General features: G+C 51.8%; 1 protein-coding gene across 1 annotated transcript; it reads left to right on the top strand.

The window, feature by feature from the left end:
- Positions 1–5730: 5730 nt before the first annotated feature.
- SEMA5B (semaphorin 5B) lies at positions 5731–121672 on the top strand. The gene is made up of 22 exons (XM_059687648.1): positions 5731–6000; positions 83253–83461; positions 88913–89012; positions 94181–94226; positions 104640–104702; positions 105058–105156; positions 105875–106088; positions 106785–107070; positions 108870–109005; positions 110414–110621; positions 110731–110938; positions 115720–115837; positions 115988–116169; positions 117306–117449; positions 117648–117795; positions 117912–118137; positions 118306–118524; positions 118984–119154; positions 119257–119406; positions 119626–119670; positions 120116–120321; positions 120546–121672. Exons 2-22 carry the CDS (start codon positions 83308–83310, stop codon positions 120702–120704), a joined length of 3282 nt encoding a protein of 1093 aa, XP_059543631.1. The 5' UTR covers positions 5731–6000; positions 83253–83307; the 3' UTR covers positions 120705–121672.
- The last annotated feature ends 224 nt before the right edge of the window (positions 121673–121896 follow it).

A 121896-nucleotide genomic window follows, 5' to 3' on the forward strand; every position in this document is an offset into this window, starting at 1 on the left:
CTGAGAGTGACCCCTCTCTCCTGGCCTAGAATGGAGCACTTGACTTGGCCTTTATCTAACTCATCTACCAGGAAGCCTGGTGTCATCTGCTGGACCAGCTGTGCTTCCTTCTGATCTTCATACCCCTCCCATACCTCACTTCCTCCTGACTCATCCTCACCCCTCGTCTCACTGTGTTTGCCAGAACAACAGGAAAGAGGGAGGTGGAGAGGCACTGAATGAATGAGGAAAGATGTGTGATTACTCCTTGGTGTCAGCCCAAGGGCAGGCTGCAAATCCAACCTTCCTTCTCTCTCATCACACCCCTGGTTTCGGAGATGTGAAAGTGGTGTGTGTGTGTGTGTGTGTGTGTGTGTACACTTATTTACACATATTGCCAGAGATAACATGTGAGGATAAATATGTGAAGGCCTGAAAGGGACTTTTTTTTTTAGGAATCAAGAAAAAACAACACTAGAACTGTAACAAGAAACAAAGATGCCGCCAGGATGAATGTGCACTGTGGTGACCACTTTAAACATTTGGGTTTTCAGAGCTAACTCTTCACTCTGTTGTGATTTGCTGTGTGGGTCAGGGACCCATGTGTTTAATTGAGTGGGAAAGATTTAGTATGTGTTTTATGCTAATATGCATTTTCTATTAAAACGTTTTTAAATGCAAGTATAGAGGTTGATGAATAACCACTTGGAGAAAATAGTTTGATATGGAAAACTCTAAGTTTAAACCTCAGCTCTAAAAATGACCAATTGTGTCAGTGTGCTTCAGTTTCCCTATCTGTAAAATGGGAATGATAATAATAATTTGCTCATTAAATCATTATTGTGCACTTCCTTTTACCAAGCACTATTCTGTGGGCTGGGATTATAGCAAAGAACAATATAGGCAGTCTCCACTTCCATGGAGAGTGACAGGGGTTTGTAATTTTTAAAGGATCATAATGCCTCTCTAATGAACTGATATTTGAGCAGAGACTGAAGGAACGACCTGTGTGGACATCTGAACAAAGAGCTTTCCCGGCAGAGAAAAACATCAAGTACAGAGGCCCTGAAGTGGCCTCAGGTGTTTGGGAAACTAGAAAATCTGATGAGGCTAAAGAGAGGTGAAGGAAGGTAGATGATCCAGGTGATATAAGAAACGTCCTGATAGACTTGGTGAGGATGTAGCTTTTCCTCTATTGGGCTGGGGAGCCATAGAAGGCTTTTGAGCAGAGGAGTGACATGCTCTGACTTAGGACGGCTTCTGTGTGGAGAACAGACTGTATGTATAAAGGTAGAAGCAGGCAAAGCAGACATCCAGGTGAGAGAAGAGAGTGGTTTGAATTGGGGTGCTGGTGGAGGAGCTGGTGAGAAGATTCTGAAAATATTTCACAGATAGAGACCATGGGATTTATTGATGGTTTACACGTGGAGGGTGGGATGGCTTCAAGATTTTGACCTTGAGAAATTTGAAGAATGGGGTTTTTGTTTGCTAGGATGGAGGAGTCAGAAGGAAAAGCTAGTTTGGGGAAAGAATCAAAAGTGAAGTGTTGGACATACTAAGTTTGAGTTGCCTATTGGATGTGCATGTGGAGAGCAGCAGGCAGTTGGTTCTCTGCATCTGGTTTCAAGAAAGAGGTCAGAGCTGAAGATACAACCTTGGATGTCATCAGCATAGAGATGGTGCTTATAGCCACGGGCCGCACAAGGTCATCTAGGACAGCAGTGTAGCGATCTTCACAGGGGTGTAAAGGTCAAAAGATATTGTATGGAAAAGACTTTTGTAAACTGCAAAATGTTATACACATGGAAAGGACTACGTGCACAAATATGGTAAAGAACATGACGTAAAGAAGTATCCGTGGGAAGAGTTAGGGCGATAGAACGTGCGTGCAGGAGGACCTCAGACACCAGTTGATCAAGCCCTCTCATCCATGAGGAACTGAGGTCAGAGAGGGTAAGTGCTCATTCAAGGACACCCAGCTGGCCAGTGGCCAAGCTGGTCCCAGAACTGAGAAGCCCCAACTGCTGGTGCGGTGCTCTTTCCACCACACGATGCACCTGCTCACACTTACCGCTTCGGCTCTCCAAATCGGTTAACCAGGGCCAAGCAATTATTCCAAAACAGAAATCTAATTATATCACTTGGTGCTTTCATACATGCTATTTCCTCTGCCTCCTCCCACTTCCCTGTCTGGCAAATGCCTGCCCTTGTCTCCATTCCCAGCTAGAAGGCCCTTTGCTATGAAGACTTCCTTGCCCTGTTGGATAGAGCAAGTCATCGCCCCTCCATTTTGCCGGGTTTTATGTCTGCCTCTCCTGTCTGCCTCAGAGGCTCTGGCTTTCTCTTCCTATGACCTCTCCACCTGGTAGAGTGAGTGGCACTTAAATGTTTGGGGAGGAAGGAAGGAAGGAAGGTCTCTTCTCTCACATTAGCTCAGGACAATGGCAGAGCTGCCATTTAGTGACACTTCTGTTCCTCTGACCTAAGTGTGCTTTTGGTTCACAGGTTGACAATGACTCCTGGAGTGGGAATTTTCTTTTTCTTTCCCATCCCCAGGCACAATGAGCAGATAGTTCAAAAATTATAAATGATTGCTGCCTTCTTTTCAGTTCTCTCTATCCTATTCTATACAAGTGGATGGTGTTTGTGTGCCTTTTGCTGCCTGGCCAGACTTGTGTTTGTGCTTGGGCTCTGCACAGGCATGCATGCGCGCAGACACACACACACACACACACACACACACACACACACACTCCTGGGAGAGGCTGCACTCTTGTTTTTCAGAGGCAGCCAGATCTCCTAGAAAATGCCCTCTGGTGGAGGCAGGAGAGGTCAGGTTTGTCACCCTGAAGCATAAGAGTTTGGGCTTACTTCTTAACCCCTTACCACCTTAGTTCAAGATAAGTTTGGAATTTCTAGGTCAAGAGTGAATTCTAAGAACTCTTTCCCACCCCCGTTTTTGCTGTTCTTTAGCGTGTTTGTTTTGGATAATTCTGTATTAATTATGGTATGTACATTCTGCTTAATTAACACTATTCCAGTAGGTGGAGAACTGCTCCTAATAGAAGTAATCATTGCACAGGTTATTGCAAAGGTTTAAAGAAGGTGACAGAAAGTGGTGGTGACACTGTCCTGATGGGGTCAGCACTCCAGGTTTTCTCCAGATGATTCAGAGATTCTCATGAGGCCGGGCTTGCCAAATTCTAGGGGTGCCTGAAGTGGTGGCGAGCCAGGCTAGTAAAGCAACGGTCCCTTCCTGAGGGCTGGACTTCAGAAGCTGTCTTGCACTGAGAGCTCTTGAGTAATCACTGTTAATCAATACAATACTGTGGGATGCAATTAGGATTAATTAGCCCAGCATCCCAGGCAGCTCTGCTCCTCTGTCTGTGTCTCCTTGGGTGTCTCCCCTTCTTGGCTCCTGCTTCCCCTGAAAAGGGAGGATTCCTTGCCTGTGTCCCAAGACTGGGGTCTGCTGTCTTCTCTTCCTGAACCAAGACCCTCCCACAGCCATTGATAATGGGGAGGAGAGCCAGGACAGGGCAGGAAATGACGGTGGGAAGAGAAGAAAGAGAAAACCATCAAGGCATGATGGAAAAGAGAAGGAGGCTGAGAGAATAGGATGAAAAATGGAGAGGATTTTTATTGTCTTCCAAGAGAGAGCTGCTGCTAACAGAACAACTCAGAAGGCATTTTATCTATGCTGCCAACTAGACAAATGGGAAACTCTCATGTCTTCGTATTAATTAAGAGGTGTCTATATATCTCACGCACTTATATTGTTGCAATGGCAAAAGCAGTCCCCACGGTTCTGTAGGGAATGGGGATGAGGAAGGGAGACAGCACTCATAGCCCTGCTCCCACCCCAGCCTGGGACTCTGGGAGAATTGCTTCCCCTCTTTAGGTCTCATTGCCCTTGTCTGTAAAATGATATGTTTGGACTGGATGCCCTGGATTTACCTCTTCCAACTTGATTTCTACCCTTAATTAAATGTTTGGGCTGCCAGAGTGGTATGCCCCCACACACCCATTTCCTTCTTTTTATCCTCTTCTCTACATCTCTCTCCTCTGGGCCAGAGTGTGTCTTATCTTTGCAAGTTTCTTTCCATTCTGCACATTATGAGTTTCAGCATTTCTGTTGCCCTAGAAAGTCTTTATTTCTGAGATTGTGCACTGTTTCCCTTTTTAGAACATCTCATAAACTCCCTTCTTGCTTTTCCATCATCCTGGCCAAACTGCTCTCACCTTGGTTCAGAGGGGAGTGTGAGTGTGTGTGTGTGTGAGTGTGTGTGTGTGTGTGTGTGAGTGTGTGTGTGTGTGTGTGTGAGTGAGAAAGAGTGTGAGTGTGTGTGTGTGTGTGTGTGTGAGTGTGTGTGTGTGTGTGTGTGAGTGTGTGTGTGTGTAGGGGAAGTTGCTTCTCTGGGATTCGTGCTGTCTCCATTCCTCAGCTTTATCTGGAAATTTCTTTACCTAGAATTTTGTTATGTAAAATGCTTTACTCTACTTCTTCAATTTCTGGCATACACTAGAAAGTCTTTTTAATGCCTTCCTTCTTCCAACGTATCTATTTTTATTTCATAATTCTCTTTGTTTATCTCTTAAAATCATACTTCTGGAGGCTTAATTTTTTTTCAGGTCCTTGGTCTTTCTCCTTCATTCTTTGTTTTGTTTTCCCCCAACCTCCCCCCCCCCCCACACACACACTTAGGTCACCTTTTTTATTTTAAATACCTTTTTTTCTTCACCAGAGGGCTCCCTTCCCCTCCCACTCGCAGCTCGGGCACAGGATCTGAAGCTTGCCCCTCTCCTTCCCTCCGCTTTCTCGCCACCAGAAACACTAGACATTAAACTTGTCAACAATGCAGCCTTCCTCAGCTTGATCGCTAAGCCTCCTCCTCAGCTCCGAGCGCTCGCCGACTGCCTCCCAGAATCGCTAATCTCTTGGATGCCCTCCCAGCGTTCCTGGTGTTATTTTACTCACTGTAGCCCCCTACTTGGTCTTCAAATTGTTCTGTATGGTAGGTATTACCCACCCTGATTTATAGAGGAGGAAACTGAGGCTTGGAGAGGTTCACTTAAGGTCGTCCAGCTTGTCAGCCCTAATGCGGCCAGCTCTGGCTTTCCAGCCCAGCCCAGCAGCCTCGCCGCCCTCTCTTCTACTGCAGTTCACACCAGATTTCCTCTGTGCTGCACGCGGTTCTTTCCGCCTTCAAATCCACAGGCAGGAAGATCGTCCCTAGCAAACTGGGCTGGGGAATTTGGGAACGGGGGAGAAGGGAGACGTTCCTCAGGCCCCAAGGTTTGGGTGGGCAGGGTGAGGGTGGGAGGAGGCCCCGGGAGGAAGTCAGGTTCCAGATGGGGATTCATGAAAACGGGTGGGCAGGACGTAGCAAAAGGCGGCAAGTGCTCGGGGACTTGGGTCTCACCGCTCCAAAGCCGACTGCTGAACGGGACTTCAACCCTTCACCCCTACGCCCGGGTGACGCACCCTTGCTTGGCAGGCCAGGGGCGAGGGTCGGGCCGGGTCGGGGACGGGGAGGTGCAGGGCGCCCCCTCGCGCTCTGGCGCACGCCTCGGGACTGGCGACAGACGCGCGCGCCGCGTCTGGTCCTCTCCACCCCCTCCCCCGTTTCGCTCCAGCTCCCCTCCTCTTCTCCCCTCGCTCTCAACTCCTCCCCCACTGCCGATCCCTCCGTCCCTCCCCCTCCAGCTCCCTCCGTCCCCTCCTCCCCGTTCTCACCCGCGCGCCGGGTCGGGAGCTAGTTGGAGCGCGAGGACTGCCGCCAGCGCCCAGCGCCGCGGAGCCGGGCGGGTCGGCCGCGCGTCCAGCGGCGGCTAGAGGAGCCCGAGCCTAGCGGGCGCGGGCCCGGGTCGGGACAGCATCGGAGCGCCGAGCCCAGAGTCAGAGGCCGTTCCGCGCGGCTGCCCAATCCCCAGACCGGCCGCCAGCCCTCCGGGTTCGCCTCCGCCTCTCCCGGAGCCGGGAGCCACCGGGGACCAGGCACCTGCGCCCGCAACCCGGAGGTGAGTCCCGGGGACCGCGGGCGCTGCCCGTGCGCTGGCTGGGGCTGCAAGTTTCAAACTTCAGCAACTCGGCGGGGAGAGGGGTAGGGGCCAGGGACGCGGGCAAGTTGGAACCAGGCGGCAGAGGCGTCGGGCCGGCGAAGGGGGGTCCTCAGGCTTCCGCGCCGCCCGCAGACACCTCGGCTTGGGTGCCCTCCGCGCTGCCTTTTCCCCCGCCGCCCGCTCGCTCCGGACCTGGCTGTACGGGGTCCTCGCCCGGCCGGGGTCGGCGCGTCTGGGCTGCCTGAGGGGGACCCGGGGGCCGGCCTGTAGGAAGGGGACGGTGGAATGAATGGCGGGGAGAGAGCGGGGCGGAGGCTCTGAGACCCGCGGAGATGGAGGTTCAGAGAGGGCGGGCGAGTAATCCCGGCGCAGGGAGCGAGCGGGCGGGCGAGGTGCGTGGGAACCCGTGGCCCACGCGGAGTGTAAAATCTGTTGCTCGGGGACGTTCCCGCTCCATTGCCACCTTCGGGGCCCCCGCCCTGGTTGTTCCAGGACCTTTGCCCGGGCCCGGCCCTGCGGAGCCCAAACTCTGCCCTGCCAGGCCCCGGACGCAGCGGCCGGGGAGCCCCGCGTTCCCGCCTCGGCCAGCGGAGAGGGGTGCGGCGGCGGGAACCGGGGCGCGAACGGCGATTTCTCGATGTATTGGTCTCATGGTAATTTGTCTTTGTGGTCGGGCTGCCCATTCACTTTCCGCTCACGTCTTGTTGGAGATCCAGCGCGGAGGGAGGGAGAGGGGGGCGCGGGCACTGGGGAGGGATGGAGACCGGAGAGGGGATCCGGGACCCGAGCGGGGCGGGGGACCCGAGGGGAGTGGCCGCCGGACGCGCCGAGGGTGAGGGGAGGCTGAGTTGATCCGGCCGAGCCGCGGGCGCCGGCTGCAGAGGGTGGACGGAGTCGGTTCCTTCGCCTGCTGCAAACTTTAAACTACGAGGAGGAGCCACCTGAAGCGCCGATCTCGCCTTCTTCCCATACCCGGTGGCCCAGTCCTCCGGTCGTACCGCCCGCCCCCCGCGCCCGGCCGCAGCGGGCCCGAGTTTGGACGGGGAGCGGTGACCGCCGGACTCTGCCCCACCCTGCGATCCTCCCCAGGCGTCCGCGATGGGAACCCGAGCGGCGGGAGCCGGAGCGGAGCCGGCCCTCGGGATGCGCTCCTCCCTCGCCCTGTGCTGGAGCCTACGCAACTGCGATGGGGGCCTGGAAGCCGGCCTGCGTCTGGACCCCAGCAAGATCCCACCTTCCCCGGCCCCACCCGCCATAGTTCCCCCTCAGCCCTAGAAAATCCAGTCTCCTCCCACATTTCTCAGCCCCCCACCCCTCGGCTTCCCACTTCGGCCTCATTCTGCTCCCTAGGGCTAGGCAGAGACTCCCGTCTCCAGCGCCCCCCGCCCTACCCTGCCAAGCCCGCCTCCCAGTCCTCCCACCCCTATTTCCCCTCATCTTTTAGGCTATTCTCTTCCCTTCCTTCTCCTCACTTACCCCGACCCCCTCCCCATTTCTTCTTGACATTAAAAAGTGGCCTCGCCTTTTCTGATCCGGGATAGATGACCTTGAGGAAGGGGCAGAGGGGAACTTGAGTTTGAGAACTGGACCTCACTAGAAAAAGGGAGCCAGATGAAGCAGCAGCTTGGGAAAAGCTGCAGTACCCTGCCCCAATCTAGATTCCCAACCAAGAAGGAAGGGAGAAGGCAGGCGGATAAAATATCAAAGAGAGAGAGGGCAGAACCAGTAGGAAGAACCCTTTTGGGAGATCACTCAGGAAGAAGGGCTGCCCCTGGTTGTGCCATGTGGGGGAAGGTGTGTGTGTGTGTGGCGGGGGGGGGCAATTTCTTTCTTCTGGGCCCATCTCTGTTCTCTTTCCAGGGAGTCAGGCCCTTTCCAGGGAGTTAGTTCCTCCTCCAGAGCTGCAAACAGCCATCATTACCATCACTATGGACATGGTTAAGCACCTGGTGTGTGCAATGTACCATCCAGGTTCTGGTAGATACCAGGCTGAGCCTGTGCTAAATTCACCAGCTTTTTTTGGGGGGGGGGGGGCGGGCAGGGGGAAGAGTGAGGAGAACATGAACAGAAAAATGCAAAGGCTGTACAAGGCAGCAAGGGCTCCGTGCCAGATGGTGACCCAGGGCTTAGGGGAGGACTGGCTGAGGAACGCCTGATGACTCAGGTGCGACTGAGAGCTGGGCTTGTAGACTGACCCCTTCCCCACAGCTGTGCTGATAGGGAGGGTGGGACAGGAGAAGGGATGGACAGGGAGGGGCTCCCTTCCCACTCCCGGAGTGGGACTGGAAAGGCAGAGAAGCCAGCTGAGAGGTCCATGCTGGCTCTGTGGCTTGCCCCTCCCAGCTGGGACTGGAGGAATCACAGAAGCCTTTTTGTCCTAGGGTATCCTTCCTGGCCTGGTTGAAAGTCCCTCTATCAGTTACTTCTTACTGAGGTTCAAAGCTGGAGGAGACTGTCATGTCAGGGGAGTCACCAACTCAAATGCCCACAGAGGGCAGGCAGGTAACAAGGTGCTGATCAAGCAGTTTAAAGTGGCTGGGCCTGGGGACAACTGGTTATTCAAAGTCAAACTGGCCAAATAACAATGGTCCAAACAAAACCAATGTGCAGCCCTGGAGTGGTCTGACCCCTATATCTGCAGATTAAGAAATTATGATTCTGCCCTAGCTGGTTTGGCTCAGTGGATAGAGCTGTAGGATAGAGCTGCGGACTGTAGGGTCCGGGGTTCGATTCCAGTCAAGGGCACATGCTCTGGTTGTGGGCTCGATCCCCAGTAGGGGGTGTGCAGGAGGCATCCAATCAATGATTCTCATCATTGATGTTTCTATCTCTATCTCCCTCTCCCTTCCTCTCTGAAATCAATAAAAATATACTTAAAAAAAGAAATTATGATTCTAAGACGTGATCTCGTCTCGTTGTGTGCACATGGTATCATGTTTCCCTGTACTTTGGGGATTGATTGGAACGCCCCACCAGCCCAGTCCTCCCTCTGACCTGGTGGACCTCCAGCTCACCCTCACTCTCAGGGCCACCAGGACTCTTCTATAGATGATGAGTTCCTTGAGGTTGGGGAGCTGTCCTGTCTTATACAGATCTAGCACTTCGTATCCATTGATACAAGATTTTAGACACAGAGTCAAGACTGGAACTCGGGTCTCATGTCCCTCCCCTCCCTCCTCCACCTGTGGAGCCCAGTGAGTGTAAACCAATTTTTTCCTTTAGGAGAAAGAAAAAAAAATCCAAACCTAACTTTTTGCTTCTAATATAGTAATGCTTTATGCAGGGGTTGAAAGAGAAGAGGCCAGAAGCTCACATTAGGTTGTTGGGGGATCCCAAGGAATATTCAGAAAGCCCTGGGCCTCAAATTTGGGTCTAAAAAGGGAAAGAGGAGCTCTATCATGGGGGCAGAGGGATGGCAGACGTTTATGGAGGAGCAGCCTGGTGAGGCTGAAGATTGGTGGATGGAGTGTGCACTTGGGAAGAAGATGCTGTCGGGTTGAATTATTTTGAACATCGATCATGACACTCCTGTTCTTAATCTTGGTCACCCTCCTGTATCCCACAGGGAAAGTCAACAAGATAGCAACTCAGATCACGGCTATACAATCAACCAATTCACCACTTTTATTGAGGACTGAGGTGGTAGAATGGACACAGAAGGCAAAGGACAAGATCCCTGATTAGAAGTGCTTGTTACCTTGTCATCTTGCCTTAAAGGACCCAGAGCTGAGCTCTGCTGCCCCCCAGTCAGGTGTTCCCCATGGTTCTCAAGCATTGACTTTTTATTGCCTGTAAACCAGGTAGATGAGATAAACCAGTGGCAGTACTCTAAGGTGTTTGTCAGTTACTGAGCACCTGCTGTGTGCCAGGCACTGTGCTAGAAGCTATGGATACAACAGTAGACAAGTTTTGTCTCTGAAATCCCTGGATGGAGGTGAATCAGTGTGTTAGGGGAGCACAATTACTAGCATTGCCTCAACTTCTAAGATGAAATTTACTGTGGGTTGTGTTTTACCTGTGGGTTTGTCTGGATGACCTGACTGCTAATGTGGAGTTGTCCAAAGGATTTGGGGGGAAGGCTGAGAGAGCTAGTTGTTTCCTTATTTCCAAGTCCCCTCTTCATGCCTCAGGTTCCTCACTCATTAAGTGGGGTTGAACACCTGCCTTGTGCCTGGTGATCTGGGGATGAGAACTATTGGGAGGGAGTATTGGTTATTTATACTTCAGGGTCTGAACCCCAGTGTGTCCTGGGACCATCCTTTGCCTCATTCAGTCATCTTGATGACTAGCTTGTCTTCACCAACCGATGACTTTGTGTGAATGTGTGTGTGTGTGTATTGGAAATAACAACCTTTAATGAATGAGTTTGCTTCACATTCATACCTTTGCATTTGAGTTTAGCCATCGCTAAGTTGGTCTTAAATTTATGACAAAGCCTAACTAATTTGGTCTTAAATGTATAACAAGAGGCCAAAGCAAGTGTCTTGACGAATGGTTTCATTGAGTTGACTGAATTAAGCCTTTCTCTTACAGCGTGTGTGGGCAACCCCTGGATTTGACTGGTATAGTGCATGCATTTGGAAACTCTTGCTCTTTGAATTTTGGTTTGGTGACATCTGCCTCAGCTGAGGAGATGGCTCCTTGATGGGTAAGCTGGAAGGGGATCTCTGTGTATGCCATTCTCTGTCTCCAATGGAAGAATCTCCTTTAAGACTTTCTTTCTGAAGAAATCCCCCTTACAACAGGCTGGAAAGCTAGAGAGTGGCAGGGGTGGGTCCCAGCTGGGAGCAGAGTTCAGAAAGGGAAAGGGGTGCTGACTGCTCTGTGGCCTTGCATGTCACCGTCCTGCCCTTCTGCTTTCGTGCTGTGCTTTAGTGAGCCTGAGAGATGAAAACCAAACCTTGCAGAATGCACTCTTTAATTCGGTCATTACTTGGGGGCTCACCAGTGAGAAACTGCTGTACATGGTAGCTTCAAAGTAGAAAAAAACGAGATGGCACAGTGGGGAAAGCCAGAGAAGGGACCCTGGGCTGGAGACTGGGCTTGGGAGAGTTTGACCTTGAGCACATTTCGCCACAGTTGGGCTGCTCATCCTCCTCCACTCTGACTTGAAATAAGAGGCCAAGGATTTCATTGGGCTTTTCCCTGAGCAAATGAAAGCTTGGAAGGCAAGGCTGTGTGCCGAGTCCTGCCAGGACGGTGTCATGGTGGGACTCAGCCCACAGCATTGCCTTTCTGCGTTTGTTAAGGATGACTTAATCAGCCTTGCACCTGGAACTCATCTGAATTTGAAGCCTTGTCAGTATTATCGGAATATCTTTGCATTTGAAACAACAATATCTCTGTGGCCTCTCCTATGACAGGAAGGGTTGGTTCTGGAGGATGGTTGGTGACCGTCTGTTCCGCCAGTCCCCCGAGGATCAAATTAGAGGAGGTAGGTTTACTTTCCCGAAGGAGGAGGCTGGGTTGGAAACGAAGGTGGCTTCTCCACGGGCGCGTTTCTGCTTAATCCAGACTCCCCATCTGTAAAAATGAGGTGTCAGATGAACCAACCCACAGGCTCTTTCTGACCATCAAGGCCAGTGGTTTTGGTTGGAGTTTATAGTCAATTCTTGATTTTCTAGGAGTGGTTCATTCCCCTCTTTGTGGATTATTTATTATGGATGTTTAGTCTCAAGCCAGTTTCTAGTTACTGTCCAGCCCCACTGTTGATAACCCCCTGAGTGCCAGTCCCGGCATCTTCAGAGAGTGCATTTTCCGCTATCCTCCGCCTGTGCCAAACATCATTTGGAAGGTAGATCTGCCATATATGTGTGTGTGTAAATATACTCACATACATGCAGGTATAAACTTTGTGTATGGTTTGATCACCCAGCATCTTGGGTTATCTGCAGCTCTGTTCTTTTGCAAGAGTGATGTGAGGCAGGCAACTTCAGGGAAATGGCTGGTAGGGCAGCAATTTAGATCCATCCCTACTTGCCAACCCCACTAGTTCACCTGAGCCAAAACTCCCTCCATACTGCCCTGGGCATTGTCCTGAAGGCTCCCCCCAGAAGCCCCACTTTAAGGAGTACAAAAGAGCTGCAGTTCGCTCTTAATTATTCAGGGATGTATGGCTCCAGTGTGTACACCACCCGACCCAGGCCTCTTCTTTCCCTTCTTTTGGTGCCTTGAGTAACTCTATGCCTGTAATGAGAGCTGGGAGATCTTATCATTTAATACAGACTTTTGTTTCCAGCAACCTGTTCCCTCTGCTCCTCTTCCCTCAAGGCGCCTGGGAGAAACTAGGAGGCCCTGGGAGGCCTCATCCACTCAAAGCAGATTACGTTTAAGGTTTGCACATGGCTCCGTTGGCCCAAGTGTGTTTCTGCTCAAAAGCAAAACAGAGAGGAAAATACCACTAGTTCCAGCTTCTGCAGAGTCAGGTCCCTGTAGATTTCCCAGGATCCCGGTTGCCTTCCCTTCTCCCTTTTGTAGACTCACCTGTACTTGCAGTCTGTGGAGTCAGCTGATAACAGGGTCCCATCAGGACTCTCAAGTGGAGAGCAGTGTCCTTGTGGCAAAAGCTCCCAAATAGGCCAGCTCTTAAGGAGCACTTCTGTGAATTGTCCCCCAAAGCTAAGAGTCATTTCCCTGCGTAGACCAAGTGTCTTGGGGCCACCTGCTTCCTTTTAGCTTCTTTCGAGCTTCCAGGATGAGTCTCTGTTCACATGCTGGGCTCAGTCTAAATGGGTTCACATGGACCATTTAGGGAGCAAGGCTCCAGTGTCCTCTGTATACAGGTAACAGTAGCCTGGTCCAGCGCAACACGAATTCACTGGTCCCTGTTAGAATCACCTGAAGAGCTTTGAAAACCGTAGAGATGGCCAGCCTTATCCTAGACCTCAATGAAGTCAGAATTCCTGAGGATGGACCTGGGCATTGGTATTTTTTCACCTTCTAATATGCAGCCATGGTTGAGAGCCACCGACCTAAGTCTTCTTTCCTAGGCTCCACCTGGCCTCACGCCATGGGCATGCCAATTCTCTTCGCCCTCAGCCCTTCCAAACAGCCAGGGCCTCCCTAGTAGGTTCTAACAAAGCTCCTGTCATGCAGATCACGCTACTGTGTGTGTTCCCGTGTTCTGAATTTAACCACTTTCTATTATAAGCTGATTGTGGGAGCCCCTTTCTCGAGTAACTTCTTTTTGGTCATTTTGTCTTAAAACATTTATGAAAGTAATATGCAGTCATTCGATATTTTAAAATTGTGATTGTACTGTCTGTGCTCTTTTGTAACCAGCCTTTTTTATTTTGTAACATATTGTGATAATTTCCCCAAGTCTTAAGTATTCTTCTAAAATGGGCTTTTTAATGGCTGCCTGCTATTCCATCATATGGATGTGCCATAATTTATTTAACGAATCCCCTGTGGCTCAGACATCTAGCTTGTAAATCATTCTTTACTATTATAAATGATGCTGCAGCGAGCATCCTTGTATATAAATCTCTGTGCCTATTGAGGATTATGTCTTCAGAACAGGTTTCTAGAGGTGGAATATTTGTACTTCTTAACATGGACCATTTAGACAATTTTTGACTGACTTCCTATAGCAATTAAAAATTGTTGTATTAGAGCTGAAGCAAACAAACTTTTCACAGAACTCCTCTGAGGCTTCAAACTGGCTGCTCTGTCCGACCTGACCTGAAGGTCCCATCCTTATCTAGCCTCATGCCTAGGCTCCACCTTCAAGTCAGTTTCACAAATTGCTGCCTCACCCCTCAGGTGAGCTCCACTCTGCTCCCCCTAACCCCAGACTTAAGTTTCTTCTTTTACCTTCTTAGCACTTTTCTCTTCACACCTCCAGCCCCAGAACTAGCAACACTCAGTGCCCTCGAGCTGTTGTTCCATATACAGCTGTTATTTATTGAGCTGTTACTATGTACCAGACGCTCTTCGTACATGCATTATCTCTTTTAATCCCCATGTGCCTTGTGTGCAGGTACTATTTTTGTCTCCACTTTCCACATGAGGAAACTGAAACCTTGAGAGAGAAAAACAATTTGCCCAAGGTCACACGGCTAATAAGTAGTAGAGCTGGGGTGTAAATCTAGATTGTCTGGCTTCAGAGACTACACACTTCACCACTGCATATACCTCTCTCCATCCTTGGCTCATGCTCCAGCAGCATCCCACCAACGTATAGCATGCCTTTCTGCAGCAGAGAAGGGCGGATCTCACATGTGAATGGCAGAAGAGGGGGGATGCTATTCATCAAGGCGCCCTTTTCCTTTCCACTTCCTTGAATCTGTCCTCACCCCTTTCTCCAGGGATCCCACGCCAGAAAACATTTCTTGCCTCCTCACTGACCAGCTGCCAAGATCCCAGCATGCCTTGCAACTGAGCAGGTCCAAGTTATGACATATCCCTATGACAGCTTCCCCACCCAGTTGGAAGCATTTGGATGCTACTTTCCCAGTCTGGATCATAAAGCTGTCAAGGAGGCATGCTATAGTAATGATGGGGGGATAGATGTCCTGACTTCTGTTGGATATCAAATACTGTTTTAAGTGGAGGATCAGATACATTTTTGCATTCTTGCCTTTATAGCATCGTCATTGCCCAGAAGGTAGAGAAATAGCAATGGACCGTCCTTCGGATATGATTCTGACCATGACCAAGAACTAGGTGATGGTGTGATAGTACTCAGATGAAAGTGACCACATCAGCCTGGCATTTATAACAGCCAAGGAAAGAAGTGACATGCCCAGAGATCTTCCCTAGACTCTAGAAAGTCTGATTTGGAGAAGTATGATCATATGATTAGGGCCTCCAAAGGGGAAGATGTTTTGTGGCAGGTGAGATTCTGAAAAATGAAGCTTCACATTTTTGGCATGACTTGGATGAAACTGGAGTAAGCGAGCTTATCAAATGTGTTGGTGACAAGGCTGTGATGGGCAGCTCCTATAAAAGCTAGAATAAATATTCAAAATGATCTCAGCAGACTGCAATGCTGGGTTTAAACCAACAAGATGAAATTTAACAGGGGCAGATGGAAAGTCGCATTTAGATGGAAGAAATTAATTACTCAAGTTCACGAGGGGGTTGGGGGTGGCGCAGACTTGATTTGGCTGCAGATCCTGAGAAAAAGATCCGAGGGGTTTAATTGTTCACAGGCTTCATAGGAGCTGACAGGGTGATGGGATGGCTCACAGCACCACCATCTTCCACCACCTCAGAGACGTGCAGGGTCCAGATTGGGTTCTCTCTGGTCACTGTGTTCTCATTTCTGAGAGGGCTCAGTGGAGGGCATGCAACATCAGCCACACGAGGTCTGGTGAAGGCAGCCTGTCTGTTTAGAGAGGGAGAAAACCCTGGAGGTCGTGGTGGAAGAAGAAACTGGACTTCCTATAGAAGAGAACAGAGCTTGTCAATCTGGGAGAACCAGGAATTCCAGAGTGGAAAGTACAAGACGCTGGATTTTTTTAGAAGGAGCATCTCCCCAACCAGACGGGTTCCTAGTGAAGCAGCACCGGCTGGCCGTCCTGCTGCCTGAGATGCTGTTGGGGCCCTCCCTCCCCAAGACAGGTGACCCACCAGGCAGCACACATCCATCTCTGTGGCCCTGAGTCTGGAGGACACCGCTGTCTTTCCTGATTGCTCTAGAGCAGTGGTTCTTAAGGTGAGGTCCCCGACCAGCGGCATCGGCACTGCCAGAACCTGGGGAGTTGCATTCTTGGGCCAAACCCCAGACCTACTAACTTGGCAACGCCTGGGGAGGGGCCCAGCCACCTGTGCTTTACCCAGCCCCCAGGCCATTCTGATGCATGCCGAAATGGGACACACCGCTTTAGACCACACTGGGTGGTTCTTTCTGTTGTTTGACGTTTGTGGCACTTCTACAGCCTGTAGTCCTTTGCTGAGGAAGCTGTGTAGAACCTTGGGAAAAGCATGGGCTTGGGGATGAGACAGACGTGGGTTCAAACTGAGCTTGATTGGTTTTTGGTTGTGGGTTTTACATAAATTCTTTTCCTTCTCTGAGCCTCCTTTTTGTGCTGTAAAATGAGGGAGGCCTAGTTTAAGGGAGGATTAAATAAAGTGGCATAGCTCATTGCCGGGGTCCAACCCCAGCAGGTCCAGGGGTTCCCAAAGGTGTGGACGGAGTCGGCGAAGAAGGAATGTCACGGAGACAGCGTTCAGTTGATCAGGAGCCTAGCCAGGATCTCCAGCCAGGATCTCCAGAGAGGTTCTGCTGGTTCTCCAGCCAGGTTCTGTCCAGGCTCTCCAGTCAGGTTCAGTGTCCAGGTTCCAGTCAGGTTCTCCTGCCAATCTCTGTAGTCAGGTTCAGTCCAGGATCCCTTGCCATGTTCTCCCGCTAGGCTCTGTCTCTAGGCTCCGAGGCCAGTCCCTCTCCAGGATCCTCCGGCATGCTCTCTCCAGCGAAGTTCTTCTGCCTCTAGAGAACGTTCTGTGTAGGTTCTGTGCCTAGGCTCTGTCTCTCTTGGTCCTGTCTTCCAAGCCCTGTGTTCTGTGTTCTGTGTTCTGAGTTCTGTCTGTTTCTGTCTTGTTACAACTGTATTTATACCAGTTGATTCAATCCTATCAATGTCTATTACAAAGGTTAGGGCGTTTCTTATCTCCATTCCAGGGAGAAAAGATTATGTAGTTTAAGCATGATTGTTCGTAGTTAAAGGGATTAATTACCCGCCTGGCACTTAGTTGAGGGGTTTTATTCCCTCCCTAACTTCAGGGGAAAATCCCTACCTGGGGATTCAACCTTTCTCGGAGAGGTGACCTTGGTTAAAACACAGCACCAAGAAGGTGAGCAAACATATTAAGAACAGTATGCCATATATGCCAGGTCCCTTGAAACAGCAAGCATGGACCGGCTCCCGGCAGCTCATGTGGGTGCTCACTACAGTATCAGGTCATCTTGGGATGGCTCTTCGTATTAGCATCAGCGTTGCCTCACATGCAGAAACCTCTTTCCAAACCCCTAGGCTCCTTTGTATCCCCTCACAGCACCCACCAGCATGGGGCTCCCTCAAGTGAGGAGTTGGTTAAGTCTTGGGCTGACAGTTCTCTCCATCCCTGGACAATGGAGATCCAGGGCCACTTTCCTTCCCACCCCTTGTCCTTCTGGGACCCCTGTCCTTGTGAGCTTGAGCAGGTTCATCCCTCCAGTGGGCCAGGTCTGGCCAAACTATAGGTTTAGATTCACTGCCCTCCACAGGCAATTGTATTTGCTAAAGCCATCAATGAAAGGTCTTGAGGCTAGGCCATCTCACCATGGCCCTTTACTTTAAATGGGTAAAAAGCCTGAATCGCTGGTGTCAACTCAGGTGGGGAATGTGAGTGTGCCCTTCTTGGTGCTGTAAGACTGTGGAGTCCCCTGTACCAGTCCCTGCTGAGTGGTCAGCTGGTGGAGGCTTGAGTTCCTCTGAGACAGAAAGCTCATCTCCCCACAGGGTGGCCCATTCAAGTTTAACATGTCTAGTAGAGATTCTTACATTTCTCTGCAGTCTGTGTCTCTTCCTATGGGCTCTGTCTCTTCCCCCATGGGACTGTTCAGGCATAGCCAGTCACTGCATGCCACAGCTTTGCAAATACTGGAGACCAACTGCCTTCCACCTCTTCCCCACCTCCATTAGTTCTTCTCTGACTTGTCTCGCCATCTCTGGGCAACCTCCTACTTGTCTTAAATTGAGGTCATCAGGACCAAATCTGGTCCTCCAGGTGAGATCCATTTAGCACATCTTCATCAGTCCAGGCACCACACCTGCTATTAATGCAGCCTCAATTCTGCTCTGACTGTTTGTGGCAGCCACACCTGGTCCTTCTGATGTTTACTGAGCTTATATCCAACCAATAGCCCCAGGTTGCTAACGTGATCTGGTAGTCAGTCTCATCTTCCAGTTGTGTCTTTGTGCTTGCGTTAGTTTGCTTGGGCAGCCTGATGAAGTACCACAAACTGGATGGCTCAAACAACAAAAGTGTATTGTCTTACAGTCCTGGAGACCAGAAGTCCCAGGTGCTGGCAGGGTTGGTTCCTTCCGAAGACTACCCTAACTTCTGGTAGTTTACTGGCAATGTTTGGCATTCCTTGGTTTATAGAAGCATCACCCTGATCTCTACCTTCATGTTTGCATGGTGTTATCCCTGTGTGCCTGTCTGTGTCCACCTTTCCCCATTTTATAACACCAGTTATATTGAATTAGGGACTACCCTCCTCTAGTATGACCTCATCTTGACTAATTACATCTGCAATGATCCTATTTTCAAATGAAGTCACATTCTGAAGTATTGGAGGTTAAAAGTTGAACATACGAGTTTTTTGGGGGGACACAGTTGAACCCATAATAGTATTGTACTTTTTTGGGGTCTTATGTTTGGGACTCTCCATTTTTCCCTAATTCACTTCAGCAGTCCATCTCTCCAGCTGACTAAGATACTTTGGATCCTGTCTCTTCCCATATGTTGACCTAAGGGTTTGATAAGAGTTACATGTGGTGGGGTAGGTCAGTGCCTTCCAGCACACGCACACTTCCCGCCCAGGGGCCTTGACCCCCTGGTGAGTAATCTTGGGTGCGATTGTGTGACCACCTCCTTTACCCACTAATGCGACCACCTTCTAGCTTCCCTTTCTAGCTTGTACACAACAGTTTCAGGAAGAGCCTGTCAGATGTTTTCAAGATCAGTTACATGGGTGAACCCCATTTCCCTCATCTGCCAGCCTGGTGACCCTGTCAGCGGAGAAGAGTTTTGCCTGACAGGACTTCATTACTGAGCACACACTGATCACATCTCCGCTGCCCTTGCTACGTGCCCACTGCCCTCCGTGCACAGTCTCTTCAGTAATTTTGCTCAAGAGGCACATCAAGCTTTCTTCTTTGTGTTTGCAGAAACCACCTCAGACCCCTCTCTGGATGTGAGGACGGTGTGGCCGGCCTGAGGCCTCCCAGCCCTTCCAGTGCTTGCTAGGATCCTGTCAGGATTCCTGCAAGATCCCCACAGCTGTGCTCGGCCTCATTTGCATGTTTCAGGTCCCTGGGATGTGCACCGAGCCAAGTGGCTTGAACTCATTCGGAGCAGCTGGAGCTTTTGCAGTCCTTTCACCAGCTCCGGCTTCGGCCTCCTCTCTCTTTCCTTTCCGTGGAATCCCTTGCCCAGATGAGAGGCTAGAAGTCAAGCTAGAGACTGTAGGGCCTGCAAGAGAAGTCCCCCAAATCTGTGGACACCATGCTAGTTACCTCTCAACATTCTTTTCTTTTCCAGCTCCTCCCTTTCTGAAATTTCTCTCATTCCTAAAATCTCTCTTTGTCTCCTCTCTATTCTTGCTCTTTGATTCTGTGAGGGTGAGTGCATATATGAAGGTGAGGTGTGTGCATTGGACTGGCTTTGGGCAGGGCATGAATCAGGGGCAAGGAGGGATGCTAAGGCACAGAAGGCCTCAGGTGCTTTGCTGAGGAGTCTGGCTTGGAAGGTAGCCTGGAGCTGCACAGATCTGGGTTTGAATTCTGGCTCTGCCGTTTACTCGTAGGGTGACTTTGGGCAAATTATCTCTCCCCTCTGCAGCTCAGTTTCCTCATCTGTAAAGTGGCCATAATACCTTCAGAGGGTGGTTGTGAGAATTTAATTAAATGAGTTCTTTTTAGTAAAGCAGGTCACCTGGAAAAGTACCTGAGGCCCAAGGGTACCAAACGATCCGGTCTGCAGAATGGCCTGGTGAGCTGGAGACTGATGTGGCGGGGGAGAGGGAGGCCCGTGGGGAGGGGAGAGGGGAGGTCACAGACTGGGCCCAGCGTGTGGGGTTGAGGGACAGGACTGCAGTGAGGCCATTGGAATGGAGAAGGAGCGAGTCTAAGAGAAATGGAGAGGAAAGAAGCCCCAGGACCCTGAGCAATTTGCAGAATGGGGTGGAGTGTTACGAAGTTTCCTAAAGTTTACTGAGAACTTACTGGTATATTGTGCCAGGCCATTGAAAAGCTGTATGTATTTTAGCTCTTGGAAGCCCTAAGAGCAGCTATGACTTGTTACCCCCATTTTACAGATGGGCTGACTGAGACACAGGGGTATTCGGTAACTAGTAAGGCAACCCCAGGCATCCGACCTAGGTGGGCCTGCTGCCTCCCAGCTCTCTCCGCCGTCTGACTGAGGTGCTCCCCCTCCCCCTCCCCCTTCATCCATCACATGGGCTCCATCCTGCAGGACCACCACACCATCTTCTCATGGTTGGGGGTGGGGTGGGGTTCAAGGCTCTGCCCTTCTCAAGGACACTTCTCAGGGCACCTTCATGAAGCCCACACTCACATCCGTGTCGCCTGTCCTTCTCCCTCCATCACTCTTTAGAGCCGTGGTTCTCAACCTTGGCTGCACATTAGAATCACCTGGGAATCTTTTTAAAATCCTGATTTCTGGGCCTCATCCTCCGGAAATTCTGTTTCTTTGTTATGGGGTGGGGCCACAACATTAGTAACAAAGAAATAGAATTTCCGGAGGATGAGGCCCAGAAATCAGGGTTTTAAAAAGATTCCCAGGTGATTCTAATGTGCAGCCAAGGTTGAGAACCATTGCTGTAGAAGGAAGAATTTAAGTTAGACTGCAAAAGAAACTTCTTGAGTGTGAACTGCAAGCGAAATTAAAACAGCTGATTGAAGACAGCTGTGGCATGACTTAGTTGGAGGAGGCTGGGGTGGAGGAGGAGGAGGACCCGGACTTGGGGAAGTGCTGTGGCTCCTGCCTCCTGGACCTTTGGGCCAAGTCTCTGGGTGCAGGATGAGTGGTGGTGAGGTGCTCCTCTTGGTGAGACGGCTGCCACTCCTAATGCACCCGTGGCTTTAATTACACTTCACAGCCTTGTCCTGCTGGGTGAGAGATTGCTCCGAGATTGGCACACTGGGCTAACTGTCTGAAGTGGTTCCCACTTCAGAAACTCCTCTCCGTGAGAGCCAGGACCAGGGAGAGGTCTCCACATAGGCCTGGGCCTCGGTGGGACAGGGATGGGGAGGGGGTGCAAAGGAGCATGGGGGCGGGGGCAGGTAGGGGAGAAGAAGGCACAGGCAGCCCAGGGTGGAAGAGTGTTCCAGCCCTGGGAATTAATGCAGGTGGAATCGGCTTTGTATTCTCAGTAATGACTGCCATGTATGAGGACCTATTGTGCACATCTCATTTTAGTTCTCATGGAGGCCTATAGGTAGAGATAAGCTGCCAATTTGCACATGAAGAAAGACTTCAGAGAGGTTAAGAAACCGTTCTAACATTGTGCGGCCATATAGAGGTAGAGTGCGAGGCAGGATTTGAACCCAGGGCCCAGTGAACAGAAGCAAGTGCTCTTTCCACCTGACAAAGGGCCTCTCCTAGCAGTTGGCTGGCTGCCTGCAGACTCCTGTCGATCAAGAGTGTCAGAGAGCCCTAGCTGGTTTGGCTCAGTGGATAGAGCATTGGCCTGCAGACTGAAGGGTCCCAGGTTTGATTCCTGTCAAGGGCACATGCCCGGGTTTCGGGCTCGATCCCCAGTAGGGGGCGTGAAGGAGGCAGCAGATCAATGATTCTCTCTCATCATTGGTTTTTCTATCTCTCCCTTCCTCTCCCTTCCTCTCTGAAATCAATAAAAAAATATATATATTTTTAAAAAGAGTGTCAGAGAGAACCAGGGAAATGTGTTTGGTGATGGAGTGGAGGTTGGACACTAGGGGTTCGCGCATGTTGGTTGTGCAGATCTTTTCTGATGGAGGCTGTTGAGACTGCAGTTGTTCAGAAGCTCTGTCACTGCTGGGAAGCACAGGGCTCTCCGTTTCTCTGGATCATTCTGCGTCCTGAGGAGAAGGTGGGGAAGCTTTTATGGGAAGCCGTTCTACCCTTCCATGACACAGCCTGGTCTCTGCCCCCAGCCCTGCCCCCACCCCTATCCTGGTTCCCACTACTGTGATCTCCTAGGGCAGCAGCCTCTGTGCCATCCCAGCCCCCTAGTGACCACACCCAGGCCTGCACCCCTGCCAGGAGCCTGTGCCTGGGCACTTTCTGATCCTCCAATAGGAAAGTTAACCCTGTGTGTGTGTGTGTGTGTGTGTGTGTGTGTGTGTGTGTGTGTTGTTTATTTCATGGAGGCCTGAGGGGTGTCTGCCACCCTGTCACTCTGGTCTGAATTCAGATTTCCCATTCTTGTGCAAAACTCCAGACTCCATCTCCTGTCTTCTTATATGCACAGGGCATCAGGGTAAGTCAATGGCCAGGCTGACCCCTGATGTCCCACAGTCTGCTGTGTTGGACCCACACAACCCTGACCTTGCTCATGTGCGACCAGGCTGCACTGGGGCGACCCTGCCTTGGACGCTCACTGTGCCTGACATTCTCATCTCTAAACTCACACTCTCTCATCCCCAGGGGACCATCCCAAGAGTTGTTCCCTATCTTATGAATGGGGAAACTGAGGCTCTGGTTGTTAAGTAACTGGCCCCAGGTTATAGTCTCTACCTTATTGGTTCTCTCCATTCCCTTGAAGCCCTGACAGGTGAAGGGGCTCAGCAATTCCAGGAGAGGGGCTTACTGACCACCACCTCCTTCTGTGCATTCAGCAATGGCCTGTGGGCCTCCCACGTGAGGACAGATTGTCTGTATGACTGGTGTTCCTGCCCCTGCCTTTGAAGGAATCCCCTAACCTCAGTGACAGAGCCCCCTGGCTGCACAGCCCAGATGTGTAGCCCGAATCACACCCTGTATTTGTCTTAGAGGTTTGGGGTGATGGGGCTGGTGAAGAGCTTTGGAGAGGCTCAGATCTCAAAAGCACCGACAGAAAGCTAACCCTGCTCACCGCAGCCCTCGGGTCATTTCATCCGTGATAAGGAGACCCGTTTCCTGGGTCTGACACATCTGGTGCCCTTTCTGAGATGGGAAGATCGGTGGGTGGGAGGCTGAGCTCTGGGCTGCTGAGTGGCCTGTGCTAGAATGATCCGTCCTTTGAGGCACCAAATAAACCATGTTTCTCCTGTTTGGGCTGACTCTGATGGGACTGTGCCCAAACTCTGCCTGGTTCTAAGTTAAATCCTTGAGAAGCACTTGCATTATGGGTAACGGTGTTTGCAGTGAACTGGAGAATCATGGTGGCATCTCTGTGTCAGGACCCCTGCAGCCTCAACACCCCACATGTGGGTCCACATCCAGAAGGAAGAGCCGGCCAGGAAAGAGAGGGTGGAGGCTGGCGTTGGTGCCCGGGATCCGGCAGCTTGTGGCGCTGCCTGCTCAGTGCTCTGGGCGCTAGCAGCTCTCAGGTGGTGTAACAGATGGACCTTCTTCAAGCTCACAGACTCGACCCCTCGACCTGTGCTACCAACCTCTCCGATTCCACCTCAAACTGACTGAATGTCCAATAGTGACAAACAGTGACTTGAGCCTTCACCATGTGCCAGGGTTGTGCTGGATGCTGCAGAGGTGGGGTGAATAGCGCTCTTCCTTTGAGACGCTAACAGCTACCAAGTGAGGCAGGAACCAATGATTCCACTGAAGTCTGCTGAGCTCTGGGCCGCACCTCTGCCTGCCCTGGGTGCAGGGTCCATCCCTGTGAACAGCCTGGGCCCCTCATACTCTTTATAGTCGCAGATAATTCACTTTCACCTGCTCTGGCCTCCGTGGCACTGATGATGTTGACAAATCCCTTTTTAATGGAGTACTTTACTGTTGTCCAAGAACCTTTTCTTCTCCCAGAGGCCACAACTTCCCTTTACGGAACCCCATGCCAGACACCATTCCCATCGCTTTCTGTACATTATCTCATTTAATTCTTAAACCAATAGCAAGCAATTCTGCATCTGGTACAGGAGATGAAGAAATTCTCCAGAAAGAATGAGTCCCAGGCTGCACATCTACTAAGAGGCAGTTTCAAGCCCTTGTTTCCAGTTGCAAACTCCATGCTCTGTCCCATAATAGCCCGAAGCCCCTGCTGTCAGTGTGAGGATCCTGGGGGGCTCTGGGGTGCCTGGCCTCTGCTCTGCCCTGAGCCCTGGAGTTCTGGACGCGCCAAGGACTTCTTGCTGCACACCCAGCAGGGTCAGCCGCCTCAGGTTCTTCCCCATCCCCCCAGGGTAAGCCCCGCCTCTCCTCTCCAGACCTGTGTGGGGTTGGTTGACCTTGAAGACCTCTACCCAGAGGGCCCACCAGCCGCAGCAGCAGCCTCTCCCTTCTTGGGCAGCTCTAACATGGAGTCATCCCTCTGGCACACTGGAGTAGTTTTTAATTTTTATTTATATATTTAAATTATTTGTATTGATCTCAGAGAGGAAGGGAGAGGGAGAAAGAGATCGAAACAATGATGAGAGAGAATCATCGATCGGCTACCTCCTACACGCCCCCCACTGGGGATGGAGCCCGCAACACAGGCATGTTCCCTGACCAGGGACCAAACCGTGACCTCCTGGTTCATACGAAACCATTGAGCCACGCCGGCCAGGCTGCACTATTTTTTTTTTTTTTAAAGGCAAGAAAAGAACTCAGAAGGAGTTTCAGAAAGGGAGGGGCAGGATGCTTCTGGGCTCTAGGTCAGCAAAACCGCTTGGTCTTGCCCAGCCTTGAGGTCAAGGTTGTAAGGAAAAGAGGCCAACCTACTCCCTTCTAATTCTGGGTTGTGCCGGCATTGGGTGGGGTGCCCCTGGGACCTGCTGGGCCATGCTTTGGAGGGAGGCCCATATTCGAGCTGAAGCACATCCCTGAGCCCTGGGTCCTGTTTTCTGTTGCTATGCCCATTCTGAAAGGGATGCATGATTTAACTGTTCTCCCTGGCAGCACGTTAGAATCCCCTGGGGGCTTTAAAAACGACTGCAGCCCAGGCCTCACCATCAAAGAGGCCTTCCATATGTCCCGTCAGCGCGTGGCGTCTGTATTTTCAGGGCTCCAGGTGAATCGCAGGGACAGCCGGGGAGCGAACCCCTGACACCTTCCCTGCCTTTGCCTCGGCGCCTGAGGCCCTCTGTATGGCTGCACAGTTGCCATGGTCTCCCTGCGGGAGCTCCAGCTGCCAGGGCAGGGGCAGGGACAGAGCCACGTTTATCTTGGTGTCCCTTTGCCCAGCTTGATGCCTGGCACCAAGGCCTCAGCAAATGTGTGTGAGTTGTTAATGAGAGAGCTGGTGTCAGAAGACATCCTGGTTTCCCCTTCCCTTTAGCTCCTTCAAAGCATGGATGGGTCATGTTCTCAAAAAGGGGTCCTTGATTTCATGTCTCTGGTGTGGGGTGAGCAGTGGGTCCTGAACCCCTGTAGGGCTTCACAGTTTCTGGCGAGTTCTCAGGGGCAGGGTCCTTCGGGGGCAACCAGGGAGCTGAATTCTCTCGCAGTCCCTGCCTCTCAGCCTCTCTCGCACGGGAATATGAATGCGAATGGAGGAGATCTGTAAATACAGGGGTCGGGTGGGGCCTGATGTGCTCTCTGCATTCAGACCCCATGTAATCACAGGCCCCTCATTGTCCGGTCTCAAGGGGAGACTTGGATCATTGAAACACACAGAGATAACGCAGAGCCTTCCCTTAGCCCAGAGTCGCTCTCCTTACAGACATCCACACGGGACGCTTTTCCCGTGAAGGAAGTGAGGAAAGAAAGTGGGAGCCTCTAAGGCCCTACCTCCACTGAGACGCCGCCCCTCTCCCCAACCTCCAGAGTAGACGTGGAGTGTGGGTGCCTTAGAGGAGTCTGGGTAAAAACTCCCTTTCAGCTCTGGCTGAAATGCTGTGCCTTGATTTCATGCCAGCTGCTCTGTCTGTAGAGCAGTTGCCCTGCCACCGGCCCACGGGCCCACATCTTCTGAGGCCTCATTGAAAACTGGGTGGCATTGATGCAGTGGGCAGCACTGGGAAGCTCTGGTTTCCTCTGCCCAGCAGCCAGAGCCACATCAAAGGCGCACCTGACCCTAGCTGGTTTGTCTCAGTGGGTAGAGCGTTGGCCTGCGGACTGAGGGGTCCCAGGTTCAATTCTGGTCAAGGGCATATGCCTGGGTTGCAGGCTCATTCCCCAGTAGGGGGTGTGCAGGAGGCAGCCAGTCAATGATTCTCTCTCATCCTTGATGTTTCTATCTCTCCTCTCCCTATCTCTCTGAAATCAATAAAAAGTATATATTGGGGGAAAAAAGGCGCACCTGCAGTGGGGACAGGGCACTGCCCTACAGGAGGTCCAGAGACTCCCAGCCCCTGGGCAGCTGCAGGCCCCCCTCCAGCAGGACGCTCAGCCCCCACTGCAGCTCCTGAGCCTGGGCCCAGGGAGACCCCTGCCCTGTGGGCCTGCATCCCACCTGCTGCTTGGACGGCCTCATCTCTCCAAACAGGCCTGATTTGGCCCTTCCCCAAAACACTGCAGCCAGCTCGGCTGTCTCTGGGTTGTCTCTGCTTTCTCTCTCGGATGCCAGGTTTTCAAATGTGTGGTTTCTACCTGAGACATCTGTGCAGAAACCACACATTTGCTAAAAGATTCTTCAAAGAATCCTTTAGCAAATACCCACTGTGTGCCCACAGGTGCCGGATGCTCTTCCGTGCCTGAAAGGGAAAGAACCGGCCAGGAGCCCTGCCCCCGTGGAGTGTATAGTCTAAGCAGGGGAGACAGAGAAAAACCTGTGAATCTTAGTGTATGAGAAGATAACAAACATGTGATAGGACGTTGTTGTTTTAACTATCACCATGAAAACAATTTGAATTTACCCAAAGTAGAGAGAACCATGCTTGAATTCCCACGTACCCTTCAGTGGACTTCAACCATTACCAATATTTTGCCCATCGTTTTTCATATATTCTCCCCCGAACTTCTGTCTATAAGCAAATCCCAGACGTCATGACATTTTGTCCCTGGCTGCTTCAGTGTGCATCTCGATGGATCAGGATTTATTTACATTGTACACAAACACTGTGCCGTTGTCAGGTCAGGCCTAACAAAATGAACAGGGATCCTTCCGGGACTGGTTAACATGAGTGTGTGTGATGGCCTTGCCTCCCCAGGTATTGAAACTGCTTGAAGGCAAGGATGGTGGTGGTAAGAAAAAGCACCCAAAACTTGGAGACCAGGCAAGGATGACTGCCCATCCTGGCTACCTCACACTGCCACCCAACAAGTCCACCCCACGGTCCACCCAAAGGGTATCTCATTCTCAGAGGGTACTTTTGCTTGACTTTCAATTGATTATTGGTTAAGGCTGGACTTTATGAAGTTAGATGTTAGCATATCTATATATCTATATCTATATCTATATCTATATCTATATCTATATCTATATCTATATCTATATCTATATCTATATCTATATCTATATCTATATCTACATCTACATCTCTATATCTCTATCTATCTATCTATCTATCTATCTATCTATCTATCTATCTATCTATCTATGGCTAAGTGTCCAACCATGTCTGTTGGACCGACTGACCGGCTGGTACATATGATGCGCACTGGCAATTTAAAAATAAACATTGACTCGCACATGCACAATACATATAAAGCTCTCGCTGGCGCCAATCTAGACAGAGTAGGAATATTCCTACCTGAACCCGTTTTCAGACATGGTCAGTTATATGTTGCTTTCTCTCAAGTTCGAAGAGTGTGTGATATTAAAGTTGTGAGTACTTCATCGCAAAGGAAATTAGTCAAGCACTCTGTAAGTGTTTTTTACTCTTATTGTGGTATAAAAGGAGATATTAGAATAAGTTTAATCAATTTATCAGTCATTGTTTTTATCAATGTTGTTCTTATATCATGTTTTTATATCATGTCTTTGTTGTTATAACATGTTATTTATTAAGCAATTTATATATTATTTTCGTACATATTTTGCTAATTTTCTTTTATCTCTGACACTTCTATTATAAAGGGCAAATAGTGATATTAAAATATTTCTTCTAATTTCCTTTCAATGTGCACAAATTTGTGCACCAGGCCACTAGTAGATTGATAAGATAACATTGCTCTTTACCCAGTAGAGATGCAAGTGATTTCTGTCCAGTGAAAAGGTATCTCCAACAGTTATGGTTCTATTGCCCTGTAGGACATTACCGGTTTTCTCCCTACTTAGCAAACTCATTTCTGCATGCCTTTCCTGACTGATTATATAGACCCGTGCTCTTCATATTCTCTGCTGAGTTAGCCTTACCATTCCTCCTTAATGATAAAATAATTCTATGGGAGCATGTTGAAAACTGCACTTTGAAGGTGGCCTGTGGATTTTCTGGGTCTTTCCTTAGTCCAGTCCACCGCCTGGTACCGACCATATGTCTGTGGAATTGGATTCATACTTGATGTGGGATCTATAAGGGAAGGATCAAGGTTTCAAGTTGAGAGATGCTCAGCAGATGTTGTGAGTTCTGGAAAGAGGGTGGAAGCGGCCAAAGCAGGCCCCTGCCCTCCTGGCTCTGCCTCCCTGCCCTCTCGTCTGAGAGTGAGGGCTGGGGCAGGGTCTGCGAATGTGGGGCTATCGAGAGAGCCCTTGGCCACCCCTGGCTCCAGGGAGCAAGGTCCCATCCAGCTGTAACAGTGGGTGAGGAGAAAGGAAATGGGGCAAGAGCAAGGGTGTGCCCAAGAGGGTATGCTGGCTTGCCAATGTTCCCTGTACTCAGAGGGCAAGGGTAATGTTGTGGGAGGGTTCTTTTATGTCTAAAAATTACCACCTCTGAGTCCAGGTGCTTTTCCGGGTGGGGAGCCCTCTTGTATATCTTGCCCCAATGATTGCATTATGGTTTAGGCCCAGGGGTGCAGAGAGGGCAAGAATATCTAAAAATGTAGCTGGGACTCGTGTGTGGTGGAAGGCAGCTGCCCTTTTCATCTCTGAGAGGCTGTTTCTGTTCTGAGGACGGGGTCGTGGTGGTGGTGGTGGTCGTGGTACCAGTGGTGGTACCTACCAGTGGTGGTGGTAGATCACTTCACATTGCAGAGCTGCTGAGGCGTAAGAACTGCCCTGTGGTTCCCAGGACTGGAGCTGTTCAGTATGGAGAAACAAGTTCACCCTTCACATACCCAGTTGCCACCCTGGCTCGCTCAGCCTCCCGAGGGCCTGTTCCCCCAGGAAACCAGAGCAGTGAGGAGTCAGGGAAGGCTTTGCCCTCCAGGGCCCTACCCAGGCGTTCAGTCTCCCAACCATTTCGGGGTTCACAGCAGCACTAGCCAGGGCAAGCATGCGCCCGAGAGTGTTGTTAGCTAAAAGGGATTTTCCGTTGAATTTAAAGGTTGGATGTGTTCCATATTTTATGTAAATTGGCATGGAAGAGCTTTAATGACGTCCTTTTCTGTACGGAGCTAGAGCAACATTTAAAAGTTATCTGTCTAATCAATGAGGGAGGCACTATGGGAGCATTGTCAGTCCCCGCAGACGAGGGTGGTGGGAAGGGGGCGCATTTCTTCCATCCCGACTCTTCCTTGTCACCATACTGACTTGTCAGGCACCCCCGTCCTCCTCCGATGCCCTTTCCTCATTCTGTTCGTGTAACCCCGCCATTCCTCGGGAGACATTTGCCAACGCCAGACACTGGCGACACAAGATGAATGAGATGCTGCTCCCAGCTGGAGACGCTCTGAGCCCGGTGGACAGCGATCCTTCATGAGTGAACATTGCTGTCTGGTTGACGGAGCACATTCACATTTGTTGTGGGTTTGAAGCCTCGCGAGAACTGGGGAGACAATCCTGATCCATCCGAGAGAGGAAGCCGAGGCTTGGGGTGCAGGGCAGCTCTCAGGACACACAGGTGGTGCTCAGTGGAGCCAGCGCTGGAAGAGCCTTTGAGTAATGGTCAAGCCTGGAATCTCCGGTCACAGAGGCTGGTGACTGAAGGTCACAGGAGTTGGGGAGGTGGAGAGTCAGAAGCTGAGGGTTGACTTGCAGGATGTGATGCAGGGCAGGCTCCTGACCCAGCTCTCCCTGGCTGGCGTGTTCCAGGGGTTGGGACATTGCTCTCTTCCTCGCCTGGAAAAGGGTGAAGAGTATATATCACCGCCGCAGGCCAGCCACCTGTTGGTCCCTGGTAGTGACATGCCAGTGACCAAGGGATCCCTGGTCCCTATTCCATCCCTTTCCTCCAGTCCTCAGCCAGTTGCAGTGGCAGGGACTGGGGCTAGACATAGTTGAAGAGGGAAACGGGATGGGGTGGTGGGTCAGTTACAAAAAGGAATGTGTGAAGTAGAAACTGACAGAGGTGCCATTTAATAGGTGACATGGGATGTCCTTCCTGGCTGGGGAGGTACCATGTTGTCTAGCTGATCCCCCCCCCTGATGCTGTTGGGTGGGGTCTGGTGTGTGTGTGTGTGGCGGGGGGAGAACTATGGGCAGGAAGAGGGTGAGTAAGCAGTGGGAGCCAAGAGGCGATTGGCTGTGGCTCTCAAGCGAGAGCGTTACTTGGTGGGTGGTGTGTGTCAGGAACTGCTGGGCCTGTTGCCGGGCAGGTGGATTGTGCTTGTCCCCAGCAGGGCGAGTGCCTAGCGCTTCTGCTGTCAATGCTGGCCTTCCTGGAAGCAAGAGGGAGTACAAAAGAGATGACCTTGTAAAGCTCCAGGAGGCCTGGCTCCTATTCAGAGGGCTCTTCCTCCAGAGCATGCTGGGTTGGTAGGGAGGTAGTGTGAGGTTTGGGCTGGCTGATCATCAGATTTACGAGGGGAATTTTAAGGGAAGACAGAGTATGGTCCATGCCCATGAGATTCCGATTTGATAGGTCTAGGGGGGACTGGGAGTCTACATACTTGTTCTAAAAAGCAACACCATAATGCAAATACCTACTATTTGTTTGGCATTGGTAATCAGCTACCCAGCCGTGGGGAGATGAGGAGCAATCAATTTCCATCAGCCCAGGAGCCCGGGGGAAGGCCAGCATGACATCTCCCCGCGTGCGGTGTGACTGCTTGCAGGCTGCACATTAAAGCCCAGCTTTCCGGAGAGGCTGGTGTGGGTCATTCCAAATTTCAAAGTGTTTTAACTAAGGTGCGATTTGTCCCTTTCAGCAACACCACTTAGGAATTGTCAGCGACTGTGTCTGTGATTTTCTATAAAATGTATTACACGCGTCCCTGCCTTTTTAAAGAGTCGCGCAAGCATAAATGTAACCTTTTCTTGATGTCCCACGGGTATGTTAGGAACCTTAATTAATGTACTGAGCTCTAATTCAGCGGGATGACTTGCTTACACCAAATGGCCCCTTTGAGGTTTTGAGTGGCTGTGCCTGATTTTTAGTTTTTCCCGCTATGCTTCTTGCTGGCTGATGTCCCTTCTTGCTAGGCACAGTGTACCTGTGCCTAAAGCAAAGGTCTCTTCGCTTTTAATTCCCACTTATTATGTGGGCTTGGGAAGTGGGTAGCTGAAGTTCTTATAGCTGAGTGGGGCGTCTTGTGGTTAACTTCCCATCATCCATTCCGCACCCCCTCCCTGAGTAGCAATAATGAAATTTGGGATTGACCTCAGCCTGGTCGGGGGTGGTGGTGATTGGTTTAAGGGGGACCCTCTTTTCCTTTGTCAGCGGTTGGCTCATGGATGGACACGTGACACAATTTTGACTAATGGGGTTTGAAGAGAGGTTCTCAGCTGATTTCTGGGCGTCTTCTCATCAGCCACAGAGCGCCACAGGGAATCATTCTCCAAGGAAATGTAAGTGAGGGGACACAGCCCTGATTGCTCTTGGCAGCCGAATGATAACTTCCAGAACTTTCTTTGGGGATGAGCCTACTGGGGATGGCAGAGTGGGACTTGGCATTCCAGAGGCGGGCACAGTGGAGAGATGGAGAGAACTGTGAACTAACTGGATGGTGTGTGTTTTGAACCGCTCAGGCTCCTCTCCTGTGAATTATATTTTCTTTGGTGTAAGCCCCTTTGAATTGAGTTGGGTTTTTGGTTATTTGTAGCTGAAAGGGTACCAGTGGGTAAATAGCAAATACATGAAACAATAGAGTGGGTTCCTAGTGAAGCCGGAAGCTTTTGGTAGGTGTACTTCATGACTGCCTTTTGTTCCCCAGGAATTTGATTTGGGCTTTGACGTGGGGGCTTATTTCTTCCTGAGCTTTGCTGGGTGGGTAGTGACTGTTCCTCAGTCCCCTTCAGGCACCTTTCACAGTGCCTTGCACTTAACTGGACATTCAAAAGACTCTTGCATTGACTTCAACTCAGCAGCCTGCATGTAGCTGCAGGGTGCTCTCTCCTTCCTGTTGGCAACTATAGCTGCTCATTGCGCTTTACCTATCAGTTTTATTAGGATGTTAAAGACGCATCACAAACTCTCCGGGCTAATTATGTTTTGTAGCGCTTTCTAGCTTACAAAGTGCCACCTCATCCTTACCTCAGACATAGGTAGTGCCAAGATCCTCACCATTTCACAGATAAGAAAACCATAGGTCAGTGTATGTGCATGAAGCTTAATTATATAATTAGTTCTTAACAAATTTAATTTCAAAATGGCATCCGAAGCACTTTCTTGTGGAATAAATAATGCTGTGCTCAAAAAAAGAGCCTCTCTTATGAGATGTCTCCTAAGCAGGTGATCCTCTGGTCTCTGAGAGACATAAGTCATGTAACGATCAGCCTGCAGTCAGGTCTGCAGGAGGGGGCTGCCTCGACCTCCCACCGCCAAGAAGAATTGCAATTTGCCATTAGGTTAAAGCTCTTCAGGATTCATAGCTTGAGCTTCTCAGGAAGCTAATTGGTGCTTATTCTTCAAATTGGGTTGCTCTCGCCAATGGAAGGGAAGCAGGGGTTGCCTCTGTCTGCTCTTGTAAGTTGTGCAGCTAAAAACAAACTGTGAAACTTGGGTGTCTCTTGCTGTGGACGTATCTCACAATGGTTATCCACACGGAGGGGTTTGGGGGCTCTGAAGTAGATCTGCTTCAGAGGCAATACCTTTCCCAATCAGAAACGAGATGTAATTCCCCTGCCCACAGGATCAGAGTAGGATCTTACTATAAGTTGAAGGGAGTTTTGCCCTAACTCATGGATTGTGCAAGAATGGACTTGCTATTGGGTTGGACTGATTACAGTCGGGTTGTATATGCTGTACTGAAGGCTATTGAATGAACTTACAATGCTTAGGAAAAATATTTACTCTTTTTTAAAAAATGTTTTTATTCATTTCAAAGAGGATGGGAGAGAGGGAGGGAGAGAAAGAGAAAGAGTGAGTGAGTGAGAGAGAGAGAGAGAGAGAGAGAGATCAATGATGAGAGAGAATCATTGATCCACTGTCTCCTGCATGCGTGCCCCCCACTGGAGATCGAGCCCGCAACCCGGGCATGTGCCCTGACTGGAGATCAAACCGTGATCTTTATTTTTTTAGTATAAAAAATACCTGAAGAGCTCCTTCAGTGTGCAATGCACTGGGTTCACTGAATAGTTAAAAGTTAGCTCTATCATCACCCCTATCCATGATGCCTGTCTGTCTGGACCCAGCACAGAGCCCCAAGAATGATGCTCTCAAGTCGCCTCTTCCCTTCTCCCTCCCCAGGGCCCCTGGACCTAACCATTTTCATTCTCCTACCCTTGGACTGCTCCCACCAGGACCTCTTTCATGATGCTTGACACACTGCCCTGCACAGCCCACCGAACCGATCTCTCCACTTCCAACTATTAATAGAAATTTTTGTGTAGAACATTTACTCTGACATTGCTTTGAAAGCGACGTGGTATGTATACCTTGTTTCCTGGAGGGCAAGGATTATGTTTATGTTGCTCTTACATGGTGCGCAACACCTAGCATTTACCTTTCAGCGTAGAAGTTGAGTTTTCAAAGGAGTGTGTTACCCTGTAAACACCCAAGGAAGGACATCGCCTCGTAGTGATCTGCTTTATGGATATTCTGCCCTCAGTCCTTCTGCCTCTCAGTACCGTGTCTGGCCCCTCACGGTGAGGCCGAATGGAAGCTGGGGCTCTTAAGGGGATGAGAAGGTGGAATTTAGGTTATACTGTCTGCATGCTTTTTTCGGTACATTACGAATACAGCCTGGATTTTTGGTCCCTGGACATTCTGAAGCGGAGAGGGGTGGGAAAGAAAAGTTGGGTGCAGTGGGGTTGGTGTATTGAATATTATAAGAGTGAGGTTTGAAGGGTTCTGCCACCTTCGAGGCGGAGAGCAGGGGGTTCCCCACAAAAGGCACAAAGGCCCTCCAGCCCACTGAGCTGCCGCAGCTCTTTGTGAATTTTCCACTGCCAGCAGCCAAGGCAGCGGTTCTCAACCTGTGGGTCGTGATCCCTTTGAGGGTCTAACGACCCTTTCACAGGGGTCACCTAAGACCATCGGAAAACACATATATAATTACATATTGTTTTTCTGATTAATCACTATGCTTTAATTATGTTCAATTTGTAACAATGAAATTGGGGGTCACCACAAAATGAGGAACTGTATTAAAGGGTCGCGACATTAGGAAGGTTGAGAACCACCGAGCCAAGGTTAAAAACAATGGTGGGGCGGGGGAAATTCTTTCCTTTCTAGTCTATGGCTTGGGTTCTCAGACATGTCCCCTTTTTTATCCACGATATTATTACTGTTAACGAGGCCTCTGCAGGAAAAAAACAAAACACTCACCAGCTGAGGTTCTGAGAGCTATGGCCAGTCTTTGCCACCACGAGAGAGAATGTGGAAGTGAGACCCAAACTCAGATTCGCCTTCAGTTTCCCTTTTAGGCCTTGGGTGTCTGAGTTTATGGCTTCTTCTCGCTCCTTTCCTTCTAGCCCCAGCATCGTCCTTCCTCCCCCTGCCTGCAGCAGCCCAGTACCCTGAGCTTTGGGGGCCCTTGGAGGACCGGGGAGCCCCTCCTGTGGTTTGGCCGGCTTCCTTTCCAGCACAGCCCCTGGAGAGAGAGGCCAGGCCTCTGAGACCCAGTGCATTTTCCCACTCCATCCTTGATCCCCACCTCCAGCAGTGCTCCTGGGTTGGACCCACTACCACACACGTGTCTGAAAGTGTGGGGCTGTGTGTGGTTGACAAAGTGACTTGAGAACCCCATTGTCATTTGGTGACAGAGGCCAGGGACACGAAATCCCTGCAGTGTACAGGGAAGGTGCAGCCCTCAAAACATGCCACAGCTCCCTTGACAAACAATACTGTGCACCCCAGGCCGAATGACCCGCTTCGGATCTTCCCCGGCTGGAGGCTGGAGGCAGGAGGCTGCGTGGAGTCAGGGAGGGTCTCAGTCCTGCTCTGCCACCCCTGGCCCGGTGGCTAGTTTCCTAGCCTGTGTCCTCCTCATGACATGATAACAGTGCCCCCACTTCACAGAGTTTAAATAGGATCAGATTTGTTAATCTACGTACAGAGCCTGGTGTGTATTGAGCGCTGTGGAGACATTTGCTCTTCCCGCCTGGGCCTCCAGGGCCACCCCCTTGGCCTCAGGTTGGAGCTCTTGTCCTGGCAGACACTGGTCTCATCAACAATGGGCCCGTGGCCACCATGACTGAGAACCTTGGCTCCAGGTGTGGGCACTTCCCCAGGGCCTGGACCCGCGCCACTGCTGGGTACCTGCGCTTCCTCGAAGCCGCACTCGCCCAGCTTTTCCCTCCAGCTGCTCTGGCTCCCTGAGATCACTCGGAGGGCTGCTCCTCTGTTCTCCTTCTCAGGTGTCTACCTCTGCCACACTTTCTCTTTCCTTCTCTGTCTCCATAGTTGTATATGTTTGCTGGTTTTCTCTTTTTAGAAGGTCTGGCTTGTGGTACTCAAAATGCAGATCCTTGGGCCCTGCTCCAGAGACGCTGAGACAGAATGTCCAGGCAGGGACCACGGACCTGGATTTCACCGGAGCCTGTAGCTCCCTTGGTCCAGGTTGCATGTCTGCTCTTCCCTAGGAAGGGGAGGCTGCTGCTGCCCTCACCACCATTTGCATGTTACAGCCGGTCAGATACTTATACCCTTATTCTTAGTGGGGTTTTAAACAATCTACTTGAAATTCTACATTTACATTTTCCTGCAGCTGGAGCCAGACCTCCATCTAGCATGGCTCCTTTGGAAGAAGGACAGAAGATAGACGGTGAGGGGTGACAATGCTTTCCTTTAGAAGTGGTGTCCTGGGAAGGAGGGGAGGGACTCTGTGCTGGGACTGGACTTCATCGCTAGCCTGCTGTGTGGCCTTGGTTGGGTTACTTAATCTCTCTGGGCCTCCCTCTCCTCATTTCTAACATGAGGGGGTTGAACAGGTTGGACCTGCCAAAGTTCTCTTCCAACTCTAAAAAAGTCTGTAAGTCTGTGAGTCTATTGAAATGTGCTGACAGCTTTAGAATGGCTAATTAATGAGTTTTTAGTGGAAACACAATTAGGTGATAATGAAGGCCTCAGAAGTAAATCTCTCCACTTGTAATGAGTGAGCAGATGAGACCTGGAGTGTGTTTTCACCAAATGGCGCCCCTGGGACGAGGCGACAGCCTCCTACCTGGGGACTCAAGGAATCCACCCAGACAGGAAGCGAGGCGGCACCATGGCCTCGCAGGATAGGCTCGGAGCTGTGCTGATGGAGGGGGACATTGGCAGCTCTGCAGACCAGGGAATAGCATTCCTGCCTTATGTCCGTTCCATTTCCAGAACATGGTCACCTGCATGTCTTTTTAATCCTCTTACACTTGGTGAAATAGATATGCCTGGGCCTTTTATCTCCCCCATTTAATGGATGAGACATGGAGGCGTAGAGGACTGACTCGCTCAAGGTCAAGGAGCTCAGAGGTGCCAGATCACCATCCAGCCCAAGCCCCTTGACTCCAAAGCCCATGTGTCTTTTCTGCCCAACCCAGCTAGCTCCTCCTGCCTGGCAGACCACCGCTGCCAGCTGCTCTGAGTGGCTGACCCCTTGTAGGGGTGAAGCAGGCCTCCCTGCTTACTCAGAGCACTCCAAGGGGGTTTGCAGAGTCACCCTGGGACACTGCTTTGTGGGACTGGCTCTGGGAATGGGAAAGATGAGGCTGGTGTGGAGGTTGGGAGGGTCCAATCTGTGGTCAGAGGGCCCCAGAGAGGCAATCGTGCCCAGCACGGCAGTGTCCAGCAGGGCACGCTCTGACGGTTTGCTGACTGCATCTGAGGGGAGAATGCCCTAACTCGGGTATAAGGACAAGAAAGGTGATGCGTAGAGGTGGTGGGAATCTCTATCCCAGGGAGACCCAATAAAGAAAGAAACCCATTGTGCGTGGTATGAGGGAGCAGCAGGGTTGCCTGGCCTGAGGTACAGGCAGGGAGCTGATAAACTTCTCAAACACTCCTCCTGACGCTGGCTTTGCCTGCAGAAACACGACCTTGACCTTTCCCTTCTAAGTGAAATAGGCCAGAGGTGCAGCATTTTTGCTGCAGAAGGAGGGAGGGAATACACCAGTGAGCATTTGTCTAGCACTTGCCCTAGAAATGCTCCAAGTAATAAAACCAGGATGACTTAAGCAATCTGTGACCCCTCCTGGCCTCCCACAGCCACCTGCCCGCCCTGGTGGAGACAGGGAGGGGCCTGGAGACCCAGCCAGGTAACATGGCCTCCGTCTCCTCACCTGTAAACCCGGGGATGGGGTGAGATGGTCCTGAGGTCCACCTGCTCTGACCTCAGGTGGGTCTCAAGGAGATCTTTGGGGGTGGGGGGCGCAGAGGAATGATTGAGAAGAGATGCCAAGGAAAAGGGGAGGAGAGAGGATGGCAGTGGTAGAGGAGAAGAGAGAAAAGTGAGGGAAGCTGAAGAGAGGTGAGGAGGAGAAAGCCACAGTAAAGTGAGAAACAGACAAGACAGTTCGGGCTTCAGGCTGGCTGGGAGCATCCCAATTTGTCAGGCTTATAACTCTGGTGTGACAGGGCGTGGTAAAGGCTCATGGTAGAATCCCGAACAGGAGGGGGGAAGGATTCAGAAGGCAAAACCAGAAAAATCTGGCTGAGGAACATTCTGAAAAGCCAAACCAAGACAGGACCCTGAGCGCATGTGGGCCCAGCTCCATGCACAGTCCCTTCTTCCGCTGCTCGTGCCTGGATCCCCATCTTGGCATGAGGCGAGGCCAAGAACGGGGAAGTACAGGGCCGGGGTCAGGGCAGCCAGCTCCCCTGGCAGGCGAGATTTATCATTTGGCTGAAGCTGGTGAAAGAGGGAGCCTGTAACGATTCAGGGTATGAAAAGCAGCCCAGTGTTTCTTGAGGAGCCTCGGTGCCAAAGGCAGGAGCATCCATCTGGCATCTCTGTGCGGTACATTTGTCACCCTGGAGCCTGGGACCAGGCTGGCCTCCCTTCTGCCATCTGTAACCACAGCTCCCACCTTCAGCAGCCTCTGCTGCAGGGCCTACAGCCCCACAGGTGCTGTGACTGGGGGGAGGGCAGTCTGTTCCCTCCCTTGGGACCCTGTCGTGCTGGGTCCTCCAGCTGGTGCCCTTCCCAGCTGGTACCTAGTTAACTTTCCCTGAGGACCAAAAACTGTGGCATCAGAGAGGTGAAAAGCCCTCAAAGACAGCCAATTACTGTAGTTTCATGCTGTATTCTAGAGCGCCCTGGAGTTCCTCCAGCTGCCATGAGAGCTGCTGAGAGAGGCTGAGCATCCAAGGACCAGCCCCTCCCCATCAGTGCACCTCTGCTTCTATCTGATCCAGATCTAGATGTTCTCGACAAGCTTTCCTTTGAAGAATGGGTTCTGCTGATGATAAAAAAACAGTTTGAAGACAAATCTGGTCTCATTTCAAAGAAGAAGACACAGAAGGCCAGAGAAGACCAGTAGCCCAGCCATTGTCGGCAGAATGGGGATTAGGATGCAAACCTTTTAGGTCCCCCATTTCTCCACGATATTGGGCTGTTTCTTTAGAGGGGCCAGCCTGAGCATCCATGGCCAACACCTCTTCTCTACCCCAACAGAGCTTCCCCTCCCCTTCACTATCCAAAAGAGCAAGGCCCACCTCACAAGCTTGGGTGCCGTGCTTTCTTAGCTTTTCCTCTGCCAGAGACTGTTTCAGGATGTAAACCATGTGCAGCCCAAGCAAACCCGTTAAAGGTATGAAGCGAGACTTCCCTGGTCAACCCATGATTACAGCTGCTTCTTCTCAGGGCTATCTCTAGGCCCAGATCGTTAGGGTTGTGGCGCTCCCATCACCTCTGTGGGCACTGGTTGTTATCGAGGGTTTTCCGTAGAACATGGGTCATTTCCTTGAGGTCCCTCTTGTTTCTGGAGAAACTTGGCTCTGTTCTATTTAGGCCTCAGGTTGTCCATTTTGGCTTCTGATTGTAGGTGCTGATCCAGCCACTCTCTGCCATAGTCCCCGGATTCCATTCCAGAAGATCCCAGACTAACATTTCTCCTGGGCAAGGGACTCTTCCCACCCGCAACACTGTGTCCTGTTCTCTCCTGTGTTTCCTCCAGCCCTTGCAGGGGCCCCATTCCCCAGCATGATTGGTTTTATATTCTGTCTCCTCTGCTGGACTTGCTTTTCCAACATGCTGCCCCTCAGCCTCTCCTCTCTGTATTTACACCCTGGCTCTGCTCCTCCTAAATGCCTCTCTTAGCTCCTCAGAGCCCTTCTTCTTTAAGCAGCCCACCTGGAAGCTGTTTCCCAGGGCAGGAGCCCCTGCATTCATCTGGATTCTATAGAAGAAGAAAACAGGAATTCCCTGAGGGCCTCATGCAGGCCAAGCATGTGGGTAGCACCTTACATATTTTATCTCACTTGATCCTCATGACAATCCTAGAAAGTAGATAGTAATATTCCCAATTTTTACATGGGGACACTGAATCTCAGAGATTTAGCAATTTGCTCAAGATCATACCGTTAATAAGTTTTAAAGTGTTGGCTTTGCCTAACCCCTGAGCCCAGGCAGTTACCCACAGTACCCAGCCACCTAGGTGGTCACCTTGCATGGTCAAGGTAATGGGGTTCCTCCAAGGCCTGGGCTGTCACAGCCTGGGGGTGACCTTTCTCCAAAGCACCTTTATCAGATCCTTTGCCCTGGTTACTGTCTTTCCCGTTTCTCTCTAAGAATCCATCAGCCCAAACCAAGCGTAGCAGGGAAATGTAGGAAAGAGACCAAAGCCCCCACTAGTTTCAAAGGTCAAGAAAGGCTCAGGTTGCCCGGGCGGCATGACTCAGTGGTTGACTGTCAACCTATGAACCAGGAGGTCAGGGTTTGATTCCAGATCAAGGTACATGTCCAGGTTTTGGGCTCAATCCCCAGTGGAGGGTGTGCAGGAGGCACCCGGTCAGATTCTGTCTCAACTACATTGATGTTTTTATCTCTCCTCTCCCTTCCTCTCTGAAATCAATAATATATATGAAAGGCTACAGTTGAGAGCAAGCCATAGTCATCTCCAAAGAAGATGTTGAAGCTGCAGGTGGAGTCCTGGCCTGCTCTATGGTAGCCAGGACATGACAGGAGAGATGTTCAGGCCTGTTGGCGATTCATCTTATGGAAGCGGGGAGACGAGAGGCTATGGGATATCCTTGACTCCTCACCACCACGCCCTCAGTCCTGTGTTCTGTCAGGATGAGCTGTGCAGACAAGGTGAAGTTACCACTCACCCTGTTACTGTGGCACCTCTTGGTGAGGGCTGTGGTGCAGGATGTTGCAGGAAGTCTGTGGTTCATTAGCGTCCTGCTGACAGGGACCTCCATGGTGGCCAGCCTCCCTCCCCTCAGCCCAGGACCCCAGGAGTGGGGTGAAGAGGGGCATGGCCCTGAGATGGGAGCAGGTGGGGGAGGCTTCTGGGTTCTCCGTTTTCTGGAGAATGGGCACTGGGACGGGGAGCTGGGAGAGCAGTGACCAATGGGGACAGGGAGGAACCTGGGCTGGAAAAAGGAGGGACTGTGCTGTAGATGCTTTTGTGAAATGCTGCTTCTTCCAAAGTCGTTACCCAAGAGTGTTCCGCAGAGGAAGCCGCCTGCTGACAGCAGCAGCTGTGGAGGCGGCAGGAGGGAGAGGGGTGGCATCATCACCCTCCAGTCAGGGAGGAGAGGATGGTGTCTCCTGCTTCTTCTGGAATCTGTGAGTCTCTCACCACCCACCCCACCCCCACCCCAACCCAGGCATCTCAAAACCGGGGAGGAGAGAGGGATCGGAGGGAAACCAGAGAGGAACAGACACCCCAGGAAGATGCACACAACCTGCCTCTCACACTCGTCCCCTGGCCGCATGTGTGTGCAGACACACACACACACACACACACACACACACACACACACACACACTCTGGCAGGTCTCTCTTTACCCATTTCCCTAAGCTAGGGCATTATGCCACTGCTCTCTGGTCCAGCCAAAGTTGGAATTATTTCTGGGATGAGCAATCCACTCCACGAGGATATATTGTCCTCAGCCATCCTCAGGCGCCTTTGAGGAAACTCAGGAAAAGAAGCCAGCTGGGGTGGCTGGGGCTTGGCTGGAGGACAGCCTGGGCGCTGGTGATTGGTGTGTCGCTAGGGCTGTGAGCTGTCTCCAGAGCTTTTGTCTGGTGCTGGGAGCAGGCTCCACAGTGTGAGGGACAATTGGAGCCGTTCCAGCCGGCTGCTGTCTGGGCCCTGCTTTCCCTGCAGCTGGACCTGCCACCTGGAGCCACCAGGCAGGACGGAGATGTTTTCTTGCTAACCTGCGCGCAACAGCCTGATCTTAGAGAATGTTTTCTCTCTGAAAGCAGTAGCAGCAGTCCTGGTCCCCTGCACTGAGAAACACTGGTGGGGACTCCAGTCCTCATCAGCCCAAGGAAGCCCCAGCCCCTTTCAGGGACCTGGGAGCTGAGCGTGTCTGCAGCCCGGGTCTGCTCCCTGCTGGGGCTGGGGTCCTGCGCTGGCACTGGGGTGAGGAGTGGGAAAGCCCGCAGCTCCCCAGGCTCTGAGGGACTGCCCAGCTGACTGTGCCGGCTTCCCCAGGATGCATCTCCTGCCGGCTGCCTCTGATTTCCCCACCCCGGGGCGGAGCTGCTAGGGGTGAGTACTGGACAGACGTCCCTTTCCGTGCGCTGGCCGTGCCCACGTGAGTCACAGCGGACTAGGACTGCAGCTTGTTTTTCAGAGATGAGGCACTCATTTCCCTCACCTCCTGCCAGGTGGATGGGGTGGGACCTGGGAGGAGGAAGTGCGGCGCCAAGGAACCAGACAGGGGCGAGGGGACCCTGGAAGGAGAGGCATCTCTTGCTGCTTTCCTACCCTGGTTAACAAAGATGTGCCTGAGGGCGTGTGGAGGGATGGCACCCTAAATGCCCACCACTCACAGTTGGTTCAGGGTTTGGGGCTAACTTGCACTCTTGCTGCCAAAACCCCGCTGAGTGAAGGGCTGGGGACAGGGCGAGGTTGCCCCTTGCTTCCCCTGTTGTGTGACACATTGCCTCCTCTGCCCTGACATCACCATCCCGGGGCTACTGACAAGGCCCCTTGCGTTCTTCTACTTGCTCCCTTGGACAGGTGGCTGCTGGCACGGCCAGGAAAGGGCATTGGAACAGTGGCAGGGCCCCCCCTGGAATGTGCAGAAGGAGACATGATGAGGCTGGGAGATGCAGCACTTGGGACCCAGGGACCCTCAGCCCTTGCCTGCCCATCTAAACCGCAGTCCTCGGTCATGTTTTCAGCCTGGGCTGCCCCTGGGAATAGGAGGCCACTACCTGCTGAGTGAAGCTGCGCCTCCTGTTCTCCTGCAGGGCCCCCCCCGCCCCCCGACCCTCCTTGGACCCCACGGGAATGCCCATCTTCCCAGCATTCCAGTGTGTCTGGGATCGGGTTTTCTGCTCCCTTGTAACCGTAGTCTTTACTTGTGGTTCCATAAGTTTCATATAAAGAGTATGGTTGGATGTGATGACTTCTGACACCCCCTTGGGGAATATCTCCAACTTCCCAGAGGTTTCTGAGGGGGCAGCTCTGCACCCTACGCTTCCAAAATATCCTGATCCTTTGGGGCCTGTCTGAAACCCAAGGCAGGGATGGAGGGCCGGGATGCTGACTCATTTGACAATTCTGAGCTGGGATTCCAAAATCATGGTGAGAGTGAGGGGCACCAGTGTTTAGGGCAGGACTTTTTAAAAGTGGTGCCACTGACATTTGGGGGTGGATAACTCTCGGTGGGGGGACTGTCCTGTGCTTTGTAGGATGTTTAGTAGCATCCCTGGCCTCTACTCACCAGCAGCACCCTCATTTGTGACAATCAAAAATGTCTCCAAGTATAGGATTATCTAACCACTTTGTTGTACACCTGAGACCAATACAAAATAATACTGAAAGTAAACTGTAATTGAAAAATAAAAATTAAAAAAGCCTCCAGACATTACCACATGTTCCCCCAAGGACAAAATTACCCCAGTTGAGAATGCTGGTCCCTGTGAATTCTGCCGCTATTGCTGCTACGTTCTCTCCTTTGAGCCTCAGTGGCGTTGGCCTTGTAGGGCAGGGTCTCAGCATGGCCAAGGGCAGTGTAGCCCTCTCTTCATGGGAGTGCGGACACCTGGGGCTCTGGGATCGTGCGATCTCACTCATGTTGCTACCCAGTTTAGGCTGAGTCCCTTCTTGTCCTCCCAGCCTCCACCAACTTCCAGGTCTTTCCAGTGGAAATGTGGTGAGGCTCAGGGGGGCCAGGTTGGGCCTCCATCCATGGGGGATGAGGTCTGGGGAGGAAAATCCCACTGCAGGGACCACCATTCTCTCACGACATTTGCCTAAAAGCCGAAAGTGGAGAAAGGGAGAGAAATCTCATTGTCCAGGCAGCCTTGGGGCAGTGTGCAGCTCTGTGGTTTGTGGTAATGTTCTGCGGTTGGCAGGGGTCCCATCTACCATGTGTCCATTCTGTTCTGGGCTGCCTGGCCATGTACAGGCACAGGGCCCGTGGGCAGGGCCAGGGTGGGCGTAACTTCCAGCACTGACATGGGCTTCAGCCAGCGTGGAATAGGGATAGAGACGTGGGCCGGTTCGAGGTCCTGTTGCAGGGAGCAGCCACGTGCAGCTTCTCACGAAGGACTCTCTCCCCACCATTGAGCCTGCTCAATAGCAGACAGTGACCCAAACTCACAGCCCTCTCTGGCCCCCCAGGGGCCTCTGTGTGGCCGCTGGAAAACAGGGGGCTGTGCGCCTGGGAGTGGATGGGTGAGCACGTAAAGCTTCTGATAGGTTCAGGGGTCCCCAGCCCAGTCCCCCATATCCGGGTGTTGAGTCTGTCAGGACATGTGCTGGCCAGAAAGATTTTTCCCGAGTGGAGCAAGGAGAGGGATGTGGAGAGGCCATCTTGGAAAAGGGGACTCCTGCCCATATGTTACGTGCCAGTTAGTGACAGGGCCTCCCTGGCCATCCCCACACAGGGAGATGTGCTCTGAGGCTTCAGCAGATGCGAGTCCTCTCGAGGAGAGGAATTATACGGAAGGCAGCGGCCGCTTGCTCTGGAGCAGGAGGGCTGCATTCATTTCTTTATTCAACTTTTATTGAGATTATACCCGCTCTGTGCTGGACGCTGCCGCCTCTGGCTTTGAGCAGCGGTCCCGGGCCAGCAGAGGCTGATGGCGAGGTGGTGGCCCGCACAGCCCTGGCAGCCCCGCCCAGGTCCGGGCTAAGTGGTTTTCTGGCCATTCTCCCAGCAAAGCTTTCCAGGCCCCACCTAAGTAAGGCTTGGGGGCGATAACGGAGATCTGGGGTCAAGTCACAGCTGGAAGCAGCAGGGCTGCTCCCCAACTGCCAAGTCCTGGAGGAGCTTGTTAATCTCCGTCCCCTAGCGCTGGCAGGAGGCTCCCCGGGGCCCCTCCATTCTCACTCTGGGTTAATTGCTTTCCACAATCTGTTCCTTCTCTCCCTCCCTCTCTCTGCTCTTCCCACTGCTGCCTGCCTGTGCGGCTTTGGGACTGATCCCGCCCCCCCCCCCCCCCCCCGCCCATTCAGACCCTCCAGCAGGATGTAGGTGGCGGTGTTGCTGTGGACCCGGCCTGTACACATGGGAATAGAAAGAGCATGTGCTTGATTCTCAGGGTGTCGTGTGCGTTTCCTCACCTTTCAGACTCACCTCCACATTCTCCTGTCCCAGCGGAGGAGGGGCTCAGGAAAAGGGGCTCAGGGGCTCCTAATTAGTACCTGGCTCCGCCGTTGAAGCCCCGTGCCTGCTCCTCACATATGAAATGAGGGGGTGCTCTGGAACCGGGGTCCTCACGGTGTGGACCTCGGATCAGCCACATCAGCGTGGCCTGAGAACTTGTTAGACATGCAGGTTTTCGGGGTTCACCCCTCTCCCCCACCACACACACAGAATCAGAAACTCCAGGGTTGGGACCTAGCCGCCCATGTTTAGCGTGTCCTCTGGCTGATGCTGAGGACTGCAGCCCAAAACACCTTGGGGGCCCCCTTCCAGCTGCAGCTGTGTGGCTGGTCTCATTATTGCCCCCCAGAAAAGCTTCTCATTTACATCCTGGCATTTTCCAGAAGGGACTTGAGGTGGATTCCACGTCATTCCCTTTAAGGAGGAACCTGCAGAGCGGGCGGCAGTCTGGTGAACATAGGGCATCTGCAGTGCACACCATGGGCCTGGGACCCGCCGGGCCTCCAAGACGCCAGCCCCACCCTCCCCACACGCTCCCTGTAGCAGCGGAGGCCGCAGCACACACTGGCCTGCCCTTTCGGAGCCTCGGTGGGAGCTCTGCCCGGTGACTTGCCCACCGCCTCTCCCCCAAGGAGCGGGTGCCCTAACATCTCTCCCCCGCTGCTGGCATCTAGCCCAACGCTGAGTTAATTCAAGCCATACTAATGACCGGCTTGCCCGTGCGAAGACCTCTTGCAGACCCCTAAATCCTGCTCACTGGGGTGCTGATAACAGGCTCAGAATCCTGTCTGGCCACCTGCAGTCATTCACAAAACAGGATGAGAAAGGCCCAGCGCTGGGTGGGATTCGGTGATGACACCAGAAGAAAAAGAACTTTGTCCCTGGTCTCCCTGTGCTCTGGTGTGAACCTGCTCTTCAGGAGGGAACAGCGCCGTGGTCCTCCCTCCTGCTCTTTCTCCTCTTGATGCCCTTCCCCTCGCCTAAACCCTCTCTCCTCCCTCAGTGCAGGCCGGCGCAGGTTTCCTGGAGGTCCTCAACCCCCCCACCGCCCCCCAGGTCGGGCTCAGCATCCCGCTTTCCACTGGTTCAGTGCGCAGCCCGGCCTCAGCTGAGACCTTTCCTGGCCTTTCTCTGGTCTCCAAGGAGCGTGCAAGAAATGCAGCCGGAGAAAACAGCCTCCCTTCCCTTCCCCCATGGCTCTGTTCTCCGCCCCCCAACTCCCCAAGGCTTCCCCAAGCCTGCAGCTCCCGCCCCACCCCCACTTGCTCCCTGCCCTCCCACACTCATGTTTTATGCAGGAACATCCCCATTCTCATGGAAAGTGCAGCAAAGTTTGGGAAAGAATGTTAAATCTCTTGTGAAGAGGGGTGGAGCGAAAGCAAGGTTATGGGGTTAACCTCAGCTGAGAGTTTTGTCCTGGCTGAGTGGAAACCCCGTGCGTGTGTGTGTGTGTGTGTGTGTGTGTGTGTGTGTGTTGTCCTTGTTTCCCTTCTACCCACCATTTGCACTGCAGGGGGATGGGGAGGGCCAACACCATACACGGACACACAATGGACCCACACCAACACACAAAGGGATCCGCATATGCACACATGTGCCTGGAGCCTGCCTCAACCCCGGTGCCCATCCTGCCTCCCTCTGACTTCTGGGGAGCAGCAGGAGTGTCTTATAGGATTTAAACGTTCTCAGAAATTTGGAAGGCACGGGGAAAGAGAATGATTTCATAAATACTAGAAAGATAGTGAACGTATGTATAAAACTTTCTTTATTGGTTTTCATAAGCTCTGATGTCCCTTTGTTTTGGAACCTCAAAATGATTGCCGATAGTTGATTTTTTTAAAAAATTAGCTTATTGGGTATTTCAAATTGTATGTTACAGTTTAGTCTGCTAATAATTCCAAGTTTCCTGTTACAGAAGTGCCTGCCCTTTCAAAAGTCTGTCGTCTCTTCTGACAGTTAAGTAGGCAAAACCTTGAACAGAAGAATCTGTCTACAATATACTTAGAGTAAGACAAAGGACAGTATTATGTTTTCTAGACCTGGTGCTGGCGAGGAACAGAAAAGCGCTTATTTTCAGAAGAGGAATTGTGGGAAGAGAGGAGAGGGGAACCTTTAAATCCCATTGAGCACAACTGGCTCCTTAGAACTTGATGTAATCAGCCTCATTCTCTGTGCCTTCACCTGGAGTCATTTTTGATTCTTCTAACACTTCATTTTTATCATCTTCCCAGAGTCCTGAAAACAGGTCCTGAAGATTTGCCTAGATTGAGAGGAGTCTCTCTCCTTTTTTCACATGCTCTTTTACCTTTTGATTTACACCATGTTTTTCTAAATGTCTCCATTCCTTTCATATGCAGTAGGAGACTCAGGGGCAGGTTGGAGTCTATAGTAGTGTGGCCACTGTGTTGGGGGATTTGCTTTCTCTAGACCCAAACCCCCACAGATGCCCACTGTCTGCAGCATTGAACAGCTGGGGCATGTTCTGTGTTGGTTTTCGTGGATCTATTAAATGCTGTGGCCATTCCCCTCTCCCCGCTCTGCAGATTTGCCTCGGGTCCTAGATCCAGTGCTTCTGCAGCAACATGAGTTGCGGAGGACAAAGTTTTCCACATACTTGATATTAAAGAAATTTATTTTACTTCCCTCTGTACTTATAAGTGGAATGTACATGGATTCCCAGGAACAATTGATTTTTCTGTAGGTCATTTAGAAAGGAATGTCAAACAGGTGCATCATTATATGCCGACGGAAGGATTGATGCAGCTTGTTCAACATAAAATCCTACTGCATAATTTTTAGAAACAGTCTGGGAATGTAAAAACACTCCATTCTAAACACTTCACTCATTCTAAAACATTGCAGAATACAGAAATATATTTGAAATATTTCATTTCAAGGAAGTCTTGGGACCGAACAGAGGGGGAAAGGATTTTTTTCCCTAATGTGCTTTTTTTTCTGGGCCTTCACATTTTCAGTCTTGTCCCTGGGGAATATCCTGTATTGAATACATTTAGAATTAAAATCCATTCTGCTCTTTCTTCCTCTGTGGCTTCCTTTGCCATTATTGTTAAAGAAAAACATTTATGATGTGCCCAGAATTCCACCATGACTCTTGGTTGGAGCAGGAGAGCCCAGAGAGAGAAAGAGAAAGACATGGGCCCAAACCGGAGAACACCGGTGGACATAAAGTGGCATGGACAGATTGGCAGCTCCCAACTGACAAGGGACAAAGAAAGAAGACTTTAGTGGAAAACCCAGACACACATTTAACCATGAGTCCATCCCCTGGCCATCATGGGAGTGGTTAGGGCATCTTCATTAGCTGTGGGGGTGGGAGGTCGGGCAGGCAGACCTGAGGGGAGGGCCCCTTCTGGGCATTTGAACCCACAAGTGATGCTTCCAGTCTGGGAAACGGCCTTTTGTGAATGAGCCTGTGTGGGTACAAGGGTTCCAGTGTGTGTTTCCAGGCCCTCCCACACCAACAAGCAATTCTTGGAGGCCAGCAGGGTATCCAAGAATTCAACTCAGTTCCGATGCTATCTACCTAGAGATGCCATCAGGTTCCACAGGTTGAGGGTTCAGTTTTACAAGACTGCCCACCCACCCCCGCTCCACCCACTTCAGATGCCAGGTGCAAGCCCAAGTTGTTACCCGTGCTTCTGATCAATTAGCTACAGACTGCAGCTTCAATGACCCCCTCCAACTCAGAATGCCAATTGCAAGTCCAGGCTGTTACCTGTACTTCTCACCTACAGGCTATAAATCAGAGTCTCCCACGACCCCCTCCTTGGGTTGGATTAATTTACTGCAGTGGCTCACAGAACTTAGAGGAACATATGACTTAGTAAATCACCACTTTATTATAAAAGGATATAACTCAGGAACACCCAGATGGAAGAGATGCATAGGGCAAGAAGAGGGTATAAGGAGGATAAATGGTGATGGGAGGCGACCTCACTTGGCGTGGTAAACACACAATACAGTGTACAGATGATGTATTGTAGAACTATACCCCTGAGACTGATATAATTTTATTAATCAACTAGTGGCCCGGTGCACAGATTCGTGCACATTGAAAGGAAATTAATTAGAAGAAATATTTTAATATCACTACCTGCCCTTTCTCTATAATAGAAGTGTCAGAGATGAAAGAAAATTAATAAAATATATATGAAAATAATATATACATTGATTAATAAACAATAACAACATGATATAACAACAACAAAGACATGATATAAAAACAACAAAAACATGATATAAAAACAAAAACATATAAAAACAATAAAAACATGATACAAAAATGACTGATAAATAGACTAACTTATTCTAACATCTCCCTGTATACCACATTAAGAGTGAAAACACTTTCAGAGTGCTTGACTGATTTCCCTTGTGATGAAGTATTTACAACGTTAACATTTACATCGCACACTCTTTGAACTCGAGAGAAAACAACATATAACTGACTATGTCTGAAAATGGGTTCAGGTAGGAATATTCCTACTCTGTCTAGAGTTTGTCCTTGTGATTTATTTATTTATTTATTTATTTATTTACTTATTTATTTTTAATTGCTTAAAGTATTACAAAGGTCCTTGTGATTTATTAATAGTCATTGCAAATGCCGGCATCACGGGAAACAGTCTTCGAATTAATTTAAATGGGAGGCCAGTGTCGAAACACACACGTGCGATCGGTGCCAGCGAGAGCTTTATAGGTATCGTGCATGCATGAGTCAACGTTTATTTTTAAGTTGCCAGTGCGCGTCACATGTACTGGCCAGTATGTCAGTCAGACAGTCGGACGGACAGATGATAGGTCACTTAGCCTTTTACATATATAGATGTCACTCCGTTAAATTCAGTTTTTTAAAAAAGGTATGGGAAAAGGGCACAGAGCTTCCATGGCCTCTCCAGACATAACTCTCTCCCCAAATCTCCACGTGTTCACCAACCCAGAAAACCCCATACTCTTGGATTTTTATGGAGGCCTCTTTACATAGTCATAGGTGATTGGACCATTGAGCACTGGTGATTGATTACACCTCCAGCCCTCTCCCCACCCTAGAAGTCAGGAAGGAGATGGGGTAGGGGGGACTGCCGGGAGCTAAAAGTTCCAACCCCCTAATCACAAGGCTGACTCCCCTGGCAACCAGCTCCCAACGTTAGGTGCTTTCCAAAAGTCATCTCATTTAATAACCAAAGACACCTTTATGCTCTCATCGCTTAGGAAGTTCCAAAGGTTTGGGTAGTTGTGAGCCAGGAATTGTAAATGAAGACCAATATTCAGCTGACCAAATACATATTTCTTACAAATCACAAGATCTAAGAAGGCCACTTGGGCGAGGCAGCCAAAGAGAAGAGAAGGGGAAAGGTTAGCCAGAGATAATGGGTAAACTCTCTGTAGCAAAACGCTGTAGGGATGGTGAGGGTGGCCTCCATCAGCCTTGCTGGCTGTTTATTTACCCCTCTTCTGAGCAGGACCAATGAGGAGGTTGATGAATTCGTATCTTCTAAAGGCCAAACCTTGAGGGTGACCTGCCCTTGCTTCTCTCTCCTCCTTCCTGGTTTCCCTTCACATACTGTGTTCCCTGCCACCCTCCCCTCCCCTTCACATCAGTGGTAACAGAGAGAATCACAATTGCCAGCATTTATCGAGCAGTTACTAGGTGTCAGGCTGAGGTGAACTGCCCCTGGCGCACCAGGTCCTGCCTGGTTCTTAGGTTCTTTTGTAAATATCAGTAGCCTCCAGCAACTTTTAGGGGTAGGTAAGGGCCATGGGTCTCCTCCCCACCTTACAACCAGGTTACCATGAAAGGCAGCCTCAGGCCTCATTCTCTCTCAGATACTGACCAGTTAGCCAGCACAAAGCAGTCACACACCTGTTTTGGAAGCTCAAGGAAGTCCCAGCTCTCTGTCCTTCTAAGTGGTCCAGCAGCACCTGGCCTGAAAGCTTCCCTTGACACGTGTCATGGCATTTGGCTAACCACCTGGTGCCGGGGTCCTGAACCTTGGAGGAGATGCTAAAGCAGTTGGGGTTGCTCACCCCAAAGGAAAGCTAAGAGCAGGGAGGCCTGGGTGATGACACAACTGATTGGCACTGACAGTCGTGTTATTTCCATTTAATTTTCCTCTTCCAACTTTAAATTGAGACATTATAAAACAAGTATCACAAACCATAAAATAGATGTTTTAGTAACAGGTTATATTAAGGTTAGCCCCTCACACCACCACCCAGATGCAGAAGGAGAACTTGGGCAGCCACTTGGTCTAGAAGCTCCTCTGTGTCTAATCTCAATCTCCACCCCTCCACCCTCCAAATAGCTTGACTTCCTTGTGTGTCATTCAAGTTTATTTTTTTTCTGATGGTTTATTACAAAGGAAGGGGGTGGCGGTGGCTGTTTCAGCTTCCTGAACCCAGAACTACCCACAATTCCTCAAATCCTCAGCAGAAAAGATTTCAGTTAGACTGCAGACAGAACTTCTCAGATTTTAGAATAGAAGTCAGTGACCGGGAGACAAAAAAAAAAAAAAAAAAAAAATGCTTGTGATGACTTTGATGTGGTTCTGGTTGGGACAGGGAAATGAAGGCGATCACCCCCTTCCCGGGGCTGCCCTCAAAGATTTAGACTGGCTGGACACTCCCTGCCTTTCTGATCAACAGGACTGAGGAGCCCCCGCGGCTGGAGGGATGGAGACAGGTGGCCCTGACTGGTATCCTCTGAGATCATCCTGGCCTCAGAACCCGCTTCTATGATCAGAGGCCAGCTCTTCCTCCTCAAGCCTCTAATCCCACCTTAGCCCCACAGAGAGAGTGACTCTCGAAAGAAACAATGGCCGGCTGGGGGACAGGCCCGGGATCTGAGCCCACTCCATTCCCGGGTGACCAGGGCAGCCGAACAAACACACTCTGGCCCCGGGCCCGAGGGACACCAGGCAAGGTGCCTGGAGGAAGTGGGGCAGTGGAATAAGAGGAAAGTGAATGGTCTCCTGCTTTCCCTCCATTTAGTGTGTGGTTTCCATGGAGCCCCAAGTGTGTTTACAGGCAGCAGACCTGGGGGGCCCTGGGGGACCTGGGCTGCAAGGCTGCGGGGATAAGAAAGGGAAGCCTGGGAGGGGGGGGCGGGAGGCAGGGAGGGCTGGGGCACTTGAAAAACCAAATACAAAGTTGGCTGTTGAATGCTTTTTGCCAACCATAGTCAATTCTTAATTATCCCCGTAATGGGAGGGAGCAGTGGCAGGAATGATTCAAAGCAGCAAATAATCCCAAACCATTTAAGCTACATGATTTTTAAAAGAAAGGAAAAGAGATTTCCCTTCCTAATGATGTCTGGCTCCGGCTGATGTTAAATGAGGGAAGTATTAACAGCGAGCTCCCCAGGGAGCAAGGCCAGAACCAGTCTTATTTAACATGTTTCTAAATTATTTAGAGTTCACATTTCTCGATTTTGTGAGCAGGTGCGGGAGGGGCTGTAAGTCCTCCCAGGAGCCAAAGAGAGCCTCCTCCAGTGATTCCACACTCGCAGGAGGGAATCCCTGAAGTGGGAAATGAAGCAGTTGGAGGTGTCAGGCCAACAGGCCAACCTCATGGGAAGGACACAGGTCCAGAGAGCCCTCCTCCCCTAAGCCTGTGCCTAAGGAAGAGGAGTCTGAGTCTGAAACACCGAATGGCTCCCAGCGTCTTCCTGAATTAACTGCATTCAAGGCCCACCATAGCATGGTCCCAGCCTCCTCCCCCCTCACTCTAGCCCTGCTCCTGACATTAGCCTGCAGAGCCTGGTGACTTGCCAGTCACGTGGCTAAGTGCATAGCACTTGGAATTGTCCCCAGAATTCTGACTCAGAGTGTCTCCATCCATCCATGTCACACTGATCCTGGCTGACCCCCAAAGCCACACCTGCTTTCCTGCTCCTTCTCCTGTGTCTACTGGCAGGATTATGTCCACCTCAAGGGCCATCTACTCTGAGGAGCCATCCCTGCTCCAAAGTGCGCTCTCTCCCCCGCCCCCCCCTTTAGAAGGCCAGCGGCTAATGTACCTCTCTCATGGCTCGTGTTGGGCTCTAACGGTGTGACAGCCATGGTGTTCTTGCCTTATTCCGCTCAGATGCCCCAGAACACCTCTCCTCCCTGCAGAGCCCCCAGCATCCCGCCTTGCCCTCGGTGCACAGGCCAGGGGTGAGCTGAGTGGGGAAGCAGTGAGAGCTGACTCTCATAGGGCAGGCATGCCCCTGGGCATGTGATGACTCGATTTCCTGCCAGATCCCTCACCTTTTGGTTTTTCCAGAGAAACCATCTAATGCAGACCGGCTGCACGTGAGCCAAGGCTGGGGTCAAGTCCTTCCCTTGTTGCAAATGGAGCAACCCCTGTGACTACGTGCTTCCCCACGTGTGCGGCCCAACTGCCTTCACCAGCATTACCTGCTGCCTCCTGCCCCAAAGGGATCTCCTCAGGCCTGGGGCCCGCATCGTGACCAGCTCTACAGGTGTCTCTCATGCACAGGGAGGGCTGAGAACTGCTCCCAACGTGCGGGAGGGCCGCCCTCTCAACCTCGTGGAGGTCATGCAAAGGGGAGTGTGCAAGCACAGGCACATTTACACACGTGGAGCAAGTGTGTGCACACGTCCACATTTATGGGTGCCACTCCAGTAACCGCACCTGTTCTTCCTGAAGTGCCACCTGGTGCCTTAACAATAATTTGGTGAGCATGCTGCGGCATGGATAAACCCGAGGACATCATACTGAGTGAAAGAAGCCAGTAACGAGAGGACAAATGCCCCTTCAATGAATAGTGAAATTCATAGCGACAGAAGGTGGGATGGTGGTTACCGGGGTGGAGGGTGTGGGGAAGGAGGAGTTAGTGTTAATAGGCAGAGAGTTTCCATTTGGGAAGATGGAAAAAGCTCCGGAGATGGATGGTGGTGATGGTAGCAGTGTGGATGTACTTAATGCCACTGTGTGCTTAAAGGTAGTTAGAATGGTAGATTTATGTTAAGTGTATTTCAACACCATAAAAATTATAATAATTTAGGCTATTGCCCATTTCCAGGAGGAGCCCTGCCAGCCAGAATGATTGGTTTGCCTTACACTTTTGGCCTTAAAGCTTTCCAGGGAAGGTAGGATTGCATTCATCCCTGCCCTGCCCAGCATGTCATTCACGCACACACACACACACAACCACCCCCTCCCTCCCACCTTCCTGGGTCCCTTAGATCCACACCACAGTAAGCCATCCTGGGACAGGAGGGGTTTGGTGTTGGGAGTCAGAGATGAAGGGAGCATTTTTGGCACAGAAGAAGCCAACCGCAGAGTCCAAACGAAAGTGTGACGTCATCAAAAGCTCCCCAGTGATGGGCTATCCGGTCAGCTGGTGGTATGGCCCCAACAGTGTCAGCCTCACTTCAGCCCATTGCCACACATTTGGGGGAAAATAAACTGGGAGTTGCCAATGGTCTGACACAGTCCAGCAAATCTAAGAAGCTGCTGGAAAGTTCCCCCTAAAGCAGTGGTTCTCAACCTGTGGGGCGCGACCCCTGAAAATACATCCTGCATATCAGATATTTACATTATGACTCATAACAGTAGCAAAATTACAGTTATGAAGTAGCAACGAAAATAATTTTATGGTTGGGTGTCACCACAACATGAGGAACTGTATTAAAGGGTCATGGCATTAGGAAGGGTGAGAACCACTGCAAGGCTTTGGCCTGGGGTGCCGGTTCTGCCAGAAAGAGCAGACATTATAGTGAGGGGGTTGGAAACAACGTGGCATTTTGTTCTGACCTCAGCAACACCGAATGTGTGGCCTGCTTTCCTTAAGGATTGTCTTTCTGATGTGAGACTAACAATCTATCCGGACTCCCGTGCAGGCCGGAAGAAGTGAGGTGGGGCCATCCTAACTGTGCTCCCCTCCCCATATTAAGGCTGTGGTGGAGGAGACAGGGACTGGGTCTCCAAGTAAGTCCCTGAGATCAGGACTGGGGGACGGAGTGGTGGTGGTGGTGGGGCTTTGAAGCTGGTAAAAGGCAGCTTTAGCACAAATGAAAGTAAGTGCTATTTACACAGCAGGTAGTAAACGTATATGGGACTTGTAACCCCCAGCGGGGGCATAAGCTAAATATAGGAGCAGGCTCAGGGGGCCTGTGGCAGTGTTTGTGGGTGACAGCCGTCATGGGCGGGCAGGGGGTGCTGGGCTGGCTCCTGCCACCCCTGTTGTCAGACAGAGTTGCATTTCCTCCTGGGAAGGGGCCTCTCTGCCCCACGGCTTCGCTTCTGATGTCCTCTCTGCCTTGCTTTGTCCTCACAGCAGTGGGCATCCCCGGGCATCCCCTCCAGGCAGTAGCCCTGCAGAGGCTGGGTGATTTTGATTCCCGCCTACCTCTCATCCGTTGATATTTGTGTTCCTTCCTCAGCTGTAGCATCCCCATCCTGTATCCTTTCAAGGTGTTCTTTGCACCCCACATCTCCCTCTCTGAACCCCCTTCCCAGCGACTGTGCAATCATAGGGCTGGTTCAAGAAGGTCACCAGGACCTGGGCAGGATGACTAGGGGTGGAGGGAGCACGGTGGCATTGAGATCACACAAGAGGCTGGAACAGAGCACCCAGAGCTGCAGGACCCATCACAGGTGCCCAGGGAGCATAGGACAGCCATCCACGTCCTATCTTGCCCTGGGCTTGACCTTCCCCTTTATCCAGTTGAGCTGAGCATGTGTTTATGGAGCTCCTAGGCTCCCTGCAGTAGGCAGGGCAGGCTGCTGAGGACAATGAGCCTTCCAGCAGGTAGTCTCTGTCCTCGCTCTCTACCCCTTGGAGCTTCACTCTTCACTCAGGGCCACCTGGCCTGTGATGCTGGTACTGGATTCAGGCCTAACCAACCACTCCCAGGCTGTTACCTATTTTGCTGTTAGTTTTTCTAGGACATAACTTTTACCCACGGTCTGTGGGAGTGCATTAAAAACAAGCTGTGTCATAATGGGCTTCTACTGTCCGGGGTCGATTTTTCCTCCTTGCTGCAGGAAAGGAAGAATGCTGGCAGGCCGGCTGGTGGTTGGGATGCTGCAGGGCCCCAGCAGCCCTGGCCCCGCCTTCCCGCTGGCCTGCGAACATTCAGCTGCTCTGCTCGCTCCCCAGCTGAGTGAGCGGTTCTTTTCAGGGGCAACCGACTGCACACAGATTCCTGAGGCATGATCTCATCGGACTCGTGAGCCTGAGCACGTCCACCGACGCACACGGAAGATAGAGGGGCACTCTAGGGTTCAGATGGGCTCTGGAATTTGCCCTTTGGGTTAGTGTCAGCAGGGACTAGCCAGCAGGCCCCCATCCGCCATTGCTGCACCCGCACCACAGCCCCCAGGACATAGTCTTGGAGGGTGGCATGGCCCTGGCATGGGTGCCTTCCTGGCCACACTGTTGCCTTCAGCGCCCCTTGACTAGGCAAATAGTTACTGAGCTCCACCTGCAGTGCTTCCCAAAGTGGCCCATGGAGCTTTAGGATTGGAACCGTCTGGAATGATGGCTAAAAGGCTGGCTCCTGGGCACTATGCCAGACCCGCATCAGAATTTCTAGGTGGAGCCTGGGGAATCTGCATGTTAATTGTTCCCCCAAGTGGTACTTTTGTGTCCTTGTGGTTGGGACTTGCTGACTGTGATGGTTAGTTTTGTGCCAACTTCGCTGAGCCACAGAGCCCAGGTATTTGGTCAGATGTTATTCTGGATGGGTTTTTTTGAGGATGTTTCTGGAGGAGATTAACATTTAAATCGATGGACTTCGAATGAAGCCGATTGCACTGTATAATGTGGGTGGGCCTCATCTGATCAGTTGAAGGTCTTAACAGAACAAAGACTGACCTCCCTTTGAGCAAGAGGGGAGCCTGCCAGCTGATAACCTTCAGACTTGATCTGCAATGTCTGCTCTTCCCTGGTCTTTAGCCCACCAGCCCACCCTCCAGATTTTGGACTTCTAAGCCTCTATAATCACATAAGCCAATTCCTTAAAATAAATATCCATCTACCTACCTACATACACACACACACACACACACACACACACACACACACACACACACGGCCTATTGATTCTGTTTGTTTAGGGAACACTGATTAATACATTGCCTCTCTGTGTGCAAGGCCCTGGCCATCATGGTCACACCTAGGCAGAGGTCAGCTTAGAAAAGACCCCTGGCTGACCCTGTCTGCCAGCCAGGCCCCACAGGTGCATGCTCCAAGACACCAGAGGGGCAGAGCAGTTGTTGCTCTGGTTCTTCCCTGGGTAGAGGGTCCCAACCCTGAGGCCCCCACAGAACAGGACTTAGCTCCTATGGCCACACTTAGCAAAGAAAAACATGGGATGCCCAGTGAAATTTGAAATTGGAATTTCAGATAAGCAATGAAACATATTGCAGTATAAGTATGCCTCCTGCGGTATTTTGGACTTGTACTAAAAAATTATTTGCTGTTTATCTGAAATTCAAATTGTGCTGAGCATCCTGCATTTAATCTGGCAGCTGCATGACAGCTCTGGACACTTCTTTCCAGCCTCCGGTCATTGATTGTTTCCTATTAACCGCAAAGCCCTTTACATAGGGCTTCCTCAGCTGCGATTTCATGCCATCCTTGCGATGGTGGAAGGCAGAGCAGGCCTCCTTCTCCTCCTCCTCCTCTTCCTCCGCCTCCTCCTCTGGATTTCACAGTGGGAACTGAGGCTAGGAGGCTCTCAGAGCCCCAGCTGAGTTCAGAGCAGGGCTGCACAGCGGAACCACCTGGAGGGTTTTTAAATTGCTCACACGTGTTTGGGTGATGTGTGTGATGTCTGCAACTTCCTTTGAAATGCATCAGAAAATAAAATGGATGAAAGCATGGTAGAAGGATGATAGATATGTGGTAGAGCAAACATAGCACAATGTTGACGATAGTGTCTAGGTGGTGGGTACATAGGTGTTCACTGTACAGTTTTTTTAAAGCTTTGTATGTTTGAAAATATTCATAGAAGGTTGGGAGGAAAAAAGGTAGTAGATGCACGGTCCCCGCCCCTCAGACCAATGACATCTCTGCAGGTGAGGGCCAGGCAGCAGTGCCTTTTCAGCATCGTTTTAGGGAGAGGATATCCTACATCAGCGGTTCCCCACCCGAGGTGTGTCAGTCTAGGGCATGTTAAAACAGGTTACTGTGCCCTGTGCCCAGGCTTTCTCACCCAGTGAGTCAAGGGTGGGGCCTGGGAATTTGCATTTCCGACAAGTTTCCTGGGGAGGTAGATGCTGTTGGTCCAGGGACCACACTTTGAGAAGCACTGCCCTCACCTTCACAGCCAGGCACAGGGGGGAATGGTGCCAGGAGCAGGATAAACCACACGCTGCATCCGTCAGCAGAGGAAGCCATGAGCTGAGCAAGGGTCAGAATGGGCTTCGCAGAAGAGAGGGCATCTGTGTGAGCTGGAAGGACGGGAAGGTTTCTCTGGAGGAGAGGGCATTCTGCGTGGGGGGAGCAGGAGCTGCAGAGGCACAGAGCTGGCAGCTGCACGACTCGATTCGGGATGAGCTAGGCCGGTGGGGATGCAGAGGGGATGGCCAGAGAGGAGGCAGGAGGGTCGTTTGTGCCAGATGCAAAGAGCATTTGGATTTGATCATGTAGGCATCGGGGAGCTGGCATATGTTTATTAGCAGCAGAGAAATGCGACCAAATCATCGCCACTGCTGTGGACTGTGGTCCTGGCAGCTCAGTGAGGACGGATGGGAGCAGAGATGACAGACAGGAAGCGCACTTAGGGGCCTATTGGGAGCGTCTGGAGTGAGTGATGTGATGGGTCCGCACAGTCACAACACTAACAATGACCATAAAACAACGATTGACATTTATCCGGTGCTTTCTAGGTGCCAGCCAGTGCGATTGCAAGCATTATCTTTTTAATCTTCACAACAGACCTGTGTGGTCTTACAGATGAGGAAAGCAACTCAGAGAGGTTAAGGGATGCGGATGCTGGGATGTGAACCGAGGGCCGTGTGTGTGTGTGTGTGTGTGTGTGTGTGTGTGTGTGTGTGTGTGTGAGTGTGTGTGTATGAGTCTGTGTGTGTGTGAGAGAGAGTGTGTGTGTGCGTGTCTGTGAGTGTGTGTGTGTGTGTGTGAGTGTGTGTGTGTGAGAGTGTGTGCATGTGTGTGAGTGTGTGTGTGTGTGTGTGAGTGTGTGTGTATGAGTCTGTGTGTGTGTGAGAGAGTGTGTGTGTGTGCGTGTCTGTGAGTGTGTGTGTGTGTGTGTGCATGTGTGTGAGTGTGTGTCGCACAGACAGGGAGGGGTGGGGAGGAAGAGGTGGTGGGCAGGCCGCTGCCTTGGTCACCTCTGCAGGCAGTCATCAGTGTTTCCAGGCTTAGGGTCTCATTGTCCTTCCCCTGCCCAGGCTCAGGCCTGAGCCAGGAGGGGCACAGCTGGACAGGGGAACTTCCACCACTTCCCTTCCCCACCAGCTGTGCCTCCCTCTCCCCCACTCCCTGCCCCTCCTCCGCCAGTGCCCCCCACACCTGCAGCCACTTGACTAAAGCTTCTAGGAGAAAAATGACACTGCTTCCCAGCCCCTTCTACGTCCCTGCTGTCCTTGGGCCTGAGCAGAAGACACTTGCAGGCATCCCCCCCGAATTTTTGCACTTCAGATGCTGCTCCAACAGACCCTACCATGGTCACTCTGTACCCAGGCAGTTCCATTGTGGAAAAGGAGATGGGGGTGGGGGAGTGGGGGGCAGGACCTGCATGGTGAGTTAACAGATAAAGTCCTTATAGAAAAATGCCTGCAAATAGTAAGCCTGTTAGTTATTCTTCTTATAACTGGGCTCTATGAATGCAGAGCTGAAGGGGTTTTGGCACCAACGACCAGGTTTAAACAGAGACATTCATAAAGCACTGGAAGGGCTTTGTCAGAGCTCGACCATCTTTCTGTCTCTAAGAAGGGCTGCTTTTATACGGGTCAGAAAGAGCTCGCTGTGCTTCTTTTAAAGACCCCTTTCTCGCCTCTCATCCCCGGGCCCAGGGCTGAAGCTCTCTGTTCTGCCCCCCACCAAGCCCCAAGGCCCACTCACCTCCTAGACACTATCCCCTTGAGAGGTTCTCTAGCACGTGCCCTGCCCTGCCCCCCCCCCGCCTTCCCCCAAACTAGACGGGCCAGTCACCTGCCTTGAAGCTGCCTACAGCTGGGGAGCAGTGCGGCTGCCATATTGCGCCTGCAGGGGAGTCTGGATCGTGGGCATCTTAGTGTGTGTGCGTGTGCACAGGTGAGTGCACCCAGGTGCACATTTGCATGTTGCAGGGGTGTGTTTGGGACAATGATGGTGGTGTTGTCCTGGAAAGGCCAGTCTAGCTGCGTGTGTCCTGCTCTCTGTCCCCTCTCCATCAGCCAACCACCTGTGGGCCTCCTCCCTCCCTGGACTGCAGAGAGTAGATGCGCGGGGAGCAGATGGGGGATGGAGAGCAGATGGGGGTGGGGAGCCTGGGCTCCTCCCAGCTTCCCTCAGCCAACCATTTGCTGCCACATGGGTCTGAGTGCTGACCAGTGTGCTTGGGGAATGGCAGCCAAGTCCCAGCAGATCCATGGCCTTACCCTGATGAGGTGGGACACAATTATATTTTGGAAGTTCAGGAATCTGCACTGGCAGGGCCCAGATCAACAGGATCTGAGCCTTTTGTAGAAAACTCTGAGCCCTCCAGGAGCAAACCCTGAAGGATTTGAGGAACCCCAGGACCTCCCCCACTTCCTCCCCCCCCCCCTGGGCTCCACACCGGCTGCCTTCCCTGGGAATCTGCAGCATCACACAACTCCAGCATCCCATCCCTTCACTGTTTTGTTTAGTGCACAAACACCATCATAACAGCAATAACAGAAACCAAAGGAAAACCTCCCTTTATCTCATGGCCTTGACAGATGAACTTCTCTTTCCTTTGTTCCTTTCCAGTCCTGGTCCATAACGCACCCCTTCCTCCTCCCACCTCCGTGTCTCCCACTCCTTTTAGTATCTTCCTCTCTACAGGAGGACAGGGGCGGGCTCCAGCACCTTCCAGGGCAGGCCAGCCTCTGCCCCTCTCACCTTGGCAGGAGACTCACCTGCAGCTCGGATTTGGAAAGCTGTCCTCTGCTGGCTGCCTCTCCCTGGGTTTGAGAGCTCATGGCCCGGGTCCCCTCAGGGCTGGGGATGCAGGCCTGCCTGGCACACCTGCTTGAGAAGCAGGCAGTGGGAAGGGAAAGAAGGACAGAAACATAACCTGGACATAGGCTGGTGTCAGGGGCCAGGGACCCAGACTGGCAGGAATAGCCATCATTTGTTCTTTCCCCCCATAGTCTCACTTTCCAAAGAAGGTATTAAGACTGACTCTTCTGGGGATCTTAGGATTCCGTCATTTTGAGCTCTCAGGTCCCCAAACAAGGCATGGAGATTCTCTGAATGACCTGCCACCCATCAGTGGGGGCTCTCTCAGTTTCAGGCTCCCAGCCCCAAGTCATTGAGAGCCATATCCAGGGTGAGCCATCCAGACTTGCCTGGGTAGAAAGGGACTCTCCAGGAGCCGCAGCGGGAGAGGGTAGCTCGGGTTAACTTACCTTTCTGGGCTGCTCTCAGAGCCTCTGACGTCTCCTCCATTAAGTGGAAGGGATGGCAACCTGCCTCAGACCCCACAGGGATCTGACTAGGTCCTGGTTGTGAAGAGCAATGGAGCCGGCAAAGAGAAGGGGATCTGTCTCATCCCTGACACTAACCTTTCTGCTGAGTCATTTCAACTGCTCCCAGTCCCGCATTCTTGCCACTCTCATGACTCACGGCCCCCTCTCTCCCAGAGCTGGCCTGTTTGCCCAAGAGCATCAGTGGGATCAGCCAGAGCTAGTGGGTTAAACAAAGAGCAGAATAAAGTCAAACCACAGCACAGGCAATGCAATCCAATGTGTAATCCAAGAATGACTGTTATTTGACTCAAGGTCTGAGGTGGCTGATGCATGCTGAGTTCTACACACACACACACACACACACACACACACACACACACTGGATGAAGGGAGAGATCCAGAGTGTGCTGGGTGGCAGGGGAAAGATTGGCATGCTCCCCTGGGGAGCAGAACCCTATGTGTTACCATGTGATTTGGAGTTGCATTGATTGGGCTCATCCGACATTAAGTCGATGCACGCTCTTCACAGCATCAGTGCATGACTGCAAAGAGTCTGTTACTGCTGGTTTCCTGGAAATGCTGGAGAACCATGATTGTGGAAAGATCCTGCCATCTGCCATCTTATTCCCTGTCACCGTGGAGGGTAGAGTAAGGGTTCATGTTGCAGTAGGAGGGAAGCAAGTTAGACGACGGAAGAACTTCCTGTCTGGAGAGATGAGGGACCCTATCCAGCCTGGAGAAGAGACCCAGACATGTGGGTCTCAGTGAACTCATCTGGTCAACAGCATCTGCCGAGTGCTTATTCTACTCACCGTGTCACCATTTCCACAGCATTTCATCGTCGCAACAAGTCTATGAAGCAGTCGTCATTATTGCTATCGTTGCTGTTACCATTATCCTTCTTTTAAAGAGAGGAAGGCAGCAGGCCCCAGGGGTGAGGAGCACAGTGCCTGGCACTGCTCCCACTGGGACTGTCTATTGACGGGTGCAGGGTGAGAGCCAGGGCTTTCCACTCGGTCCACATCCTTCTGAAGCCTTGGGGAAGGCTTCCCCTGCAGAGGCAGCCACCACCCACGCGGCGGTGTGTGAGCGCCTTCCCCCTGGCTTTCAGGATGGGAGGCTCACATCCATTCACTCAGCAGACGCAGTGGCTGGGGACCCAGAGGGGAAAACGGTTCTTGCCAGTTCTCAGCAGACCTGTTAATACCTTTGCTTTTTAGCCCACCCTGGATTTGGAAAACCTTTCCTGTCGATTCCATTGAGCAGAATTATCACCTGCCCACATCTTCCTTCTCAAGGCTGGCTGCTTTATGAGTGGGCACATTAGCCAAAGTCCCTTTGGCTAAGAACAAAATTCCCCTACCCTTTGTTCCACCATTCAGCCATTCTCATTCAACAAGTAATTCAGTGTCTACTCTGTGTCAGGTGTTGTGTTAGGAGCTAGGGATATAATCTGAGCAAAATAGACATGGTTCTTGCCCTTAGGAGTTTATGAACATTAATCAGTCCACTCCTCTATCCTGCTCTGATGTGTTCCCAAGGACTAAGGTGCTTGGTTCAGGGGCAGCTTCCTCAGGCATGGCATTCCTAGGGCACTATGCCACCCAGAGTTGGCCCATCTTGCCTTCTGGGAACTATAGGCCACTGGGCCAAGGACAAGTCTTGGTTGGCCATTCCCTTTGGAAGAAGGCAACCGATACCTAAAACTCTCCAGGCCTCCTGGCTCCTGAGTCAGCCCTTCCTGTGAGAGTTGCCCTCTTGGGCAGACTCAGAGGGCCCCTAAGCAGGAGACCATTCTACGCACCCCCAGAAAGGGGGCATTTGTTGAAGAGGAGCCTTGTTTCTCTGGGGAGCTCAATGACTTGGGGAAGGGGGCACTGAAGTTAGGCTGATGTGGATTCCAGTCCCAGAACTGTTCCTTATTAGCTGTGTGACTTAAACAAGTCAGAAACATCTTTGTGCCTTAGAACCAGCAGTCAAGCGGGGACAGTAAGGCCTACCTAGCAGGGATGCTGCAATGATTGAATGAGATATTGTTTATGAAAACGTCTGACACATCGTTGACATGTAAAAGAGGTAGGCCCACCCTTCCTTCAGTGTACATCCGACTTTCTGCTACTTAAAGACATGATTGCCTCCTGAGCTGACACTTGCTGGGGAAAGACTAGCCAACGTTAAGAAGTAAGGAAGTATCAGGTTCCCCAGTTGTACAGGCAGGAGGCTAGAACCACGGTTCCCAAAGTGGGTCCTGGACTCAGCCTCCCCTGGGACCTTAGAAATGCAAGTGCTTGGGCCGCAGCTCAGGAACCACTGAATTGAGAACTCTGGGGATGGGCCCAGCCCTGTTTTAACAAGCCCTCCAGGCAATTCCGAGACTTGCCCAAGTGGGCTGGAGATTGCAGCCCAGTTGTCAGTGGGCCAAATTCTTTCACAGGTGTGTTTTGTTTGGCTTCTGTCATCGGCTGGAGCTGAGTTGCAGCTACCCTTGAGGTGTGGCTGTGCCCTTCTGAAGGGGTGACAGTCTGCACTTTGCCACTCCCTCTGAGTTACACCCGCTGGCCTCACTTGGCTGCCCAGCCCCTGTCAGCATCTGAGTTTGCAGCCAGGGCTCCAGGTCAGGGGACTATATAGGTCTGATTTCTAGAGAGAAGGAGCAGCTCAGCCGGTGTGGGACCCCGAGCTACCCAACCGGGCAGGAAAGAGGAACAGGGCATATGGCTTTCTACTCCCTGAAGCCCGCAGTCAGGCCCTGCTGGTTTCTCTTCAGGGTTTGGTTTGAAGTGTTGTGAAGTCCCAGCACATCGCACACACCCACATTCAACTGTGGGTCCAAAAATACCTTCCACAGCCAAGTAGAGAGGATTTTCACATTCCCACTACCTTGGATTATCTGCCTCGCTGCTCTCTGCCACCCCCGCCCCTGGCCCAGCTGATGAGCAGTGACTGGAAGGGGATGGCTGATGTGGAGGAGCAGCGGGGCCAGGGCCTCCAGCTCCTGCAGCAGTGAGCAGCTCAGCGAGTCCCTGAGGACTCAGCCCCCTACACCTCCCCCTTCCCCTCCACCTCCCCCCCTGTAAGTGAGGCTCTGGAGGGCAGGAAGACCCGGGGCTGGATGTCTCGGGGTGGAGCAGGATGGGGTGGAGCTGAGAGCTCTCCTGGCAGAGGCTGGATCAGAGAGGCTGAGTGAAGGCCCTGACACCAGCATTCCAGCCAGGAGAGGGGAAGGAAGTGGTCCAGAGCCCAGCATGGAATGGGATGTGGAATGAAAGCTCTGAGCGGCGGGGGAGGAACTGAGCTGGCCTCAGCCTTGGGTACAGGGGTGAGGAGACCTGGGAAGCTGCCTGCTCTGCACCCATAGCTGGCGAGAGCACCAAGCCCCACCTTCCTTCCTGAGGGAACTGGCTCTACAGAAGCCAGGTATGGAAGTGGGAAGCAGGCTGGCCAAGAGCTGGGCTTTGGCACTGAAGGGACACATGATCAGATCCCCCCTCAGCTACTTCCTATGTAACTCTGGGCAAGTGACCCAACTTCTCAGTTTTCTCAACTGTCAAAAGGCAATTAAACCCATTTTAGAGGCATATAGTGAGGATAAAAAGAGACAACATTTGTGAAACCATTAACACACTGTCATACAATGAAAAACTCAATAAAGCTTAGATATAATTATTTGAGATCAGAAACCACATATTTTTATTGGAAGACCTGGTATCTGGAATTTGGCAAGTTGGGGTCATTTGTGAGGAAAATGGAATCAGAGGTGAGTATTCATATATGAGCAGAAAACCATGGAATTCTCAAAAGAGGGGCCCTCCAAAGAGAGATAGTGTCCTCTCCAGTACTTGGGGCCCATGACATTTATTAGGGCCCTTGATAAATGTTGGTTCATGGAGTAGAAAAGATTAAAGAATGTCCTTATAGTGACAGGCCACTAAGTGCTGTTGATCTGAAGTGGCCCCTCCCCAAATCCAGCTGCTCTGGAGTGAGGAGCTGCGGTCTTGCCTGGAGCCTGGGGGAAGGGACAGGATGACCTCCGATGTCTAACCTCAGGAAGATCCAAATTTACCTGATTTCCCCATTTTTTTAAATAAAGAAATATTTCCGATTGTGTTGGTATAGAGGGGAGGCGGGGTACACAATTGTGTAAACAGCTTCCTCCCCTTCCCATCTAAGGAGCACAGTACCCGGGGGCTAGACCTCTCAGGTCTCTTCAACCCCCACCCCACCCACTGCTCCGTCACCCCGGGACCATGTTCCTTGCTTCTAGGGAGACCAGTTCTGAAAAGAGGGCCTGGGCAGGGGGGATTAGCATCCATGCATTTCCCACTCCGTCCAGCTGTGGTAATGGCTTAGAGGAGAATAAAGCAGACCATAATTATAACGAATATAACGAGAGGGAAGAGCATGGGTACAGAAGTATAATCCAAACTAAACTGTGCAGGGGAGTTACACTGTCTCCCAAGGCCCTTTCTCCACTAATACCAGGAGACTATGGGCCGAAACGTTCCTGGGGCCCATCCCGATAATCTCCTGACATGGAGGCCAATTGATTTTTGGATTTACAGCTTTCCAGGAAAATGTGGGGCCTTGGAGAGGATTTACACATTTCCATGGAGAGAGGGGAGGTGCTGAGGAGAGCAGGAGAGCGTGGAGGATGGAGGTGTAGATACCAGCTCTGGTCAAGGCTCCCATCCTGGAGGATTGAGGGCTGGGCCAGCCCCATGCTTGTCTTGCATGCAGGGTGAGGGGCAGAGCCCTGGGCCCACCAAGAGCTGTGCACTTGGGTCCTGACACCCGCTTCTTATCAGCCCTCCTCTGCAAAGGGCTCCTGCAGGCTTAGTCTTAGCACAGGCTCCCTAGAAGCAGAGCCTGAGGCGACACTGGTGTGCAGGTGGCTGCCTGGGAGTGCCCACAGGGAACACCTGAGAGGGTGAGAGGGAAGCAGTTTCACAGAGGCTTTTATACCCCTGCACCTGGCATCTGGCAGTGGTTGCCCAGGGCCCTGTGTGAGGGTGAGAGCTGCAGTCTCCCAGGCATCTCTGGGGAGGAGACTGCCCTCGGCTAAGGGCCAGCCCTTGAGAATGTTGCTGGGGGACGGGAAGGGGGTGCTGAGCCAGGGAATGGGGATCTGCGCAGGGCACCCGCAGCACCTGCTACAGAGCTGTCCCTCCCCCACACGGCCCTCTCCTCTTTCTCACCTATGAATTGTCACATCAATTCAACTTAAGAAGTTCCTCACATACTTCTGAAGATGGCCCAGGGGGCATTTGTGAAGCGGGTGGGAAGGTGGAGGTCTAGGGTTCGTCTCTATCCTAAGAGCTGCAAGATTACATTCAAAAGGGATAACTGTTCGGATAATTCTTCCAAGACTAAGCACATTGAAAGGCTTGTTTTAATAAGCGTTCTCACAATGTACTTTGGTGCTGATTTGGTTCTCACAAGAGCAGTACGAAAGGGGTTTTATTATTCTTCTTCCCATCATACAAACCACCGCTCAGAGTGGTTAAGTGTTTTACTTAAGGTGACCTAGCTAGTCAAAGTAGTCCATGTCTAATGGTACGTTTCAGGCAGTCCTACAGACATCTGGGGACTGTTTCTTTTAGGGTTGTCTCTTTTCTGAGCAGCCCTTTATATCATCAACCTCTTAGCTTCGCTCCAAAGCATCAACCTGAAATGAAAGTACTTGGCAGCTACCTTCAGCGTTTTAGACACTGATGGTTTCTGGAGGCTTCAAACGCATAGTGGCATCTGCCTCAGGGGCTTCAGTCAACACAGGGAGCCCGATGTATAGCAAGCAGGGAGGTCTGATGGGATTCTAGGTAAGAGAATGGGTGGGCATCGCAGGACCTGGGGTGGGGGACTTTTGAAGGGCAGGAGTGTTGCAGGCTGGCCTGTGCGGAAGGGTGGCTCTTGAATCAGCTAGATTCAAGCTAGCTGCTGGGAGTCCCTTCCTGCCCGCTGGGTGTCACTGGGAGGGACACCTGTGCCAAGCGTTGGCACATCCCTCCATTCGTGTATTCATTCACACATGGGTCAGCTGAGCTCCCACTGCATGGCAGGCTCTGGCTTGTCGCTGGAGAGGCTGTGATGAGGGGCTTTCCTCGGAGCCCACCATCTAATGCAGCCATGCCCACACTGCTGTCCACGTTCCAGTCCCTAGTTCCAGGTCCTGGGCAGTCCAGGCTGGGAAATGCTCTGAGCAGCAGCCGCTGCTCATGACTTCACTCAACTCTAATTAAATAAGTGGTCAGTTTATCTCCCTGGAGAGAAGAGGGTTTAGAGGCGAGAGTGTATCACTAAGGAATTCTTTTGGCTGCAAGTAACAGAAAACACCACCTACAAGAACTCGAAACATAGGGATTCATTTGATCACTTAACAAGAGGGTTGGAGGTGGCAGCAGCTGCTGGTCTTTGCACACTGGCTCAGCTACATCAGGTACATGTCATCCTCTTGTTCCCTCGTGCCTTTTGTCTCCTAGTGTCAAAGTGGCCGCTGTAGTCAAGACATCACATTCTCTGGAAGGCAGGAAGGAGACGGGAGGGAGGGGTGGTGCCCGCTGAGTCTGTTCTCTCATAAGCAAAGCAGCACTTTCTTAGGGTCTGTAGCACACTTGTGCTTATTGTCAGAACTAAGCACATGACCATCCCTAACTGCGTGAGAGACTGGGAAAGCACGTCACCTGGGGCTACTAGGCTCATTGCTAGTCTGTGCAGCCTGGGGGTTGTTACAGAGACCCCGGTAGAGGAATGAATATCAGGAAGGCAACCAGCAGTGTTGCCACAAGGAGAGCCATGGATTCCCAGGTTCAGTCTCCTACTGAGTCATAAACCTACTTCTTCCTGACCTGTCCTCTTCCTTTTGGCACAGGGAACCTCACACCCTCTCCTCCCCTGCCCTGCCTCCAGCCGGGACCTCCCATCCCATCTCCCCGTCTGCCCTCCAGCTTCCAGCTCCTGTTTCCTTCACCCAGGAGCCCTGCTGGGAAAGGGAAACAGGAGGGAGAACGAGAGAGGAGGGAGGGTGTTAATTAAGCACCAGATGTTTAACTCTGTTAATTAATGGCTCTGTCACCCTGAGTGGCATCAGCCTTCTCTCCTGTCTCTCCCCCTCTGGGGGGCTGGCATCTAAAGCAGAAGAGCCCAGCATTGGTTCAGGGGGAAGATGGAGAAGGTAGCCCTGAGGAGATGGTCGCGTCCTGAGGTCACAAACAGACATGTTTTGTTTGGTGTAAATAGGGGTTTCAAAAAATGCAGGTAATTGCAGCATTTAGAAACAAGGGGATGTCATAAATCAGATGCATAGCCTTTCTTTAAAAATGGACAGATCTGGGCCCACATCCCGAGAAGGCAACAGTCGGCTGGTCAGAGGAGAGCTGAGTCACTGCTGTCGTGTCCACGTGTGCACCTGTCCTCCAGCCTCCCCGGCTCCTCCCTGTGCACTTAGCTCAGAGGTCACCTGCTAGCCCTGAGCACAGCTGCCTTGGGATCCGCTGTAGAGCTGCAAGTGCCAGGACTCAACAGTGGGTTGGATGTGGGAGATGAGGTGGAGGGGAGTCTGGGAATGCTGAGATGTGAGTCAGGTGGGGGGTTGTAGTTCCGGTGACAGAAATGGGGGCTCAGGAGGAACAGGTTAAGGGAGAAAGGGGACAAGTTCATTCTGGGCAGCCTATGGCGGGGGTGTCTGGGTGATGGTGGAATGGCATACAGTCTAGAGTCCAGAAGAGAGGAACTGGAGGTCTGGGGAGCCGGGTGGAAACAGAAGCCCTGGTGGCCGCTGAACCCCGCCTGGTGTGGCTTAGTTGGTTGGAGTGTCCTCCCGTACACCAAAAGGTCACAGGTTTGATTCCTGGTCAGGGCACATACCTGGATTGCAGGTTCAGTCCCTGATTGATGTTTTTTTCTCTCTAAAATTAATAAAAAGTCTGTCCTTGGGTGTGGGCTTTAAAAAAAAATAGAAGAAACCCTGGTGGGCTGCTGAGACCCCCCTGGGAGCAGTGGAGTGAGAGAGGGGAGTTGGGAATTGGGAACTGAACCTTGAGAATCACACATTTGGGAGAAGGAGCCAAAGATGAAAGTTAGGGCCGACTGAGAGGTTAGAGGGAACCTGGACGGTGAAATGGCACAGAAATATGTACAGTGGCCAAGATTTTTATGGCACCTTCCTTTACATTATCTGCTTCGAGGCCAAAGGAGGATTTCCAGGGCCCTGTGCTCTGTGGCCACGAGAGGGAAGGAAATGGGGCCAAATCTCTGGTTCCTTCCAGTGCCCTGTGCTCACCCCAAAGAGACAAGGAATCAACTATTCACATCAGATTTTACCTGTTTCAGGTCATTTGGGTTATTTTCTCTAATAACTTTAGGATGACAGGCTTTGTCCGTAAGTAAAAGTTTCAGTGAGACCTAGTAGGCAATGTGGGAGGGGTACAGCTTCTGTTACCAACACAGACACTCAACCTTCACTCCGAAAAATCTCTCCTCCCTAGGAAAGGTAGAAGGAGCAGAGATTGGGTTGAGAGAGCCCCGAGCCAGCCCTGACCTGCTGTTTTCCTTTCCCTCACCCCTACAGGCTTGGTTTGTGCCTGCGGAGTGAGGACAGGTGCCCGGAGGATGAAATGGATGGCGTTCCGGGGCCCAGGCTGGAGTCTGAGCCTGTGTTCCCCCCCTCAGTGCTTCCTCCCCGCTCCCTGTGACACCATGCACAGAAGGCGGCAGATGTTACCGCTCTCACTTCCTTTCAGTAGATTTACAAGCATCCCTTTATGTGCTTGTAAAAATTGGGTGTAAATCCTATTTTAAGAACACAGTGGAACTCATTACTTGGAGAATGCTCTGGAAGACCCTTTGGAGAAGTGAATAATAATCGCCCTTTGGTAAAACTTTTGTGCCAGTGTCATGAATTTCTTTGAAGTGCAGTTCACCTGTGAGCCTTTCCCTCGATCCCCCCTTTGTATTCGGTGGGTCTTCGTTCCCATAGGACACACCACTCGCCTTCCCTGTGCGTGTCCTCTCCCCCCGCCCACCACCTCGGGCTCACACCTCATGCTCACTGACAGCTTCCTCGGCTATAGCTTCTTCTTTCCTCCCCGAGAGTGTGGCCGTGACCTGCCAGCTACTGGGCTTCCTTCTTCAGAAATTCAGGCCCAGATGGGTCTTGGTGACACATGTGAACAACTGGGTGGGAGTGCGGGTGATGGGTGTGGTAGACAGAACAGCCCGCCAAAGGCCTCCATGTCTCTGGAACCTGTAAATATGTCAAGAGATGCTGCCGACGTGATTCTGTGAAGGACGTTGACAGTAATCACCTCAGGTTACTTGGGCGGGCCCAGTGTAACCCCACGGGTCCTTGAGAGCAGAGACCCTTTCCCAGCTGTGATAGAGGCAGTGCTGGGGGCCTGGAGATGGAATGTGGGCGGCCTCCCCAAGCTGGAAGGGCAAGGAAATCAATTCTCCCAGAGCCTCCAGAGAGGAACGCAGTCCTGCTGACACTTTGATTTTAGCCCATTGAGGCCCATGTTGGATTTCTAACCTATAGGACTGTAGGAGAGTAAGTGTGCTGTTTGAAGCCACTAGGCCTGTGGAAATTGGTTACAGCAGCAACAGGAAATGAATACAGCGTCAGGCTCGCTTCAGTCACTGGGCAGGGGCAGGCATGCCCTGGGGGACAGGGAGGGGCTGGCACTGGGCACCACTCTGTAGTGGGAGAAGACCCATGATCTGGGGTGTCAGCAGCACGCCTTCTGGCTCTCCTCAGTCCCCTGGGTTTGAGGAGCTCTTTTTTTAAAAAATTATAATAACATATACATGACATAAAATTTACCATCTTACCCGTTTTTTAGTGTACAGCTCGGTAGTATTGAGTAGATTCACATTGTTGTGCAACCGTCACCACCGTCCGTCTCCAGCACACTTTGCACCTTCTCAGACTGAGACTCTGTACCCAGGAAATAACCACTTTCCATTCTCCCCTCCCCCAGCCCTGGCAACCACCATTCTACCTGCTGTCTCTAAGAATCTGACTGTCTTAGGTCCCTCACTAAGTGGAATTATGCAATACCAGTCCTTTAGTGTCTGGCTTTATTTACTCAGCATAATGTCTTCAAGGTTCATCCACGTTGTAGCGTGAGTCACACTTTCATTCCTTTTTAAGGTTCAAGAATATTCCGTTGCATGGATAGGCCACACTTCGCTCATCCATTCATCCATGGATGGGCATTTGGGTTGCGTCCCTCTTTTGGCTGTTGTGAATAATGCTGCTGTGGACCCATGTGTACAAATATCCTTTCGCGTCCCTGCTTTCATTTATTGGGGTACATACACAGAAGTCATTGCTGGATCATATGGTAATTCTATGTTTAATTTTTTTGGGAACCATCATACTGTTTTACATAGTGGCTGCACCATCTTACCTTCCCTCCAACCCATTTTAACAACATTTTTAAATATGTTTTTATTCACTTTAGAAAGAGAAACATGGATATGAGAAAGAAACATCAGTTGATTGCCTCCTGTATGCACCCAACTAGGGATCGAACCTGTAACCCAGGCATGTGCCCTGACTGGGAATTGAACTGGCGACCTTTTGGTGCATGGGATGACGCTCAACCAACTGAGCCACCTGGCCAGGGCCATTTTAACAATGTGTAAGGGTACAGGTCAGTGGCGTTAAGGGCATTCACACTGTCCTGCAGCCATCAGCACCACCCATCTCTTTAGAAGCTCTTTGAAGAAGAGCAGAACCAGCTCTCCGGTGCCGAGGAGCCATGCTCCAGAGAGTGAGGGGACTAGGCCCTCCCACACGGGTTTATGTTGAGCAAGTGGGTCTGTCACTGAAACCCCAAGAAAGCCCAGGCCGTCAGCTGGATTTGCCGTCTGCTTCTGAGCTGTAGGCATGGTTTCAAAAGCAGTTTCATTTTCTATAGCAATGGACTCTCTGATAGCAGAATGCTTCCACGGAGAGAGCTGGCCCATGGGGAGGAGAAAAAGGAGGCTGCTCTAATGACTAGATAAGCTTGATTTATGTTTGGCAACATCCTTAGCATTTAATTCCAGCAATTAAAGCAGGAAAGCCTCCTTTGTTTTCGTTTTCATTGCAAAAACAATAAAATATTATAGAATGTTTGGAAAACAAAACAAAAAAAAGAAATCCCTACTCATCGTCATACCACCTTAGTGCGACCACCACCAGCACCATTCGTAGCACTTACCTGTGCAAGCCGTAACCTCACGTGTTCCTAAGCTGCGATCCATCACAGCTGCTCTGCAGCTGCTAGGCAGGGTCCTGCTTCCAGCCCATGGTTTCTCCCTCCAGCGTTCTCTTCCCCAGGCTTTTGGTCCCCTTCCTCCACGCGCGTGTCGTCACCTACAAAGTTACCCTCACGAGGTTCCCATTTGCTCATTTTCCCAAGTGATATAAACATTCCCTTTCTATTCTTTTCAGTTCTGACCTTGTGTTGACATATGCTGTTCATAGCAGCAAGTCGGGACTCCATGATTAGAAATACAGAATGGGTGTGGCCGTGCTTTAGAGGTTTCCCCATCTGCAAATGATTGCTGGAGCAGCCTGCGAGCCCCGGCAAGACGCCCACCGGGCCTGTGCTCCTCTCACAGGTGATGTCAAGTAAAGCCATGTTCCTGCGTGGTCTGCTGAGACTGTGCAAGGGGCAGGTCTGGAACCCCACCGCCCCAGTTTGGATCTAGCTTCTATGTGTTTGGCTTTATGCTGGTTACTTAACTGGCCTGTACCTCAGTTTTCCCATCCATAAAATGGGGATGATGACAGTACCTGCCTCACAAAACCCGAACATGCAAATAGACTCAACAGCAGAACAACCGAACAACCGGTTGCTATGACGTGTGCTGACCTGAAAATTCTTTGCTCCTGTGCACCATGGTCCCTCCTGGCACTCGCACCTGCTGCCAGCGCTGGCCCCACTTGCACCTGCTGCTGGCATCGGAGCTACTGCTTGCACCCGCTGCCGATGCCTGGCGCCAGTCCCAATCACTCGGCGCCATCAGTGGGTGCAAGCAGTGGCTGCTGGCCCTGATTGCTCCCGAGGGGTGATTGGGGCAGCAGCCGCCACTCGCACCCACTGATGGCACCAACCCTACTCACACCCACTGCTGGCGCTGGCCCCAATCGCTCTGTGCCATCAGCGGGTGTGAGCGGGGCCAGCGCTGTCAGTGCATGGGAGCTGTGGCGGCAGGAGTGGGCTGCTGGCAGACAGCACCTTGGCGGGAGGGTCTGGGTGGGGATGCGGAGGATGGGTCAAGACCCGCCCCTGTGCCCACCGGTCGTCTCTCGGCCCACAGTTCCTTTCAAGGTGCGTGAATTCATACACTGGGCCCCTACTTTGAAGATAAACAGCATAAATGTAAAGAGCATAGAACACTGCCTGTTGCATAAGAACATGGTCTTTGTTGTTGCTTTTGTTGTTATTTAGTCTTGGTTCTCCCACCAGCTTCCTGCTCAATACTCTCTCCCAGACCTCAGTTTCCTCACCTGTAAAACACAGGGTTGAACCAAATGATCTTTCAGAGCTCGTCTTATTAAGCTTTTGGGGATCACATTTTTACTTTTAATTGCAGTGGGCCAGGGGGGCGGGGGGGACTGCAGGAAAGATTGCCAAACACTGATGTGACAAAGGCACATGACTTTTAGTTTGCTAGGAAATAGACAGAGGAGAGGACCCAGCTGGGCGGGGTCTGGCCAGCCCAGACCTGAGAGCAGAGCTCAGAGGCAGGGAATGAACTTGCCCCTGGGAAAGGGGGTGGGTGGAGGTGGCACCCACACCCTCACCCCCAGGTTCCAGAGCTGGAACGTGCTGGGCAGTCTTTCAGAGCCTCTCTTCCCTCCCCCACCTGGTCCCAACCTTCCCTCTGGGCCCCAGTCGCCCAGATGGTCTAAATGGAAAGAAAAGGGGAAAATCCGTATCCAATCTGCTCTATTCAGAGCAATGGGAAGGAATCTGCATCTCAATTTTATCTTTGTCCTGGGCTTGGCTAAACGTTGCCCCCCAAGTAGTGAGTGATGGGTGGGTGGGAAGATGGCATTCTGGCCCTGGGGGGGGCGGTGAGGGTGAGGGAGGGAGGGGCCCCCACACCGTCCCCTCCCCACTAAGTTGCAGACAGAATACATTCTCTCCTGCTCTTGGTTTTCCCCCTATTTCCTCTTCTTTTCTTTTCCTTCAATTTTTCTCCCCCTTTTCTAGGCAGGCAGCCAAGTGGAGACTTTGAATGGAGGCGGGGAGGGGCGGGGCCCAGGAAGGAGGATCGCTGAGCCCCCTTCCCCAAAGTCCTCAAGGGCTCAAGGGCCAAGCTTGAGGTGGGGACAAAAGGAAGCATCTGGGTCCCTGCCCCCACACCGGCCCGGCTGTCCTCTGGGCTGGGGAGTCTCCCAGGCAGTCGTGCTGTGAGCTGGGCTGGGCTGGACCTCTGGACGCCCCTCTGTCCATCAGCAGCTGATGGAATTTCTCTCTCCAGAGCCGCTCAGGGCCTGGAAAAGCTGCTCCCACACCCCAAACTCACAGGAGGCTCATTTGCAGCAGGAAGTCAGTTTAATAATTTATAGTTCGAAAGCGCTCACCCTGGTCAGGAAGCCAACTCAGGAAACCAAATTAAGCTTCTACGGCTGCTTGGGGAGTTCCTGGAGCCAGGGCTACGGAAGGTGCCAGGAAGGTGCCAGGAGAGCCGGGCCCGTTCTCTCCAGGGAGGACGGTGCATGTCGGGGCCCAGGGCACGGGCTTCTGCAGCCGACAGTCTGGGGTGCAGATCCCTCTGTTCCTAATGGGCACTGGGACCCTGGGCGCCTTCCTCAGCCCCACCCGCCTCTGTTCCTTCCTGTCAGCTGAGCATGGCCATCACAAGGCACTTCTTGGCTTTCTTGCCCCATGGCCACCGGGTCTTGCAGGGAAGGAGCTTAGCCCAGCGCCTGGCACATTCTCAGGACATGGCAGCCGTGTTTGCCAAGCCCCATCTTTAGGGTCAGAGATGGTTCTTTCCTGTCTGATTACAGCCTTTTTATCAGCCAGTAATTTGAGGGCTCAGCTCCCCTACCTGGTCCTCCATCTTTTGCAGTTGGGCTGGTATGTCTTCCACAGGGAGCACTGGGGGCCGAGATCCAGCCGTGCTCCTGGTGTGGGGCTGGGTTCTCTTGGAGGAAGAGGCACCCAATCAATTCTGGTTCTGAGGGTTGCCCTGCAACCCATCCCTCCCACTGTCCGCTGCCCTTTAACTTCCCCAAGCGCAGACCCGCCCCCATCCTTCCACCGCCTTAAACCATCAACGTGTCCTCCTTTTCAGCAGAAGAAAACATCCCAAAGCTTTAGGTTTGCACTAGACTCTCCCATGAGTCGGCCTCAGTCTTCTGTTCCAGACTCATCTCCCTCTAATCTCTGTCCCTTTCTCCAGCCTCCATGGATTATGCGAGGATGGCCCAGGGCCAACCAGGTCTTTGCCTGTGCCCTCATCCGCTGTTCCCTCAGTCTGGAATGCTCTTGTCCTGATGCCTGGGGAAGTTCCCCTTTCTTTTCTTCAAGATTGTATTTGAGTTCTGCCTTCAAGGCGAGGTACCTTAGACCTCCATCCTATTGCATCATCTCCCTGCCCTTGCCCAGGGCAGCTTGCATCTCTCTTCACACCCCTCCCGGTCTGCTGCCTACTCGTCTAGCCCTGCTGCCATCTCCTTTGCAGCCCTGGAGCCTACAGGAGGGCTGGGACCCCTTCTTCATCCTCAGTCTGAGGGATCTGAGGGTTCTCGGTGTGGCAATTCAGCCTTTCCCAGTAGGAAGGCTGGCTTTCTGGCTAGCAGGGGAGGGCACAGTTGTGCAGGGGGAGCCTGCTGGGAGGCCAGTTTGGGTTCATGGGAAATTCAACTCACACACACACACATACACACACACACACACACACACACACACTCTCACACACTCTCTACCCCATGCTCCTCATCCTTTGCCCCAGAGAGAAGAGCAGGAGTTCCTTCCAACAGCTCTGGCCTGGCCCTCTGCCCTTCTCGCTCACGCAGCAATGTCATCCCCTGCCACAGTTTGAGCTAATCCTTCTCCCACTCTCTGTGCTGGGAGAGTGAGCCCTGGAGAAGTCCCAGAGAAGGCGTCCTCCAGGGGGTGCCTGCGTGGGTGTGCATCCTCTCGCACATACATGCACACGCGTTCACATGCCTCCAGGCACCATTAGCATGACCCCATATGGAGGACTACAGGGAATTGGGGCAGCAGCGGGAGAGAAGGCAATAGAAACTCTGGCTGGTGATTTGGGAAAATGCTTTCCTTATCACTGGGGGTTTCCCGAAATAGCAGGAGTCAGCTGGTGCTGTGCCTCCCTTCTTCCAACCCCTGGAGCGAGCATCCTGCAGCTGAGCCAGCGACCGGGTACTGAGACAGGGCCAAGCACAGATTTCCTGTGTCCCCTTATCCGCCCAGACCCAGGCCCCAGGCGGTCATTCTCTCTGCTGTGACACAGTGTTCCTTGGGGAAATGTCTCCTCTCCTCTATTAGACTATAAGCTCCTTGAGGGCAGGGACCAAACTTATTTCATATGGGCATCTCCTCTCCCTCACTTTCCCCATCTATACAGGGCCCAGCACATACCAGGTGTTCAGTAAACATCCAGTGAAGTTTTGTGTAAATGAATGAAAAATGAGCCTGAGACAGACACCCGGTAACTAGTGGAATATTTTACGTATATGAATACATTTATACAAACGTGTTTCATAAAGGACCTCCTCTGTGCCAGACTCCCTTCTGGGTGCATTATGAGCTCTCTCCCTAAGACAGGTGGACTATTAACCTCCTCATTCAGTGATGAAACAGATTTGCACATAGGTCTGGCAGTCCCCCGAGCTCAGAACTTCCACGGCACTCCACACTCCTCGGGAAGGTTGGCTGGCTTCTGCTACGTCCCACCCTCCAGAAGAGACATTCTGGGATTCTTTTAACATCCGATCAGACAAACCTATTAAAAATAGAAATTCTTGTCTGTCTGAGGAGAATTGGCTGTACGTATGAGAACCCAAACTGTAGGGATAGGAATGGTACTTGGCTAGTGATAACTGAGACCTGAAAAGCAAGGGTGTGAACAGAGCAGGAGTGAATGAGTCTCTAGTAATAACAGTAGTAATGACAGCCGACCCTTATACGAGGCCTGTTGAGTGGCAGGTGCTGTTCTAAGCCGGGTAGACAAAATAACTCATTTAATCTTCACAACAACTCTGTGAGGTAGGCGTTATCCCAGGTCCCACATCCTTACCACCCGGCTGTCGGTCACTTAAAGCAGCGCAGGCTAACGCAGCCCCGTCCACCCCACGTGCAGGCCAGGCGGAAAGAAGGCGAGCCCTCTCAGAGTGTTTCCCCCAAAGCCCCACCATGACTTCCTCCGCCCCTCATTGGCCACCCTGTCGGAAAGGCTGGGAATGGCGTTGAGCAGGGCACACTGTCCCGCCCCACAACCAGGCTCCTTCCGGGAGGAGAGGGCAGGAGTGGACGTGAGGAGGCAGTGCTGCATAGGCGGCTCCTGGTCTGACACCACCCACTCGGACGGACTTCAGCAAAACCAGGGGAAACTTCACTACAGGATCCGGGACGGGTTAGCTCATGGCAGTAGGACGTAGTCTGACCTCAGGAAATGGCTGAACTGGGAGTGGAAGGCTATCAGCATCCCTTATACGTTTCTGCTCTGTCGCCTGTCACTGCCTTAAGTCATCTCTGCTCCTGTCCTCAGCCCATGTGACCGGTGGAAGATGGCCACCCCACCTGTCCACATGACATTTTCCTAGATCCTCTGGAAAGACTGACTGGACCCTGGAGGGGAGGAAGGGGGGACCCAAATTGCCATGAGAGGGCATCTGATTGGTCTGTTTTAACCACATGACTATCCTTGATGCAGCAGCTATGATGGGGGGGGGGGGCAGGGTAGGTGTCTATATGAGGTGCCAGGGGCCTTTGACCTGTGGATGGAGGGGGGATAGTTTCCAAAGCTGGGGAATTCTTGGGAGTTGAGAAGTCACTGCTCCCCCTACATCAAGTTATCTAAAAGTCTGCTCAAAAAGTCAGACCCTGGCCCTTGTTGGTGTGCTCAGTGGTTAGAGTGTCGGTCCACACACCGAAGGGTCCCATGCAGGCTTGATTCCCAGTCCAGGGCTCAGACCTGAGTTGCAGTTTCTATCCCTGGCTCTGGTTGGGACAGGTGCTGGAGGCAACCAATCGATGTGTCCCTCTCACATCATCAATGTTTCTGATGTTTCTCTTTCTCTCCCTCCCTCCCACTCTCTCTAAAAAGCAATGGAAAAAAATATCCTCGGATGAGGATTAACAACAACAACAAAAGTCAGTCCCTGTAACACCCTCTGTGATTGGGGGATTAACCACTCTGTTTTCCAGTGTGGCACCCCCTGTTCTGCTGGCGTTTGCAAAGCTGCAAGCCCTGGCTCATTGAGCTGTCCTGACCATTAGCACCCACACTCCAGCCCATGCCTCGCTGCCCGGGTCCTTCTGTCCCTCCTTTGCACCCTTCTTATGGTCTCCGGTCTTCCTTGCCAAAGGCAGACGAGGTCCTGGAAGATGATGGCAAAAGAGGGTGTGTGTGAGCCCCCTGTGGGATTCCTAAGTCATCCCCCAGACCCCCGTTTGCACTCCTAAGGACTGGAATGCCCATCCTGTCTCCTCCCTGACCAGTACCCGTTCTGTCTACTTCTGGGCGACTCTCCCCGGTCTGTGTGTTGTATGCACGTCCATCAGCTGCCCTGGCTCTCTCCTCCTCTCTCTCTCCCCCTCACCTGAGTGGAGGAGACCTGGAATCCAGGTCCTGCCCTCAGACCTCACCCACCCCCATTCACAGCGGTGCGCCTTCCCTTCTCCTCAAACAGAGAAGCACTGTGCTGGAGCCCAGGTGGAGGAAGGAATCTTAATCTAGCAATTATTGATTCAGGAGGGCCTTGGAAGACATAGTTACATAAAAACCATAAGTTATGGAAGTTAGGTACTTTAAGTACCTAAGGGGAGGGAAGGGGCTAAGAATGTGCTCCTAATTCAGGCCCAGAGCTCAGGATCTGGCCACACCAAGGGGCAGGCCTGGGAGCAGTGAGGGTGGTAGTCAGACCTGAGGTGGGAGGCAGGAGGCCTGGGAAGGGAGCAGGGGAAGGGCGAGGGTTCGGAATAATGAGGGGAGGACAGTTGTCCTAATACCTTAGTCAGCGGTTCTCAACCTGTGGGGCGTGACCCCTTTTGGGGGTCAAACGACCCTTTCACAGGGGTCACCTAAGACAATGAGAAAACACATATATAATTACATATTGGTTTTGTGATTAATCACTAATCTTTAATTATGTTCAATTTGTAACAATGAAAATACATCCTGCATATCAGATATTTACATTACAATTCATAACAGTAGCAAAATTACAGTTATGAAGTAGCAACGAAAATAATTGTATGGTTGGGGGTCACCACAACATGAGGAACTGTATGAAAGAGTTGCGGCATTAGGAAGGTTGAGAACCACTGCCTTAGATGTTCTGAGCAGCTGAGAGGAAAAGCCCAGCTAAGGTCAGATGATATTTGCATATGCGTTGAATATCACCAATTAGGTGTTGTAACCCCAAGGAAACAGATGGCGAAAATTGGGACGAGGGAAGGCAGTTTAATAAAAGAAGGGTTTACCAAGCTGTGGGGAGGGATCCAGAGCCACATGGGAGTGCTCACCGTGGGTCTCCGGGGCTGGTGAGTGGGCTGGTGAGGAGGCGGTGGTACCCCTGGGTGTGAGGGGGGAGGGAGGGAGGGGATGATTACTGAAACCTGGAGGCACAGAAGCCAGTACCAGGGTTCTGACAGGAGCGCACTCTGCCGCCTCCTCCCTCTACCCTCCCTCCTCCTATGTCCTGCCAGTGCCCTCCCCCCACCATTGGTCAAACAGAGGGAAGGGGTCCCTGGATGCTGCTCAGGCACAGAGCAGGAAGGAGGAGAGAGAGTTGAGGGACAGGTAGAAGGCATCTAGCACAGGGGTCAAAGGGCAAAAGGAAATACCTCCAGGGCATCAGAAGAGTTCTCACTAAAGGGTGCTCACTGTCTGCCAGGCACTGTTCCAGGCCCTTTAAAGATAGTAATTCCTTTAATACTTACATCTGTGGAGGGAGCTGATTTTGCCCCTGGGAGCAGGATGGGGCAGAGTAAGGGAGAAGGGGGCACTCCTGGGCACACACATTGTGTGGTCATGGGCTATCCCCTTGAAGCCTTGCAGCAAGGCAAGGAGGGTGTTAGCCATGTCACACACAAGTGAGGAAGCTTAGGCCTGGAAGAACCCATCCTACTGTGATTTTCCAGACCTGGGTGAGGTAGTGGCAGTAGAAAGGGAGAGAGAGGAGGGGTCGGGAGCAAAGGCTCTTAGAGAGGGACGGAACCCTAGGGGCCTAGTCTCAGCGAGGCTGGCAGAATCCCCTTGGGGTCACTCACCTGGGGGCTCCAGGCCGCCACCCCAGTGGAAGTGATTCTGATTGGTTCCCCCATGCACCCCCTGGAAAATCCTGGGTTAATTTAACCTTTCATTTCACAGATGAGGAAAGTGACACCAGGAGGTCACGCAGTGAGAGGCCTGAGGCCCGGGAGCCTGGTGACACAGTGGATGGCCTCTGAGGAGAGCTGGGAGCTGGTTCAGATGGTGTAAGGGAGGCCGCAGGGGAGCTATCCAGCCTCCCTCTTAGAAGGTTTAGGGAACCAAAACTAGTTTTTAAAAAGGATTAATTTTTAATAGACTAGGTAATATTAGACATATTTATTATTCAAAAATGAAAATAATGTAAAAGGTTTATATTGAGAAGGCCAGATCACGATTTTGCTATTTATAGGTAACCATTTTTTATTGGTTTGATTTTTTTCAGTGTATGTTAATGCTAAGATAAGGAAATAGAAATATATATTCTTGTCTCTACCCTCTTTTTACACAAAAGGTGGCATGCTATTACCCTGTTGTGCACCTTGCTTTTTTTGACTTAATATCCCTGGAGAGTTCTCCATATTAAAATCTAGAGAAAACCTCATTCTTTTCCAGAGCTGCACAGTATCCCATTACAAAGATCCAGGTACTGGGTTGTTACCCGTCTTTTCTTACTTCACAGAATGCCACCGGAATTATCGTGTGCCTCCCTGACTTTGCAGATGTGCAGGTGCCTCTGTAGTCTATTTTGCTTCTCGATAACCTGTGATGAAGAAACAGGTTTTACTTATCAATTTACAGCCTGTGGCAGGGGGATGATCATGTAAAATGTGATAAACGTGAATCCCTAGGGAAGTGAATTTGAAAAAACAAAACAAAACACAAACAACCTGCAAAATAAAAGCCCAAATATTTTGTTATTAGATCCAATAGACATAAAAGTATTCTGTCAGCCCTGACCGGTTTGGCTCAGTGGATAGAGCGTCAGCCTGTGGACTCAAGAGTCCCAGGTTCGATTCCAGTCAAGGGCATGTACCTTGGTTGCGGGCATATGCCCTGTAGGGGGTGTGCAGAAGGCAGCTGATTGATGTTTCTCTCTCATCGATGTTTCTAACTCTCTATCCCTCTCCCTACCTCTCTGCAAAAAATCAATAAAATATAAATTTAAAAAAAGTATTCTCTCAAATAACTATGCAGGTTTTTAAACACTTACTCTCCAATGTCTGCATTAATCTTGCCACAGAGTCATCAGAGTGCATACTGGCCTGTGCACCATACTCTGAGTAGCACTGATCTAGACTCCCACGATTAGGTCAAAGGGTAAGCGCCTCTGTTGTTTTGCCAGATGCCCCGCCACGGCTGTGCCATTTTGCACACCCACCAGCAGTACATGAGTGCGCCTCCTTTCCCACAGCCTCACCAACAGTGGTCTAACTTGGATTTTTGCTAAACCAATAGGTGAGCAGAGGTATCTTAGGCTAAGTTTTTATTTGCATTGCTCTTATTATGAATGAGAATAAGTGTCATTCATGTTTTTAAGCACAGTTTGCATTTATATTCATTTTCTACTGGACTGTTGGTTTTTCTCTTCTTGATTCCCAGGAGTTATTTACATAGCAGGAATATTAGCCCCTTTGTCTGTGATATGAATTGCAGATATTTTTTCCAGTTTGTTATTTGATTTTGCTTAACATTGTTTTTTGAGGGGGTAGGGGGAAAGAGAGGCATGCAGAAGTTTGTGGGTTTTTATGTAGTTAAATATTTTCTATACTAACTTCTGGATTTTGAGTCATGGTTCTCCACTCCAAGGTTATAAAGATTACTGCCCACATTTTCTTCTAGTATTTTGTTGGTTTTATTCTTAGCATGTAATCTTTTATCCAGTTGGAATTTTTCCTAGTATAAGGTGTAAGTTATGGGCCCAAATTTATCTTTTTATAACTGGCTATTCATTCGTCCTAGCTCCATTTATTAAAGTCCCTAAGATACCACTTTTATCATTAAAACAAATTTTAAGCCATTTGGGATCATAATAGGAAAAGCTCTATAATTTGTCAGTTCTGTGTAGAATACCATTCCAAGGGAAATTAGCTTTCAAGCTATGATCTATAACTTTGTATTTCTAGAGCAGAATAAACTCTAAGTAACATAAATTTATTTAAACAAACAAAAACCAAAACTGTGGGGCCACTGACATCCACGAGGAATGTCGGAGAAGTGGGCCTTGCCGAGGGAGCACGTGGTGAGCCTGAATGTTTGCCTTGCAGGTCCTCCCCGGCCTGCCTGCCTGCCGCTGGGAGCTGGGACCCAGCGGGGCCCACCATGGTGCTCCCCGGACCCCTGGCTGCCACCCTGTTGCCGCCCAGCCTCGCGCTGCTGGTCTTCCACCTCTCCAGCTCCCAGGATGTCACCAGCGATCTCGGCCGTGAGCAGCAGCTGTGCGCCCTGAGGGAACACCCCACCGTGGCCTTTGCAGGTGAGAGACGCTGTACATGCGCAAGTCTACAGCTCTTCCTGCAATGACATGTCTGAAGGACTCAGTCTCACCTAGGATTCAGATGCGTAAGGACAGCAGCCGTGGGCGGGATGGGTCTGACTTTAGTCTCCAGACAATGTGTCCAGGCCCTTCTCTCATATTTACCTGGGAGGCGGGGCCTTCCTTTGCTGGAGGAAGAGGTGTGGACCCCCTGGGTGGGCTGCCGAGGGCTGGTGGGTCTCTCAGCTCTGGCTCTTCTGGAAGCCTGAGCTCTGCTTCTTGGCTTTTCTGGGGGGAAGACGAGGATGACTCACTCCTTGGAAGTGCCTCGTGATCTCTGCACAGCCTCCTTCTGCTCTAAGACGGCTGCAGGGATGCCCGTCTTTGGGGTCCTCGGAACCCCCTGGGAAAGGGGCCCCGGTGACGGGTAACTCCTTTGGTCTGTCAAGGGAGGGCATGGGGGCGTCTAGCTGAAGTGTTTCCCAAGCTGGGATGTGTGAATCGCTGGGCATATTCTGAGGGTCTATCAGTTTTCACTAAGTTTCTAAAATTAGTACATACGTTTGATGATCATCTAAAAACAAAGCAAAAACATAAATACTGGAGCTTCCTGGATGTTCTCCCCTGACCTGGGAGCCAGGGTGGGGGACCCTGGTGGTGTTACATCACATCAATACTTCAGATCCATTGCCTCGCGGGAACTCACACTGATATCGTCTCAGGGGTCCCCAGATCCTTAAGTCTGATAAACACCTATCCCGTCTCCCCTTCATTATAACCCTGGCTGGGAGGCAGGGCAAGGCCACCACCCCTTTTGACAGATGCGGGCCGAGGTGCAGAGGGTTGGGGAGACTTGTCAGAGCCTCCTGACTCGGCCCAGGCAGAGTGATGGAGCGCTCCACCCCCCGGTGCCAGGCAGGAGGAGCAGTCCGTCCTCTGGGATGCTACAGCCCGTCAGGAGGGGCAAGATGGAAACCAGCGCTGCCCTGGCTGGTTTGGCTTAGTGGATAGAGTGTTGGCCTGCGGACTGAAAGGTCCCTGGTTTGATTCCGGTCAAGGGCACATGCCTGGGTTGCTGGCTCGATCCCCAGTGGAGGGCATGCAGGAGGCAGCCGATCGATGATTCTCTCTTATCATTGAGGTTTCTATCTATCTCTCCCTCTTCCTTCCTCTCTGAAATCAATAAAAATATATATTTTTTAAAAAGATGGAAACCAGCACAGAAAAATAAACCCATGAGTCGGAGGCTGGCATAGGATTGAGGGCTGGGGAGCCCTAGGAATAGGAGTTGGGGGCTGTGGCGGGGATGCTGGGGCGTTTAGAAGTGTGGGGTTCCCAGCAGCGGGCTGCTCCTGTCTCCTGTCTTGGGGAGGTTTTCCAGCTGGTTTCTCTGTGCTGTTTTCTCTGTCTTGCTTGAGCGGGGATCCAGGCTTTGAAGGCTTAAGTGGATTATGGTAAATTAACAATCCCTTTAAGCCTACAAAACTGAGCATGCACACCCTCAGACTTCTGATGCCGCTGAGGTGCTGCTGGTGGCTGTCCCTGAAGGGAAGGACCAAGTGGGGGACAGAAGGAGCCAGATTCTGAGGGCTGACTATTGTCCCCTTCACAGAGGGCTCCCCTGTGGCGGCTCCTAATACAACATTTCTCCTCAGGGCTTCCCAGGGGCACTACTAGCTGACTGTGGGGCAGGGACAATGGGATGAGCGCAGAGGACCCCTGTCCCCCAGCCAGGCTGCTCTATACTGGGGGTGGGGATGGCAGGGGGTGGGAGATGTGTTCCTTGAGTTCCTGGCTTCCTTGACACCATTTTGTATCTTCACGTGTAAATCACTTGACTTGCCACCACACCCCTTTCAGGATGAGGGGATGAGGCTCAGGGTGACATCGATGGTGACATAGAGTCATGAGGGTTTCCCTTCTTTCCGGGCAAGAGGAGACGGTCTGTCGTCTGGGACTGGCAGCCGTGCGGAGTGGTGTCCTCTCTGCTTCTCCTCCCCAGCCCTCCTTGCCTCCGTCAGCTCACCCCCTTCCCCATCCTGACAGCTCTGGCTTTTCCTGTCCACTCGCTAACTTTTTATTGGGCCCTGCTTGATGCCGGGCACAGAATGGGACCCAGTGGGGTCTCAGAGGTGAGCAAGAGCCTCTTCTGGGTACTCACGTGCCTCTCATTGCTTCTTCAATGTCACTCCCCGGTGGCCCCCAGTGCAGTTGGTCCTGGACCAGGACTAGTCCGTCCTGCTGTCTCCCCACACCCTTCTGCACAGCTGAGTATGCACTGGGGACGAGTGATGGACTGTCTTCTGGGTGACACCGTGTTCTAGGGAAGTTGCCGTAACCCATCCCAGCACAACCCCCAGCTTCCAGGGTTCCCTCAGATGTTGCACTTTATTTCCGACCGAGCTGTAGGTGTCCAACCCCGTAGCTCTGAGTTTCCTTCTCCCCGGACACCTGACTGATCTGGGAATAACCCCTCGGTACCCAGAGGAGCTGCCAGGTGCAGGGTCTGACATCCTTCTGTTGTGGAAGGTTACATTCTCTGCTGTGTGTTTCTTTTAAGGGGGGCCCACCTGTGTTTCTCTTTTTTTTAATATATATATTTTTTATTTTAAGTATATTTTTATTGATCTCGGAGAGGGAGAGATAGAAACATCAATGATGAGAGAGAATCATTGATCGGCTGCCTCCTGCACACCCCCCACTGGGGATCGAGCCCACAAACCTAGGCATGTGCTCTTGACTGGAATCGAACCCCGGACCCTTCAGTCCGCAGGCTGACGTTCTATCCACTGAGCCAAACCGGCCAGGGCCACCTGTGTTTCTCTTTGGCCCTCACAGTATTCCTCTCGCCACGGCATGGCCTTTCCAGGCAGTGGGAGAAGCCAGTATGGAGTTAACACTGGCAGTGGTTAATCCACAAAGTGGGTAATTGAATTGACTATACATAATTAAAATCACAGGCGCGTCATGGAGAATGTCATTTTTCTCTTAAAGACGCTGTCCAAAGCCTTCGCTGCACACGGAGCTCAGACGTGCTTGGTGTTTTAAAGACAGCCCTCCCTCTGGTCCTCTTTGCCTGTTTAATCGGAGGAAGCTGGCTGCCTTCCCAAGAAGGCTCCCGATCACGGGGATGCACATCTCCCCCTTTCCCCTTGGCCCACGTTGGCCCCTTCTGTGTTAGGGGAGAGGGACAGAAACTGGAAGGGGCCTCTACCCGGCCCTCCCCTGACTCCCCCCAGTTGTCATCCTGGCTCCTGCCCTGTTTCCTCTCCCTCTTCCCTCCTCCCCAAGGACCCACCTCAGCAAAGACTGGGTTGAGAAGTCCCCAGATGGAGTTCCTCCTGGTTTGCTGCAGACCAGTCATGCCACCTCTTGCCCTGTTTGGCTGCCCACATCTGGAATACCTCTGTTGGAAGGGGAGAGAATTAAAGTGTGACCCAGTTGCTATTTTGGGGGAGCACCCAGTCTGATGGGCAAGCTCTTTCACACTGCCCCCCCCCCCCGCCCTGTGAGAAAACACACTTGAGCACATTGAGTGACAATAACATACGTGAATGGAACAGAAAGGGTAGAGAGAATGTAGACCAAAATAAGATCACCTGGAGGGGAAATAATCCAGGAGAGCTTCCTGGAGGAAGAGGACCCTTGGCTTAGTCTCTCAGGTAGTATAATATCCTACCAGGATTTCTGAGAGTGGCCCTGAGGTCAGCTAAAAACCCAGCCTACCTGACTGCAAATCTACTTCTTGTACTGATACTGCAAAAATGTCATTGCAATTACATGACAATTGTTGCCAATCCATAGTCACCTGCTGGGGGCAGAGGCAGAACCAAGGGGTTAGCTTCATTTTGTTGTAGAATTCCTTTCTTATTTTTTTAAATTATGCATAACACAGTTTTCTAAAAAACATCCAACTCGTAAAACCTCCAGTTCTCCAGTGAGCGATTAAGTGTTTGCCTGTTGTGCAGAAATGAAGGGCTGCTTTTACTCTGTAGTGGAGGGATAATGAGCAATGATTTATTTCCCTTGGATTACACACACATACACACTCCTTTGGGCCTCCTGTGAGCCAGTCGCTAATGCGCCGTGGGGAGAAAGCACAGGGCCTCACATTCCCCCCTCGTCTTTACCCCATCAGCATGAATGTTCCTCTGCTCAAGGCTCTCTCGTTACTGGTCAGTTCCCTCCCATCCATGAGGCAGGGGTGAGGGGCAGCTATTACACAGCCATGCACTGAGGTGGGAGAAGCAGGCCTCCACAGAAGGGAAAGAAGGAGTCACCCGGGTACTGTTGCCCAGGCCTGCCCTCCCCACACCGCTGCCCATCCATCCAGAGGGCTGCACGGTCTCCTCTCTGCCCACCCAATGCCCATGAAAAGTGTTGGCCTTGTCTGGGAAGACCTTTCCTTGGAGACAGGGATGGACAGTGGTCGCCCACCCTCTGTGGAGCCTTGTCTGATAACCCGATTCTTCTTGTACAGAAAGAAGGGAGCTGAGGGTTATTCATCCATTCATTCAAACACTGCCAAGTACTGGGAGAAGCCTGGCACTCCAAGAAGCAAGATCTTCCCTGTCCCCCAGGACAAACCACTGGGATAGACACCCAGGGATATGGGGATGTTGATAGCAGTAAAGTAGAGGTCTATGGGAGCCCCTTACTCAGGTTGGGGGCATCAGGGAAGGCTTCTTGGAGGAGGTAGGGTAGGGAGGACAGAAGTGTGAGAGTGTGCAGGCTCTTGTGGACTAGATTGGAGAAGTGCACAGTGTCCTGGTTTAGTGTGGCTGGGTGGGGAGTCTAAAGGGGATGTGAAAGAGGAAGCATCATTCTTTCCATGGATCACGAAATAATGGCTGTGTCAGGCATCTGACTTGGGGGGACAGTGGGGCCACGGGTTGGGACTTTTTCTCCAGGAGCTTTTACAGGCTCCAGCTGGAGAGTGACACAACCGGATTTGCATTTTGGAAAGATCACTCTGGTTGCCCTATGGGAAATGGGCTGGAAGGGCAGGAGTGGAAGCCAGTCTAGTGAGGAGGCTGGCACCAGTCCAGGCTAGAGCTGCTGGTGGCTGGATGGGGGGTGGGGTGCAGAGGGCAAGATGGATGGGTTTCAGAGAGAGAGTTGGACGTATACCAGTCAGGATTGGCCAGCGTGTTTGATGCAGCTGGCGAGGGTCTGAGGGAGTCAAGGGTGATTACAGGTCTCCCTTTGGGCAGCTGGGACAGGTGGAGCCCTTTTCTGAGCTAGGGAACAAAGCGGTAACAGTGACAGCACCCCACCCCTGCTCCCCACCCCCTCCCAGCTGGCTGCTCACAGGTCTCCTGGCGCCCCCTGCCTCACTGCACCCTGACTTCACGCTGACCGATTCTTCACCTTTCCATTATCCTGTCCAGTGCTGGGCAGCGGGTAACCTGGTCAATGGTAAGTGGGTGTTTGCCTCTCTCCCTTCCCCAGACCTGAAGCCCTGGGTCTCTAACTTCACCTACCCTGGAGCCCGAGACTTCTCCCAGCTCGCTCTGGATCCCTCCAGGAACCAGCTCATCGTGGGAGCCAGGTAAAATGGGGCAGGAGGGTTGGGGTCAAGAGTGCAGGTGCTTAGAATTGGGTGGAGGGAATATTGTTTGGGGTGAGCCTACTGTGGGCATTCTCCTGTCCTGGGCTCCTGTTCCTCTCAGCCAGGTCCTCTCTGTGCCTGAATGTCTGTCTCCCACAGAAGGAAGCATTTGTGGTTGGGGGTGAAGTGACCTCCAGATCTCAGCAAGCCACGTACCTCGGTGGCTGGCAGTTACTGAGAGCGGCCTCCTCCTGTCCCCTGTCCCTGCCATGCGGCCAGACCCAGCCTAGCTGGCACCCTCCCTGGGAGCTCCGAGCAGAGAAGGTGCCCAGGAGCCCCCTGCTGGCTGGCCGGCCACCTGCACCTGGGACTCCCGGACACAGGCCTTGCGCTTCTTTTAGGCAGGACCTGGCTTCCCTGTTACCTGACCTCCTTTAGTCCCACTGTCCAGGGCCAGTATCCAAAGGATAACACTCTCCAGGGAGAACTTATGGGGACTTTGTGGGGTGGCGCAGGAGGAGATAATTCTCACAAAATTGCAGGCCATGAGTTCTGGTAGGGAAGGGAGCTCGGAGATTGGTGATTCCAGTGGGTCTCAAAGAGTGGACGAGCCACACCAGCAACATCTGGGAACTTGTTAGAAAGGCAGATCCTTGGGCTCCACCCCGACTTGCTGAACCAGAAGCTCTGGGGGGCCAGCAGCCCGCACTTCAGCAGCCCCTCCAGGGAGCCTGAGGCACACTCAGGCCTGAGAATCGCTGGTCTAATCCAGCTGCCTTTGATGTGAACATGAAGAGGCAGAGAGGCCTGTTGAGGGCAAGGTGACCTTCTCAAGGTAATATAGCCAGATGACAACAGTGCTGAGGGAGAACCCAGGTCCCCTGAGCCCAGGGCTGGAGTTTGTTCTGCCAGCCCGTGTAGTCCCTCCTCCTGCAGTGGCGTGTTTCAGACGCTCTCCACCCCAGAGGTCCTGATTCTGCTGTTCTGGGGCTGGGGGAGGGTGGTCACCAGGCGGCTGACCAGCCTTGACGTCTGGGCTTTCCTGAGTGTTCCCGTCCCCTCGCTGTCGTATGACAAGGGGCAGGTGAGGACAGAGCTCTGGATTAGGACCCGAGGAGTTGCATTCTTGTCCTGGGTGATCTTCTTTACCTTTGTTGTTGTTGTTGTTGTTGTTGTTATTAATCCTCACAGGAGGATATTTCTTTCCATTGATTTTCTTAGAGAGAATGGAAGGGAGGAGAGACAGAGGGAGAGAAACATCAATGTGAGAAAGACACATTGATTGGTTGCCTCTGCACGCACCCCCGACCAGCGCTGGGGATCAAGCCTGCGACTGAGGTACTTGCCCTTGACCAAAATCAAACCTATAACCCTTCGGTCTGAGGGCCGACACTGACCACTGAGAAAACTGGCTAGGGCTGATCTTCACCTTTGAGCCTCAGTTTCTTTATCTGTAAGGTCTGGGTTACAGTCTCTGTGCTGCCACCCTCACAGGGCTATGGCGAAGCTGGGCTGAAAGTATTTCACTTTTTATTTATTTTCTAACTTTTTTTTTTTTATTCCTCACCTGAGGACATGCTTAGAGAGAGAAAGGGATAGAGAGAGAGAAACATTGATTATTTGCCTTCCATAGGTGCCCCTATCAGGGATCAAACCCGCAGTCCAGGTATATGCCCTGACCAGGAATTGAACTAGTGACCTTCCAGTGCACAGAATGAAGCTCAACCAACTGAGCCACTCCGGACGGGTTAATTTTATTTTTAAAAGAACCAGTCACAGTGCATCGGTGCTATGTGTTCTGGTATAACATTCAGAAGGTACAAAATAGTATACAGTGAAGAGGAGGGCCACCCCTCCGCACTCCAAGCAGGACCCCTCCTTGGGGGCACGCCTGCGGTGAGGTGTGTGTCTGCCCAGAGGTAATCTGTACATGGGCAAGTCTACAAGAGTATGGATTTCATTTTCCAGCTAAGAGAGTAATTGTTCTACTTTTTATTTTGAGATACTCATAGATTTACATGCAATTGTAAGAACTAACACAGAGAGATTCAAACCATAAGCCTTCCACCCAGTTTCTCTTAATGATAACATCTTGCATAACAGCCGAACAGCATTAGTCAGGAAGGTGACCGATAAGAGCCTTCCACCTCATTCAGGTCCCATCTGTTTTCTGTATGTACTTTTAAAACCCTGATGTCTGGCTCTGGACTGTGTGGAAACATTTTAGAAGCTGTCATTCTTCCTGTGCCGGCCGTGCGCCAGGCACCGTCTTACGTACCATGTATATAGTGAAGCATCTAAAACATGTAGGCAGTCAGCCATGTAAAAACGCATCTAATCTTCACAAGAACCCCAGGGATGGTGTTTTATGGCCCCATTGTATGGACCCGGAAGCTGAGGCTCAGAAGGAGAGGTGGCCTGCCTGTGGTCACACTGCTCTTCCCGACCCAATCTGAGGCTTCCTCCACATGGTGGACACATACCTTTTCCTATCCTTGTTTCCCCCCAATCCTGGCTGTGCCCCAAGGATCGGGGGGGGGGGGGGGACCAGCCCTGGACTTGCCCCTTGCACCTCTTGAAACAAATGAAGTGGGTCCTTGGCTTCTTTCTCCTCCCTTTCTTTCGGTCACTTTCCTTCCTCCTCTTCTGCCTGTCACATTTCCCCCTCCTTTCTGAGCCCCTGGGCCTCTCGAATTCCGGCTAGGGGACATATTTTTGCTCCTTTATACCCCGCCTTGTTTCCTGAGGGACTTAGGGTGGGTCAAGCTACAGAGATTTCTCTCTGTTCTCATCTCCCAGAAGAGCAGACCTCGACGACGTTGTGATGAATGATTTTTGATGGGATAAAAATGAAAACATAAAAAAGTGATGCAATGTTTCCCCTCATTCTTTAAAGCTGTGGCTGGATGCCTGTGTTACCTAGCAGACAGCCGGGGCAGAGCCGTGAGCCACAGCCCATCTGTCCCCAGGCCAGGAGGGAGAGGCGGGGCAGCTCTTCAGGGCAGGCGGCTGGGGAGGGGCAGCAGGAGCCTGGAGCCAAGGTCATGGGTGAGGCCCGCCAGGACAGCAGAGCAGCTGAGTGAGGCCCGGGCCAGCAGCCAGAGCTGGGGAAGAGGAGTCCCCAGCCCGAGCGGTCTCCTCCAGGCTCTGGGTTCATTTGGCAGGGCCCCTCCGCATTCTGGCCCACTCCACAACCTTTCCCCTCATTTCTCTTCCCAGCACAGCTGAGGGAGGCCAGAACTTTCCAAAGCAATTACTTCTAAAAACTCCAGGAATGAAAAGAGGAATGACCAAAGATGTATGAAGGAGAGAAGACTCTTAGGGAAAACCAGTATTTTACATCTTCTTGACATTAATAAAGCATCTTAACATGCATCTTACCATTCATTACCCTGTCTCCACCACCCTGTGAAAGAGGAAAGACAGCCACATCCGTTTTAGATGCAGACGCTGAGGTGCTCAGAAGGCCCCTCACAAGCAACTGAGCTGGACTCCCCCGTCTCTGCCGCAGGGTCTATGCTGTGAACCTGCACTCTCACATGGCCCTCGAACCGGTGGTTCTGTCACCGTCGGGTCCATGCAAGGGGGCCTTGTGGCTCCAGAGCAATTTCAGCAGTGCCTGACACTGTGTGCTCAATAGGTAACATCATCATTAAGATTCTTTTAAATATATATATATTTATACTTTTTTTTTAATTGATTTCAGAGAGGAAGGGAGAGGGAGTGATAGAAATGTCAGTGATGAGAGAGAGTCCCTTGATCGGCTGCCTCCTGCATGCCCCACACTGGGAATCGAGCCCACAACCTGGGCATGTGTCCTAATAGGGAACTGAACCGTGACCTCCTGGTTCATAGGTCGACGCTCAACCACCGAGCCACGCCGGCTGGGCAAGACTCTTTTTTTTGAGCAGTTTTAAGTTCACAGCAAAATTAATGGGAAGGTAGAGAGAATTTCTATATACCCTCAGCCCTACACGTGCAGCCTCCCCCATTGGAGCGGTAAGTCTGTTACAATTGATGAACCTACATGGGCACATCATTATCTCCCGATGTCCACAGATTATGTTATGGTGCACTGGTGGTGGTATGCATCCTCTGGGTTTGGACAAATTTATAATGATATGTATCCATGATTATGGCATCATACAGAGCATTTTCACTGCCCTGAACATTCTCTGTGCTCTGCCTGTTCATCCATTCCCTCCCACCACCAACTCCTGGCAGCCACAGATCCCGTTTACTGTCCCATAGCTGTGCCTTTTCCAGAATGTCATATAATTGGAATCAGACAGTATGCAGCCTTTTCAGATGGGCTTCTTTCATTTAGTAATATGCACGTAAGGTCCCTCTGTGTCTTGTTATGGCTTTATAGCTCATTTCTTTTTAGTGCTCAGTAATATTCCATTTTCTGGGTGGACCACGGGTTACTTATCTATTCACCTACTAAAGGACACCTTGGCTGCTTCCAGGTTGGGCAATTATGAATAAAGCTGCTATAAACATTCCACGTGCAGGGCTTTATGTGGACATATTTCCTTAAGGTTTCTGAGCAGCAGGCTGATCTGATGAAAACGGTGTTTGAGGAATCCGAGTCTGGCAGCCCGGTGCCGGCTAGACCATGGGGAAGAGCATCATAAAGAGCAGAGGGGGCGATTGGGCACGAAGAGACAGGTGGTCCAGGGAGGTGGCTGTGGGAAAGTCAGACCCAGAGTCACTGGGCCTGTTTGAGGAGGGGAGCGGGTCCGGGAGGGGGGTGAGGGGAGAAGGCAGGTGGCCTGCCTGGGTCCCTACAAGAGCTGCAGGAGGCTTTAAGTTGAACAGAAACAGGCTCCAGGGGTGGGAAAGTGGTGGAGGCTCTTCCTGGACCTGCCAGGGTGGCCAGACATGTGGAATAGATAAGTCTGGGTTTTAACTCGTCCTTGGGCCATGTACCCACCCTGTTTCCTCGTCTGTAAAATGGCTTTTTTTTTTCTCTCTCTGTGCTCCTGGGGCTGCTGTGAGGATTCCATGAGCTAAGGGAGGTGAAGCTCTCCGTGGGGGTCCGCTTACCGAAGACCCTCTGCACTCGGCACCTGTCCTGGCACCCGGCGTGTGAGGCAGGAGCAGCTGCCTTCCGGACTGGCCTGCGGGCCCAGCTTGACTGATGATTTCCGTCTCTGTTTTCACAGGAACTACCTCTTCAGGCTCAGCCTTGCCAATGTCTCCCTCCTTCAGGTACATTTGCTTCCCTTCCCTTCTCTGTAATGTCCTTGGGATTTGGGAGCCCAGCTGGGGCAGCGCAAAGAGCAAGCGTCACAATTTAACCCCTAGCGTGGAAAATAGGAGCCCCAGGCTCTTCTCCCTGACCATGGATTCCCCCAGCTGTCAAGGTGATTGCTGGGAAGATCATTGGAAGCGGGAGTGAGGCCTCTCGAACAGGGAGGCACGCACAGGGCTCCTTCCTGCGAGGAGGGGAGGAAAGGAGGCCCAGAGCTCGGTGGCCCTGGCCCTGCTTGCCTGGGCCTGAAGAGCCTCAGGGTGCTGGGCCTGCAGTGCTAAAGCCAGGGCAGGACTGGGAAAACAGGACGGGTGGGTCATTCTAAGTCCAGTGTGTAATCCACGGGAAGGCCTCTGAGCTTGGGCCTCAAGGGTCAGGATGCTGCTGGTTCCTTTCTTAGCCTGGCCTGCGTAACCCCTTCTCACCCAGCAGCTCCACTGAGCTGTGATTGACTCCCCAAGCCTCATTCCCCAAGTGCCCTGGGCGAGAAGGCATGTTAATGGGCCTTCTTGATCCAGAACATTTGTCCCAGATTGAGAAACAGCTGCCACACCATCTCTTCAGGGGCTGAACATTCCAGAGAAAGGATGGCCGTCTCTTCTTCGATGAGGAGAGAGCCGCCGTCCTCCTGTCCAAGAGGCTTGCTGGTCTCTCAGGGATCAAGTATCCATTCAGTGCTTGCTGTGTGTCTGAACTGAGTTGGAGCAGAGGGGCAGTAAGACAAGCAGAGTCTCTGACCCTCCGGTCTCACACTACAGCCCAAAGAAGTTGATGAGTGATGCGCAAAACTAGGGAATGGTATGGGGAGTTAGTCAGGCGCTGGGCTGTTTGGTATACAGTCTCACTGCAGAAGCCAGTTGGAAAAGGGGAGACCTCCTTGGTGAGCTGGTGTGACATTCTGGTCTGGTTTTTTCTTGCTTCACCTGGGTCTACACCCCACGAGCCATTGCCGCTGGTTTCCAGAGGGGAGGTTGAAGGGAACAGAAGAGATCTATCCTTCAGTCTACCCTTACTGGCCAACACACCTATGCATCCATCTAACCCCATGGTCGGCAAACTGCGGCTCGGGAGCCACATGCGGCTCTTTGGCCCCTTGAGTGTGGCTCTTCCTAAGCCTTAGGAGTACCCTAATTAAGTTAATAACAATGTACCTACCTATATTTAAAATATAGTTTCTTTAAAAATTTGGCTCTCAAAAGAAATTTCAATCGTTGTACTGTTGATATTTGGCTCTGTTGACTAAGGAGTTTGACGACCACTGATCTAACCAGCTGCAATAACCATTGTTGAATACCTGCTAAAGCCCAGCTCCAGTCTTAGGCACGGTACCAGGCATTTAAGATCCAAAGGTGAATCAGGTTCCATCCCTTGCCTCAAGGAGCACATACATGAGGGACCATAAATGATCCCCTTTCCTGTTTGGGACCTGTGTCGCGTGTGCCTGGAGCCTGGGCTGGAGCAAGGCAGAGGACGTCCGTCCCAGAGGCAGCATCCTGTGGCCACCCGGCTCAGTCACAAGCAGCCCACCCAGGGCCTAGTTGTCTCTTGGCAGCCCCAGTCCTCGTGTCCAGGAGGCGTGCTGGTCCCCCAGTGATCAAGTATTCATTCAGCACTTTCTGTGCATCCGAACTGAGCTGGGGCAGAAGGGCAGTAAGACCAGCAGCGTCTCTCACCCTCAGGTCTCACGGACAGCCAGGAGAAGATGATGAGTGATAGATGCCAAGCCCAGCAGGTCAGGGTCTGGGGGAGCCCGTGCAGAGGCGATTCACAGTGGGGGGAGGAAGTGGATCCAGGGGTGCTGCCCTGAGCTCAGGCAGTGGCTTTTTATTAGGCTCCCATGGCCTGCAAATGCAGGTCTTCTGGGAGGAGTAAAGCGGCTAAAGACGGGAAGAGAGACAGATGTGCAAAATGAATGGCAGTGCTGGGGGAAGACTGCAGGGAGGGGCTTGTGCTGGGTGTAGTGGTGGCCCAGCAGGGTCTGCACAGGCTTTGCAGGAGCTGCCCGTGGGCTGGAGCTTGAAGGATGAGAGTTGCCAGGCAGCTAAGGAGGAGACACGATGTGGAACAGCATGGAGCACTGAGGGGTCCAGTGTGGCAGGATCATGGGGTGTGAGTGGGATAAGGGTGGGAGATGACGCCGGGGAGAGACAGAGGCCATGTCACAGAGGGTCTTCGTTGCTGAGTGGAGAGGTCCATGTTTTATTTTGAAGGCACTGGGGGCTCCTCAAAGGGTTTAAAGCAGAGAAGTAGATTTGGTATTTTGACCACTTGGCCCAGTGCAGATACGAATAAGTGGAGAAGCCAGTTAGGACTCAAGTGCAATAGTCCAGACCAGTGATGGGAAGAGCTGAACTAAGGCGGCAGAGTGGGGATGGAGAGCATTGGGAGGAAGAGGTCTGCAGGTGGCAGAATCACACAGGGTCACAGCACCAGGGGCACCAGGCACACTGTCTTCGGCATGAAGGTGACCCCTGTTGTTGGGGAAGCTGGCAGTGCTGGAGAGCTTAGGAAGGCTTGGGCCACAGTGGTGCCATCCAGGATTCTGGCTGGCATAGCTGAGTAGCGTAGATTAGGATGGGCATGGAGCTCGCCTGACTCCAGGCAGTGGTTCTCCCACAGCTGTCCACTGGAATCACCAGAGGAGCTTTAGAAAAAAGCGATGCCTGGGTCCCACCCTCAGAGACTCATTTACTTGGTCTGGGGTCCAGCCGGGCACTGGGATTTGTAAAAGCTCAAGGTGCTGCCAAATTTAGGAGCCGCTGCTCCAGGGTGTCAAGGAGGCTTTTTCTGTAGGTGCTGCCCAACTGGTTTGGCTTCCCCAAGTGTCCTTGAAGCTGGTGCCCATTTCTGGGTCTGTACCTTTTCAGATGTTAGACACTCCGGGTTGATGACCAGGCCTAGGGTTTGGTTCACCCAACGCCATGTTGATCTCAGCCATAGGAAGATATGTTGGGCGAGCCCATAACTTATGCTGAGGGCAGGCTCAGCTTCGGGGGGCTCTCTGAAGGACTCTGCAAACCAGGCCCAAGTACACCAGGAATTAGTTTTACCATCTTTTTAGGTTGTCTCTTTGGAGCCTGATCTCTGGAATTCAGACTAAATTCTTCCCAATGAAACTAAAAAGAAAAAAAGTTACATTGCATGTCCATGTCCCCACCATAGGGGGCGCCATCTGGTCACAAGGCAGAGAGAATGGGAGAAGTTGGGGTGAGTGGTTGTAGTGTTCCCTCAAATAGGCTGGCAGCAGACCTCAGCCCCTGGCCACCAGGCCTGATGAGAAATTCCCAACTCCAGCGAGCCAGTTCCCTGCCACAGCCCAGCCCAAGGAGGCTTCAGGCCCCTGCTTGTAAACGTTCAGTCCCCAAATCTGCTACCACAGGTGGCTCACAGCAAACAAGTGCTAACAATGAGCTGCACTCCTACCCCGGCCCAGCTTCCTTGACTCTCCAACTGCCTGGGGTCCGCATGGCTGTAACGTAACTCTCCATTACAGCCCACTGCTCCTTCCGTATGGCCCCAGGGCACGCTTTAACCAAACTTTAAAACTCAGTGCTTTATCAGTAGTTTAAATAATTAATATCCCTTAAAAAAATTTAAGTGCAAACAGTTCATGCAAACCAGTGTCCATTAAAAGGATGTTTGAGTGCCTACCCCTTATTAAACAGTTTATGTAAACTACTGCTCCTTAAGACAAATCGAAATACCCCAGTCTCCTCCAGTCTCCAAGCACTGAATGGAGGGGCGTGGGTGGGAGGGACACACACACACACACACACACACACACACACACACGCTTTCGAAGGGAGCGGAGAAATCAAATCAGCTCACCTGTGATGTTATTTATCAGTGCAACTTAATAAACTGGCCTGGGAAAGGAAAGGTGGCACGTGGTCGGCAGGGTCAGGGGCAGCTGTGTGATGAGCTAAGTTGGGTTTGGCAATTAGGAGAGGAGTGATGAGACGAGAGCATGGCATGGCTGGAGGTCTAGTGGCAATGGCTTTCTAATCGCAGGTTGCCAGGTGTCCTGCAAGTGCAGAAATGAGGACTGAAATGCACAGACGCATCGGAACGCATCCGGGGCTGGGTCCGGTCCGAGCCTGGGCACGTGGTGAGGCTGATTCTGAGCTCTCGCCTAGTTACTTCCACATTCTCCGAGCTAGTCTGGCAGCTCTAGAGTTGTTTGAAATCTAAACTCTGCTGAGTACTCAGAAGATGTCTTAATGTTCAGCCACTGTCTCTGGTGTCCAGGGGAGTTGCTGAGTTTGCAAGGAGATTACCCAGTTCCTGGCTGCCTCGCCTGCTCTCTCTCGTGGCTGAAAACCATGCAGTTATTCTGCTACTGGAGATCACCATCCTGGAATTTCCGGGACAGTCCCAGTTTAAAGCACTATGTGTGGCAGATGGATCATTCATGTCTATCTGGACTCCTTCATAAAACTCCACGAGAGGACAGTGACAGATGTTAAAGGCACAGATGCACCATGACAGGACAAAAGAGACGTCAGTGGACAAGAGATTAACTGCATTCTGCGGAGATGGAGAGTGGATGGAGCAATCGCAACTGATTTATCAGAAGAGTTTACAGAGGGGATATGGCAGACTCCTAGAAGGCTCAGAAATCGGGTGTCAGATATTGTGGACTTGTGAGGATGAGGTGCAAGCCTAAAAGAGGGGAATGGTTGAAATTCTCTAAATTGAGAGGTTGGAACCCACATCTCCTGTCCCATCCCACACAGCCATTTTACCCCTCCCCCAACAAAGAAAGACTAAGGCCCTTTCTCTAAAGACCCAACTGGTAAGGCTCCAAATTTGGAGACTCCAGGAAAGGGGAGGACACTGATAAGGTTTGAGGCTCAAACAATGTTCTCCTCTTCCTCTCTTTGTGCAATTTATTCATTGAATAAACCTGGTCATGTGCCCTACAGAGTTTCCCACAGTCTGGATTTTGCTGATTGCAATCCAAGCATAACTTAACATGTTCCCCTGTCCTCTGTATCATTTGTAAATTGATTGTTAGAGCTAAAGACTTTATTCCATTTAGATCCCCGCAAGATTACTTTATAGGTGTTATTGAGTATCTTTAAAGATTAGTATATGATTTTCTCTAGAGGATGAGCTTTTTTTATATATATATTAGCAATTACTGATGATTGTTTCCTGGATCCATTAATTCCTTTGGCATTATAATGTATTAGCTGGACTACTTCTGCAAAGAGATACTTCCCTTCATCTACTATTTGGTTACCCAACAATAGTCATATAGGAAAGGCAGAATAAATGTTTGATACTCTATCTTTATTTACCAGTTGATTGTATCTGTCAATGGTAATCAATTAATTGTATTATTTTGTTATTATTTTTACAGACTCCTGGCTTTAAACATTATCTATCCATTGCATGACTATCCCATCTTTTGTCACTAAGGGGCTGCTTCAAGTTGGCTCCTTGGTCCTTTGACATGATAATGTCAATCACCTGTGATTGCATCCTTGCTATTGATAAAGGAAATGTTTGAGGCTCACCTTGCACATTCCCTAAACCCAGATCTGGAATAAGCCATTGCTCCAAGAAGTTTTTGTTCCTTTCAGTGGGAAATGGTTAGAGATTTATTTTCCAATATAAACAAATAGTCAAAAATCCCCAGACATTTGAGGAAAGCCTCAGTGAGAGAGAAAGATCAAAACAAACAAGCAGCCGAAACCAGTTTGGCTCAGTGGATAGAGCGTCGGCCTGCGGACTGAGAGGTCCCAGGTTCGATTCCGGTCAAGGGCATGTACCTGGGTTGCGGGCACATCCCCAGTAGGAGATGTGCAGGAGGCAGCTGATTGATGTTTCTCTCTCATCGATGTTTCTGACTTTGTCTCTCTCCCTTCCTCTCTGTAGAAAATCAATAAAATATACTTAAAAAAAACAAACAAACAAACAAACAAGCAAACTGAGTGAAGGAAGCTGTCAGGAACAGGATCAATGCAAGAACTAAAAGAAAACATTAAAAAAAATTAGGAAAAATAATTAGACTCTTCTGAGATATAAAAATATATCTTGTTACATAAAACAATAAGTTAAAAATATGGACATTAAAAATATGATTGTGGAAATAAATTTGAATTTAGAAGATAACATTGAAGAAAAATCTCCCAGAAATTAGAACAACAATAAAACAAGAAATGAAAAACAGGAGAGAAATAACAGAAAACTAGGTGATAAATATACAAAGACCAACAGTGGATTGGATTAATAAGAGTTACAGAGAAAGAGAACAGAGAAAAAGGTGAGGAAGAAATTAAGGACAAAATAACATGAGAATATTTGCCAAAACAGAGGATGAGCCATTACACTGAAAGAGTTGACTGAGTTCCCAAAAGAGACCTGCACTAAGGCACATCCGTGTGAAATTCAGGATTCGGTTATCAAAGAGAAGACCCTGAAAGCTCCCAGAGCCTAAAGAAAATGCTCACTACCAAAGATGGGAAATGAGACTCACACCAGACTTCAGAATAGCAATCCTGGATTCTAGAAGACAATGGAGGAATAAATGCCTTGGAAATTCTGAGTGAAAAAATATTTTCAGCCTAAAAATCTGTATCAAAAATGTCAATGAAGTATGAAGATAGGTTGAATCAGACATGCAAGAGTTTTTAAAAATTGATCTACCGTGTTCCTTTCCTTAGGAAGATACTGGAGATGTGCTCCACCAAAATAAACATGTAAATCAAGAAAGAGGGAAACATGGGATTCAACAAGCAGGAAAGGAGAGAAGGTAAGTCCCAGGTGAACAGGCATGCAGGAGGCTTCTGTCCACACTCAGGCAGGAGGAAGAGGATGGGGACTCAGAGATGATCTGAACCATTTGTGTGTGCAGTTAGCCAACAACATCGAGAGGGGTTTGTAACACCTGTTGAGCTCCTGGGGAAAATTAGGAATTTGCAAAACAAGCAAATGAAGAAAATTATCCAAGATAATTATTCCATTCAGGAAAAACAAAAAGTTGATCAAGAAAGGAAATCTCATCAGAATAGGCAAATTTCCTTGATTCTCAGATGCACGTTTTCACATTTTTAAAGAGTCTGAAATCAGGCCACATCTTTCCGTCGAAGGCATCCTACAGTCGCTGTGGCCAGACTGCAGTTCTGGTGGAGCTGTCATTGCCTGTGCTTGAACCTGGTCATCATTCCCGTGTTCCAATTCTACAACACCAACCAGTTGACATTTTAGTCCACAAACCATTTTCAGATGATATGAGGAGGGAATAGGAGTCCTGGTTTGTCAGAGGACCTTCTGCGAGCACCTTCTGGTAAGACCAAGAAAGTGCCAGCATCCAATCTTGCAGGATGGGGTCAATAGCTTGGAAGAAAACTCTGGAGAACAGAGTGGAACATTCTTTAAGAATTGCTGTATCACTATAACCTGGGTAGTTCCAAGAATGATATGCCAAGACAAGCAAACAACAGCAACAAAAAATGAGCGCTGACAATGGAATAGAAAAGTGATTCAGACGAGATGAACTATGAATTCAGAGAAGATTTAAGGATACTCAGTTCTGCTTACATTTTTCTTTTTTGTATGCACAATACCGGTATATGATTTTAAATGTCTAAATAAGAGCACTGTCAATAAATTTACATTAAAACTTTAAGTAATAAAGGTTTGGCAGCATTTATTCTTTCTTAGTGGTTCATATTACAATCAGTGATGCAACCTGGGGTATTAAGTTGGTAGTAGTGAACAATTTTTACATATTTACAATACTAATTAAATACTAATGTTGATTTTTAATTAAATTACTATCCCATTCAAAGATTAAATAATTAATGTTACAGAATTGTAACGGGAAGATGGGTGAAATGAATGTATGCTGTGAGGTAGGAGAGATGGGGATGAGTAAGCGGGGGAAATCTTCACCTCCATAGCAGAAGTCAGAAGACGAAGTCTGAGGTTGACACATATTTTTCAGAAACTGAATTAAACGCACACAGAGGAATAGTTGAAAGTAGTTGACCTTGAGAAATGGGGTTGGGGTATGAGAGGAGTAGGCTACTTGAGCTTATTTAAATAATTTTTTCATACTACTTAACTTTTTCAACTCTGTGCATCATTACTTTGATAAAAATAATTTTTAAATAAAATAAATGACTCAAGCCCATTTTATGCTGTTATCATTATAAATATACATATTCTTTGCAGGCCATCTGCTCTCTCTTTTGGTTTGAGAAATCTATTCGCTGTGAGAGGCTGTAGGATGCAGCAGAGAGAGCTGAGCACTGGTCTCGTTTGAGTTGGCATGTTGGGTTTGTTGCCTACTGGCTTTGTGACCTTGGGCGTATGGCTCCACTTCTCTGAGCTTCATTTTCCTCACCTGTAAAATGAGCAAAAGGCTGCGTGTGTCACTGGCTGTGCTGAGGATCAAAGAGAGAAGGCGTGGCAAGTCCCTGGCACAGTGCTTGTCCTGGGGTTCAGCCCAGGGTGACTTTATTTTTTTTAAAATATATTTTATTGATTTTTTTACAGAGAGGAAGGGAGAGAGATAGTTAGAAACATCGATCAGCTGCCTCCTGCACATCTCCCACTGGGGATGTGCCCGCAACCCAGGTACATGCCCTTGACCGGAATCGAACCTGGGACCTTTCAGTCCGCAGGCCGACGCTCTATCCACTGAGCCAAACCGGTTTCAGCCCAGGGTGACTTTAACTCCTTTTGACTGAACACACCTGACCCCACCCAGTGAGATTCCCACCCCCTTGGGAACAAGCCTGACCCCTTCAAAGTGCCCTTGTGCTGAGGAGTCCCAAGGCCCCAGCGAGGCCCTTTGCCCACACAGTCCCCCGCAGCCATCCACGTTCCGGAGCTTTAGGCCTGGACATGTGCAATGTTTGTGAGTCACTGTGCATTTCTACCCACAAAGCCCTGAGGTTTCTTGTCTATGCCCCTCTTTCCTTCTCACACCGGGCTTAGCCTGGGAGCTGCTGGGGCCCTGAGGATGACAGTGGCTCCCTGGTTTCTGTCCAAATGAACCCCACAGCAATGTGGCTAGATGCCAGGGGTCATTTGTCCTTCCCCTGAGCCCCTGGCCTGGCAGGATGAGCCCAGCCTGCTCCCGGGTCTGATGGAGGCATGACCAAACTTGTCACGGCTCCTGAATCCAGGAAGTCAGCCCTCCCTCGGCCCCACAAAGCAACCACCTCGGGCCTGTGGGAGGCTGCGATCTGAAAAGCAGAGAGCACCCCTGCCCCCCCTCCAGGCACCCTTCTTGCCCTCTCACCCCCGGGCCCCTAGACCCCGGCAGGCAGTGACTGCACAGCTAGAAGGAGCTTTGTTAGAAATAAGAAGAGGGGTTCTTTTATTGTCCCCGTTTGGGTGGGAGAGCTGCTTGCTCAGGGATCCTGCTCCAGGGACAGGTAGGCAGTTCATATTTATACATGTGACCCAGAAATCTCTAAAGAGCCACACACCAGGGCTGTTGACATTGCCTGGACCTGAAGGGTATCATTTCTCCTTCCAGATGCTCTTCGGAGGCCAGGAGGGACTGGCTGAGAGTAGAGACGGAATAGATGAAGCAGGGAGGGGAACAGCCCCTCCCAGGCCATGGGCACTTGGGAACATGACAGTGTCCTCTGGGTCCCTGAGTGAAAGCTGTGTCCCCGGGCACGTTGCCTCGTGATAGAGCATGCTGGATGCTAAAGGAGAGCGAGAAGGGACGCAGACAGCTCAGAGCTGGGGCAGGGAGAGCAGTGGGGAGAGTGGAAGTCCTGGGTTCTGGAGATGGTGAGATAAAGACACACACACAGAGCCCTTGAATCTGGAATGTGGGTCCCAATCCCAGCTCTACTCTGTAGCAACAGCAAGTCACGCAGAATGTGAGTTTCTTCATCTAAAAACAACAAAAAAGCACTTTGCAGGGTTGTAGTGGGGAAATTAAACAGATCTCTGAGGTTTGCAGAATCTAGCCTTCCTTGCCTCCCACTCACTTGAGGGACATGTGGTACATGAGGGAAGCACGTTTCCCGTTGCCCACTCAGGCCTGGGGTGGTCCTGAAGGTGGACCACTTCCAGCTCTTGCTGCCCCGGGGAGCAAGGCTCCAGGAGATCCTAGGGTGGAGCTGCAGGGGATGCAGCTAAGGAAGCTGGTACAACCGCCTCCCCAGACCCTCGCAGGTGCGGAGGGTGTTGGGCTGAGGGGATGTTCACTCCTTAAAGATCTCTGGGTACCGAGGTCTGCAGCCCACTGGGTCCCCGTGGATATAGTGAGAGGAGCCCTTACCCTGCAGGCTGTCCCTGACCCTTTCCCAGCTTCCTGTCCGCCCAGACCTGGCAGCTGCCTGCCCTGGCGGTGAGTGGCACAGCTGTGTGATGTCTGTGTCCTCCCCCCACAGGCCACAGAGTGGGCCTCCAACGAGGACACGCGCCGCTCCTGCCAAAGCAAAGGGAAGACGGAGGTATGTGGCCTTGCTGGTCCGGGATCCTGGCTGGGGCCAGTAGGAGGCTGGTGGTTTCGGGATGGACGGGCATTCTGTGGGCACAAGGCCACCTTGCACAGGCCCAGACTGGATGCACTGGGGGCTCCTGGGCGGGTGAGGTCAGCCCTGAGCATTTGAGTGGGCAGTGATGCAGTAAGACAGCCGGGGACGGAGATAGAGGGGCAGAGGACACCCACCCTGCGACCTGAACTTCAGATCAGGGTGAGCTGGGACACAGGGCAGTGCTTTTATGTATCTGTGGTGCAGTGCTGAGAGGGGAAGACACCCAGAGCCTGGAGAGCTGTCCCTTTATCACCTCCCCTTCTTGCTTCAGGAGGAGTGTCAGAACTACGTGCGCGTCCTGATTGTCACTGGCCGGAAGGTGTTCCTGTGTGGGACCAACGCCTTCTCCCCCATGTGCTCCAGCAGGCAGGTGGGGACCGCTCGGGGGGTGGGGAGGGGCAGTCAGAAAGGGACATGGCAGGTTCTCCCGCCCAGGCACATAGCCTTGGAATAGGGGTGCCAAATTTAGCAAACAACAAACCCCAAAACAAGAAAGGATGCCCAGTTAGATTTAATTTCTGATAAACAACAAATTATGCTTTAGCCTAAGTATGTGCCATGAAAGATTTGGGCCATACTGCCCAGATGGCATGGCAGTGGTTGAGTGTCAACCTATGAACCAGGAGGTCACGATTCAATTCCTGGTCAGGGCACATGCCCAAATTGTGGACTTGATCCCCAGTAGGGGGCGTGCAGGAGGCAACCGGTCAATGATTTGCTCTCATCATTGATGTTTCTACCTCCCTCTCCCTCTCCCTTCCTCTTTGAAATAAATAAATAAAATGATTTGGGACATACTTATACTAAAAAATTATTTGTTGCTCATCGAAATTCACATTTTACCAGGCCTGCCGTGTTTTCTCGGTGTACCTGACTGTGCAGGGGCCAGAGGCAGGCGGAGCTCCTGACACAACCTTCCCCTCCGTGAGGGCTGCTTCCGCAGAGGGACTGTGGGGTGGGCATTGAGGGGGAGGCTGGGAGGGAGAGGCTCACAGAGACCAGGGCCCAGGAGGAAATAAACTCTGAGGCGGGAAAACAGGCAGCCCTTGGATCTCAGGGGAAAGTGCCCCATCTCCCCGCCATCCCAGGTGGGGAACCTCAGCCGGACGATGGAGAAGATCAATGGCGTGGCCCGCTGCCCCTACGACCCTCGCCACAACTCCACAGCTGTCATCTCCTCCCAGGGGGAGCTCTATGCAGCCACAGTCATCGACTTCTCAGGTCGGGACCCTGCCATCTACCGGAGCCTGGGCAGTGGGCCGCCCCTTCGCACTGCTCAGTATAACTCCAAGTGGCTCAATGGTAAGGAGACACAGCCCCAATGGTGGGGTCCCCCCAGCCCACCCTGACCCCTATTAGTCCTCCTCCCTGCCCAACCTCTGCAAGGGCTCGCACTGGCTTCATCAAGAGGCCCAGAATAGGGTGCATGTTTGCCCAAGGAGATGGACTCTGGCTGGAATCGCAGATGCCCTGAGCACCCAGGGCGGATGGGGGGCAGGCTGTGAGGGGAAAGGAACCTTTAGGAATTGATTCAGAGGCTGGATTATGGAGGAAAGTGACTGGGGGGAGGGGGTGGCATGAATTTCCTGCCCCTTGGAGTTGAAACCCTGCTTCTTCACTAACTAGCTGTGTGACCTTGAGCAAGTATTGACCTTACTGTGCCACAGTGTTCTCATCTATGACCTGGGGCTGATCATAGTGCTAACCTCCTAGGTGGTTAAGAGGGTTAAATGGCTGATGCATATAAAATACTCATAACAGTGCCTGGTACATAATAGTACTGGGTACTATTATGTGCCCAGTAATGTCTGTCAGCTATTATTACAACTGCCCTTTGCATTAGAGGTGGGAGCAGGGTTAGTTAGAGCCTCCAGGTCGCCAGGCTGGCAGAGGGTGTCAGGACGCCCACCTGGGAAAACGGAAGTAGGCGACTACTCCCAACTCTGCCCCCTTCCTCCCTGCTGGTCTGCCCCACCCTTGTTCCTCTTCTGCCCCCAGAGCCTAACTTTGTGGCAGCCTATGATATTGGGCTGTTTGCCTACTTCTTCCTGCGAGAGAACGCGGTGGAGCATGACTGCGGGCGCACCGTGTACTCGCGGGTAGCCCGCGTGTGCAAGAACGACGTGGGGGGCCGCTTCCTGCTGGAGGACACGTGGACCACGTTCATGAAGGCCCGGCTCAACTGCTCCCGCCCGGGCGAGGTCCCCTTCTACTACAACGAGCTGCAGAGTGCTTTCCACCTGCCCGAGCAGGACCTCATCTACGGGGTCTTCACCACCAACGTGTGAGTCCCTGCCTCCGCCACCCCTTCCCTGGGATGCTTCTCTGAGTCTTGTTTCTCTTTCAATGGGGACTGTTGTGCCTTCTGCACCGGGTCCTCTGAGGATTTAGTGTCTTGCTGCCCTGCCATGGTCAGCATGTATTCTGAGTTGCCATAAAGGCCAGATATGAAGAAATAAAAGGAGCTGGGTTGTGGCTTCATGAAGAAGTTGTGGTGATAAGAGAGAAACAGCTGCCTTGAAGGAGGGGATGGCAGCTCTGGAAGGGTCCGGCAACAGCCTATCGGGGAGACTCAGAGAGGGTCTTACAGTCCCTTCCAGCCTCAGGATTCCATGGCCTTGCTAACCCTACCCAGCAAAGCAAGAGCAGACCTTAAGGAGCTTACCTTCTAGAGAGGGTGGTTATCAGTAGCTGTGATATTAAAATCTCACCATTTTAATCGTGGTAAATGCTACAAAGGGGAAGGGTAGTGAGTGCACAGGGAAACCTCTAAACATATAGAAGGGTGGTGATCAGGGGAGACTTCCTGTAGGAAGTGACACCCACAGGATAAATAAGAATTAACTAGGGGAGAGGAGCAGCCTAGTCCAAGGGAACCACACATGCAAAGCTTTTGGGTAGGAAGAAATGTTTGAGGAGCGGAGCCAGACAAGAGTGTCAAGAGCCTGGAGGGAGAGGAGGAGAAAGACAGGAGGAGGCAGAAGGGCTGGGAGAGGGAGGATTATGTCCTGCAGGCCTTGTAGACTGTTTTACTGGTTTTGATATTTATCCTAAGAGCAATAAATTATTGAAGGACTTGAAGCAGGCCAGAGACTAGCTGGGATGTGCATTTTGAAGCACATACTCTGGCTGCTGAGTGGAGAATGGATTACAGGAGATGAGGCAGCAGCAGGCCCAGTGCAGCATCCAGGGGAGATGATGGCGGCGGAGACCAGGCAGAAATGGACACATTTGAGAGAGGGACTAAATGCAGAGAACGGAACTGGAATCACTTGGTGTAGTGATATCATCTCTGAACTGTTCACATCAGACTCATAGAAACCTGAGACTCTGTGACTGAAAGGGGTTTTAGAGGTCATTTGGCTCAGGGTGTTGTGGGCTGCAGTATATCAGTGGTTTGGTAACTTGCTTTTAAAATAAATAAATAAATAAATAAATAAATAAATACCACAGAATAGACTGGAATAAAAATATCAGAGTATAATATATTTAATAAGGGTAAGTATTATCTCATAAAACTTCATTGCATATGTGTGTGTGCATATATGTGTGCGTTATACTAAGTTGTAATATAAAATACTAGAGGCCCGATGCATGAAATTCTTGCGAGGTGCTTGGCCCTCACAGCCCCGGCTGCCTCAGCCCTGCCCCTCGGCCCTGCCCCATGCCCCCTGTCCACTGGTCATTCTGGAAGGTCGTTCCAGAAGGTTGGTCTGCTGTTCAGTCTAATTAGCATATTAGCTCTTTATTATATAGGATATTTCCTACAGTGGCCATGGATAAAATGAAAATGCTGAGTTTATTTGACCCTCCCACGGGAGAAGGGAAGGGGATGAGGCGGTAGCATGGAGAAACCCACCAGGGTTCTCATCAGTGGCCTTTGTTTCCCAGAGGGTTCCCAGAGCATAAGGACCACATTTCCTCCTCTGAGACCCTCCATCACACAGGAGGCACCAGGCTCATCGTAGGTGTTCAGTCAGCCTTGGAGCGGTGCCAGGCGGTGCCTTGACTGCTGGCTGTGGGGTTTAAGGAGGGTGCTGAGGCCTATGCGGGAGCAGCAACCCATCACCTCTTGCCTTTCAGAAATAGCATCGCTGCTTCAGCTGTCTGCGCCTTCAACCTCAGTGCCATCTCCCAGGCTTTCAACGGCCCGTTTCGCTACCAGGAGAACCCCAGGGCTGCCTGGCTCCCCATCGCCAACCCCATCCCCAATTTCCAGGTACAGTTTCTCCTCTCTGCCCCTCTCTGTGCACATGGCCTTCCACCAGACTACCAGTCACAAGCCGACTCCCAAGCCTGTCCCTGCTCATCTGCGCCCATCTGAGGGGGTCTACAGTGGTCCCCTACGAGAGTGGTAACCTCTAAGACTGTGGGACAAGAAAGGTAGAGCGGTTGGGTCACAGAGCATGGGATCATGCTCTGAGCCATCTCTAAATGTGACCCCTCCTCCAGGAAGGTAGGGAGGTTGGACCAGGGGAACACACATGTTCTGTCTGGCAGAATTTGGGGATTTTGGCTGAAGTTTGCTTGCCATCTGCCTGGGTACTAATGCCTGGAGGGTCTCAATGTCAGCAGTGGTGAGGGTGTGTCATCACCTGATTGATTTCCTCAATTGTTTTTGCCCAGCAACAGATCTAAACTTTCCCTGTTTCTATGTGTTGTTTTTCTGTTCCTATGTTGAACTTTTTCTGTTTCTATGGGTTCGTACATCTTGTTTACTGCAGGCCCTCCCTTGTTTTCCCATGCCTCCCACTTTGAGTCCAGAAACTTTTTATTATTTCTGCTTGGTTGATTCCTATGGTTAGGCTGCTCAAACTGCCATGCCTGCCCCTGCCTATGTTCCACCTGCCTTTGTTTCCCACTGGACCCCTGCCCTATCTGCCTGCGTTTCAAGTTAACCCTCTCAAGGGCACTGGGTGCCCTGGGTGGTATGGGAAAGAGCCATGGGGCAAAGGAATCTACAGATGGTGGACTTTAATGTCCATCAACTTCCTGTCCAGGCCAGAAGGGAGCAGGGGGAGACTTCAGGCTTTGTGGTCCAACAAGCTTGACCCAGACCTACCCCCCTCTCTGTGTGTGACCTTGGGCAAGTCGCTCAACCTCCTGGCGTCACTTTTTCTTTATCTGGCATGCAGGGACAATTCCACTGGCCTCAGAGATATGTGTGAGGGTCGATAAGCACCTGATGTGGTGCCTGGAATGTAGTAGGTGCTCAATAAATGGTGGTAGTCTGCTGGTTTTGGTTTGGAAGGCATACGAACTTGAGCAGGTAGGACAAGAGAGAGGAAGGCAGAGCTGACACAACATGAGGGAGAGGCACCTACAGCCACAGCATAAGATCAGAAGACTCTTGTTATCCACACTCAAATAATCCGTTTTTTAGACAATACAGTCTCCCCCTCCTCTTCCCCAGCCCTGGCAGGTCCTTCCTGTCCCACCTTCCCAACCTCAGTTTCCCTTAGTTCCCAAAGAGGCATCGCTTCCTGAAAGGGGGTGCAGGGGACTGGGTGGGGGAGGACTGAAGAACCAGAGTGTGCCAGTGACCGCCTGGGTTACACTAAGGAAGGAGGGAGTCAGGGATTGCGCCGCCCAGTGGCTGCGCACCGGTGACCCGCCTCCCCGCGCAGTGCGGCACCCTGTCCGAGGTGGGCCCCAATGAGAACCTGACGGAGCGCAGCCTGCAGGACGCACAGCGTCTGTTCCTGATGAGTGAGGCGGTGCAGCCGGTGACCCCCGAGCCCTGCGTCACCCAGGACAGCGTGCGCTTCTCACACCTCGTGGTGGACCTAGTGCAAGCCAAGGACACTCTCTACCACGTGCTCTACATCGGCACGGGTGAGCCGGCCCGCGGGGTCGGGGCGCGGAGTGGGAGGAGGTTGAGGGGCCAGGGCTAGGGCCGTGAGGTTCCCGGCCCTTTAAGGCCACCCTCACCTGACCCTTCCAGAGTCGGGCACCATCCTGAAGGCCCTGTCCACCGCGAGCCGCAGCCTCCGGGGCTGCTACCTGGAGGAGCTGCACGTGCTGCCCCCCGGACGCCGCGAGCCCCTGCGCAGCCTGCGCATCCTGCACAGCGCCCGCGCGCTCTTCGTGGGGCTGAGCGACGGGGTGCTGCGCGTCCCGCTGGAGCGGTGTGCCTCCTACCGCAACCAAAGGTAAGCGAGCCAGCGTGGGGGGGGGGGGGTGGAGGGGGGCGCTCCGCGGGCTCATCCCCGCCCGCCCGTCGCGCTTTCGGGGTCTGTTGGACCCGCATGGCATCCTGGCACAGTCTCCAGCTGTGTGCCTTTGAACCAGTCACTTAACCTCTCTGAACCTTGGTTTCCTCCTCGTAAAATCTCTGCAGGGTTCTGGTGAAGGTTAATTGGGATAATCAGCATAAACCACTGTCACTGTTGTCATCCCTATTGTCAGCCCCATATAGTTACAGCCCACTTAACTTCTCTGTCCCCTCTGTTCAGAGAGTGTCTTTATCTGTGAAACCGCAGTGCTTGTCAGGGAGAGGTGGGGCCAGATGGGAGACGCGCTTTGAGTCACCCCTCCCCCCAATCTTTGCTCCTATTCCTTCCTTCCTTAGAAGAGACACAGAAGCCTGGCTTGGGTGGGATGGAGGTGAAGAACCATGGGAACCATGGGGAGCCTGTATACCCTTCGCAACTGTGCCCCCGATCAGTTCCCCATACCTTAGCTTCAAGCGGTTTCACAAATTTGGCAACAGACACTGGCATTTAAGGGGGAAACAAAAGCTTATTCCAAAGCCAAATGCAGATATAGCTCAGACTCCCACCACACGAGCCTCCCCCAAACTGCAGCTCTTCATTTCTGAGCTAATCAAGAACGGCCTTTAGCTGGCAGAGCCACAGCCACACGGGCTCCTGTGCTCTTTGCAACACAGAGACCTCCTGGCTGTGCCCATCTGCCCTTGAGATTTGGGAGACAAATGGATCTCCTGCTGCCAAGGGTTGTCCTCCAGCCCCAGGAGGGTGTGCTGGGAGCCGGGCAGAGGCCTGGAGAGCAGGGGAAGAGGCCGGATAGTTCTGATGTGGCAGCCAGGGGAAGGGGGAGGGTGGCAGTGGGCAGGCAGTGAAGCTGCCCTCAGCCCCAACACATGGCTCCCTCAACAAAACACCAAACATTCACTCAGCCCTCCCGTGCTCAGAGCCCTTTGCAGGGCTGTCCGTGTGAGAGGAGCGAGGCAAGAGGAACTAAGTCTGGAACGCTTTCATTTTCCTTGGAGTTCTGAATGTGTGGCTGGGGAGAGAAATCTTGGCTTGTATCTGACGTGTGGGGAGAGACAGGGGTGCGGTGGGAGGGACTCACATGCTGGAATTGGACACACCCGGGTACCATCTCAGCTCCATTGTCCTCTATCGGTACGATCTTCAAGTTCTTTAACCTTTTGTGCTTCCGCTTTTTCATTGGGAAAATAGGGTGACACAGTGATGGAGAAATCCTGTTAAATTTGGGCTGGGTCACTGTAAGGATTGGGAGTAATGCTCATGAAGCATCGATCCAGCGAGTCATAAGTGGTAGCTAGTGTTCTTATTCCTTTTTCTCTCTAGAAATATATTCAGGGGTCTCCAGCCTCCTGGGCTTTCTGGAGTCCACAGTCTCCAACCTTGAATACAGACAGCACTGCTTGGCAGTGAATCACAGGCTCCTGCTGATGGCATTTCCCCCATTGCTTGTGTTCATTAACCCTTGTGTTGCTGTTAAACTTTTCACATGGGCCTTGCTCTTTAAGAGGTTGTAAAGCTTTGAAGGTAAACTCAGTGTCCCAGTATTTTTATATTCCACCAGAGGCCACGCCCAGCCCAAGGCATCAACTGGCCTTGCACACATGACTGATCCTTCTTGATTTGTCCTGAAAGGAGGTTGGTGCAGGAGAGGCGTGCGGAATGGGGCTGGAAAGTGGATTGAGGCCAACTGAGAATGCCAAGGGAGAATTTTGATTTGAATCCTATGACTGTGGGCACTGAAGTGGTCTTAGAGCAGGGGAGTGACAGAGTGAATGGGTGTTTCATGAAGATCAATCAGAGAGTGGCAGGCAGCACTGTCGTAGGGCAGATGGTCGGGCAGCATGAGCTAATGTGGCTCTCTGGCCAGATGTGAAGTAATGGGGTCTGTAGTGGAAGAGAGGAAGAAAGCTGTTGCTGGGACAGGTCTCCACTCACTTAGTGCTTCAGAGAAGGGATAGGCAGGTTGCATAGCATGGCCAGGTGGAACAGCAAGTTAGAAAGAGGTCAATTGGGAGTCTGAAACTTTCATCCTATTTGGCTTCCTGAGTTTGGGATAAGGGCCATTTGTGTGTTCAGTGAAAACCCTGCCATAAACCTCTGGGTGGATGTAAAAATGGAAAATGTGACGTTTCATTATTGCAAAGTTAATAAATTGGCCGGAGTAAACCCATGCAGCCACCAAGCTGTGCACTTCAGAGTCTGGAAGCCAAACTGTCTATCATACAATGTACATCAGAATTTGTGCAATATGGGTGGGTTGTCACAGAGTTTTATCCTAGGATAGGCATTTCATGTTTTTTTTTTCCCCTCATTCCTTTCAAAGCTGGCAGGAGGATGAGGGTGGGTAAGCCGAGCGCCTTTGGGGGCCCCCCTCCTCTGCCCAGAATCTGGGGGCTGTGTCCAGCTCTCTCCTTTCACTCGGGAAAATCTAGGTTCTGTGGGGCACAACCAGAACCCTAGCCTGGCCAGGGAGAGACCAGGGCTCACAAGAGCAGGAGCAGGGAATGAGGCTGACTTGGCTCTATAAAGCAGGTGTTTATGCATGACCCACCCCTTCCTCCTTCCAGCATGCCAATCAGGCTGCACTGGAGGGGTGTGGCCTCTACCTCAACTCAAGCAGGAGGAAGGCTCAGAGACTGTCTCCTCCTGACCTTCCCCTCCTCTGCTGCCACCCTAAGTAACAGCCACTTGCTCACAAGCTCCTGGGACACCATTGCTACCCTGGACAGCTCCCATTTAGAGCCTTGGTACTTGGCGCTGGAAACTGCCTGCTTGCCACCTCCACCATCCATCTCTGTTCCCCCTCTGAGCCCATGGAATGAGCCTGTTCCCTTCTATAATGGCTGCTTGAGACATTGAAGTAAAAAATACATGGTGATACATTATTGGTCTGATGGTTGCTTTTAAAAAACAACAACACACAATTCTAAACTGCCACCCAGTCCTACAGTCAGAGACACAGTTTAACTCTTCCCTGCTTGGAGCTTTCATTTTCTTCCCTGCCCTGGAAGCTTTGGAGCTTCATTTGACTAAAGTAGTGAATGTAGACAAGAGAGCTCAGGCACTAGTCCCAGCGCAGCCTTGCAGACCTCCCCAGGCAGCCAGAGTCAGGGCCAGACAGAACAGGGCAGGAGTGTCCTTGGAATAGGAGAGGCAGAGAGGGTGAGGGATCCTTAAGACGGAGAGGGTGGGGTGTGCAGGGTGGGTGGGGAGGGGGGTTGGGGCTAGCATCTACTCTGAGGTTTTTCTTCGCTACTTTCTTGTTCCGTGATGGGTTGGAGAAACAGGGTACTTTATGTCTGGGCTTTGGAACATTGACAAAAGTGGCCCTGAAACAGCGGTTCTCAGCCATGCTATTCATTAGAATCACCTGGGGAGTATTTAAAAGATCCCAGTGACTGGGCCTACTCCAGTCCAAAGGCCCAGATAAAGGCAGGGTTTTTGTTTGTTTGTTTGCTTGCTTGAGGTTTTTAAAAGATTCCCAGGAGATTTTAATTTGCAGTTAAGACTGGAAACCACTGTTCTAGAACTGGCTAGGCCCTAGATGAAAGAATGATGCCTTGCATTCCTCCTGAATCTTCTGCTTTGATCTTGTGTGAACTGATTCAAATGTGCTGCTCTTAGTCATTTTCCCTATTGGCAGACATATGTTTTTGATAAATAGCATCTTTATTATTATTAATAACCACTAGTCACGGCTAGTTCTTTTTTTAAAATTTAATGTATGTTGCTTATTAAATGCAGTATCAGCTGCTTCTAGAGTTTGGTATCCCTTTCGGAGAGCTGGGGGAAATGCACTCAGGAGTGGGCTTTATTGAATTCTAACTGGTTGAGTTTGCTAGCTGCCAATTTGGTCCAAATGTCAGCACGTGAGCAGAATCTGAAAACCACAGGTTGCTGGGGCTATGCTTACATGTGTATTTAGTCCCATAATGTCTAATTTGATGCATTCTGCTGGCAAAACATCCCCCAATCAAACCATTGATCCTAGATGAAAATAAGAGTGTACTTATATATTATACAATTTACACAAATTGTGCTTGAGTGAATAAAGTGGAAACAGATTCTTGAGCAACAGATGATGTTCTGCATTCCCAGGTGGGCCAGAGTATGCTTCCCGGGCTCCAGCAAGGCCCTCACCCACTAAAGCCCCAAGCCCCACCTCCCATATGCAGGTCAAGGGTTGCTGGAAGAAGGGACAGCATTGTCTTCTTTGACCTCCGCTGCTGACAAGGGAAGCCCCACCCTCTTCTCTGTAAGGCCTCTCATAAAACCTCTTTTTTCTCTGGAGCCTGGTCTGGAGGCATGGTCTATTGAATTCACTAAAAATAAAGAACTCGCCTGACAGGTGACTCTCCCTGAAGCTTCAAGGAGACACCAACAGGGGCAACCCCTTGACTCTTTAGTATAGCCCTTTAGCCCTCGACACCCCTGGCCCCACTGGCCAATGGGAAGTCCCTCTGCAGACTCCAGGAGGATAATAACAGTGCCTTCATTATTGGGGTGTTGTATTATATTCTTACATACTTGTAAAGCACTTAAAGTGATGCCTGGCAAACAGTAAGTGTTCAATGAACTTGTCATTGTGGAGGGGAATTGGATGGACAGAGGTGCCCAGAGGGGAGTGGCCAGGTGTATTCTTGGGATGCCGTGAGGCTGGGAGGCCAGTGGGCTCGAGTCTCAGGGCCTCTGTCTGGCAGGGCATGCCTGGGGGCGCGGGATCCGTACTGCGGCTGGGACGGGAAGCAGCAACGTTGCAGCACCCTCGAGGACAGCTCCAACATGAGCCTCTGGACCCAGAACATCACAGCGTGTCCTGTGAGAACCCCTTCGTCCCCCGCACCTAGGGCCTGTCCCCCCATTTCAGGCTGTGACTCCCCAGCAGAATCCCCACACCCCCTAGGACCTCCTGCCTTCCCTACCCCTGCCTTCTGTGATTGGACCCCTGCCTCTGATGTGTGTCTGCAGGTGCGGAATGTGACTCAGGACGGGGGCTTCGGCCCGTGGTCACCATGGCAACCGTGTGAGCACTTGGATGGGGACAACTCAGGCTCTTGTTTGTGTCGGGCCCGAGCCTGTGATACCCCTCAACCCCGCTGTGGGGGCCGAGACTGCCTGGGGCCAGCCATCCACATTGCCAACTGCTCCAGGTATGTGTGGATACAGGGTTTGCATGGCCACTGTCTTAACCTGGAGTGGGGCATCCCTAGCCAGATGTTTGCGCTAAAGGGTGGAAACCACGTCAGCGCTTTACAGGCAACTGGACAGGTAGCTAAAGTCTGAGGCAGGACACATGAGCCTTGGGGGAGCCTCCACTTTAGTGGGAGAGAAGTTCTGCCTTGTGAGAACGCTTGATACAAAGAGGAAGGCTGGACAGACTTGGGAGTCACTCCTGGACAGGCCTTAGCCTTAATAAGCCTTACTGTCCCAGACATGAGGGGCAGCATGGCATGGTGGTAAGGCAGGCAGGCCTGGTGCCAGTCCTGAATTGCCACTGCCTGGAAGTGTGGCCTTGGCCGAGCCACTGAACCACTCTGAGCTTCTCTAAGTGAGGCCAGCACTCCCACCCCAAGGGTTGTTGAGAGCGTTACAGGAGGTGATGTGTATAAAGTGCCTGCACACTGCCTAGTACTTGAGGGCCTCATAAAGTGGTTATCACAAGTAACCCCCAATTCTGGACACTCATAAAATAACTTAATTCTGTATACATTTATTAATTTAACTGTCGCAAGAACCTGATGGTGGTAGGCATACAATCATTATCCTTACTTTAAAGATAAGCGAATGATGAGGCACACAGGTTTTAGTCACTTGCCCAGGCTTTTCCAGCCAGTAAGTGGTAGAGCCAACATTTGAAAATTGGAGTCAAAGTAGACGGAAGTGAGTGGTGTCTAAGGTTGGAGCAAAGCACTTGAGGGTGTAGAGCAGGAGAGGGAGCATGGGTTTGAGTGCAAGAATCGGCTAACCAAGAAGGCTGAAACAAAGGTTGCAGATGGGAAAGGCGATAGGGGCCGTTTCTAGAGAATGTGTCCTTTTGTCCCTGTGAGTCGAGCCCAGGTCTTATCTCTGTATCCTTTGCCCTGGGCACAGTCTGATATATGCAAGAAAGCTCTCAACACATGTTTGAGGATGGATGGATGGATGGATGGATGGATGGATGGATGGATAGATGGTTGAGTCACTGTCTGCCACTTCCTGACAACAAGTCTATCTGCCCAGAAGTAGACTAGATCAGAGAAGCAAGGGCTCAGATGTCATCTGTCTCTGTCCCCTCCGACCCCGCCAGGAACGGGGCGTGGACCACGTGGTCGTCGTGGGCCCTGTGCAGCACGACCTGTGGAATAGGATTCCAGGTCCGCCAGCGAAGTTGCAGCAACCCTGCTCCCCGCCACGGGGGCCGCATCTGCGTGGGCAAGAGCCGGGAGGAGCGGTGAGCTAGTCTGTGCTGGGGGGTTCTGAGAAGCTGGCCCTGAGGTCCCAGGCTTTCCCGGCCTCTAGAAAGGGGCTGGGGTTTTCCAGGTTATCCAGTGGACTCTCGTCCTTCTTAGTTTGCACTCCCAGTGCCTCTTACAAGGGAAGGGGGCGCTTGCTCCCCAGAGGGCTGACCCCCTCCCTTCATGCCCCTCAGGTTCTGCAATGAGAACACGCCCTGCCCAGTACCGATCTTCTGGGCATCCTGGGGCTCCTGGAGCAAGTGTAGCAGCAACTGTGGGGGCGGCGTGCAGTCGCGGCGTCGGGCCTGCGAGAATGGCAACTCCTGCCCCGGCTGCGGCGTGGTGAGGGCCGGGCTGGACTCGGAATCTGTGACCTACAGGAGGGTGGGCCGGGCGGGACCGTGGGGCAGGCCTGGGGGCTGCAAGGCTATGAAACAGCCCCAGCTCCTCTCCCCAAGGAATTCAAGACCTGCAACCCGGAGGGCTGCCCCGAAGTGCGGCGCAACACGCCCTGGACGCCGTGGCTGCCCGTGAACGTGACCCAGGGCGGGGCGCGGCAGGAGCAGCGATTCCGCTTCACGTGCCGCGCGCCCCTGCCCGACCCCCACGGCCTGCAGTTTGGCAGGAGGAGGACGGAGACCCGAACCTGCCCGGCAGACAGCTCGGGAACCTGTGACACAGACGGTACAGCCCCTCACTCCCGTCCCACCCTCCCCACCTGCCTCCCAGCTTCCCCGGCGGGGAGCGAGGGGCGGGGGCAGATGAGGCTGGGAGCCGGGGCGGAGCTCTGGGTGGCTCCGTTCGGTTCTCGGAAGAAGCCCCTGTTGCTGAAGCCAGCCCCTCCACCCTCAGCCCTGGTGGAGGATCTCCTGCGCAGCGGGGGCACCGCCCAGCACGTGGTGAGCGGGGGCTGGGCCTCCTGGGGCCCCTGGTCGTCCTGCTCCCGGGACTGCGAGCTGGGCTTCCACGTCCGCAAGAGGACCTGCACGAACCCCGAGCCCCGCAACGGGGGCCTGCCCTGCGTGGGTGACGCCACCGAGTACCAGGACTGCAACCCCCAGGCTTGTCCAGGTAACCCTGTGCTAAGTAATCCTGGGAAACCTCCACCCGGGGAACCCCCATCGAGGAGACTCCCAGGCCACAGGTCATGCTCCGGTGACCTCTTCTCCCTGCCGTCTCTGTCCAGGGGCCTCAGAGCAATAGTCCTGAGCAAGGACTCAGCAGCCACTCCCACAGAGCAGAGCTTTCCTCACCTTCCTGTCATTTCTTTTTCTCTCCTCTAGTGGGTTAGCCTGATAAGGAGCTTGTTCTGAGTTGGTATTTGATGACTCCTCTGCAGCCTGCCTTTCCCCTGCCACCCCTGACAGGGAGGGGCTTCTCCCCGCAGTGAGCTGTGGGAGTCGGGGTGGAGCAGGTGTTGAGGTCTGTGTGGCCCAGGGCAGAAGTGGCCTTGCCTGGGAAGGGGCAGAAGACTGCCTCGGGGTCCTGCCTGCACCTGCAGCTCCCCCCACACACCCTATCCCCTTGTAGTGCGGGGCGCCTGGTCCTGCTGGACCTCCTGGTCCCCCTGCTCAGCCTCCTGCGGTGGTGGCCACTATCAACGCACACGGTCCTGCACCAGCCCCGCGCCCTCCCCAGGCGAGGACATCTGCCTGGGGCTGCACACGGAGGAGGCACTGTGTGCCACGCAGGCCTGCCCAGGTACTGAGACCGCCTGGCCGGGGCTGGGGAGCACCCCGGAGCCCTCCAGTCCCCACCAGAGGGTGCTAAGCAGTTAACCTCGTCCCAACCCACAACCCACAGAAGGCTGGTCACTGTGGTCCGAGTGGAGCGCATGCACTGAGGATGGAGTCCAAGCCCGCAGTCGGCACTGTGAGGACCTGGTCCCAGGGCCCAGCACCTGTGCTGGCAACAGCAGCCAGAGCCGCCCCTGCCCTTACAGTGAGATTCCCGGTAGGTCTTCCAGCCGGCCCCTTCTCACCACCATTTCCCACTGAGCCCCAGCTTCCTTCCCTTTCTGAAGCATGTACCCTGGGGGGTGGGGGTGCAGGATAGAACATCAGGGTGGGAGGCAGGTAGCCCCAGGCCTATCCCACAGCTCAGTGCTGACCCAGGGGGACCCCTCTTGCCCCCCCCTCGGCCCCAACACCCTCTTTGCTTGTCTTCCTGCAGTGATCCTGCCTGCCTCCAGTGTGGAGGAGGCCACCGGCTGTGAAGGTAAAAGGAACCTGCCCCCCACACCTTTATAACACTGTCCCCTACCCCCCTCTTCCAGGAGGAGGCCCACCGTACTTTGAAATTTGGAACCTCTCCACCTCCCACTCCAGATAGACAAACCTTGCGGAGGTTCCCCAGTGCTTCAGGCCATGCGGAGGGGGCTCTGGGCAGTTTCATCCGTGCCCCCATCTAGGAGGCAGTCATCAAGTCTATACTCAAGAAGTCACAAGCCACCCAACTCCACATCCTCTGCTTGCCTCTGACCCAGGCCCTAGGTGGTCCTGTGGGAGCGGCCCTGGTGAGGGGCTGCCCAGCCTGCCTGTTCCCATTGGCTCTGGGCTCAAAGCTCTTCCTTTATGTCTCTGAGCCTCCTATTGGGAAGCAGCTGGGAGGCTCTCCGCTGCACAGTGGCCCTTTCCTTACCACTTACCTCTCCCTCTCCCAGGGTTCAGTCTCATCCACCTGGTAGCCACGGGCGTCTCCTGCTTCCTGGGCTCTGGGCTGCTGACCTTGGCCGTGTACCTGTCCTGCCAGCACTGCCAGCGCCAGTCCCAGGAGTCCACACTCGTCCATCCTGCCACACCAAACCACCTGCACTACAAGGGTGGGGGCACCCCTAAGAATGAGAAGTACACACCTATGGAGTTCAAGGTGAGAGCCCTCCTATAGAAGCAGAGGGCAGGGTGATGGGTGCCATGGTTCTGGCTCTAAGGTGGGCTTACTGGGCTGGGCACTTGGGAAGGTGTTGTGAACAGGATACTACATCAGCAGTTAGAATGTCCTTTCATTGACTGGCTCCTGATCTCCTTAACCTGGCTGTCTGCTTTCCCTGTCTGTCCCTTACCCCCTTTTTTTGTTCCTTCCTTCTCCCACAGACCCTGAACAAGAATAACCTGATTCCTGATGACAAAGCCAGCTTCTACCCATTGCAGCAGACCAATGTGTACACAACTACCTACTACCCCAGCCCACTGATCAAACACGGCTTCCGGCCCGAGGCCTCACCTGGACAACGGTGCTTCCCCAACAGCTGATACCACTGTCCTGGGGACTTGGGCTCCTTGCCTTCCTAAGGCACAGAGCGGGTGGAGATGAGACTGTGGAGCCAGTTTGGTTTTCTCCTTCTGCACCAGGCCAAGAACTTGCTGCCTTGCCCTGTGGGGGTCCCATCCGGCTTCAGAGAGCTCTGATTGGTAGTGACCATGGGAGAGAGGGCTGGCTTCAGGCTGGCACGTGGCTGCAGTTCCAGCTCAGCCCAGGTCTCTCATGGCCGCCTTTCGACTCACCATCATGCTAACCTCCCCTGCCATGTCTGGGTTGTGGACCTAGTGGGCATGTGAGGAATTGGAGAGTAGAGATGGCAGGAGGGCAGGCTCTTAGGTTGGGGTTGGAAATGACAGCCGTGTAGCCATCATGGGCTGAGTCTGTCCCTCTCTGGCTGGCCCCAGAAAGGGCCTGGGCTACAACCTGATTATCTCTGAAAGGAATTAATCCAATGGCCTCAGAAGCTCTGGATTTTCTGCTCAGGGCTGGGCCATTGTGGTGCTGCCACAGTGTGACAGAGGGACCATGGCTGGCCCAGGTTGTCCACCTGTGCCTAGCAGTGTGTACTTTGCCCAGGCTCATACCTCTGGTCAGAGGCAGTGAGGACTGAGGACTGAAGACTCATATTTGCTGAGAAGCCCTTTAATCTGGGCTGGCCCAGACCTCAGCCTTGTCCTCTGAATGCACGGGAGGTGGCCCAGGAGGAAAGGAGGCAGGAGCCCAGCCTCCGTGCCACTATGGAGACTGTCTTCTAGTCGCTGCTCAAAAGAGCTGTTGGCTGAGACCTGCTTGGGAGCTTCTGGCCCCTCATCTGTTCAGGAACACACACACACACACACACACACACACACACACACACACACACACACACACGATCACAACCACTACAGCAACAAAAAGGATGCTGGGCTGTGGCATTATTATTAAAGATGATATCCAGTCTCCAAATGGATCTATGTCTTCGTGCATATGCGTGTGGGCTCCTCTTGGGATGGCCTAGTCAGAGTGGCACGCTGGGGTGACAGATGGCTGCTCAGGGTGGAGGAAATGACCCAAGTAGAGTTTGACTTGAATAGAGGATATCTTTCCATTTGTGAGTACAATCACACACGTCTCTTTTTGGAAAAGAGAGTAGGGATAAACAAATCCACAAGTGGGAACACAAGGTTTGCCAGTGGCAAC

This window comes from Myotis daubentonii, chromosome 3, assembly GCF_963259705.1.
Source record: "Myotis daubentonii chromosome 3, mMyoDau2.1, whole genome shotgun sequence".
In the NCBI taxonomy this organism is placed as follows: Eukaryota; Metazoa; Chordata; class Mammalia; order Chiroptera; family Vespertilionidae; genus Myotis; species Myotis daubentonii.

Bases quoted from the DNA above. Each gene is read 5' to 3' on its own strand.
- SEMA5B (XM_059687648.1), top strand. From the start codon at position 83,308: ATGGTGCTCCCCGGACCCCTGGCTGCCACCCTGTTGCCGCCCAGCCTC. The intron at 110,622-110,730 runs GTGAGCCGGCCC...TGACCCTTCCAG, and splicing joins CGTGCTCTACATCGGCACGG to AGTCGGGCACCATCCTGAAG. The intron at 119,155-119,256 runs GTACTGAGACCG...CACAACCCACAG, and splicing joins TGCCACGCAGGCCTGCCCAG to AAGGCTGGTCACTGTGGTCC.